This window comes from Rana temporaria, chromosome 5 (genome assembly GCF_905171775.1).
Source record: "Rana temporaria chromosome 5, aRanTem1.1, whole genome shotgun sequence".
Lineage (NCBI taxonomy): Eukaryota > Metazoa > Chordata > Amphibia > Anura > Ranidae > Rana > Rana temporaria.
In genome coordinates, this window is record NC_053493.1 from 367,278,185 (window position 1) to 367,422,363 (window position 144,179).

A 144,179-nucleotide genomic window follows, 5' to 3' on the forward strand; every position below is an offset into this window, starting at 1 on the left:
TCTAAATACAAAAGATCCCTAGTTCTACAGTACCTTAAATCTCTAAACCCACATATTGTTCTCCTGCAAGAGACCCACCTGATGGGTAGTAAAACTCTTTCCCTGAATAGGAACTGGATACAGAGAGCGGTACACTCCACTTATTCCTCGTATGCAAGGGGTGTGGTCATCCTGTTACACAAGAAACTGCAATGTAATATAGAACATGTTGTGACAGACCCCCACGGGCGATATGTTATTGTGGTTCTCACTGTTGACTCCCAGCTGCTGGCCATAGCTAATGTGTACATCCCTCCCCCCTTCAACAAAGAGGTATTATATCTGGTTTTAGAGAAGATTGCCACTTTTGGCCCATTAAAATTGCTGGTGGCTGGGGATTTCAACAATGTATTGGACTACGGGTTGGATACTTCTAACCCCAATCGGGCGCGAAACCTCGACCTCAGGCACTGGGCGGATGTTGCGGCTGTGGAGGAGTTATGGCGGTGGAAACATCCTGGTGAGAGAGGTTACTCCTATCTTTCCCACGTCAGTTCCTCCTCCTCCCGTATAGACCTTGCCTTCGCAAATCCGGCCCTCCTGCCGCAGGTGACGGATGTTGATTACCTGGCCGGGGGACTCTCGGATCACACTCCCTTACAGGTGACACTGAGTCGTCCCGGTGGGGGCGGTCGGAGACTCTGGAGGCTGCACCCGGGATGGGTAGATGAACCATCAGTTGAGTCACTGGTCTCTGGTCATGTAACGGAGTACTGGGAGACAAATGAAGGCTCTGCGGGTGGACACATGGTGTGGGATGCGTTCAAGGCGTCCACCCGGGGAGTATATATTGCTGCTATTAAGGCTGCCAGGACTGAAAAGAACTCTGAGTCGGAAGCGCTCCAGGCGCATGAGATTCGGTGTGCGAAAGCCCATGCTGAGGCGCCCTCTGCCTCCACACTGGTGGAGTTGCAGATGGCCAGAAGAACTTTCTTGGTCCACCTACAATCACTTACACAATGCACGTTTAGGCGTAGGGCAGAGGATCTATTTGAAAGAGGAGACAAGAATGGGAAACTGCTTGCCTACCTGGCAGCAGATGTCAGATCACACGTGTCCGTTCCATGTATTTACACGCCTGGGGGCACTCTGGTGCGGGACAGGGAAGGTATCCTACAAGCGTTTGTGTCCTATTACTCAGACCTATATGCGGCTATCCCACAATATGACAACCAGGTTCTGACGGACCTGCTGGATTCCATTCAGATCCCGGTGCTGCCTGGAGAGGCGGTCAAGCTTTTGGAGGTTCCTTTCTCCCCCAAGGAGCTGGCCGTGGCTATTTCCTCCTTCCCGAATGGCAAGGCGCCGGGCCCTGACGGCATTCCGGCAGAGTGGTATAAGACCTACTCAGAGGTGGTGTCCCACAGACTACTGAACCTTTATGGGGAGTGTTTGGAGATAGGGAGTATGCCCCCCTCTTGGTATGAGGCTCATGTGGTCCTGCTCCCCAAGCCTGAGAAGGACCCCCTTTACTGTTCATCCTACAGGCCTATTGCGCTGCTGAACATGGACCTCAAGATATTGACCAAGATGATGGCCAATCGGTTGATGTCCTGTTTAGACCATTTAATATCTCCTGACCAGACGGGGTTCATGCCCAAAAAGGCTACTGACATTAACATTCGCAGGGTATACACGCACACGCAAATTGACGGAGAAATATCTCACGGGGGGGCCCTGGTGTTCTTCGATCTGGAAAAGGCGTTCGACTCCATTGATTGGGGCTACATGACGCGGGTGCTGGAGCGTATGGGCTTTGGGCCTGTATTTCTCAAATGGATATCGTTGCTGTACGACAAACCAGTGGCGGCAATTCGTCTGAATGGCGAGGTGTCGGGCGCCTTTCCAGTATCCAGGGGCACCAGGCAGGGTTGTCCCCTGTCACCGGGCCTGTTTGCCCTGGTGATGGAACCCTTGGCGATTGCGTTGAGATCTTCGCCCCTAATCCAGGGTATCAAGGTGGGCACTTTGACTGAGTCGGTAACTCTTTATGCGGACGACCTGGTTTTATTTCTGGGGGATACTGGCCCCTCTCTACATGCCGCACTGTCACTGATGGGCAAATTTACTGAGGTATCCGGCCTCAAAGTCAACTGGACCAAATCCAAAATCCTCCCACTCCGCTCCCATGTGTCCCTTGGAGGGGCCGACCCCTCAAGCCCCCTGCAGTGGGTGACCCAAATCAGGTACTTGGGGCTACAGATTACTAACTCAGTAACAAACTTTATTGAACTTAACGTGTCCCCATTGCTAAATGTCGTTGCCAAAAAATTGAACTCCTGGAAAAATCTCCCCCTGTCCCTCATAGGCAGGGTCAATCTTCTTAAAATGAAGATCCTCCCTCTCCTGCTCTATACGCTTAGGAACGCCCCAGTGTGGATACCAAAGACGGTTTTCAAGGCCATAGATGGCATGATATCCTCTTTCCTGTGGCAGGGTAGTTCACCCCGCCTTAAGTTGACCATTCTCCAACAGCCATGGGGGGAGGGAGGTCTGGCGGTGCCCAATTTTTCTAAATACTTCCTGGCCGGCCAGTTGACGGTAGCACACCGTTGGCTGACCTCTGCTCCGGATGATGCCGCGGTGTCGCTGGAAGCTGCTTGCGTGGGCTCCTATGAGGCACTCTCCCGGCTAGTCTACAGGGGCCCGAGGGCCCCGTATCCCTTAACGCCTTCCATGAGGTCAGTGATCAGAGCATGGGTCGTGGCGCAAGCATTAAGGCCTACTGATCGTGCTACCTTCTCCCCCCACACGCCCTTATGGAGAAACCCCAACTTGGTCCACTTTCTGGACTACCCGGACCCGGTGGTATGGACGGCCTACGGGATTAAGACCTTGAGCCATGTGGTAGTAAATGGTACCTTAAGGACGTTTGATGACTTGAAGACGCGACATGACCTACCCAATACCCATTTTTTTAGATACCTACAATTGCGCCATGCGTTTCAGGCACAGTTTGGAGGAAATCCGTTGGTCCTGGAGTCTGGGGACCTGGAGTCCCTGGCCCGTAGTGAACCACTTCCCAAGGAGGTTTCCAGCCTCTATAAAGACCTTTTCCCCGAGACCACCGGGTTGCTGTCGCCCTGTAGGCGTGCTTGGGACTCGGTGACCATGGGATTGGACAGAGATGACTGGGACGATGTCTGGGGGGCGGCTTTCCAGGCCTTAGTCTCTACAAGAGACAGACTTATACATTACAAGTTCCTACACAGGGCGTACCTGACTCCTGCCAGGCTGGCTAGAATGTTCAGGGATCGGCCTGCTGGAGGTGCTCCGCGCCTACTGCCGATTTTATGCATATTTTTTGGGAATGCCCCCCGATTCAGGCGTACTGGCAGGCAGTGGTAGATTGCATCCGGTCGGTCACTACTATTTCAATCCCCATGACGGTAGAGGTGTGCTTGCTACTTTTGGTCGAACCCCTAGCGACGACTAGGGCTATAAGGACGCTTCTCATTCTTGTGCTCTTCTATGCTAAGAAACGAATCATTCTTTCTTGGAAAAGTTCCTCTGCCCCGACGGTGACAGCCTGGAAGGTATTAGTCAATAAAGCCATCCCATTTTACAAAGCCACATACTTGAGTAGAGGGGCATTAACCAAGTTCGATAAGGTGTGGGGGGGTTGGATGGCCTCCACAGACACGGTATCAGACTAAGTCACATCGATGGAGAAGTTCAGTGCCTGGCAGCTACAGTGGTCGGGGAATCCTGAATGGGAGGAACTGGGGAGAACTGCGACCCGCACGCATAGGGGGGACGATTCAGGTCTATGGAGGATCTTGGGGTAAGCTAATGCTATGGATGGGCGCCTTGAGAGAGAATGGGGCCATACGTCTTTGGATTTGGCACTGGAGCTGGGTGTAGGTAGAAGAGTCTCAGGTATATTGTATGGGGGGGATCGGTTGTGCTCTGACCCATATCGTCATTTCCATCCATCCTAGCCCGTTCAGCACCTGCTGACGGGGCTCAATGTGAGCATTTTGGTCCCCCCATTCCTTCCCCCCCCTCCCCCCTCTTTCTTCCCCCCCCCTTTTTTTTTTTTTTTTTTTTTTTTTTTCTCCCCCCCCCCTCAGTTTTTGTCATGTTTGGGTTCTGTACACCGGTCTCTGTGTTTTCACCGGTCAATGTTGGTCACATATGTGGCCTGTTATTGTATATGTGTTTTGAAAACTTAATAAAAAATAATTTTACAAAAAAATAATATTAAATATTCTCTGTAAACCCTAGAGATGATTGTGTGTGAAAATCCAAGTAGCTCAGCAGTTTTAGAGATACTCAGACCAGCCCACCTGGCACCAACAACCATGCCACGTCCAAAGTGAGCAAAGTCCTTTCATGTATTAAGCGAGTTATGGACAGCAGAGAGAGACATAATTTTGCGCCTGTACAAATCATTAGTAAACCTCATATGGAATGTGCAGTTCAGATCTGGGCACCATAAAAGGATATCTGGGGACTGGAGAAAGTGCAGAGATGGGCAACCAAACTGATAAGAGGCATGGAGGAGCTCAGCTATGAGGAAAGATTAGAGGAACTGAATTTATTCTCTCCTAAGAGGAGAATAAAGGGATTGTAAAGGCAGAAGGTTTTGTCCGCTTGATAATTTTTACCTACAGGTAAGCCTATAAGAAGACTTACCTGTAGGTTAAAAGAATATCTCCTAAACCTTCAAGGTTTAGGTGATATTGACGCTGCATGCAGGCGCTGACATCAGCGGCGCATGTGCTCTGCAGGTGCGGTGTATCCTGCCAGAACTTCCCGGAATGAAGTGTTCCTGTGCGCATTGCAGTGACGTCATCGTGGTTTAGGCCACTTACAGCGCCAGCGATCCCAGAAGAAAAGCCGAGGGAACATGTCGGCTCCCTCAGGGCACCACTACTAGGTATTTCACAATGTGCTAGTATGCGATTGACTAGCAGGGTTTTTTTTTTTTTTTTTTTAAGATAAAAAGCCTTCTGTGTGCAGCAGCACCCCCCTAATACTTACCTGAGGTCCCTCTACATCAGTGACTCAACCCTGTCCTCAAGTACACCCAACACACCATGTTTGGAATTTACATAAAATAGCTGTCCAAAATACCAAGCCATGCAAACATGGCCTGTTGGGGGGAACAGGGTTGAGAACCACTGCTCTAGATCCAGCGATGTTGTAGGAGTGTCTCGGCCGCCCGGGACTCCCCTCCTTATTGGCTGAGACAGCAGCGCCATTGGCTCCCGCTGCTGTCAAAGTCAGTCAGCCAATAAGGAGAGAAAGGGGGCAGGGCCTGTATGCGGCTCTGTGTCTGAATGGTCAAACAGAGCTGTGGCTAGGCTCGGGTGCCCCCATAGCTTGGGGCCTGAGAAGAGAAGGATCTGGGCTGCTTTGTGCAAATCCACTACACAAAGGTGGTAAGTATAACACGTTTATTATTTTTAACAAAAAAAAATACTTTGGTTTCACTTTAAGAGGGGATATGATCAACACTTATAAATAAAGGGGGCAAATAGTGAACTTAGTGTTGAGTAATTAACTTTAAAGCGGGGGTTCACCCTTAGAGGGCACTTTTTCCCCTTAGCTTCCTGCTCGTTTTCTCTAGGGGAATCGGCTATTTGTATTAAAATATGTGCAGTACTTACCCGTTTTCGAGCTGCATCTTCTTCCGTCGCTTCCGGGTATGGGCTTCGGGAATGGGCGTTCCTTCTTGATTGACAGTCTTCCGAGAGGCTTCCGACGGTCGCATCCATCGTGTCACGATTTTCCGAAAGAAGCCGAACGTCGGTGCGCAGGCGCAGTATAGAGCCGCACCGACGTTCGGCTTCTTTCGGCTACGAGTGACGCGATGGATGCGACCGTCGGAAGCCTCTCGGAAGAATGTCAATCAAGAAAGAACGCCCGCTCCCGAAGACCCATACCCGGAAGCGACGGAAGAAGATGCATCTCGAAAACGGGTAAGCACGGCTCATATTTTAATACAAATAGCCGATTCACCTAGACCGAACGAGCAGGAATCTAGGGGAAGAAAAAAAAATTTTTTAGAAATGGGTGAACTCCCGCTTTAAGGTCATCACAGAGGACAAGGGGAGGAATAGTTCTTTCACAATAAGAGCTGTGAAAATGTGGAATAGACTCCCTCCAGAGGTGGTTCTGGCCAGCTCAGTAGATTGCTTTAGAAAAAGGCCTGGATTATTTTTTTAATGTACATAATATAACTGGGTACTAAGATTTATAGGTAAAGTTGATCCAGGGAAAATCAGATTGCCTCTCGAAATGAATTTTTTCCCCATTCTGTAGCAAAATGGTTTACGCTTTGCTGGGGTTTTTGGCTTCCTCTGGATCGTATAGCATTGTATGATTTTATTTGTTTCCCCGTTTATTGGTTGAACTACATGGACTTGTGTCTTTTTTCAACCAGACTATGTAAAGTCACTTAAATCCCCTTTCTTCCCCATTCTGACACTCAGTTTGAACTTCACCATGTCTAGATGCCCAAGTGCTAGTTCACACCAGGTGTAGCTCTGTGTGCATGCACAGCGTTTTCCATGTATTCCAATGGCTCTAGTTCACACCAGTGCAGTAGCTGTGGTAACATCGGAGCCCATGCCCCTGCAGCCTTATCCCCCGCCGAAGCTACGCCAGCGCCTCAGCCCCCCGCCGCAGCTACGTCAGCCTCCTGCCGCTGCGCCTCAGCCTCCTGTGCGGCAGCTCTTTAATCTGCCGCAGCTACGCCAGCGCCTCAGCCCCCCGCCGCAGCTACGTCAGCCTCCTGCCGCTGCGCCTCAGCCTCCTGTGCCGCAGCTCTTTAGCCTCCTGTGCCGCAGCTCTTTAATCTCCTGCCGCAGCTACGCCAGCGCCTCAGCCCCCCGACGCAGCCACACCATCCTCCTGTGCTGCAGCTCTTTAGCCTCCTTTGTTACAGCTCTTTAACCTCCTGCTGCAGCTACGCCAGCGCCTCAGCCCAGCTACGCCAGGTATGACTAAGCACTAAGGTTTGGTGTGAAACACATACCCCGTTTGCTGTGGCATGTATCCTGTGTTTTTTGTTTTATAATAAAAGCAACAAGTTTTGGAGTGTGGCTGTCCATAAATCCTTTCATTTTTGCAGCTACGCCAGCGCCTCAGCCCCCCGACGCAGCCACGCCAGCTTCCTACCGCTGCGCCTCAGCCTCCAGTGCCGCAGCTCTTTAGCCTCCTGCCTCAGCTACGCCAGCGCCTCAGCCTCCTGCCCGCAGCGCCTCAACCTACTGTTGCAGCCACGGCAACGCCTCAGCACCCTGCCGCAGCGCCTCGCCGCAGCCACGGCAGCGCCTCAGCACCGTGCCGCAGCCACGGCAGCGCCTCAGCACCGTGCCACGGCAGCGCCTCAGCACCGTGCCACAGCCACGGCAGCGCCTCAGCACCGTGCCGCAGCCAAGGCAGCGCCCCAACACCATGCCGCAGCAGCGCCTCAGGACGGCAGCGCCTCAGCACCGTGCCGCAGCAGCGCCTCAGCACCGTGCCGCAGCCACGGCAACGCCTCAGCACCGTGCCGCAGCCACGGCAACGCCTCAGCACCGTGCCGCAGCCACGGAAAGCACATTTCAGCCCCTGGGATCATCTAAACCTGGCCATTATTTCTTCGATACCTTTTGCTTTATCTCCCCAAATTCTTCACCTGGACACCGGCCTACGGCTTGGGAAGAACATTTTAACCCTTCATCGACAATGGCAGCTCCCAGACACCGGCTATGAGATGTCCTACGCCCTGGCCACCCAATGACAAACCTTCTGAGCCACATCTGTCTTGCACAGAGCTCCAACCATATTCCAAACAAATGATCACCACATCCACCTTCTTCTGGGCACAGATGTCTCCTCCCCCCGGAGATGTCACTACAGGCTGTTTCCCCCCGTTACACTTAGTGCACATCTGTTTGCAGCCTCTTACCTACAATGCAGCTCCACAGCCAGTAACCCCCCGGACACAGTACAGGCCAGCCCGCTGCTAACTATCCATCAGACAACCGGAAGTGAGGGAACCAGGCAGCTGCAGGAGGGGGAGCGAGGAGAACCGCGCGCTCCCGGACAACACTCGCGCGTACGCGGAATATGCATAGCTGAATGCAACGACGTCATGCGCGCGCGCCGAGCTCTTCGTGAGCGTGCCTTGGTTGGCGTGGGCGATGTGCTGCAGACTCAGGACTACACACACAGGGATAGCATAAGCAGCAAAAAGCTGCACGAGGACTTACCTGTGGGACAAGAAGTTCCAGCATGTGTCCACTGCATGCTTCCTGATATAACTATGTGGGCGGGCTGCTATTTCTCACACCTTTTTGCCCCAAGGAATGCTTCAGTAACTTTCAAATGTAGGCCCAGTCCCCATTTCCTCTTCACATCAATGTGTATTTCCACACAATGTGTATGAGGAAGCCCGTTCCTTTAAATAGGCCGCCATATCAGTGACAAAATCGCCAAAGGAAACTTCCTACCTCTTCAGGTGTTGAGCCTTTATACCTTTTGTCAGGGATTTTGTTACATGCATTCTGACATGCACATGCTGTACTGTATGTGTTCCTGCAACGCACAGATGTCATTGAGTCCTCAGGGGAACGCCTGCTAAAACTGAATTCATTGGGAGGTCTGTGCCCCCTCGTGGCTCTTTCACACTCGCTGTTGAGTGTGGTGCCCCCTGAAGAGGGTATTTGACAAGCAGTGAGAAGCCATTACATCCTTACCACCTTTTTTCTTTTATTGTAAGCTTTTTATTGGATCCTTATGTATCACCGGCTCCCAATGACTGGGCGCTATTATAAATTTAGGGGCGTCTGAGCCAATAGTTGGGCTCAGACTTTACTAATTCTATTAAAATTAGCCTCTGTTCTGGCTGTGGTAGTTTTCCCCTATTGCCTGTAGGTGGCGTTGCCACCTCAGGCCCATGTTGGAACTCGGGCGAACCATGGTGTGTTAAGTGACCCTTCTCAGCAGCAGCCCAGTGGGAGTGGTGCCTTAGGGGGCAGACGCTGTTTTTCGAGTTCCGTCTTTTGCCTTGTGGCCCTCCTGGCGCGAGGCACGTGTGGGTGATTCCAGCCCCGGGACCACATTGGTCCAAGGCTGCATCTCTATCTGGTAGGCCCAGCTATGCTGGCTGGGGCCTATGATTCTGAAGGGGATCCCAAGCTGTCCATCCAAGTGGGGGAAGCTGCTTAAAGCGGAGTTCCACCCAAAAGTGGAACTTCCGCTTAATCCACTCCGCGCCCCCTTACATGCCACATTTGGCATGTAATTTTTTTTGGGGGGGAGTGGGGGCTTCAGGAGGAGTGGGACTTCCTGTCCCACTTCCGCCGAGGGGCTGCTAAGGCGAATGGTCATATCGCCTTTTGGCAGCCCCTCCCTGTAGGCGATCGCCTGGGACACGTGACAGGTCCCAGGTGATCGCCTGTCCAATCGGATGGCGCATGCGCAGTGGGTGCCCGGCCGTGAAGCCGAATGCTGTCACGGCCGGGTGCCCACACTTAGAATGAAGACTGGGGAAGAGGAGCGGAGCCCCGGCCGGCGCGTCGCTGGAACGTGGAGCAGGTGAGTGTCTGTTTATTAAAAGCCAGCAGCTACACTTTTTGTAGCTGCTGACTTTTAATAAACATTAAAAATGACTGGAACACCCCTTTAATGTAGGGAACCGGGGGAGGACATGCCCTGGAGGAGACCAAGCAAAGCAAGCTGATGTCTCGGGATAGGCCTGGTCATTTCGTTAACAAGGGATCCACTACTCTGTTTGTCTTGCAGCCCGCCGGATCGGCTTAAAGGCGCTTTTGCTGTAAGGCAGGAAGTTCGGGACTGAAATCCTGTGGCAGAGGATTTCTGACTATCCATCTTTCGTTCTCAGGCGGTCTGTGGCAGAGACTGTTCTCATACTGTCCGTGTGCCATCCCGCTGCTAGGCCATGTGAGAGGGGTCTATCCGGGTGAGCAATACCCACTCAGGAGTGAGTGGTGAACACTGGAACTTTAGATACTTTTTGTGCATTCTGTACCGTGTACCTGAACCTTCCTCATCTCTCTATACTCTCTACTTCCTTCACAAGTTTTATGCAGCGAAAATAAAACCTGTCAGTTGAAGGTTTTACATCTTGTGTGGACATTGCAATTCCTACAGACTTCCTTCCCTGGACAACAAACTTGGAGATAACGTGCAAAACCCAATTTAACTCAGCAGCTCCTCCGGGGGTAGTGCTGCACGTACACAGTAGCGTACAATACACAAACATAAAATCTAATATCAAGAACCAACATATTGCCAGTTACATGAAAAAAAAAGAATGAACAGTATATCTCCAAAATATTACCAACCCATCCATAGTCTTCTTACATATGATTTAACCCTATAATGGTGCCCTTTAGCCCCGCAAACGTTTGTATTGCATGCAACTGCCCTGCGGCCCTATTAAACTTAAAGGGGTTGTAAGGGATTGTGTTTTTTCACCTATGCATTAAGGTAAAAAAACACCTGGCAGTCACCAGCCCCCCCCCCCCTTTTACTTACCTGAGCCACTTCATCTCTTCTGCAGGGACGCGCTCTTCCTCTCTGTCAAGGTTCCCGACTCTTGATTGGATAGATTGATAGCAGTGCAGTCATTGGCTCCCGCTGCTGTCAATCCAATGACGCAGGGCCAAGTCCAGCATTCGTGTCTGTGGACGCAAATGCTGGACCTGGGAGTGCACCCTCGGGAGAGCACTTCTCCTAGGGGACTATCTGATGCGGGAGCCATTGAAGGACCCCAGAAGAGGACAATCAGGGTCAATCTGTGCAAAACAAGCTGAACAGTGGAGGTAAGTATGACATGTTTGTTATTTTTTTTTAAATACGATCCTTTACAATCACTTTAATGGACGAGTTTAACAGTTAATAGCACCATTGTTGGGACAGCTCAGGTAGGCAGTAAAACCACAGCTCAACTGTCCCTTTTTAACACCCCCCACGCCCCCGTTTGGTCAACCATCTGAAAAAATAATTACATTGGTGGTCAGGAGTAAGAATGCGCCCCTTACAGACAGCTAAAAAGATCATCAGTGTTATGTTGTTGGCTTTGCCATGTAGAGTTGGCACTGGGACTATGGCAGCACCATCAGATGGGAGGTCAGTCAGCCACAAGTCAATGAACCACCAGCAACCTCTGTAGTAGGGATGAGCTCAGGCCGTGAGGAGGCTATAGCAGGGCTCAGAACAGGAGATTGCTGTACTGCGGGTCCTGTGTAATTTCACCTTACAGATTTTTCTGTGAAGGTGAACTTATCCTCTAATGAAGCTTGGTAAATACCCCATTGTGATGAAAAGTCGCATGAAAAGTCATTCTCCATGATTTCCAATGAGTACCGTTCATATCTGCGCGACTTCAAAGTAATCCCTGCACTACTTTGGTCCAATTTTGATGCAACTTGAGGTAATTTTTTTATATTTTACCAAAAATAAAAAAATAAAAAATCTATTCCTGTGTACTAAAATTAATTTTGATGTATTTTTGTATTGAAAATTTGAGTTCAATACATGTGTGCTAATATCATGCGAAAATTACAACGAATACCATTTGCAATTCTTAGCTTTCAAAAAATATATTATATATCATACAATTCATCATCATGCATTTTTTACATGTGTGCAAAAACAGAAAAACATGGTTCTAGTGGACAAGTGGTTAAACAGATACCTAATAAATGATTTGCAAAAAAATGATGACAAAAATCCTGTAAGGATACCTGGGCCAGTAAGACCCAAGGCTAGTAGGAGCCACAGGTGTATTCTCAATCCTAGGAATGTGCAAATAGGCAACTACCCATCTCCATCTTCTTGGGCAAAACCGCCATGTGCTGGTGTGTTCACCAGGATGGGCTCCATTACCCAGTTTCTGAAAAACGATCACCTTCACGGGCACTGAATATACCAAGATAGCTCACGACAGAGACTTCTGGGAGGAAGAGGTAATTGTTTAACACCTCTATGCTCAGAATTAGTCACCAGAAAACAATCCACAATTTTCAGTGTACAAAACATTCACCAAATTTTTAAGGACAGGAAAAAAAATTTTTCTTTACAAAACGGTTAGTGATAATACAGACAGTTTTCAACCCTGGAGGTTACGACAAACAAGAGCAGGCCAGCCCAAAACAAAGCACCAAGGTTGCTGTCTAAGAGCCCATTCACACCTAGGCGTTTTGTCGCCTGTAGTGCAACGCTCACAAACGCCAGAGGGACCAAAATACATCAAAGTCTATGGGGATGGTTCACATCTGAACGCTGATGCACCTGACGCCCATCGCCTGTAGCCCAAAAAAGTTCCGGACCCTTTTTTGTCGCGCGTATCGGGCGGTTTGGACGTATTTGAGCGTTTCCATTTCCCATAGAAAGTAATGGAAACGCTCGATTCAAGCGACTTGCGCGACAACGGGCGTTTGCTACGGGCGTTTCGTCGCTTTAATCAATAGAACTTGTCGCCCATGCAGAAGATTAAAAAAATCTACCAACATAGCAACAAGTGATGAAAAGATGATAGTTTTTCCTATTGGCTAAAATAAAAAACGTCAAAGTACAAAAACATCGGACAACGCTGTATGCAAACACGCAAATAAGCATGAATACGCGCGACAAAACGCCGAAAAAAACACAGATGGACCGACGCTCAGGTGTGAATGCAGCCTAAGATATAACTGGAAGCGGTGGACAACAATCAAGCAGCTAATGCTCCCCACTCTCAGCATTTCTCCAGGTCTGTGTTCAGAAGGAACATCTTGAAATGCGATGATATAATGTGCTAGCATGGCTGCTTATACTACTGCAGAACAACTGAAGCAATTCCTGAACCCACCTGCACTCATTGCATTACTTACTCCTGACCCCTGCACTCTGTGCTATGAATCTAAAAAGTACAGGTGGATACTGTATATATCCAACATGCAATTGGTCCCAATCTGCAGCAGGATAACGACTCCAAAGTCATAAAGAACCATCTTCAGTCAAAAGAAAAACAAGGAGTCCTGGAAGTGATGGTTTGGCCCCCACAGAGCCCTGATCTCAACAATATTAAATCTGCCTGGGATTACAAGAAGAAACAACCGAGACCGTCAAAATCTACAGAACTATGGTTGGTTCACCTAGATGAGGAGTTCCTTATAAAATGTTGTGCAAATGTACTTTGTAGTTTTAAAAATTCTATACATTTTATTTAAATTTTTTTAAAGCATTCTTGCTTACAGCATTTTTTTTTTCCCCCACAAATCGTAAACATTTCTTGATGTCGCATATTGCTCCAGTTGATTTTTGTATGTTTTGTAATAATGAATCATGTGTTAATATGATAGTTTGCTGTTTATTGTGGGTGTCAAACTATTATGAAGGCAATACTTTTTAATTAGAATGGTTGTTAAATTAGTGCTGCTTTTATTAAACCATTATTGCTTTTTATCCCGGCTTACTCTGTTTGAAGTGGTGTATTATACCTAGTATAATAAATATTGCGGTTTACATGAAGCAAGTATTTTTCACAGCACTGGTTGCTAGACTAGTATATTGTGAAATTATTATCCTTATTGAAAGATTTGAAATGTATGAAAAAATATTTGCACTAGATACTCACTGTTCTGTACATACAATCTACAGCGCAAAACAACCTACTATCCCTCCTTTGTGGCTTTCTGATTTATGGAGGTGTACATTTTTCTATCAGAACAATTGATCATAATCTCAGGATTGCCCGTTTTTGCACTGTGTGCAGTGCCCCTTGCCTTATGACAGTGGTGGCGAACCTTGGCGCCTCAGATGTTTTGGAACTACATTTCCCATGGAAAAAAATGTAGTTCCAAAACATCTGAGGCGCCAAGGTTTCGCCATTACTGCCTTATGGCATAAGGCCCATACGGCAGCATTTCCACCGAGTAGCCTATGTGTTGCTTGGTACTAGACATTTAAACTTGACTTATTTTATGGTGTTACTACCGTCCCAGTATTTCTACCACCATGGGGTTCATTCATATGTTTGTTCTGTCCTCAATGCAGCCTCTTTCATGAGCTTGAAGACCTACCAAATTTTACATTTTATGACAGGTTTTGTATTAGAAACATATTTTAATTTTTTTTTAATAGTGCCATGAATTTATTGCAGTGCTTTATATATACTGTATTTATATTGTACATTCACATCAGGTCCTGCCCTCACGGAACTTACAATCTAATGTCCCTAACTCACATTCATACATATACTTGGACCAATTTACACAGGAGCCAATTAACCTACCAGCATGTTTTTGGAGTGTGGGAGGAAACCAGAGTAAACCCACACATTCAAACCCCCATGCATTCTCTTAAGTCTGGGTTCCCATCTAGGTGGCTGCGGTTGATGTGTTTTTCCAAGCACATTTTGTGGTGCATTTTTAAACCCGCGTTTTTGATGTGTGTTTGCATGCAGTTTCTGTGTTTTGCTTTCTCCCCTTTAAAAACCATTGTATATAGCTGGTTGCCAAGGAGCAGGTGGGGAAGCCAGCTGCCATGACCTTAGCGACCAATGAGTCATCAGCTGTCAGCAGGGTTCCCTGCTAACAGCGTAATGTAGATAAACATGAACGTTTTTAACCCTGTCTTTGGGGTCAAAAGCGGCGCTTTATAGTGAACACAGCCCCAGTGTGAAAAGGGGCTAAAACAAAAGGAAATAAGTCCGACCCATATAAAATTTGGATTACACAATCAATGATAATTCACCAAATGTAATAAAATAAAGACCATGGAGTCAACAGAGCTTCCTCTTATGTAGGCAGCCCATACATTAGTCTCTTCACTCAACCAGTAGGTTAGACTGGGGCATGGGGGTTGGTAATTTCGCAAGGGCCACCCAAAGATGTCACCAGTTAAGAACAGTTATGGCGGCAGCCTTCGTCAGGTCGGGACCTTTTTTTTTGGAGGGGGTCGGCAGTGGTGGTGTGTTTAAATAAAGGTCAAAAATTGCCTACAGTTTATTTTTTACACTACATTTAATGGTTGGGCTTCCAAATTCCAATAAGCCCTCTTGCCTGCAAATCCCCACAACCACCAGCCAGGGTTGTGGGGGTTGCCTTTCAACGTTTTTTTTAGCGGTTTTGCAATAGCTTTTATTAGCGTTTTTCAGTGTAGCGTTTAGCTTATTTTTTTTCAATGGATAAAAATTGAGCGTTTTTCTCATTAACACTAAAAAACGCCCATGTGTGCATGGGCACATAGGCCAACAGAGTTCAGTTTATGGTCTTTTTAAAAAAAAACGCCAATAAACTGCAGTTTATCAGCTTCTGTGTGCATGGAGCCCAAGTGAATTGATCCCTATGTCTCTACAGGTTCACAATTAAAATGAAAAGCCCCGAAGATGAATGCAATTTTAAGGAGGCTTTAATCCGTCCCTGTGCGATCAAAAACAGAAGAATGCCGCAGATAGCTATAGAGCAGCCCACCACTTCTGTAAAGAATACAATTTAATCATTTCCCACAGGATGATTCAACACTTTGAAGTTGGAACAGAATAAGACAAAATAATTACCGGTACTCTAAACTATAGTATTATAAGTATAGTGTGTATACCTGTAGACTATAGTATGTATGTGGCAACGATTCACACAATCGGAGATGTATATACACATTTTATTATTTACATTATACTATAAATTCACTACCACATACAAAACAGTATTAACATTTAATATAAGTAATCAATACACATTTAAGATTGTACAATATATGACATTAGATTGAAGAAAATATACACACAGTTCCATTTAATAAAAATGTATTTTATATTCTCTCTCTCTCTCTCTCTCTCTCTCTCTCTCTCTCTCTCTCTCTCTCTCTCTCTCTCTCTCTCTCTCTCTCTCTCTCTCTCTCTCTCTCTCTCTCTCTCTCTCTCTCTCTCTCTCTCTCTCTCTCTCTCTCTCTCTCTCTCTCTCTCTCTCTCTCTCTCTCTCTCTCTCTCTCTCTCTCTCTCTCTCTCTCTCTCTCTCTCTCTCTCTCTCTCTCTCTCTCTCTCTCTCTCTCTCTCTCTCTCTCTCTCTCTCTCTCTCTCTCTCTCTCTCTCTCTATATATATATATATATATATATATATATATATATATATATATATATATATATATATATATATATATATATATATTTTATATTGCACATTCACCGGTATCAAACGGGGAAGATGAGTGCGCGAGTCTACAGAATAAAAAAAAAAGGCAGCCAAATGTGAGATCATTGACGAAACCAAAACATGGAATAGAAAATGCAGACACAATAATATCTGTCCAATAAACCTTGTGTTGCTTTGGGTATGAGGTTTTTAGATCATCGTAAAACGTGTATTATTCATCCATCTGATGCGTTCAGTACAACCCGATTCCCCCCCCCATTAGCTTTATTAACAAATGTAAATTTATTTGCCTGCATTTTGCATGGCAGTCTACACATTTCTGTGCAGCTGGTATCCCTTGTAATAGCAAGCAATACAAATTCTGGTGATAATGTAATTCTATTTACAGGATTTAGTCAAACAAGCCCAGAGAGATATTACAGACCAAATGCTTGTGACTCAAACACATTACTTTGTTCAAGTTCAGATGAGCAGGAAACATTTTTCTTAAAGAATTCAAGCTGTGTAAAAAAACAAACACAAAGTTAAAAGCATGGTTGAGACAATTTCTGAAGGATAAAAACAAACTTGAACAGCGGCCCATACCAACCCGATTCTTGCATTTTCTTAATTGGCAAGCCAATTGTTTGTGATGGAAAGCTTTTGCAAATAAGTTGGTTATTAACTATAATGCCGCGTACACACGTCCGGTTTTCCCGTCAGGAAAACTGCCAGGAGAGCATTTGGTCTGGGAATGCCAGCCGTGTGTATGCTCCATAGCAGTTTTCCCATCAGGAAAACAGCCAGAAATCCCGATGGGAAAATAGAGAGCCCTGCTCTCTATTTTCCCGTCAGTTTCCCGGCAGAGCGTTTCCTGCCGAGAAAACCGCCAGTCTGTATGCTTACCTGCAGGGTAGAAAAACCGTGCATGCTTGATAACACTGACGCATGCACGATAGCATACAATAGTGTGGGGTGTAGCAAAATGGCTGCGACAGAATCAAATGTGACGAGACACCAGCTTGTCGTAGTCGATGACATCACCGCGTTCTTGCCATTCAAAAGAACGGCGGGTTTTTGTGTGGCCGTGTGTATACACAGCTTTTCAGGGCAAGCCTGACAGGAATCCCGTCGGGGAAATCAACATCCCCCCCCCCCCCTAACGGGATTCACAGTCGTGTGTACAGGGCTTCAGACTAGTCATTCACTGAAGATTTCTCTCTTTCAGTCCATGGAGCCAACAAGATAAATTCAATAGATTCCTCCATCCATGATAAACCGAGAAATCTGCTATTGTATTCTGACAGCTGCAGCAGTTTGAATACCCGAACAGTGATTGCTTCTGATTGGATGAAGTCACTGTCCAGCCATTCATTTTCCATCCAGTTTGGTTAAAGCGGTTTTAAACCACTGGTATTTTTTTTTTTACAACCTGCAAGGTAAAGGCATAATGGTGCACGTTTAGGAGATATTTGGTAAACCCTTTTACAGGCTAGAACAAAAGCAAGGTGCACCAGACTCTGTGTAGTATTTGAAGATTTGTTTAATAGAAAAAACAGCCAAATGGCTACTCGAAAGGAGATGATGATATCAGATATAAGTGTTATGGGGTCCGGAATCACTGTGCGGTCCGTGGTGTAAAGAGCCGTGTCCCAATGGTGGAGATGGCAAGCCACTAGAGCAGTGGTTCTCAACCTTTCTAGTGTCGTGACCCCTTGATAACATTTCAATAATTGTGGGGACCCCTAACAGTAAAATAATTTTCATAGTGTGGTGTCTCGCAGCAGTGACACCTATGCTAAAATCAGGAGATCGGGTCTCCTTCAGCTCCTCCCACTTCACTTTTCTCACCAGTCAGCTGACTTATAGTCTCTGCTCCCCCAGCCATGCCGTGAACTGAATGGCTGCAAAGAGGCTGAGTGGGCGACCCTGGGCTCTAGGAACAGCCCAGCTGGGCGGCCGAGAAAAGGCTGGGAGAGCGGTGTGGGCTTCAGCAACAGGCCAGGATTTGGTGACCCCTGGCAAATCATCATTCGACCCCCAAGGGGGTCCCGACCCCCAGGTTGAGAACCACTGCACTAGAGGATGGAACAGCGGTAAAGCCTCTATGGTGGTCCGGGGCTGGCTGGCCTGCACACCATAGTATTCAATAAAATGTAAAGGTAGTGTTTTTTTTCCCTTTCACTGTTTTTGGACACTTCATTGGCATTGTAGTCCATTGCAGCTTTTACTATACGTTGATTTCTTCTCTTATTGATTTTATACATATTGCCTCTTGTCAAGTGTCACCCGTCACAAGCTTTTGCACTTTATCTCACATTTGATGTACAGCACAGCACTACCTTTACGTTTTATTCCACTTGGGTTCTGATATCACTTTCAGTGCTTGCTGCAGTACCACGACCCCATAGACTTGGCAGGCGCGGGAATACATTCATTTATCCGTAGTATTCAGTGGCACCCAGAAACCAAAGGCCGAAAGTGCGTTTCGGTCTGGAACGCAAGCTCCGTGACCCAGAAGTGACGTGGCGACCAATCAGACCTTATCCGATTGGTCACCACGTACATAAACGCTGGCTAAAGATATTTGATGGTTGAGACTTGATCCTGTCAATCTGGTACAATAAATGTTTCAACCCTACTACAAGCATACATCCTATACAGAGGAGCTTAGTTATGGAATGCAGACCAAAATTTAACCCATCTAGATTAACTGGCAATATCCAGCTTGTAGTGATATAAAAAAACAAATCTGGGACAGGAGCAAGTGGAAATGCTGGTAAATGTCAATGAGGATTGTACCATAGTGTACAACAGAGTACATCGAGGGTCGTGTTCTCCTCCACGGGGATGCAGAGGTGTTCTGTGGATCCCTGTGCAGGCAGTCCCATTCATGTCAGCTGGGACACAGCGGCTGCCCCCAAGTTGACAGCTGTGCATCCTGGGCCGTGCGCACCCATATCTGCACACTTGTGAAGCTTGGGTGTGCAGGCGAGTCCGTACAGCCACTGCATCTTTATTGACTAAGAAGCGGTCTGCACACAGCTCCAGAAACAATCTGCTCTTCTCAATGTACAGGCCTTTGCACCCCTGTGAATGAGACCTTAAAAAAAAAAAAAAAGACAGAGCCGGCCTTGCATTGGGCTACATCACCTGGCGACAAATGCTAAATATAATTTTTTTATCTGCAATACTAGAACATGCACATGATCCATCTTAGTAACAGGGTTTTTCTGGCTTGTGATGTGCAGTTACATATGTGACATCATGCTCTGTAAACATACCTGCTTAGCTTTTCTGCTAAATATATTTGCTGATGTCTTCTTTTCCATCTGTGTGATAAGAATACAGAAACCATTTCAGGAAAACATAACGGGTTCTGTTCATTTTAAAATGAATGGAGAGTTTAAAGAAGGTTTTAAAATGCAACTGTGGTAAGGCTATGGACATTTAAAGTGGAGTTTCACCCGAAAATTGAACTTCCGCTTTAAGTGATGGTGACCCCCCCTGATATGCCACATTTGGCATGTATTTTTTTTGGGGGGGGGGATACCCTCTTTTTAGGAGGTATCCATCTGTCACTTCCTCCCAAGGAACCGCGGCACTGGAAGTACACACGACAGGTCTGGAATGATTGTCCGGCCAGTCGCAGTGAGCAGCGCGGCTTGCACATGAGCACCATCAACTTTATGGCTATAAAAAAGGATGAACAGCCTCCCTTGTGTCATCTAGGACAGCGACACGTACTCTTCACTGAGACATCTGGGGTCAATAGACCCCAGTTATCTCTTCTGCCCTTAAAAAACTCAAATTAAAGCAGAGATCCGTTTGATCAGATGCTATACTAGCCAGTAATAGCTTGTAAACAAACCAAAAAGCAGAAGTGATAAAATCCTCATCGCGTTTCCGCTTCCATACATAATAGAGATGATCAGGGAACAGAAGTTCCATCTCCATGATTTTCCAACCAGACAGTTCTGTCCTAGGCTCCCTGGTGGAACGGGAGAGCCCAGAAAGGGGGCAAGAGAGTAACAGTATTGCCCCTCAGATCTCTTAAAGAGCATTGCTGGCACTAAATAGGCAAATAAGTGGAGCGTCCACTTTTGGGTGGAGCTCCACTTTAAAAGTTTCATCAGACCTTGGGATGTGCACATCAATTTATGAGGCCAACTACGGAATTGCACATTTTCTTATTTGCCCAACTATCGAAGCAGATTTGTTCAAATCAGCAAAGAGTCCTGCAATTCATTATTACGATTGTCTAGACCTGGGTTTCATGGAAACCCTACGGCTCCTCCAGAGGTTGCGAGGATGTTCCTCGAGCAATTTCTGCCTCTCAGATAAGTTCCCACAGACACTACTGGTCGTTTTAGCCATCTGTAAAAGGAGGGGGATTCTTCCCAAAGTATACAAGTATAAGCAGCATTCTTCCCCCTAACCATCACAGTCATGTATCATGAGTTGTAGATATAGTCATTTTAAGCAGGGGTTCGGAGACCATAAAGTTATTTCTATGGTTCCTCTGTTGAAAAGGTTGAGCAAGGCTGGGCTAGACTGATTATTTTTCAAATCAGGCAGATCTGCATGCAAATAAGAGATTAACAAATATGGGACTTGCCAGTTTTGCCGATTAAATCATTACTGACCACAGCAGACCACACATGGCCACTTACAATTTCCAGGTTCTCCTTGACTGAAATCACTGGCTGCTCACTCAGTGTCTTCTTTAGGCAGCTGCTGAGCAGAAACGCCTGGAAGAGACATCAGGAAAGTTAGAGATTAAAGTAGATGCATAAGCAACTTAAAGCAGCTCAGATCATTTTCTTTATTAGTTGAAAAGCAAGTCAAAGCAGCTCAAATGCAAGTCAAAGCATCTCCGACACCTTACTACATTTGGGTTCCTTCTAAAAGCCATCTACACAAGCCATTTCGGCGGCCACACAAGATCCAAGTCATTTCACATTCCAATCCTATATTTTTTTTTTTAAAGTTACAGATTAAAAAACGCTGAATATAATTTCTGAAATTAAATATGCTTGCTTATGGGAGCCTTTAGTAACTGAGTGGACACATACTTTAAACTACTTTAGGAATTTTGTACAATTGCTGCCAATGCCGTCTTCTACAGAAAGTCTACTTATGCACAGCAGGTGGCGATATTTCATCTTGAATAAATCAGAGTCATCTGGAGTTAAAAAAAACTTCGCTCTCTGATCTGCAACCTTTATTTATCTAATCCAAATCAGTACATTCTTTTAGAAGTTTCAATATGTTAATGCAATTTATGTTAATGCAACTTATTTTTAACTTTGTAAATATGCATCTTTAACCACTTAAGGACCGGACCAATATGCTGCTACATGACCCAAGGGGTTTTCACAATTCGGCACTGCGTCGCTTTAACAGACAATTGCGCGGTCGTGCGACGTGGCTCCCAAACAAAATTGGCGTCCTTTTTTCCCCACAAATAGAGCTTTCTTTTGGTGCTATTTGATAACCTTTGCGGTTTTTATTTTTTGAGCTATAAACAAAAATAGAGCGACAATTTTGAAAAAAATTCAATATTTTTTACTATAATAAATATCCACCAAAAACATATATAAAAAAAAAAAAATTTCCCTCAGTTTAGGCCGATACGTATTCTTCTACCTATTTTTGGTAAAAAAAAAAATAATCGCAATAAGCGTTTATCGGTTGGTTTGCGCAAAATTTATAGCGTTTACAAAATAGGGAATAGTTTTATTGCATTTTTATTAATTTTTTTTTTTTTACTACTAATGGCGGCGATCAGCGATTTTTTTCGTGACTGCGACATTATGGCGGACACTTCGGACAATTTTGACACATTTTTGGGACCATTGTCATTTTCACAGCAAAAAAAATGCATTTAAATTGCATTGTTTATTGTGAAAATGACAGTTGCAGTTTGGGAGTTAACCACAGGGGGCGCTGTAGGATTTAGTGTTCACTTAGTGTGTGTTTACAACTGTAGGGGGGTGTGGCTGTAGGAATGACGTCATCGATCGAGTCTCCCTATATAAGGGATCACTCGATCGATGCAGCGCCATAGTGAAGCACGGGGAAGCCGTGTTTACATACGGCTCTCCCCGTTCTTCAGCTCCGGGGAGCGATCGCGACGGAGCGGCTATAAACAAATAGCCGCGCCGTTGTCCCGGATCGCTCCCCGAGGGAACCCGACCGCCGCATGTAGCGGGGGGGGGGGGGTCCCGATCGGACCCCCGACCCACGTCTAGGCAGGGACGTACAGGTACGCCAATGTGCCTGTACGTGCCATTCTGCCAACGTATATGTACATGCGGCAGTCGGGAAGTGGTTAAAGTGGTTGTAAACCCACTTTTTTGACTTTTGCCTACAGGTAAGCCTATATCAGCCAATCACAGTGCTGGAGCGGCGATACCCGGAAGACACGCTCGGCGTGGACCAGGTAAGTTCCATACCTCGTTCCGAGGTAAGTATTTCATAATGAGCTAATATGCGGTGCATACTAGCTCACTATGGCTTTTGCCTTGCAGGGTTAAAAAAAAAAGAAAAAAAAAAAAGAAAAAAAAAAATGTATATGCGGGTTTACAACCTCTTTAAATTAAAGAGTGCCTGGTGATCCTGCAATGCAGGTTCTTGTTCAGGCACTTCCATTTATAGGGGGACAACCGTCTTCCCACTGTGCTCTTGCATAGTCATCCACACTCCTTATAGAGAATACAAGCGCATGTACCTGTACATAATACACAAGTAGGGTCTACTATTGTTACCACCGCAAAACATACAATCAGCACATTAAAGCACTCCCCAGTGACTCGGTCCACTTAGTCAAGGTTTTCCAAATATCTAAAATTCTTAATAACTTCCTTACTTGCCTAAGAAAGGGTGATAGCATCTTTCTTCCAGACAGATCTCAGAACATTGAGTAGCCCAAATCTTGCAAGAAGCTCATGCGCTGTGCCAGGCATCTTCTTGTGAGATTTAGGCTATTCAGCATTTCCAGGGATCCTATTGACAAGAGAATTAAGTCACCGCCTGCACTATACAATTTAGGAAAAGGTGAGGTGATATGATCTATTTTAGCCCCCATGGGTTCTTTCAGCACTTTATTGCAGAATTTAAACAAGGGGGGAGGGACTACATTAAATAAGTGGACCTTGCTTGTAGTACAAGTACAAGGTCAGCTTTACAAATTTGTATACTGTCCGAAAGTACATGTAACAAACGCTCACACAGCCACAACGAAAACTGTATTTTGTGTAATATAATTATTTCTTACGATGGCACCATCTAAATGGCCATAATGCAGTATTTTTCCTATTTGAGGTATTAAAGAAAAAAGAAAACAAAAAAAAACACACTACATTATAGTCACTAGATGGCGCTTACCATCATAGGAAATAATCAGATTATACAAAACATGGAAACTTTTGTTGTTAAGGGTGTGCAAATATTTGTCAGGTTCATAAAGAAAAGTTTTATACATAGACCCTTATATTGTTACTTATTCAGCTATAAGAAATGAGCATCCAATTTGTGCACATTCACTGGTAATGGTGAAAGATTCACATTTTGATGCATCCTCCGATCTCAGTAGCTTAGACCTTATAATGGATACACACTTGCTCTGTCCATATTGTCATCCATGTCCTCTCTTGCCCTTGTTTGTACTCCAGTTTGAGTTCTAATGGCTGGCTGTTGGATTTTTCAGTTTGCTGAAATAAAAATAATATAAATCACAACATTTTCAGCAAAGGTTACCTAGTGAATACAAGCTTGACATTGTGTGCCGCCCCCCCAATTACAAATTCACTGGTCACATTTTTATTCTTTATCACATACAGCAGCTCTTGTACATAATTTAGACCGGCCTGCAGATAACCTTACTTTGTCTAATAAAGTGTATTTATAGCCAGAACTGTTTTAATACAAGAGGGAAGGGTTAGATCCTCAGCGGAGTTTGCTGCGTTGAAAAGATTTATTCCCTCGATTGTACTATAGACCAGGGGTCTCCAAACTTTCTAAACAAAGGGCCAGTTTACTCTCCTTCAAACTTGAGGGGCCAGAATGTGGCCAGCGGGAGTAGAAAAATGTCCTGGCATCAGAGGAAGTCAGTGCCCCATCTTGGTATCAGTGAGAGGAATTGTGCCCCATTGTTGGTATCATTGGGCGGGACTGTGCCCCATGGTGCAAGGTTTTGAAATTGGCACATTAGCATGGTGTCCAACAACGTACACCAGCAGATGTGCATTTTGCTGGTGTGAACAGGTCCTCAGATGTTATAGGAACACACACACACAAATGAATCAAGAACACATGCACACTGATGTGCATTTAACATGTGTTTTAATGTAATCTTAAGTGAAAGGTCCCTAGATGGGTCAAAATACTAACAATTTTTATTTATCATTTCTTTACTTTCAGTTGTATTTACATGTGTTTATGTCCATTGTGTTAACATGTCCTAACTTGCTATCTAGCCAAGCATCTGGCTACAATAATTTTCTGATTTCAATTTCACAATTTTACATTCTTGACGGTCCGTATACTTATTGTTATCAGTTTAACAATTTTATGGAATAACCACTAGAGGGAGAAATTTATTTTTTGCACTTATTGTCAGTCCCTTCTTGATAAATGTAAAATGTCAACCACACGGGGAATGCATTGTTTTTATAAAGAAAAAAAAGAAATAAAAAATCGGCCCACCTACCGTGTTTTTCCGAAAATAAGCCGTAGCGGGATTTCGACGCAAGATTGAAATATAAGCCATTCCCCCGAAAATAAGACGTAGTGATGGGTGTGTCGAATCCCCGAAAATAAGACGTAATGATGGGCGTGTCGTATGCGTAGCGGTAAACACGTGATAGGCGTACTGTACTGGTGCGGAGCTCAGGAGCTGTAAAGAAGTCGTGCAGCCCTCATCTGCTCCATCGTGACAGCTGCTACGGTGACCGGAGAGGTGTCGGCAGCACCATCAATAAGGTCAGCTCCCCCTGTCAGGTCCCGGTCTGTGAAAGGGAAAGTAAAAAGTCTCCTCAGTGAAGTGAGGAGCCGGATGCTCTGTCCTCAGGGGAAGAAGTAAAGCTGCTCCCCAGCACTGACCAGCAACAGTCTCTCACCCCAAACAAACAAATGTAGATTGTTGTACCATACTTGACGGTAATACAAATAAGACATCCCCCCGAGAAAAAAATAAATATAAGACGGTGTCTTATTTTCGGGGAAACACGGTATTGGCATGCACTTGCATTGTAAATGTGGGCAGAATGAGAGAAATCTAATAGATTTCTCCATATATGCTGAACTGCATGGATAAAGGAATCCATGTATGGCCATCTTTGGAAGGAGAGGTAAAGCACAACCAGTACTGCAAAACAGGAAACCGAGCTTGACATCGATTTGATCTTTAGAACATATGTATAGTTAAAAAATGTATTACATAATGCTTTGAATTAAATATGAATTTTTATATATATATATATATATATATATATATATATATATATATATATATATATATATATATATATATATATATATATATATATATATATATATATATATATATATATATATATATACATATACATATATATACACACACACACACACACACACACACACATATACATACATACACATATACACACATACACACACACACACATATAGGCTTACAAAACAGGTCTCAATGGTGTCTCATTCAGCTGTTATAAGGCACACCCTTAGAAGACACACACCTATCCTACAATACCTACTAATATATACACAAGTAATAATGCTAGTGATGAAAATACACCAGAGATCACTTACCACATGCATATTAACATGCCATCGAGTAATCATATTGATGGGGAGACAAAAATGTTCATCCTTACTGCTACAGGACAGTTCATTGCTGCCCACAGACACCGTCATGGTGCTTCTGACCTCTGACAGGTCTGCAGTACAAGGGCCGAATACCACAGAACCGTAATGTTCAACTCCCAGCATGAGCTCCAAAAACTGTAACACAAAATTAAAGCATAAAAATTTGATTTTTATCCACTGCCTCACAGAGCAGGGTCATCATTCTTCCTTCAGAAATGGACAAGAAAAAAACACAAGGAAAAAATAAATATCAAAACGCCCAAAAAAATATTTGTTAAGCTATTGAAGCTCTTATACATGGCATACTATTATGTATTCCATTTTTAAGTCAGCAGGGGGAGCTTTGGGCTCCTTTTTACACATCTAGCCATTTATGGAACCTCTGCTGTGCCGTCTGTCGCCAACCTGTAAAATCCTTGGGAATTCATCATGCATTAAAATGTTTACTTGTAAAGGGCCAGTTCACACCAAAACGCAGTGTGGGAAAGACGCATTCCATGCACTTTTTCCAGACTACAGGTGATTGCACTGCCCTTGTGATCTGCATGCAGATGCCAATGTATTGTTAATGGCACCCAAACGTAGATCACAAACAATGTGTTTGCTGAAACCTAATTGCATAGCACCGCAATACAATGCGGTTTTGTGTGGTGGATTTTTAATCCATACATACACACACACACACACACACACACACACACACACACATTTAATCCATACATACACACACATTTCTATTACACATGGGAAGTTTTTTCTTTCTCCCTCCAAAGCGGTTACCTTATTTGTCCACCAGAATGGTGGCAAGGTACATCATATCCGGCCACCCATTGGCTCCTGGGATAAGAGAGTCATCAATCCCAGGAGGAAATGGGCTGCCGCTGCTTCCATTTCCATAGCCACGCTTTGCACACAATGCGAATGCGCAAGATCGGGAGGTACATGCTGGGTAGCCAGCAGCACAGTATCCCGGAAGGAGCAACTAGTGAGCCTCAGATGCCCACACTGAAGATGGGAGCCCGCTTGCTTATGGAAAATACAATGATTTTTTTTTAAAGAACAATCTGATAAGAAAAACTACATTTAATACAAATACTGGAATGTACTATATAAGATGAGGACATCACGGGGGTGTTTTTTTTGTAAAAAGGCTGGAACTCCGCTTTAAGAGTTCCCTTTATTGAAACTAAGGGGCCAAGCCCAACCCCTGAAAGGCAACCCCACACCATAATCCCCCTACACTAAATGATTTGGACCACCAGTAGACAAAAAAAAAAAAAAAGCAGAACTAGCCCCAAAATAATATTGATCAAAACCTTTATGGTTTACATTTTACGTCATAAGAGGTCCATGGGTTCTTTTCTAACCATTCATAAGAGAGGGGTTATTACCTTGACTTTATCGTCCACCTTCATAAATTGCTGAAGATTCTGCCTCTGTTCCACCGTTGGTCTGGACCAATTCATCTCCAGCTCTTGAACAGCCTTAAAGAGATCGATAAACTTTGCGTAAAGCCTGCTAGGTTTATTTTACTCGATAAATGACAATCAGGCGGTCAGCACATAAACAAATGCCATTTAAATCTGAACTCCAGTTCTACCTTTGGATATCCATCTTTTCTCTCTATCCTGACTGCCAGTGGCGGCTGGTGAAGTTTTAGGATGGGGGGGCGCAAGACCCCGCCCTTCCACATTTGGCCACTCCCACTTCAAATAAGCCACACCCCTTATATAATCCACCCACTCCGTCCCCTGTATTCCACTTGCTTCCACTCATAGTGTCAGGAGTATACAGCTCAGCATCACAGCACAGAGTATACAGCCCCAGCATGACAAATCATGGTATATAGCGCAGCCTTACAGATCGGTGCAAACAAAGTAAAAAATTACACTGTTAGTAATGAAGGACTTGAAATGGGCAGGAGATTACCAGAGACTGCGGACATACTGCACAAGATTACCAGAGACTGTGGACATACTGCACAAGATTACCAGAGACTGTGGACATACTGCACAAGATTACCAGAGACTGCACAAGATTATCAGAGATTACCATACTGCACAAGATTACCAGAGACTGCAGACATACTGCACGAGATTACCAGAGACTGCACAAGATTATCAGAGATTACCATACTGCACGAGATTACCAGAGACTGCACAAGATTACCAGAGACTGCGGACATACTGCACAAGATTACCAGAGACTGCGGACATACTGCACAAGATTACCAGAGACTGTCGACATACTGCACAAGATTACCAGAGACTGTCGACATACTGCACAAGATTACCAGAGACTGTCGACATACTGCACAAGATTACCAGAGACTGCGGACATACTGCACGAGATTACCAGAGACTGCACAAGATTACCAGAGACTGCACAAGATTATCAGAGATTACCATACTGCACGAAATTACCAGAGACTGCACAAGATTATCAGAGATTACCATACTGCACGAAATTACCAGAGACTGCAGACATACTGCACAAGATTACCAGAGACTGCGGACATACTGCATTACTTGTCCTGCGACTTGGGACTTTAAAGTTGCATGACAAGTCGTACCCCATGATTTCCAATGAGAACTGTTCATATCTGTGTGACTTCAAGTCACAGCAACTTCAAAGTAGTGCCTGCATTCCTTTGGTCCCACTTTGATGCAACTTGAGGTCCATAGACCTCCAGAATACACAGGCATTGCTTTAAGTCACATCAAAATTACGGTAGAATTGTGCAACTTTCAGACTGCGTTAGCCTGAAAGTCGCAAGATTCTGCCACAATTTTTTGCTGTGATTTTGCAGCGACAATGCCTATGTATTCTGGAGGTCTATGGACCTCAAGTCACATCAAAGTGGGACAAAAGTAATGCAGGGACAGTTCTCATTGGAAATCATTGGGTCCGACTTATCCTGCAACTTTCCAGTCCCAAGTCGCAGGACAATTTGCAAGCGGGGGGTGGTTTGGTGTTGACGGCCGATATTTACCCCGTACATTAAAGGAGTTCTCTAAGCTAAAACTTTTAACCCCCGCTGTGCCCGGGCTGTAAAACTATACAAAATAAACTTTCACGCCTACGATCCCCCGTTGTTCCGTTATCGCCGCCCGTGCTCCGGTTCCTATCAGCTTCCTCTTCCTGCGGGTCGGTGACTCACCGTGTGCTCAGCCTATCAGTGGCCGCGGCGGGACATTGCTGCGGCCGCTGATAGGCTGAGCGCACGGTGAGTCACCGACCCGCAGGAAGAGGAAGCTGACAGGAACCGGAGCACGGGCGGCGATAACGAAACAGGGGATCGTAGGCAGGTAAGTGAAAGTTTATTTTGTATAGTTTTACAGCCCGGGCACAGCGGGGGTTAAAAGTTTTAGCTTAGAGAACTCCTTTAAGTATAAAAAAAGTTTTTTTTAATAACTGTGGGGGTGGTGTTGACGGCCTCTATTTGTGCTGTAATCAATTTTTACATAGAAAAGAAATGTTGGTAATAAGTGGGTAAATGAAGTATAAAAAAAGTTTTTTATAATAGCTGGGGGGGGGGGGGGGGGGGGCTTGACGCCCGCCATTTGTGCAGTTATTCTTATGAATTAAAGAGATTTTGTTAATAAGCGGGGTGGGGGGGGATGGAGTGCTAAATTAAATTAAATATAAAAAATAAACTGTTAATAATATTAAATATAAAACAAAAACATTGATTAAAGTGGTGGTGCCTGGCGTTATTTTCGCTTAATATTAAATATTAAAACAAAATTGGATTAAGCGGGGGTGGGGGGAGGGTGGATGCCAGTCGCCAAATATTGCATACAAAAACATATTTTTTTTTAATAAGCGGGGGGTGGGGGGTGGTTTGTTTGCCGGCCGCCGAATAGTACATATATAAAAAAAAATCAATAAGCCGGGTTTGTATTGGCTTTGCTGGCCACCGATTATTAGATATAAAAAAAAGAAAACTTGTAATAAGCGGGGGGGGGGGGGGGGGGGGGTGTTGCTGTTTTGCCGGCCGTCGAACATTACATAAAAAAATAACATCCATGTATAAGCAGGTGGGGTGGTGTTCTGGCCGCTGCTGTTGCTGCTGCAGTGTTGTAATACAGTTAGGGTGAGTGGAAGAGGAAGACATAGCTCAGCTAACCCGTTCCAGCGGGACGCACTGAGCTCCAGAGTGCCGACGTCACTTCCTGTTTTTCGAGTGACGTCGGAACTAGCACAAAGACGTGCGGGTGCACACAGAAAGTGTATGCACCCGCTCGGCGATAACACCAATGTCCAGCGCGCCGGAAACAGTGGCGCGCTGGGAAGCGCCACAAAAGCATATTTTTCCTGCCAATGTAGCGCCACGTCTGCAATCCCATGATTGCACAGACGTGGCGCTACTCCAACTGCACTGTGTCCGGCGCGGGGACACAGTGCACATAAGGACGTTTTTTTGGATTTTTTTTTTTCTTAAAGGGACAGTTTTAAAAAAAAAAAAAAAATGTTTTCTTTTTTTTTTACTGCCTGGGGGAGGGGGGGCGTCGCCCGGGCGCCCCATATGGACGGGCCGCCACTGCATAACTCCCAACTGTGCCTCATTTGGAACAAAGTCCCTCTGTCCCCCTTTCTTCTCATGTGTCCCTCATTTTGGCCCTATCATATTTCAAAAAGGGGTTTCCCAGAGCTAAACCTCCCATGTAGTTTCTAAATTGCTGCATTTGTAAATTTCAAATCCTATGCGTTAAGCTCCTTGGACTTAACGCATAACGCGCTTGGAATTTAGCTTTAAAAAAACTGGACAAAGCCTCCACCCCTTAGGAAACTAGGTGTTAGAATATAATAGATCTGGAAACCCAAAATGTCCAGTGTTGTTGACGCAAACTAATATCTCACATATATCACTTAATGGGTCCCAGCGTTTATTGGCCTAGACAATTCATCTTGACCTTTTTGCACATAAAAAAAGGACGTAAACACCAAATGAGTGGTACAAAACTAGGCATCTAATCCACTTAGTCCTTGTATAGTGGCTTGGGCACACCTCAAATTTACTGCACATATGACATCCAATGTTTAGAACAGTGAACAATTTCCAGCTGAGGCCCCTTTAAAGATGGCAACAATACATAGCAAGACACCCAAGTAGCCATCCAGAAGTGGGACAAGCGAGATAAGCATATACTTATCAGTTCTGATCCAGTCTGGTCTTGTCCCTACAGGAGCCAAGAGGCTTGTCCAAAGGAAGCAGCCTGACCAGTTTTGCTGGTCTAACTGGCTGCATCAGTGGCATACAAGTCCAGCCAAAATAAGGCAGTTTGTAGGCAGACCTTTCATCAAATAAGTTATCGTGTTCAAAAATCAGCCATAGAGTTGCCAGTCAGCGGGTGAACATTTAGACATTGGTGTGGGAGCATGTTAACTATGCTAGGCTACTTTATGCAGAGTAGAGTATACTGGAATTAGTCAGAGGAATAAAGAAGTAGAAATCCTGGTACCTCGTGTCAAGAGGACTATATAGCATATATTATATAATGATACAGTCTATGCATTATACAGTTTTGGAACATGTATAATTTATGTATTTTACAATCCATCAATATTTTTGTCATCATAATGTGACATTACAGTTCTTTTTACCAATTCATTTTTGTTCAGTTTAAAAAAAAGAATATCCTATACTTAGATTTGATCCAAAAGTTATCATGGTATTCTACCAGCCCTTTAACATTTTAAAGTGTGTGCCCAGAGGTGCCCCTGGTCTAGTGGGACCCTAGAAACAATCTGCAATATAGAGTGGCAAAAGTGAAGATGAGACAAGGCTTTGTAATGAGGTTTTAAGTATACAACCTAAAAAGAGGTTTACATCACCCGAGTACCCTTTGCTATATAATGACAAAAGTCATGTCAGTACTTTCATTCTCTAAGCGTTTTATATGAAGGCTCAATGTTCAGTTCTCACCTGGAAATAAAGAAAATCAACTGCAGCTGTACAGCCCATTAACATCACATCAGTAGAGGGATCCATATACCTGGGAGACAGAGAGAATTACTGCAATAAGCATGTCAAACACATAGGGTTTAAATATTACCATTTACTGTACACCTTTGCCAAAAATGTTAGGACCTGTGTTGGCGGGGTTTTGGCATCTTGTGTTTTGTTTGTGCAGTTCTGGCACAAACAAAAAAATCTAAAATTGACAAGACTGGGAAAAGAAGAAGGAAGAAGGAAGAAGAAGAAAGAAGAAGAAAGAAGAAGAAGAAGACGGAAGAAGAAGACGGAAGAAGAAGACGGAAGAAGAAGACGGAAGAAGAAGACGGAAGAAGAAGACGGAAGAAGAAGAAGGAAGAAGAAAGAAGACGGAAGAAGAAAGAAGACGGAAGAAGAAGGAAGAAGAAGGAAGAAGAAGAAGGAAGAAGAAGGAAGAAGAAGGAAGATCATGGGTCCATTTCTGGATCTTAGATGTTGAGATGTCCCCCAGAGGAAAGAACGCTGCTTTGTGGGTGAATTACTCAATCTATTGTGTTTTTCTACCTATCCCAGCTGTCCTTCTCATCCTCCACCAGTCAATCATTCTCCCCCACCCCATTTAATTTGTTTTCCTCCATTGCTCATTTTCCCACCCATCTTCCATTCCTCACCCTCCCTGCCTAGCTTAATTCCCTCTGCCACTGCACCCATTCTTTCCTTCTCACCCAATTTTATTTCCCCCCACCCCATCTATTCTATCATTTTTCAACTACCCCCATGTAATGTTTTCAGGCTTGGGGATAAGTTGTTCAGACACCAAACACCATCACTTGGGGGAAAAGGAGGGGGGGGATGCATTCCATCCCTGCAATTGAGGGTCTCTACCAGGAGGGGGATCTTGATAATTACTGCTTTATCTGGCACCTTATGGTGCTCACTCCAGGGAAAACATCAATTTTGCCACAATTCGCAGGAATGCTCAATTTGATATTTATAGGCTTTATGTTTCACATCATCACTTTCCTATTTTGTATACAGATTTGCTGGTGAACCCTCTAGTGGTCATCTTTGTCAGTGTGCAATCGGCTTTCATGCTGAACTGTCAAGTTTCACAATGGGCTACCAATTAGATTCACAAAGTTTAAAAAAAATATATATATAAAAATGTATAAATAAAATTATTAGAGATATAGAAATAAAAAAATCGTCTGAACAGCCTTTCATTCAAGAACAAAGTAACAGAACTGGTGGAAGCGTAAAATTAGGTTCTTGGTCACACTTACCACTTCCTGATATCAATCTGGAAACTGTCATCTTTTATGTTCCAAATTGTCACAAAAGGGATTTCAAAGTGCGCAATCCGCTTTATTACTATAGGCAAAATAAAAAAACAGACCATGAATGCATTTATCAAAAAGGTGCAGTTGGATACAGTCATTTGAGTTCAAGTCTATTCATAAAGTAGTCCAATGTATTAGATTTTGATTCATAATGGCACTTTTTTATGAATGGGCTGAAATGAAAACAAAGCCTATTCAATGAATTCCGACGGAGAATGTCGAGTAAAAAGTGAGGACATGAATGACTCACTTCACTGTAGTAGACTACAACAGCAAAAGCAATATTTACATACAGTAACACCGACCATGAAATAAAAGTAATAAAAAGAATGCCCTTTCCTCATTTCATAGGTTTGGCCTTTGTGCGTTTTAAAAAAAAGATATATATTTTTAGAGAATAGGAAAGTCAAAGAAAAACGTAAACGTAAAAGTTACTAATTAATCGCTCCGTTCCTAATTTCTTTAAAATCTGAAAACCATTTATCATTTTCCTTCAACTTCACAATTATGCGCCACTTTGTGTTGGTCCATCACATAAAATCCTAATAAATCACATTTATGCTTTTGGTTTTAACATGAAAAATGTGGAAATTTTCAAGGGGTATGAACACTTTTTTTTAATATATATATAATAATACAATATTAATAATAATAATACAATATATATATTTTTTTTTTTTGTTTACAAAAGTTTATTGAGTAGTATATTGTAGTACAAGCATAGGTAAAGATATAAAGTACAACATTTTTCGGAGGTATACAAATATTAAAGCAACATGTGAACAATCTTGCATTGAATATTCCTGAGTACATTCAAAATGATCATGATAACATTATTTTAGAAATTGAGGGTATATCACAATATTGGAAGCATCCACAGAGAATTACCAGTACGACCACTTGTCTTCAAAGATGTGAAGGCTATCGTTAATTGTGTGAAATATTCTCTCTGAAAGCTTTAATAGCTCCATTCTATCAAGAACCTGTGACCATACTAATTCCTCAGACCTCCAGTTAAGAGCGATCATCCATTGCACTGAGCTACAAAGTGAGTGGAGGAGTCTGGTGCATGGGGGTGGGATGTTTGGGGCATTACCATATAGGAGGCAGATTTGTGGCGTGAGGGCAATCTTGTGTTTGGAAGAGGTTTCAATTCTGCGAGCTGCTTCCAGCCATATATGTGAGAGACGTGGGCAGCTCCAGAATGTGTGGAGTAAAGTACCGTCTGTTTGGCAGCCCCTGAAGCAATTAGGGGATACTGATGGGTAGAAGGTATGGATTTTTGATGGTGTGAGATACCACCTTGTAAATAGCTTTGTGGGTGTCTCTCTAAAAGATACCGCTTTATTGCTTTTACGGAGGTTTTCCGACCTGGAGTGCCAAGTGTCAGGCGAGAGGGTGAAATCTAATTCTGTTTCCCATTGGATCATGGGATGTGATTTTTCTGGGGCAGAGAAGTCATTAAGGAAATTATAGAGTTTAGAGATCATGCCTGTGTCTCTGGATGTAGATTTACATATTCTCTCGAATATCGTGATATTAGGATTTGTGGAAAGTGAGAAGTGCGAGCGAAAAAAAGATTTGATCAGCAGATATCTTTCAGATTCTGAAGAGGGGAAGTTATAATCCTTTTGGAAGGAATCAAAAGATCTAAAGGACCATTTAGACTGCAGCGAACCCAGAGATGTTAGTCCCCTATCAATCCAGGCGGAAAACAGATGACTGTTTGTATATGCAAGGGGTAATCTAGGGTCACCTAAAAATGATGTGAGTGGAGAGACTTCTGAAGCCAGTGAAAAAATGTCTCTGGAGGTTTGCCAGAGTTTGAAGGCATGAGCTACTATAATATTGCGTTTAATTAGGTCTCGGTAAAGAACATATTTGGACCAAAGAGTTCCCTGTAGGTGCAACGGTTGTATGGATGAGGTCTCAAAGCTAATCCAGGGGATATTTTTAGCTGGGGAGAACCATTGGGAAATCTGGGAGAGACGTGCGGCTAGGAAATATTTCCATAAGTTGGGAAGACCCAAACCACCCTTGGATTGAGGTCTATATTGTAAAGCGTAGCTGTATCTCGGTTTTTTGTCTGCCCATATAAATTTATTAATGATTCTCTGTAGTGCTTCGAGTTTAGATTTAGGGACATTAATTGGTATGGTACGAAAATAATATAATAATTTGGGAAGTATATTCATCTTAATTGCACAAACTTTGCCCAAAAATGAAATATGATATTTGGACCAGGCATTCAGGAGGGTGGTAATGCGTGCGAACAAGGGGGTGTAGTTGGCCTTAAAGAGACCATTATGAAGTGGGGTGATGTTGACACCTAAATATTTGATTGAGGATGAAATCCATGTGAAGGGGAAATTGGTTTGGAGAAGAGTGAGTGAGTCTGGGGGGATGTTGATAGGTAGAGCGGAGCACTTGCTTAGATTGATTTTGAGTCCGGATACTTTGTGGAAGAGTTCTAGAACTTTAAGTAGTATGGGTAGGGAGGTATGGGGATTTGTAATATATATCAGTGCATCGTCAGCATACAGACTAATTTTATATTCCTGATGCTCTTTAGAATAGCCCTTTATGTCTGGGTTAGCTCTAATAGCTTGGGCAAGTGGCTCCATAGCTAGGGCGAAGAGGAGTGGGGATAATGGGCAGCCCTGTCTTGTTCCTCTGCCCAAGGGGAAGAAGTCAGAGTTGATACCAGGTAAACGGATGCGTGTTTGTGGGGAGCTATAAAGAGCGTTAAACCCCTGCAAAAATGCTCCAGAGATTCCAAATCTGGGTAGTAAATAATTTAGATAAGTCCAGCTGACGCTGTCGAACGCCTTGTGAATATCAAGGCTAAGGAGACATGTTTGGCGAGCATGAAGATTTGCATCCTGGATAATGTTGGTAACAAGCCTAATATTATCTGTGATCTGCCTATTGGGGATGAAACCCGATTGGTCTATGTGCACTAATGGGGAAATCACCCTAGCAAGTCTATCTGCCAGGATTCTGCCAAAGATCTTGAGATCATTATTTAGGACCGAAATTGGTCGGAAATTTTGAGGGAGTGAATGGTCCTTATTGGGTTTGGGGATAAGGGAAAGGTTGGCCAATAGCATTTCCTTTGGGAAGGAGTTACCTTCTAGTATGTGATTGAATAGGTTTTTTAAATGAGGGGCAAGAAGGGGGGCGTATTTTTTATAGTACAAGGAAGTGTAACCATCAGGGCCAGGCGCTGTAGAGGATTTAAGAGATTTAATGATAGACGTGACTTCCTCAACAGTACATGGGGAATTGAGAGAGTCTAAGCTTTCTTGTTTTAGGGAAGGGAGATTGAGGCTGTCCAGCCATGATTTGGCGGCTAAACCAGGGGGAGTGTTGGGATCTGACATAAGGTCCCTATAAAAGGAGGTGAATATTTCCATTACTTTTTGCGGGTGGGAGATTAAGTTACCATTATTGTTTCTAAGTTTATATGTATGGGTGGGATTACGGTCTTCTTTGAGTTTCCTTGCGAACATTGCTGAGTGAGAGTTACAATGTAGCATATATTTAGCTTTGGAAAATCTAAGCGATTTTTCTACATTGGCGGAGAGGAGTAAATCTAGGGATTTTCGTTTATCTTGTATTTGTTGAGTGATAATAGGATTAACATTGTGATGTAATTTAATGTATAGATGGTGGAGTTCATTGGTAAGACGTTTAATGTCTGCCTGTCTTTCTTTGTTTTTCGATGCTGCTAAACTAATAATATGGCCTCGCAGGACCGCTTTATGAGCGACCCATATTGAGGTGGGTGGGGTTTCATCATTGATGTTGTCTGAGAAATAGTTTTCTATGTGTGTGGAAATAGTAGACTTGCAAGAGGAGTTGGTTAGAAGAGAGTCATTGAGGCGCCAGTTGAATGGGGAGGGGGCTAAGCCAATATATGAGGTGGTGAAAGTACAGATATTATGATCTGACCATGGGCAGGGATGAATTTGAGCCTGTGTAGAATTGGCAAGGAGAATGGGGGTAGAGAATAGGTAGTCAAGCCTGGCGTACCAGTCGTGCGGGTGTGAATAATGGGTATAGGCCCTGATACCAGTGTTATGAGCTCTCCAGGTGTCTAGTAGTTGTGTTTTGTTAATCAGACGATTAATGGTTTTAGAAAATGATTTCGTATGTGGGGATACATTACTCCTATCGAGGAATGGGTGAGCAGCCAGATTAAAATCTCCACCTATCAATATGTGGGGTGAGTGGTATCTATCTAGGGTCTCAAAAAAATTGAGAAAAAAGGATGTGTGTGTATCATTCGGGGCGTAAACAGATGCTATGGTGATCTCCCTGTTATTGATAGTTCCTTTGAGTATGATAAATCTACTCTCAGGATCTCTAAATACGTGCTGTATATCAAAGATTATTGAGTTGCGAATAAAAATGGCGACGCCCCTAGTTTTGTTATTATATGTGGTAAAATATGTCTGATTGTAGGATTTGTGAAAATATTTGGGGTGATTAGAGGATGCAAAGTGAGTCTCCTGGAGAAGAATAATGTCAGCCCCTAGCTTTTTGTATTGTTGAAAAGCCTTTTTGCATTTGTTGGGGGAATTAAACCCATTAGTATTGTGTGAGAGAAATCTAAGACCCATGACTGGATTTAAAGTAGACTATCAGCAGAACAACAGATAAGTTAAGAATCTGCCGGTATAGAAATATTTCAGATTGTGTCAAGTAGACATGTATTGAATCAGTCTTTCTATTGGTGTGCCGTAGGCAAAGTAAACCCAAGAAGTGTTTATATGGAGTTAGTGTAATTGTTGCACACATTGGTTTGTAGAAAGCAAAAATATATAAAACATGTTGGTTGCGTATACCTATAGGTGAGGAGGAACAAAAATACTTATACTCTATGCTCGTAAGAAACACATTCAACTTTTTAAATAGAGAATAATAGGAGATAGCACTCGTGGTGCCATCCAGGAATATCATGACAGGTGGAGACCCATCTAGCCTGGATGAATAAAGTATCAATGAAGAAAAAGAAATAAACGAGAAAAACAATATGAAGGACAACAAGAAAAAAAAGTCCTTTTCCGGCGTCAGGCCTAGCCAGACCATCAGTGATGGAAGTCTAGGCGAGGACCGAGGCAGGGGTGGGGTCAATCCAGCGACGGTGGACGCACCCGGTCAAAGAAGGCAATTTAAACTGCAAAGAATCATCAAATTAGTGCATGCCAGTTAGCAACGTAGAACAACAACATATAACATTATTAAGGTTAAAGAACATGGCCTGTAAAGTAAACAACATCATCATGGTAATTGCATGAGAGCAAATGATGGGTATGAACCTGTGGGCAATATCCCAGATTGACCAGCAGGGGGGGGGAGAGACACACATGAAGCACATGAAAATGCAACACAGAGAATGGGGATCAGGATAGGAAAGTCTAGGGAGTCCATACTTTTACTGTAGAATCCAAATGTGGTATTAAATTCCGATCAACCTGGGTGTTAGGGTATAGCAAAGAATCATACTGAAGGAGTAGGCACCTGGTATGTAAAAAAGAGATTATAGTGCAGATAATACAGAGACTTGAAGTGTCCCATTACTATTTATGGGAGCTGGTAGTGTATTTCGATGAGCTGTATAAGTGACTTCCCAGCCTAGATGTCTAGAAGCCTCTGACAGGTAAGATGCAAACAGGGCAGACAGTGCAATGATTTGAAGTGTTCCCTTATCATACCTAGCAGCTGGTAATATGCTTCGCTGAGCTTCAGTGAGCTGTGTCAGAGAATTTCCAGTCCATATATTGAGACTTAACTGGGTGATGCCATATGTCAGCATAATCATGGGGGTTAGACATTTGTAAATCTGTGATGTCTCACCCACTCCCGCCCAATCCGCAAACAATATATATATTATATATACCGTATATATATAATATAATCTCTTTCCCCCCCCCAAGGGCTGTTCATTGGTTTTACAGATTGCCCATTAGGATTTACTTTCAGTAGACTTCAAAAAGGAGTTCCATTACTACAAGCTATAATTTTCATTTCAATATATTTGAGTTTTCAAAATGAAATGACAAGAGGTTGAACAGGCAAATCATTACATAATAAGCCATGTTATAGCATCATTCAAGGGTACTCAAACATAAAAGGCAGGACGAGTTAACTACCTTGATCTCAACAATGAGCAACATTTGAAATACAGGCCATAATTTTAAGTAATTGCAACTTAGTTGGCCCTATGAAGGCACTTTTTTTTCTTTTTATAAGCTGGGCATGGCATTTTAGGTTTGATAGTACCCATTTAAGGAATTTGGATTTTACCATGTTGTGGTCATAAGTATGTTTGTAAAACGGACATGTAAGTGCAAAACAGCATTTGTGTTTTACATTTGGTTTGTATACGGCCCCGTACAGACGACCAAACATGTCTGCTGAAACTGGTCTGCGGGACAGTTTCAGCAGACATGTTCGGTCGTGTGTAGGCCCGAGCGTGCAGGATTCCAGCAAACATTTGCCCGCCGGGCCTTTTCCCAGCGGACAAATATTCCTGGTCTTGTTTTAAAATAGTCCGCTGGAATCCTGCCCGCTCGGACATGTTCGGTCGTCTGTACAGACCTACCGTACATGTCCGAGCGCCCGCCATCCCTCGCATGCGTCGAATGACTTCGACACATGCGTGGAAGCATTTAACTGGCAGGCCCGCCCGCGTCATTGTCGCATCGACGCGGTAACACCGCGGACACGCCCCGCGTATTGTTTACGCGCGGCTTTCTGTATGACGGTTAGTACAGCCATCGTACAAAAAGCCCCGGGCAGACATGTACGGTGAAAACGGTCCGGCGGACCGGTTTCATCGTACATGTTTGCTGGTGTGTACACGGCCTACTAATTTGTTGATATGCTGTCTTGATTATATTCTAGATTGGCATTTACTTACCCCTGAAGAAGATGGATAAATTTTTTAAATACGTTGGATCAACCCAGATGGGGGACTAAAACTGAGGATTTACAATTTTGTTTACAAATGCAGCCCTGCCCGGGTTGATAAAATGGGGTCTGCTTTAATGTAATGTTGTACTATAATAGAGGTTATATAATTCTCTCTGCCACCCTTTGTTTTATGTCGTATAAATAAAAGGCATTAAATTGTCCATTTTAAAATGTATACAGCAAGAATTGGTTCCCTTAAAAGTCCCATTGGAGACTACAAAATATTTGGTGGCAGTATAGGAGATGTTGGCAACATACTATTATCTAGGCCTCCTTTGCATTTGAAGTGTTTGGGTGTGGTTTGAGGTTTAAGTTTCTTCTTTTTTTTTTAAAGTTCGATATTTGATTTCATGGTTTAAAATTTTTATATATATATATATATATATATATATATATATATATACACACACACACACACACATATATGTGTATGCATGTATATATATATATATATATATATATATATATATATACACACACACACATACACATAATATATATATATATATATATATATATATATATATATATATATATATATATATATATATATATATATATATATATATATATATATATATATACATATATATACATATACACACATACACACACACACACACACACACACACACACACACACTAATAAGAACATTTAGGTGTGTTTGCAGTATAGAAGATACAAGAATATAAATTCTGAGGAAAATTTGAAATTCTAACAGCTTGTCAATAATGCTTACCAGTGAATGGGCCATTGTTCTCTTTGTGTGTAATAAACAGACTAAAATATTCCTTCAATTCCCTGGACACTCCCAGTTTGTACAAAGCAGCCTGGAATATACAAATAAGATATACTGTAGTTGTGTACATTATAACCCCATTAAAAATAGTAAAGAAACAGACAATCATTTATTTTAAATCAAATGTTAATTACACATTATGGCCTCTTTATGCCATCCACATATACAGGGATCCGACTCGAATGCCGCGTACACACGATCGGAAATTCCGACAAGAAAACCGTGAATTTTATGATGTGTGCTGCATACACACAGTCACACAAAAAATTCTGACTGTCAAGAACGTGGTGATGTACAACACTGTAATCACTGTTCTCCAGCCAAATGGACCGAGTTCTGCAAAGACAGCCAGCCATATGAATTCGATAAGTTATGCTTAAATTAGTATAATCTTGCAGACTTGTGTCCTAATGGACAAAACAGAATTGCATCATGCTTGTGATGCCAGTTTGAAAGGCTTCCGAGAACATTCAGAGTTGACTGTGGGTGCGTCTGACCTGCAGTTTACTTTCTTCTGACATACTTCAAGATGTTTTTGCTTTCACATTATGCTTGTAGGAAGGTGGAAGCAGTTCAGCATGAGAACCATACATGTATTCTTAACCCCGTAAGAACACCAATATACAGTGTGTGCACCAAAAAATGTAAAGGACTAGACTAATACACCTCACTAACCAATCCGCGACTGCTTCTTCTCTCTGCCAATCCCTTCTCTGGCTTCCCTTACCCCACTGTATAAAAGTCAAAAAGCTAACCACAACATACAAGGCCATTCACAACATCGCCCCCATCTACATCACCATCATCTGCAGACAGACATTGCTCAAATCGCCCAATCTGCTCCTCCTGCTCTCTAGCTTTTTTTGTTACTTCCTCCCATGCTCGCCTTCAGGACTTCTCCAGAGCCCCTCCCATTCTCTGGAACTCCCATGTCCGATCAGCCCCTACCCTGTCCACCTTGCGGAGATCCCTGAAAACTCATTTATTCAGGGAAGCCTATCCCACACCCACCTAAAAACTGTCCCAGAGCCACCCCTATCAAATCAGTCTCTGCAGCCATTACCTTTTGTACCACAACCCCCTTTAGAATGTAAGCTTTATGAGCAGGGCCCTCCTGTACCTTCAGTATTGAACTGTACTGAAAGTGTGCCGTTACCCCTCTACATTGTAAAGCGCTGCGCAAACTGTTGGCAGTATATAAATTGTGTATAATAAATCATAATAATAATAATGGAACACTTTGAAAACACATCAGATCTTAAATGGGAAAAAAAAATCATGCTGATATCTATACTGATATGTACTGGGTGATGTGTTAGGAACGAAATGGATGCCACATCGTTTGATGGGAATTAAAATCATAGTCAACCTACAGAGGGCTGAATTCAGAGACACCCTAAAAATACTCATTCTTTCTGTTTTTCCACTAGTTTTGCATTTGGCTAGGTTCAGCGTCACTACAGGTAGCATGAGGCAATGCCTGGACCTTATTGAGCAGTGGTCATCAACCCTGTCCTCAGGGCCCACTAACAGGCAAGGTTTTATGTATTACCTTGGGGAGATTCAGACTAGAATACTGCAATCACTGAGCAGCAAATGATATCAAGTGTGATGTATTTCAGTTATCTTGCAAACCTGGCCCGTTAGTGGGCCCTGAGGACAGGGTTGATGACCACTGTTATAAAGGTTGCAAAGGCAGCCCAAATCCTCCAGGATGGCACATCAATACGTGTCATTGCCAGAAGGTCTCAAGAGCATGGAGGAGATTCCAGGAGACAGGCAGTTACTCTAAGAGAGCTGGACAGGGCCGTAGAAAGTCCTTAACTCATCAGCAGGACCTGTATCTGCTCCTTTGTACAAGGAGGAACAGGATGAACACTGCCAGAACCCTACAAAAATTACCTCCAGCAGGCCACAGTTTTGACATTTACACCAATCAGAAACAGACTTCATGAGGGTGGCCTCATGGCCTGACATCCTCTACTGGACCCTTTGCTCACTGCCAGGGACTGTGGAGCAGTGTTAATTTTGGCAGCAAATTTCGATTTTGTTTTAGTCTTAGGACTAAAATGGAATTTTAGTTTTAGTCCCATTTTAGTCTTCTGCAATTGTTTTAGTTGTATTTAGTCCACTAAATCATCAGTACATTTGAGTCGACAAAAACGAATTTTAGTCGTCTAAAATCGAATGAGCGTAATTAAATTGTAATGCATTCAATAAACATTTCTCTACAATTTCCAAACTCATTATATACTGCTGGAGTGAAAAAATCGAATATGTTATTATTTATGGTATTGAGGTATGAACATGCACTACAAACCAGTGTTAATTTTGAAGTCAAATTTCAAATTTAGTTGTAGTCTTTTGACTAAAATGCAATTTTAGTCAAAAGTCTAAAATGGGACTTTAAAACTGCATTTTTTTTTTTTTTTGTCATCTCAATAGTTTTAGATTTAGTCATATTTTAGTAGACTAAAATAGTATTCATTTAGTCGGCTAAAATGTTTTAGTCGACGAAATTAACACTGCCATGGAGCTTGATTGGCATTTACCATTGAACACCAGAATTAGCAGGTTCACCACTGGGGCCATGTGCTTTTCACAGATGAGAGCAGGTTCAAAAAGAAGAAAAAGAAAGGCGGACCAGCCTAGTGTGTTACCGTTGACAATTTATTAAAATGAAATGATAATAAAAAACTACTTACAAGAGAATTGATATGATAGGCTTGTCAACAACGATTTGATAGATACCCCTCGAACCACACTCCAGAATAGGGGGATAGAGGTGTGTCACTGCCGGCTGCTGGGCTCTAAAGAAGTGGTCCTTGTTGCCTCGAAACGCGGCAGCCGGCAGTGACACACCTCTATCCCCCCTATTCTGGAGTGTGGTTCGAGGGGTATCTATCACATCGTTGTTGACAAGCCTATCATATCAATTCTCTTGTGAGTAGTTTTTTATTATCATTTCATTTTAATAAATTGTCAACGGTAACACACTAGGCTGGTGCGCCTTTCTTTTTCTTCTTTTTGTTCTCTGCTAGGATATTCCCCATCCATGAAAGGCAGCAAGGCCACGGTTACTATTTTTGACATTTGTGGAATTTTCCATGCGGATTATTGAATAATTGTTGGACAATCCACCCGTGCGCAGGAGTTTGTGGTGTTTTTTTTTTGTATATTACTTTGTTTGAGAGCAGGTTCACCCTGAGCATATGTGACAGACGTGAATGGGTCTGGAGAAGCCGCGGAGAACTTTATGCTGCCTGTAATATCGTTCAGCATGACCGGTTTGGTGGTGGGTCAGTCATGGTCTGGTGAGGCATATCCATGAAGGGACACGCAGACCTCTACAGGCTAGACAATGGCACCTTGACTGCCATTAAGTTTTGGGATGAAATCCTTGGACCCATTGTCAGACCCTACGCTGGTGCAGTGGGTCCTGGGTTCCTCCTGGTGCATGACAATGCCCGGCCACATGTGGCGAGAGCATGCATCCAGTTCCTGGAGGATGAAGGAATTGATACCAATGAATGGCCCCCACACCTCTGGGACATTATGTTTTGGTGGATCTGACACCGCCAGGTTGCACCTCAGTCTGTTCATGAGCTTAGCGATTCCCTGGTCCAGATCTGGGAGGAAATACCCCAGGACACCATTTGTCGTCTCATTAGGAGCATGCCCCGACATGGTCAGTAATGCATTCAAGCACTTTGGGGCCATACAAACTACTGAGTACCATTTTGAGTTGCTGCAATGAAAAATTACAGCAAAATGGACTAGCCTGCTGCATAATTTTTTCAGTTACATTTTTTGGGGTGTCATAATTCAGCCCTCTGTGGGTTGATAATTTTCATTTCTATCAAACAATGTGGAATCTTTTCATTTCCAACACATTACCCAGACCACATCAGTATAGATTTGCGTATCAATTTATTCTAGAACCAAAAATTAACTGGGAGCAAAGTGCAAAAAAAGGACATTTTTCTTTTAGTTCAAACATATCTTAATTTAAAAGGACATCAATGAATGAATGAATGACTTGTATAGCGCTACTCATGCAAACTGAATCGCCTCTGGGTGCTTTTTCCAGCCTGCTGCTTGGCTGGTGCGGTCATTTATATATATATATATATATTACATATACATACAGTTATATATATATATATTACATATACATACACACACACACACACACACACACATATATATATTGGGCCGATTTGGACAGGATCCAATTTACCTACCAGCATGTCTTTGGAGTGTGGGAGGAAACCCACGCAGGCACAGGGAGAACATGCAAACTCCAGGCAGATGGTGTCGTGGTTGGGATTCGAACCAGCAACCCTTTTGCTGCTAGGCAAAAGTGCTACTCACTACACCACTGTGCACCAATGTATGCCGAAATGCGCAAGGTGGGACCCAACGCATGATGCAAGCAAGATGAATGATGCAGCCATCTTGGAATTTGATGCGGATGCGCATTTTAGACTGTTTACATGCGAGTAAGCATTTGTATATAATAAAGTGAGCAGTAAGTTTTTATAACCTACTGCACTATGGTATTTTTTTTTATGCCCTGTGAGTTTTTTATTATCAGGCTTGGATGAAGATGCAGATTTAGTTGTTGGTCACTGTAGAGGATTTGTGGTTGTCCATTAATTATAAACACCGCCTCTGACGCTTCATCTGGAGCTATCCATGTGATGTGGAGTGCAGTTCCTTTGGCAGAGGTCCGTTATTGGGTACTACAAGATGCTATTGACCACTTTATAATATGAGGGTCCATTCCCTTTGGTAATAAGGAGATGAGGTGTGGATTTATTTTATCACACCGACGCTGGTTCTACTTTCTGACATCTAGGTCACATGGGACTTCTTATATTAATTTATTGATAATTAAGCACTGCATACCACTTGTATATATCTTCATATAACACAATGAACTGAAACCATATTTCATAATGTGAACATTTAAACTTGAGGAAGGGTGGGGATGACCCAAAACTGCTGTCCCTAAGGCTTCAGATCACTTTGTTATATGAAGATATTTTTATATGTAGTGTTTGGAGCCCATCTGGCTGGTTCAGGAGTTGTTTATTACAACGTGCAACTTCCCTAATGATTTTACACTGCATACGGTAAATAAAGATTGAAATTAAAAGGTTTGGAGATCGAGTCTCTTCAACAGTTATCTCTTGAGAACAGTTTTATTTTTTATTTTTTAATTAACGCAATATACATTGTAGAAGAGAAGACATTTAAGGTCAGAAGTCAATGATGAAAACGACAAGCGTAAAAATAAGCTAAAAAAAAAAAAAAAAAAAAAAAAGGGAGGAGGTCGGAATTTGAGATGTTATTTTGCAATCTGAGCACAAGAGGGTTCACAACACATGGATCATGCTTTCCCCATACTAAACATTAGAATTCAGAGTATTTTTTAATTTTTAAACCTATACCTTCCGTGTGGCATTGCAAGCATTCAAAGAACACGCTTAACTTGATTCTCAGGTAATAAAACCATTGTGTAATCTGGTATCAGGGTCAATGACAGTTAAGTAAACATGATATTCAGATGACCTGTATTGTGCCTTGAAAAGCAAGCGGTAGATAAAAAAAAAAAAAGAAAAAAAGAAGGACTCGATCAGTTTACAACCAAGAAAGGTGCAAAATATGAGGAACCATTGACGATATACAAAACAGAAAAGTTTCCTGTCAACTTACATTTGGTTCAAAGTCTCATTTTGATATATTATGTACACAAAAGCCAAGACAGTTTGCATAGTGTGATACAACTGTATAGGCAACCTACATACAGGCAATTACCTCCAGCACTCTCTCAGCAGTATCAGATGACTGACCATCCACTTGGACTTGCCTTCCATTGGGCAAGTAGACCTTGAGAATCAACAGCACTTTGGGGATATTAAAAGTTCCCTGAAAAAAAAAAAAAAAAAAGAAGGAGTTCAAAATATTTATTTTTTCTCCTTTAAATACAAAATTCATAAAAAGTACAACAAATACAGGACAGTGCAGGTATGGTGTGTCATCCAGAGACGGAAGAATGCAACAAGTGTTAAAAAATATATATATATATTTTACACAGAATGCTTCCTAAATCGGCACTGACCACACCAGTTTCTTTGCACTGCTTTACTGAATAAGCCCAACATTATTATTATTATTATTATTATTATTATTATTATTATTATTATTATTATTATAGTGATAATGCACACATTTACTAGGTATTCTGCTTATTCTTTCAAATTGATGTGATAATGCAAGAAACATGTATACACACAGACCCCTTTCTTTTTATTCTTTTATTAAACATTCTGAGCGGCATTTCTTTGTACTTATCGTTACATATTGATAAAATATTGACCATACAAAATACAGCACAATGATTATTTAAAATCATATTACACCTTTTGTAAAAAAAAACGAAATAAGATAAAAAAACGCAGCCACACTAACACATTATGATAGGCTTACCTTAGAACGAAGCCCTCCAGCGCCGCAATGTCACCGCCGAGACTGCCGACACCTTTCTATGGTCTTCCTTCTGGGTTCGCTGCCTCTGGCTACATGAGTGGCAGGGGCTCCGACAGTCCGGCACTGCAAGCCAGATCTTCAGAGCTAATGCGCCGGTGATGCCAACAGCTGCATGCACTCTGAATATCTCCTAAACAAGTTTGGGAGATATTCACAGTACCTACAGGTAAGCCTTATTATAGGCTGGCCTGTAGGTACAAGTGATAGTACAGAGTTTACTACCACTTTAAACAAAATGTGCATTTATTAATTTTTTTACATTGAAGCTTGCAACGCATTGCAACTGCATTCAGTAGATCAAGGGTGCAATGCCCAGGCTCCTGTAGACTATTCCTGCAGCCCCAATCTGAACTGAAGTAGAGGACTTTGGTACAGATCTGGTAGACGTATCAATGGTTACAATTGCGGTGAGCTGATGCCACTGCACTTGCGCTCCATTGAGAACTACCACACACAGGAGCCTACCAGAAAGTGAACCAAAATTTAGTAGGGGGATCCGTTTTGGGGTGGAGTGCTGTGGACTCTGACCAGGTTTAATTTTACATCCAAAACATGAGCCCAACCTAGAACATGGCCATAAAGGCTGACTTAAAGCGGAGGTTCACACAAGAAAGTGAACCACTGCTTTTCGAAACCCTCTCTCTTCGTCCGGTGTCACATTTGGCACCTTTCAGGGGGGAGGGAGGTGCAGATACCTGTATAATACAGGTATTTGTACCCACTTCCGAGCATAGATATCCGCAGAATGTGCGGATAATCTACACCACTTGCTGTCCCTCCGCTGTCTTCTGGGAGATAGAAGACAGGAGGGACCATTTCGATTGCACAGCGCGACTCGTGCATGTGCAGGAGGGAGGCGGAAAGTGAAGCCGCAAGGCTTCATTTCCCGATTCCCTTAGAGAAGATATCGGCGACAGCATCCGAGGACCGAGGTACGCATCGGGTGCCGACATCACGCGCGCGCGGGACAGGCAAGTGACCATATAAAAGTCAGCAGCTGCAGTATTTGTAGCCGCTGGCTTTTAAAAAAAAAAAAAAAAAAAAAAAATCAAATAAATATCAGCTGACCTCCGCTTTAATAAGTGAGCCATTAAGAAAACAAACATTTCTGCTTTCATTGCAGGCCAATGGTGATGTCAATGGTTTCTACCAGATGGGCTGTAAACATGGAGACAGGTATCCAGTAGGGGTGGTCCAGTGCAGGGTCATCTTTCAGTGATGGGAATTTTTACTGCAGCACTGTGTTTATCGCTTATTAGGTTATGTCCCTCCTCTGATCATGTAAATAAAGATATACAGGTGAAACTCAAAAAATTTGAATAACGTGTAAAAGTTCATTTGTTTCACTAATGCAACTTAAAATGTGAAACCAATATATGAGATAGACTCATTACATGCAAAGCAAGATAGTTCAAGCCGTGATTTGTCATAATTGTGAGGATTATGGCTTACAGCTCATGAAAACCCCAAAACCACAATTCTAGAGAAAATTTGAATATTACATGCAATCAATAAAACAAGGATTGTACATAGAACAATATCAGACCTATGAAAAAGTATAAGCATGCATATGTACTCAGTAGTTAGTTTGGGCCCCTTTTGCAGCAATTACTGCCTCAATGCAGCATTCCATAGACTCTGGCTTTTCGGGTACCCATTCGGGGCTTAGGCCCCCCAAGCCCGGCCCTGCCGACACCCCTGCCCTGAGCCCAATCTCAATTCAGTAATGTGCAAGAGAGCAGCGGCTCGCCCAGCTCTTTTCAACATCACCGTGAGCCTTTGGCTGGCTTCCAGTGCTGTCAATTACAGACATTGAGGGAGCAGGGCTGAGCCACGCTCTGCATTTATGGACACAGAGTGCTTGGGAGTGAGCACGCACCAGTGCCCCCATAGCAAGCAGCTTAGTATTGAGACACAGAGCAGGAGGGAGGAGCCAGAACCCAAAAAGAGGAGGATTGGGGTTGCTCTGTGCAAAACCATTGCATAGAGCAGGCAAGTATGACATGTTTAATATAAAATTAAAAACACAATTTTATATTTTAGTATCATTTTAAGCCATTATCCTCCTAGCTGTGCCTTAAACTTATATACTATAAGGCTTCATTTCCATGGACGTTTTTACAGCCACTTTCTTTAGCCTTTTTTACAGCTTAAAAACGCCTGTCCATGTTATTTTTTTTATTTATTTTTAGAATTTTTTTTTTTTTTGAGCTGGAGCGTTTTTGAGCAGCCTAAAAACAGCTCAGCCATCTACAGCTCAAAAACGTCATGGTGGGCATGAGGCCATAGACTAACATGGAGAGACGTTTTTAAGCTGCAAAAAACGCTCAGAAAAGTGGCTGTAAAAACATCCATGGAAATGAAGCCTTATGGGTATTGAACATCTCCCTTTCTATACGACACGCGTCTGTGTTAATTTGTTATATTCTTGTCCTGTACAAGTGAAAAAATAACAATAAAATGATATCTATAAAAATAAGTTGTTTAGAAAGGACAATTCCAACTCCATTTTAACTGCATGGCGATCATCTTGCAGAGAATGCTGGAAAAAAAAAAAAAAAAAAAAGTACGCAACGCTAAAACTGCTTACCAATTGAAGTTTCTTCAAAAAGTCCATGAATATCTCACTGTTCGAAACAACAGGATCTGAAACAACTATAGAAGAAATGTTAAATGAGATTATATATATATACACACACACACACACACACACACACATACACATACATATATACATACATACATACATACATACATACACACACACACACACACATGCCCATTGCAACCCTTAAAATTCATTTTAAGAAAATGTAAAATGCTTTCAACTCATCCCTACTAATCATTCGTCAATACGCAGTCTTTTTTCAAAGACACAAAAGGGGTCCATGTATAAAAAACATTCGTAGTGTGGATGTGACAAAGATCCGCACATTTAGAATGAAACTTGCTGTACCATATTTCCTCCAATATATTTAGTTCCTATAATTCCTATATTGTCAGTGCCACCTAGTGGCCATAAAGCATTTGTTCCATAAAATACCTCAATCAGGAAAAATGCATTGTGGCCAAATAGGAACTACATCTATTGCAGGCGCTATAGCGTTAAAATCCGCCTCTTTACAGGCTCTGCATTTTCTACAGGCAAAAAATCCGTCTCTGTCCCAAAAAGACAGTGGGAGGATAAAACCATTTTTTCTAAAGTTAGACCTCAGCTATTACTCTATAAAAGATATATAGATGACCTGTTTTTCATCTGGGAGGGAAGCTCAGATTCATTATTACTGTTTTTGGAAGAATTAAATGACAACGGAAATAACATCAAGCTGATCAGCGAATTCAGTTTGAATAACATACATTTCCTGGACGTTGACATCTTTAGAACGGGAAATAGGTTGGGAACTAAAGTATTCTTCAAACCAACAGATTCCAACAGTTACCTGCCTATGAGCAGTGGACACCATCCAATGTGGCTGCGGAATATTCCCAAAGGCCAGCTAACTAGGGTTAGAAGAAATTGCTCGGAAGTCAGCGATTTTTTGCTACAAGCTGAAGTTGTGACGAATAAGTTCATTGAAAAAGGGTAGAGAGAAGAATCACTTACCTCTATAATCTCTGATTTAGCCTCTATACCTAGAGAAAATCTATTGGGTGAAAATAACCGTCCGGTAAATGATGCCGGTCGTGAGCGGAACTTTTTCTCAGGGTTCCATTCACAATATAGGGAGGTTGAAGCAATTTTCTTCAACCATTGGCATATCCTTTTGATGGATATAACTTTATCTGTAGTGCTACCAACCAAACCAGGATTTGTATATCGGAGGGCCTCTAGCTTTGCGGATAAAGTTGTTTGTAAGGTGCTGGACCCTCCTGTAGAAAATGCAGAGCCTGTAAAGAGGCGGATCGACCACGGAGGGTGGTTGAAAAATTCCGTTCTACGTCAAACAATAAGGAATTCATGGTCAAAGAATTCATTACTTGTAATACATCCTATGTCGTTTATGCTCTTTAGTGCCCGTGTGGCTTGATATATATAGGTCGAACTAAACGACAGTTGAAGGTCAGGGTAGGAGAACACATTGCAAATATTCTCCTGGGTTATAAAGACCATAATGTCTCTCTCCATTTCAAGCGATTTCATAATAAAGATCCCAGAGGTTTAAAATTCTGGGGTGTTGACTTTCTGTGGATACTTTGTGCCCTAAGGGGTTAAACGTAGAATTACACCTGAATTGTTTTATCAGTGATTTTTAGAATATTGTGTTATTGGTATTTAATTAATTTTATTGATTTTTATATCCAATATATTCCTATATTATCTTCGATTTATTTATTTATTTATAAATAAATATATAATTATCTATGCTTTTATTAGATGAATATATGAATACTGTATTATAACAGATATTTATGGGTAATTTTCTCTATGATCAATTTTAACCACTTGCTTACTGGGCACATAAACCCCCTTCAGCTTACGGCACTGCGTCGCTTTAACTGACATTTGTGCGGTCGTGCGACGTGGCTCCCAAACAAAATTAATTGTCCTTTTTTCCTCACAAATAGAGCTTTATTTTGGTGGTATTTGATCACCTCTGCGGTTTTTATTTTTTGCGCTATAAACAAAAAAAGAGCGACAATTTAAAAAAAATATATATATATTTTTTACTTGTTGCTATAATAAATATCCCAATTTATTTATTTATTTTTTTTAAATATTTTTTTTCTCAGTTAAGGCCGATACGTATTTTTCGACGTATTTTTGTAAAAAAAAAAACGCAAAAAGCGACTGGTTTGCGCAAAAGTTATAGCGCCTACAAAATAGGGGACAGAATGTGTTTTTTTATTATTTTTTTTTTTACTAGTAATGGCGTCGATCTGCGATTTTTATTGGGACTGCGATATTGCGACGGACGTATCGGACACTTTTGACACAAATTTGGCGCCATTCACATTTATACAGCGAGCAGTGCTATAAAAATGGACTAATTACTGTATAAATGTGACTGGCAGTGAAGGGGTTAACACTAGGGGGTGAGGAAGGGGTTAAATGTGTATCCTGGGTGTGTTCTAACTGTGTGGGGGGGAGGGGGGTGACTGGGGGAGGTGACCGATGCTGTGGCTCTATGTACAAGAGACACAGATCGGTCTCCTCTCCTCTGACAACACGTGGAGCTCTGTGTTCACACACAGAGCTCCACGTCCCTGCTGTCTTACCGACGATCGCGTGTACCCGGCAGACATCGCGGCCGCCAAGTACACGCATCGGCTCCCGAGCGATGCGCCGGGACAGTGTTTACCCGCTGCGCGCCTCCCAGTGGCGCGTGGGTAATGCTTTCAAATGACGTCCAAAGACGTCCAGTTGGCACCTGAGAGCCGCGCTGTTGACGTCTTTTGTCAATAGCGCGGGTCTCAAGTGGTTAATATTGAATTTTGCAATTGCAAGGTATGTTATGTTGAATGCGGCTGCTGGGATATCCAGCCCATTATCATTAACTGTATCTATTTGCTTTTTAAACCAGTACCTTTGTCTTTGTTTAACAACCTGGCTGATTTTGAATGAAATATATTATATTATGTGCTTTATGCGCTGATAGCATGGAGCGTTTAACATACAGATTTGTAAACATGTAACCTGTGCGGATGTACATATATTTGGTCCTCTTCCCCGCTTGTAGCCTGAACCAGTCTAGATACAGATTACCATGGCGTGACGTGCACCCTTTGCACCCTGGTGACCTATGATTGGTTGTGGCTGAGCTGAGGGATGTGTTATATTGGACCGAGTCTGCTGTGTAGCCACGCCCTCCGTAGAAGCCACATACTGGCGAAACTAGTCAGGGTGATCGCTACACCTCACATTTGAAGGATCCCGCGCTCCACTGAAGCGGGACGAGGCAGCTGTAGTTCTGCCCGACGTGCTGTCGGCGGTGCGAGGAGGAGACACAGACGCCTATCGTACGAGGATCTGGTGACTTTTTCAAATGTTCATTACTGTTTTATTGAATGTACGTTGAATGTATAAGGGGAGCCTGATGTAATGGGACTTGAGGGTTTCACCAATTAAAGATTGAATTACGCTATGGTGGCCTCTTCTGTTCTTATGCGTTTTACCTGAAGTATCTTAATACATCTGGCTCCATGATAGATGTTGTCTGCTGAGATCCATTGGTTGATGAAGTTTTGATTCACTGAAAGGCGTATCATATATTTCATTGTGGTGAGTTTGAACCCCGACGGGGCGAGTGGTCACTACTGGTGAACTGGGAAGATTTTTGGTGGAAGGTGCACACTGCTATTTTTCTTCTTTTTCAACACTCCTTCTGGGACATTTCTCATCTTTTGCTCAACATTTATTTTTGGACTTTTTTTGATGTGTGTGATAAAACTACCTATAGAGTAGCGCTGTTTGTGCTCTATCTAGAGTGCTTGTTTTATATGTCTTTCTTTTTAAACAGCTGCTTTTGTTTACGTTGTCTGTTATTTATTTAGCAGTTAACTTAAGATTTAGATCTTTATCCTTTACTCTAAGGTTTGTGTAGGTAATTTATCCAAGTGGAGCTAAGTAGTGTATAATAGGCCTGATTTTTACACTTTTTCAATGTAAATAATATAAACTAAATCACCACGTGAAAAAAAAAAAAAGTGTCAAAAAATTATTAAACATGAAAATAAAAAGAAAATATAGAAAATATATACTACAAATTATATAGTATCTCTAAACAAGTGTTCATAAGTGGTCATCCAAAACCCACACCTAAAGTGTGGAAAGAATAAAAAAAAAAAGTCCATAAATTGTAGTATTTTTCCAAGTGCTTCAAACTTAAACAAACATGCAATCTTCTCAAAAAAACTTGAAATAATGCGTCCACCACACCAATTGTGTTTCTGTGACTCCGTCCCCTTAAGGATTTGCACTCACCACAAGAATGTGCCTTGCATTCATATGCTTGGCATTAAAGCTTAGTAAAACTCTCCAAGGACTCCTACGCAATTCCAACAGTGTTCGGTAAACCAGTGTTTTCCACATGTAAGAATAAATAAGTGCTTGTAATAGTGAAGTACTGTAAAAGTATTTATTAAAACTGCACACATAAAATCTCCAAATATTGCACTTGCATCCTTCCAAGAAAAACAAGGCACTTCAAACAAAATCCTTTTTCAGAAGCAAGAGACTAGCAGCAGTGCATGTGATATATAGCGGTCACGGCAAACCCGGAAATTCGCTTTTGCAATTCTGTGGTATTGATAGTACTTTCCCATCATGGAGGGGTTCAAATCGAGTTAGGGAGCCGTCTCATAGGGAGACTAAATGGATTTTTCCCTTTAAGAGCCTTCACCCGAGAGGGTTAAACATCGAACTTGATTTGAACTGCTTCATTAGTAATATATAATGAATTCCATTACTAATCACATCCACTTTCACATGGGGTGGGGTTCCCTGACCGCAATACATCGGGTCTGACCCAGTCTGCTGTGATCGTACAAGTATTGACACTGTATCAATTATATAAACAGGTACATTTATGTGCAAAATTATTTAAAAAAGAACATAATCCAAATAAGTACATGGCTGGTGGTTAGAATAATCAGCATATATAGAGTAATTAGCATATATAGATCAATGTGTACCGAATAGTCCAATATAGGCCCTACAATATTAATAAATGATAAAAAAAACATATACAATAATGTAGCACAATTCAAAATATATTTTAAAATTAATTTAAAACAATCGGTGCATCAGTAGTAACAGACTGTTCCACAACTACATTAAATAGTTATACACAGTGGCGGCTGGTGAAGTTTTAGGATGGGGGGGCGCCAGACCCCGCCCTTGCTTTTTGACCCCTCCCACTTGGTGGAAATGGGCGTGGTTTCATCAAAATAGTGGGCGTAGCTCTAAGGTGGTGTGATTAGCATCCGAGATGAACGAGGGTTGGAGGGAGAGAGAGGGAGAGCAGGCCCAGATTCTACACAACAATATAAATATGTGCATTCTACAAAGTTTAACAATCAGCAGATTAAGATACTTCAATCATCCCGGCACCATAGTTGTTATGGTGTCAGGATGATTGAAGCGCATTATTTCTATTATTACATTGTAATATAAAATGAAACCATTCAACTCACCATAATGCAGAATCAGTGGGAGCCCCGAGCATGTCGCCTGCCACCAGATGCCATCAGGTGTCCCAAGCGGAGTCCCTCCTTACCTCACGTGTCCCCAGCGGAGTCCCTCCTTACATGCAGCCCTGTGTCACATCAAATGTAGCCTGAGTCACATCAAATGTCCCTATCACTTGCAGCCAGCGCATGTCCCCATCAATAGCAGCCTCTGCCCCTATCAATAGCAGCCTCTGCCCCTATCAATAGCAGCCTCTGCCCCTATCAATAGCAGCCTCTGCCCCTATCAATAGCAGCCTCTGCCCCTATCAATTTCAGCCTCTGCCCCTATCAATTGCAGCCTCTGCCCCTATCAATTGCAGCCTCTGCCCCTATCAATTGCAGCCTCTGCCCCATCAATTACAGCGACTGCCCCATCAATTACATCAGCTGTCCCATCAATTACATCAGCTGTCCCATCAATTACATCAGCTGTCCCATCAATTGCATCAGCTGTCCCATCAATTGCATCAGCTGTCCCATCAATTGCAGCGACTGCCCCATCAATTGCATCAGCTGCCCCATCAATTGCATCAGCTGTCCCATCAATTGCATCAGCTGCCCCATCAATTGCATCAGCTGTCCCATCAATTGCAGCGACTGCCCCATCAATTACAGCGACTGCCCCATCAATTACAGCGACTGCCCCATCAATTGCATCAGCTGTCCCATCAATTGCATCAGCTGTCCCATCAATTGCAGCGACTGCCCCATCAATTACAGCGACTGCCCCATCAATTGCATCAGCTGTCCCATCAATTGCAGTGACTGCCCCATCAATTACAGTGACTGCCCCATCAATTACAGCGACTGTCCCATCAATTACAGCGACTGTCCCATCAATTACAGCGACTGCCCCATCAATTACAGCGACTGCCCCATCAATTACAGCGACTGCCCCATCAATTACAGCGACTGCCCCATCAATTGCAGTGACTGCCCCATCAATTGCATCAGCTGTCCCATCAATTACAGCGACTGCCCCATCAATTACAGCGACTGCCCCATCAATTGCAGCGACTGCCCCATCAATTGCATCAGCTGTCCCATCAATTGCAGTGACTGCCCCATCAATTGCATCAGCTGTCCCATCAATTACAGTGACTGCCCCATCAATTACAGCGACTGTCCCATCAATTACAGCGACTGCCCCATCAATTGCAGTGACTGCCCCATCAATTGCATCAGCTGTCCCATCAATTGCATCAGCTGTCCCATCAATTACAGCGACTGCCCCAACAATTACAGCGACTGTCCCATCAATTACAGCGACTGCCCCATCAATTACAGCGACTGCCCCATCAATTCAATTGCAGCGACTGCCCCATCAATTGCAGCGACTGCCCCATCAATTACAGCGACTGCCCCATCAATTACAGCGACTGCCCCATCAATTACAGCGACTGCCCCATCAATTACAGCGACTGCCCCATCAATTACAGCGACTGTCCCATCAATTACAGCGACTGCCCCATCAATTACAGCGACTGCCCCATCAATTACAGCGACTGCCCCATCAATTACAGCGACTGCCCCATCAATTACATCCTCTCTCCTATCAATGGCACCCTCTGCCCCATCAATAGCAGCGCCTGTCCCATCAATCCATCAATTGCGGTGCCGCTGAGAGGGGGGGTTTGTGCTGCCGAAATTCCCCCCAAAAATTTAATTTTTCTTAAAGATGATAAGGGGGGGGGGATATTGCCACCGAAATTCCCCCTGAAAGTGACATTATTTTTCAAGCTGACAAACGGCTGACATTCTCCCTGAAAATGACATTCTTTTTTATAATGATAAGGGGGGGTTGCTGCGAAATTCCCCCTAAAAATGACATTCTTTGTTAAGATAATATGCGGGGGGGGGGGGGGGGGGGGGGGGGGGGGGGGGGGGATGCAGCCGACGATCTCTACGTAGAGATGAATATACAACAGAGGGGCAGCAGCAGCACTTACTATTTTGGTGGGGCCATGGCTGTGGAGGAGTCTGCTCCTCATACTTCCTGTCTTCTCTCTCGGGCGCATGAGAGAGACACAACAGGAAGTGACATCATGGCCCTAGATGTCAATCAATCTGCCCGGCTATAGTAACAGATACTATAAGCGCCGGGCAGACACTGTGGCTACCCGGTAAGCGCCACAAGGCGGTACTAAAGCCCGCAAATGAAGCGCCGCGTCTGCAATCTTTTGATTGCATGGACGTGGCACTTCCCATAATGCACGTGGCCGGCGCCACATAGTGCATTTGGTAAAGGATTTTTTGATATTTACATTTTTTTTTTTTTCTTAAAGGGGCCGTTTAAAAAAAAAAAAAGTTTTTTTTTTTTTTTTTTTTTTTTGTGACTACAGGAGGGGGGGGCGGCGCCCGGGCGCCCCCTATGGACGGGCCGCCACTGGTTATACATTACAAAGAACTATATATCCTATACCCATAAGCTATATGGATGGGGGACCCCACTCCTATTTTATTCATCCTAAAAGGGGAACCCCACCCCATGTGGATGTGATTAGTAATGGAATTCATTATATATTACTAATGAAGCAGTTCAAATTAAGTTCGATGTTTAACCCTCTCGGGTGAAGGCTCTTAAAGAGAAAAATCCATTTCGTCTCCCTATGAGACTGCTCCCTAACTCGATTTGAACCCCTCCATGATGGGAAAGTACGATCAATACCACAGAATTGCAAAAGCGAATTTCCGGGTTTGCCGTGACCGCTATATATCGCATGCACCGCTGCTAGTCTCTTGCTTCTGAAAAAGGATTTTGTTTGAAGTGCCTTGTTTTTCTTGGAAGGATGCGAGTGCAATATTTGGAGATTTTATGTGTGCCGTTTTAATAAATGGTTTTACAGTACTTCACTATTGCAAACACTTATTTATTCTTACATGTGGAGAACACTGGTTTACTGAACACTATTGGAATTGCCTAGGAGACCTTGGAGAGTTTTACTAAGCTTTAATGACAAGCATGTGAATGCAAGGCACATTCTTGTGGTGAGTGCAAATCCTTAAGGGGGCGGAGTCACAGAAACACGATTGGTGTGGTGGAAGCATTTTTATTAAAGGAGTTGTAAAGGAAATATTTTTTTTGCCTAAAATTAATGTCTGCAAGGTAGACGGACAGAATAGTGTAATGATTCTGTTAAAAAAACAAGTAAATACCTAATAAATTCCTTCATCTATATCACCTCCGGCGTTCTAGTTTCTGTTCTCTCATTCACTTCCTGGTTTGCATCGTTCGTTCATGTAAGAACTACATTTCCCAGTATGAATTGTGGCACATCCAGTAATTCACACCTCTTTGAGGTCTCTAACACGTAGAGAGCATCCTGCCACACAGATGTAGTTCCCAGGAGGGGGTGAGCATGTCACTGACCACCGCAGTAAAGCCTCCCTTCACGGTGGTCAGTAAAAATCAGACAAGCAGGAAGTGAACAGAACAGAGAAAAAATAGAGCAACTTCTGAGCAAAAACGAACAATGAGGAAGTGAAAAGAGGAATGTCAGCAGGTAAAGGATGCTTATTATGAAAAAAAAAAAAAAAATTCCTTTACAAACCCTTTAAGTTTTTTTGAGAAGATTGCATGTTTAAGTTTGAAGTACTTGGAAAAAAAACCACTACAATTTATGGACTTTGATCCTTTCCACACTTTGGGCCAGATTCACAAAGAGATACGACGGTGTATCTACAGATACACCGGCGTATCTCTGACTTACACTGGTCCTATCTATGCGCCTGATTCATAGAATCAGTTACGCATAGATAGGGCTTAGATCCGACAGTGTTACAATGTGTTACACTGTCGGATCTTATTTTCGATTTAAAAATGGCGCCGGGGGCGTTCCCGCTGATTTACCTTGAATAATATGTAAATCAGCGAGATACGCAAATTCACGAACGTACGCGGACCCGACGCAGTCTTCTTACGACGTTTCCGTAGCGGCTTTCCCGTCGTATACTTACCCCTTCTTTTATCAGGCGCAGCCAATGTTAAGTATAGCCGGCGTTCCCGCATCGAATTTGAATTTTCCAACGTCGTTTGCGTACGCCGATTCACAAACACGCGCGTCGCAAGTCACGCTCACGTCAAAACCACTGACGTCCTAGTGACGTCAGTGGGAGCAATGCACGCCAGGAAATTCCACGGACGACGCATGCGCATTTAAATCGGCGCGGGAACGCGCCTAATTTAAATAGTACACTCCCCCTAGCCGCGGAATTTGAATTCCGCCGGGGGATTTAGGATCCGCCGCCGCAAGTTTGGAGGTAAGTGGTTTGTGAATTAGCCACTTGCCTCTCAAACTTGCGGGAGCGGATCTTAAATCACGTAGATCAAGCGGATCTATAGATCCGCTGATCTACGTGAATCTGGCCCTTTAGGTGTAGGTTTTGGATGACCACTTATGAACACTTGTTTAGAGATAATATATAATTTGTAGTATATACTTTCTATATTTTCTTTTTATTTTCATGTTTAATAATTTTTTGACACTTTTTCACGTGGTGATTTAGTTTATATTTACATGTTTTAGATATGTTTATACTATTTATGAACACAGCGCTACAAATTTTTCATTTACCGGCATATAACACGCACCCCAATTTTTAAGAGGGGAGTTTAAGGGGAAAAAAAATTCACAGCCCTCTTTACAGTACACAGCCCACCTCCCCAGTACATTATATGTCCCCCCCCATCCATTATAAAGCCCCCATGCAGTACACATCCCCCTATCCAGTACTCAGCCCCCCCATCCATTATACATCCCCCCATTCAGTACACAGCCCCCATGCATTATACATCCCTCCCATCCAGAACACAGCCCTCCCATCCAGAACACAGCCCTCCCATCCAGAACACAGCCCTCCCATCCAGAACACAGCCCTCCCATCCAGAACACAGCCCTCCCATCCAGAACACAGCCCTCCCACACTCCCAGAAGACCCCCAGCCTCCTGGGACAGTGCTGCCAGCATTCTCTACAGTTAAGTAAAAAAAAAAAAAAAAAATCACTGTCATCCCCTTCCACACTGCTCCTCATGGGTCACTCCCATTGCAAAACGAAGCTTCCATATACCTCAATAGCTCCGTGTTTTTTTTTTCACTGACCTGGTCACATGACTGCTCTCCTCTGATGTTACACAGATAGTCATGTGACCGCTCTCCTCCTCCAATCAAAGCTACACTCAGAGGAGGAGAGCAGCCAGAAAAAAACGGAGCTAGAGAGATATTTACAAGCTTCGTTTTACAACACTGACACATGAGGAGCGGTGTAGAAGGGGCTGGCAAGTGACTTTTTTCTCAACTTTAGACTATGCAGGGAGCGCTGTTCCAGGGCCATGGGGGGCGGCCCGCCCGATCCCCGCCACTATTGGTAAAACATGATATCGGCGTATAACACGCAGGCACTGTTTACCCCCTTTTAGAAGAAAAAAGTGCGTGTTATACGCCGATAAATACGGTACATTTTTGTATATATATATATATATATACACACACACACACACACACACACACACATACATACATACATACACACACACACACACTTATTTTTCCTGTGCGCAGTGGTGGTTTGAGAAGGTAAAGGGGCGCGTATACTTTCTTTAAAGTGGAGGTTCACCCGAAAACTTAATTTTTAACATTAGATTGATGCTTATTTTGTCAAGGGGAATCGGGTAGTTTTTTTAAAATCGAAGCAGTACTTACCGTTTTAGAGAGCGATCTTCTCCCCCGCTTCCGGGTATGGGCTGCGGGACTGGGCGTTCCTATTTGATTGACAGGCTTCCGACGGTCGCATACATCGCGTCACGATTTTACGAAAGTAGCCGATCGTCGGTGCGCAGGCGCCGTATAGAGCCGCACCGACGTTCGGCTTCTTTCGGCTACTCGTGACGCGATGTATGCGACCGTCGGAAGCCTGTCGGAAGCCTGTCAATCAAATAGGAACGCCCAGTCCCGAAGACCATACCCGGAAGCGGCGAAGAAGATCGCTCTCTAAAAACGGTAAGTACTTCTTCGATTTTAAAAAAACTACCCGATTCCCCTTGACAAAATGAGCATCAATCGAATGTTAAAAAAAAAATTTCGGGTGAACTCCCGCTTTAACCAGAGTTTCACTGTATTAATACTAAAGTCGTGTCACAAAGCAGTTAAAGCATTTACTTTCTTGTAAGTATTGTTCAAGCATTGTCCTCCTCTCCTCACTCATGGATTTGGTCATCACCAGGTAGTGTTTTGGTGGAAATACAGGTAGTCTGTTCCCAAATATCCGATGCATCTATGGAGGAGACATAAGCCATTTTGGGATTATTAAGAAAATTTTATATAGCATTCTTTTAAACCTGAAAAAGATTGAACATATGATGCCCAAACCAAATGCAAGACTGGAAAATACAACTGGAAATAGAATAACGGTGCACAAGCCTGCAAGGTTGGCCGTATTCTCACTATAGGCAGTACATAGAAAGCATGAATATCATAATATTGGTGCAAAAGACTTCCTGTGGACCGGTTAGGCTTGTTTTTCTTACCCTGCCAGCTTGTAGTAATCTAGGCATGAATTTAATTTTACAGTTAGGACTAGACAGTGAAGAATAAGCAAGTTTTAAAAGGTCTAAAAAAGAAAATGTAAAGCAAGCCTATGCTCTGTGCACATTTTTTTTTGCAGACACCCTACGAAATAAAATGGTGGTCGTTTTGCAACTTTATTTGCGCAGCACTTTTTTTAAAACCGTTTCAGGAATAATAATAATAAAAAAAACACTCTAATATTAGCCAGATTTTTTTTTTGTATAATGTGAAATGTTCCACCTAGTAAATAGTCACCCAACATGTCACGCTTTAAAATTGTGCACACTTGTGGAATGGCGCAAAACTTCAGTACTTAAAAATGATTAATCAACTTGGGTACAACCAGCCTGCCGGATTTTACATGCAACTATTGCTAGCAGGCGTTATAGGTGCTAGCAATAATCATGGTGTTCTCCCAGCGGGCACTGCTTTCCCCACCCTTCCTTCGGGAACACACGGGAGGGTCCCCCATCTACCCGTGGTTGCAGGAAAGAAAAAATTAATAAAAAGGAAATAAGTTGCCCTGTCTATGGCCAGACTTAGTGTCATAGTGTTGGATTACCCAGACCATTAGGAGCTGCATTATCATGTGCACCCCCTTTCCCCTTACTACCTAGGATGGATTATGGACTTTTATGCTTAGACCAGTGGTCTCCAAACTGCAGGCCAAGGGCCAGATGTGGCCCTTTGCTAGCCTTTATCCGGCCCTTGGGGAACTATTCCTCCCACTGACTCCAACAATAGGGCACTATTTCTTCCACCAATGCCAATCATGGGATACTATTCCTCCTACTAATAGGCGCAGAACTCCTCCTGCAATTGACCACAAACCTGGGGGCCATATTTATTGTCACTGATGCCGGGCCTGGGACATTTTCTGCCCACGCTGGCCCTCCTAAAGTCTGAAGGACAATAAACTGGCCCTTCGTTTTAAAAGTTTAGAGACCCCTGGCTTAGACTATCCCTCAGGATATTATACACATTTAGATGCACTGATACTGTTTGTATCCAAGCAAACCTGTTTTTTTACCCTGTGTGTCTTTTCTTTGCAGCAGCAGAGGAAAGATATAGAGTGAACCTACATGGGAATGTACATTTGGGGACTTTCCTAAAAGGTAAAATTAGTGTAGTTTAGATATGTTGACGAGTGCAGTATGTCTCCTATGGCACATTCCAGCTAATTTCTGCCACTTAGAACATTTCAAGAATTTCCAGAGACCATAGAAACAAACAATCACACTATTCAAACCTTGCAACATTACAACGCTTGCAAAATACGGGCTCACACTTGGCGTGGAAAACAAATAATTCAGTGTTACTGGTTATGACATACTGTAGTCTATTTTCATTACCAATATTTCTGGTCACCCAAGACCCCTTTCACACTGGGTCATTTTACAGGTGCTAATGCGCTAAAAAAAAAAAAATAGCGCCTGCAAACCGACCTGAAACAGCCGCTGCTGTTTCTCAAGTGTGAAAGCCCAGAGAGCTTTCACACTGGAGCTGTGTGCTAGCAGGATGGTAAAAAAAGTCCCGCTAGCCGCATCTTTGGAGCGGTGTGTTGAACGCTCCTTCCCATTGAAAGCAATGGGAAACCGCGGCTATACCGCCGGCAATGCGCTCCTGCAGAGGCGTATTGCGGGTGGCATTAACTCTTTTCGGCCACAAGCGGGGGGTAAAACAGCACCGCTAGTGGCTGAATACCACCGCTATTCCGACGGTAACGTGCCGCTAAAAATAGCGAAGCTTTACCGCCACCACACCTCCTGCCCCAGCGTGAAAGGGGCCTCAGGCCTCGTACACACGACCGAACATGTCTGCTAAAACTGGTCTGCGGACCAGTTTGAGCAGACATGTTTGGTCGTCTGTACGGACGACCGGACCGGATTCCCAACCGAGCGGACAGGTTTCCAGCGGACAAATGTTTCTTAGCATGCTAAGAAACATGTCGGCTGGAAGCCTGTCTGTCGGACATGTTCGGTCGTCTGTATGACTCACCGGACATGTCCGCTCGGCCGAAAGCCCTCGCATGCGTCAAAGTGATTTGACGCATGCGTGGAAGCATTGACCTTCCAGGGTCGCGCACGTCATCGTCGCGGCCACGTCACCGCGTATCCTGTCCGCGCGGATTTCTGTTTGATGGTGTGTACAACCATCAGACAGAAATCTCCGAGCGGACATGTTTTCATCGGACTGTGCGCTCGTCTGTACGGGGCCTTAGAGTGCAGTGGGACATAGGTGCAAGAAAAAGGCCTACCCCCAATGTGGTCTTCCTTGCATCTAAGACAGCCCCCAGACATTGTTCAAAAATTGGCTCTTTAATGTATTTACTGCCAAGCAGCAAGAATATGGTGGGTTTGATTTACTAAAAAAGGAGAGCACAAAATCTGGTTCAGCAGTGCATAGTAACCAATCAGCTTCCAACTTCAGCTTGTTCAATAAAACCTGGAAACGGATTGGTTTCTATGCAGCGCTACAGCAGATTTTGCACTCTCCAGTTTTGGTAAGTCAACCCATGTGTAATAAGCAACCTTTACTTTAAGCCAGATTGTGCGATGCACCAATGCCTATGGGACACCCACACAGCTAATGTGAATTAGGAGGGGTAACAGTCACTATGCCGATTATTGTTGACAATCCAAAATCTGAAATGTACGAAAATTTGAAAGTGCCAAAGTATTTACCTGTTCATCCCAAAAATGTAGATCCTTGTACCGCACTTTGAAGAGGATGAAGCCTTCCAGATAAACTGTGTAGAGCTAAAAACATAAAATACACATAAGATAATCTTGTAAAATATAGCAGTAAAAAAAAACCAAAAAAAAAAAAACACACACACATTTTTAAGGAACCACTGAAAACTAGATGCTCGCTTCTTCTAAACTCGTGTATTAGGAGTCCCTTTCCAAGTGTGCTGGGTTTCACCTGCAGTACGAGTCTAGGCGAAAAGGAGATCAAACAGTCAGATAAAATGATGTTTCCGTCACGTCTCATGGAACATTTTAGAGTTTTGTCAGTCAATGTGCCTTTCCTGCCCAAGTGGCTCGGCCACGGAGATTTCAAAGATCTGTCAAAAGGCTAAAATGTTCAGACAGAAAAACATTCATGCCCACTGGGGCATCATCGATAAATAGGTTATAGGATATGGGGCAAGTGGATTGAGCCCCCTGGGGTGCCATCTCTGGATCTATTAAGCACCTCTACTGAGTGAGCAAGCCTTATAGCGTTGATCCCACTCCAATTGGATGAATGATGGCAACTAATCTGTACCTCTCTCAATGTTATTTTTAAATTTTCAAGTGACAAAAGTCCATTTATAGACTTCATTGAAATTACATGGAAGTATCACACATTCTTAATCGGTAACACCACAGGTACCTGAATAGACAAATATTGATAAAACAAGGAGACTGTAAAACACATCAATTACCCCACTCTTGGGTTCAGTAGAAGAATGCAATGTCCGATACCAGACAGTACTGCAGTGCACATTGGGAACCAATGGAAAGCTATAATACATTGGCTGGAACAATCTCATCCATCCATTGTTTTGTAAAATTTGAAAAGTAACCAATAGGGGAAACACTAAACTAAGAGTAGTAACTGAGATACACCCCAAACACATTTACTTCACTTCACCCCAGCCTCCAACCATTTACCCTTCTCTGAATACACAAATATATGCCCCAATGGCAAGGTTTTGAGAAAGGCTGCCCAATTGTTCTTTTGGGAGTGGACCAGTTTTTCCATTCTCTCTTTAACCCGAACCCTTTGTAGCCACATCGGGGTGGTTGGGGGGTGCTGTCCTCCAGAAAATTTAAATGCAGGCTTTAACAGGGTGTCTTACTATCGATATCCTGAAAATTAAGGGTTTTTATTCACTGTTGAGGGAGGTTGGTGACGGAGCTGTGGGATGAACTGAGCTTTCTCAATTTCTGCTGTACTTTGGGCATGGGATACATGTAGGGTTGCCACCTCATCCCTTTAAAACCGAACGCATAGTAATTACACAGGTTCTGTGGCTGATTAAGGTGGTAATCAAACTCACTTGGTGCCTTGTAACAAGTGGTAATTGTCTGCGCTGTGATAAGGCTTGACCAGATGAGTGGATGAGGGAATGGTGAGTGAGCGGGCTGATAGGGCCTGGGGAGTGACAGGTGATGCAGACACAAATTAAATAACCTTAAAACGGTATTAAATAGGTACAGTCCTAACTGGACTGTAAAATATAGCACAGTAGAGTCTTTCAGTGAAAAACAGAAAAAAGTGTATGTGAAAATCAAAGCAGAAGCTTGAACGTAAAATCCTAGGTAAGTGCAAAACAAAAGAAAAGGACCACAGTTCCACACTAGAACTGATGCAGCAGTGAGAAAATGGTTAAAGTGGAAAAAATTCCAGATTCTGCAAGGGATATGCAGTCCAGACAGATCCAAGAAAACGCATGCAGCCCACACCTCAGTGACTCGTGCAGCTTACCTTCCAGCTGACATATAGGGTCAAACACATTACCAGTTTTCCTATTGGGTAGGTATCTTGCTGCCAGTTCTCAATAGTTGGTCATACATAAGAAAAAGAATAATAAAAAAAGTTGTAGCCTTATCCTCCTAACACTCATACAACTGTAGGGAGAGGGGTGCAGTTTGTAAGGTGGCAGATTAAGTATCCACTTACACAACTTACACAGTGTGTAGGGAAAAAATGCACATCTCTACGAGTGCCGAACTCGTCTCCTAGTACTTCTCACTGCCAACACTTTTGCCTCTTTAGCTTGTGTGAAGCCGTCCGCTCGTGTCAGGGTGAAGGAGACAGGGGAAGGAGGAAGGAGAAGATGCACATAGCATAAAACTGTACAGCAACTTTAATAACTAAAAACAGTAAATAAAAAACTCACATGGAGCAGTGAGGTGGCGATCGTGTATCCACGAGCACCGCGCTCGTCTGCAAACAAGGACTCAGAGCACTAACCGGGAGCAGTACCGAACGTACGGCAGACGAGCGCGGTGCTCGTGGATACACGATCGCCACCTCACTGCTCCATGTGAGTTTTTTTATTTACTGTTTTTAGTTATTAAAGTTGCTGTACAGTTTTATGCTATGTGCATCTTCTCCTTCCTCTGCCTCCTTCACCCTGACACGAGCGGACGACTTCACACAAGCTAAAGAGGCAAAAGTGTTGGCAGTGAGAAGTACTAGGAGATGAGTTCGGCACTCGTGGAGATGTGCATTTTTTCCCTACACACTGTGTAAGTTGTGTAAGTGGATACTTAATCTGCCACCTTGCAAACTGCACCCCTCTCCCTACAGTTGTATGAGTGTTAGGAGGATAAGGCTACAACTTTTTTTATTATTCTTTTTCTTATGTATGACCAACTATTGAGAACTGGCAGCAAGATACCTACCCAATAGGAAAACTGGTAATGTGTTTGACCCTATATGTCAGCTGGAAGGTAAGCTGCACGAGTCACTGAGGTGTGGGCTGCATGCGTTTTCTTGGATCTGTCTGGACTGCATATCCCTTGCAGAATCTGGAATTTTTTCCACTTTAACCATTTTCTCACTGCTGCATCAGTTCTAGTGTGGAACTGTGGTCCTTTTCTTTTGTTTTGCACTTACCTAGGATTTTACGTTCAAGCTTCTGCTTTGATTTTCACATACACTTTTTTCTGTTTTTCACTGAAAGACTCTACTGTGCTATATTTTACAGTCCAGTTAGGACTGTACCTATTTAATACCGTTTTAAGGTTATTTAATTTGTGTCTGCATCACCTGTCACTCCCCAGGCCCTATCAGCCCGCTCACTCACCATCCCCTCAAGCCTTATCACAGCGCAGACAATTACCACTTGTTACATACACCATTTTTTGTCTTTAAAGGACAGACTCCCCATTTGTTTGCTGCAGTGTTCACCATTATTGCACTCATCCCTTTGGCCCACTTCCCCCCCTTTTCTCACCTCCCTTTCCCCTTATCCTACACAGCGCAGGAGCTTCCACTATTTTATATCTCTTGGTGCCTTACCTGCATTAAATTAGCCATAGAACCTGTGTAATTCATATGTGTTCGGGTTTAAAGGGATGAGGTGGCAACCCTAGATACATGCATGTTACTTAAAGCACTAATTTTGCGACTGGTCCGATTGCACTGATTGATAAATGCTGGGGAGCGGGCTCCTCGGGAGACCCAGAGTCACAGCCTGCCCTATGGGTTCCATGTTACAGACGGTCTGCCTTTTGGCTTCTTTGTGCTCCAGTAATCACATGTTGGATATTTCATGGACCGTCTGTTGTAGCAGAATATACCCATCCAGGAAATCTATCTAAACCATCGGATACACTTTGGAGTGAGATCTTTCTTTTATTAGCGATATATTTATTGCCATCTATTTCCTTCTGAAGTTTTGGCAACAACAGCTCTTAAATTTTGGAGTCACCGCCCATTGTATGTGGATTCTTTTTTGAGCAGGCGTTTCTTCTTCGATCGCCCCTTCGCCTGGGCACCTCAAATGGGCTTACACTTGGAGTAAATCAAGACGCAATCAAGCCTTGAAGAACCGGATATGTATAACAAACAATGAAAAATGTCGGCCATTGTTTGCTTTTGTGTAACATTGGGGGTTATTTACGAAAGGCAAATCCACTTTGCACTACAAGTGCAAACTACAAGTGCAGAGTGCACTTGGAAGTGCAGTCGCTGTAAATCTGAGGGGTAGATCTGAAATGAGGGGAAGCTCTGCTGATTTTATTATCCAATCATGTGCCAGCTAAAATGCCGTTTTGATTTTCCTTGCATGTCCCCCTCGGATCTACAACGACTGCACTTCCAAAGTGTATTTGCCTTTCATAAATAATCCCCATTGTGTGTGTCTATGCATTATTGTTTCATGATCTAGGGGAGTATTTTTTTTTTCTCCCTCCCTGTAGGTTTATGTATATCCTTTTCTATCTATAATAAATTATATATTTTTATACTTTTTCTGGGTGTATTATATTATATGTCTGTAGGTGACCGTTTAAACACACATCATACTTTCTTTCCTTCTCCGATTGATAAATGTACATGTGATTGTATTCTCTCAATGTTCATTTATTGAAATGTAAACTGGTCTTCAAAGAAATTAAAATTGTTGATTTAGGAAAAAAAAAAAAAAAAAAAATCTTCTATCCAGAGGGATATTCCTTTGTTGTTTCCACGTAAGGTTTCAGAGAGGCCCACTTCATAAGGATTTGTTTCCGAGCTTGAAAAAAGCTCTTAAAACTGCCTCCTCGATTTAAGGCTGGGATATGGTCAAAAAAATTAACTTTAGTTCCTATTTATTTAAAATACTCCTGGTTAGGGGTGAGGTTTGAGTTCACTACCACCATGGAACTATGCAATTTGGATGCGGAGATTACTGCATCCAATTCGCATAGCAGGAGAATGCTACTGGCTCTCTACGCAGCTGGTTCGGTGCGTTCTGCAGGAAAAACTTGTGACTTTTTGGTCTGTTTCAGGTCCGAATTCATTCCAAAATTTGGACTGAAAACGGTGAAAACAAAAAGGCATGCATATGCCCTAATCACCATGTGCAGTGCCAATTCCCCATATCGCCCGGGCTCCCCCCATTGGCCCATCCTGCTGGCTTCCCTCTTTCCATGGCTGCTGCGGGTGATATTTCAGGATAGAGAGTGGGGAAAGGGACTAGTAAATATGTCATTTAATGGCCCCTTCCTTTTCTAAAATGAAGAGTATAAGATTTCCTATCATCTGTGCCCAGTCTTGCCACACAGAGTTAATCCAGCTCGGAGCAATCCTCTTTTATTGTTCAGTGAAAATTAACAGACTAGACTTCCAGATAAAACCCTGTCTAAATACAAAGTCCATTCCTCTCTCCTTGCTTTGAGTGACAGGTTATTTACATATCTAGCTCGGACATGTTTATCATATGTTATGTTAATCATAATATGAGGGGATCCACAGGTCATTGTATATTACCAGGATGTGTTATGTGGGGGGAGGGGTGGATTTCTCACTTTTTATACTGTGGATCACCTCATATTATGATAAACATAACATAACATATGATAAACATGTCCAAGCTAGATATGTAAATAACCTGTCACTCAAAGCAAGGAGAGAGGAAAGGACTTTGTATCTGGAAGTCTGTTAATTTTCACTGAACAATAAAAGAGGATTGCTCAGAGCTGGATTAACTCTTTGTGGCAAGACTGGGCACAGATGATGGGAAATCTTGTACTCTGCATTGCGACATAAAAAAATAAAAAAATGGGGTTTACATCCACTTTAACTGTGTAATTAGGCAGGAGCCTGTGCAACCAAGTTGAGTAGTTTGTCACAAAGCTGGATTTGAACACGCAGCAAGTCTGTGGATCCACAGATTCAGGGACTACGGAGTCTGGATAGCTGGAAAATCTCAGTTTTGTCAGTGTCATGCTGAAAACCCCTGCGATGGAGGAGGAGAAAAAGAAAAAGTAAAAGAAAAAGAAAAAGAAAAAGGCTAGGTTTGAGAACAAAAGGAAGGGAAAAGGTCAGGTGTGGTTTTTAAGGTCATTAAGTGATCTATCAGCTCATTCAGAATACATGGACTGCCCTATCTGAGAGTGCCTGAATGGGTCCTTAGTCTTAGGTTCAGGGATATGTGCACAAAGGAGAATAAAGCTAGTAACTATTTGTTTTTCAGGCGTAATATGGGACAAAATAGTTGGCGGTGAATGTCTGCTGAAATTTCTATTTCTAAACTTCCTGAACCTAAAACACCCAATTTCAATTGTAGCACTACCCCCGGAGGAGCTGCTGGTTTGTTTTGGGTGGCATGTTACCTCGTGGCTCTTCCGCCATACTAGGGGTGTATGGTGCATATAGCAGTAACGGAATGTCCATGACAGGTGTCTTTCTGTGCTCTTTATTACCCAGCCAGGTAAAAACATTAAAACTCGTGATGAAGAGTAGAGGTGAAGTAAAAGGAGAACTAGCAGACTCAGGCGCAACAATAGGGAAACAGTCCTGCTCCCAACAATATTTTGTATTCTTTGCCACTCTAGCCAGAGTGGGTATAGCGTACCTGGACAGGCCTACTCTCACTGACCTGGCAGCCAGGGCATCACTCGAACGAAAAGTCTCTGCCACAGACCCTCCGGAAATAGACTCAGGGAAAAGACCTCTGCCACAGGCCCTCCCTGTGTTTGTGATTACGGAGATGATCCTCCTTGGTAGAATTGCGTCTGGATCTCCTTCAGATAGTTCTCAGGTACCGACTGACAGGTGACCAGCCTCTCAATGTCCAGCTACCCTGATCCCCGGTGCTTTGTCGGGACCCCATTGGTTCGCCAGCCTCTCATTGGCTCTCCTCAGATGGACTCCCCACCGAACAGCTATACCGCTTGGGATCTCCAGGATTGGGAACCCAGTCGACTACTGGGCTCTCTGCCACAGCTTAAATTTTTTCGGACCAACATGGTCCCGGGACCAGGAACACCGCGTGGCACGTGCACCCTGGCCTGGAAGGCCATTACGCCAGGGCGCCGTGATGCGCAGTCACCCTAAAGGTGGGTGCCGCACTCAGAAGAAGAACCCAGACTAATAGCGTTTTCCCCATAAATACCCTCCCCCAGCATGCACAGCGAGGCTGAACCCTCCTGATAGGCTACTGGGGAAGAGCACCCAAACCTCGACTCCACTGCTGCCACCCATCGCCCTGGGGTAGGAACTACACCCCAGTAACAATAGACAGCCCACAGCACAGCCAAGCTGAGACAGAGACCAGTTTTGAACATAATGATTGGATCAGAGTCGGTTAACACTCTGATCCCTCTCTAAATTTAACTAGCACCTGTACTTTTTAAGTAACCAGGCGCTACACAATTTTTAAAAGTCCATAAACTAACATACCACAAATGTTACCTACACCACAATACATCTCTTTAGATGCAATGTGCCACAGATACTCATCCAGCACCGTCCTTGGACTGGCCATAGATGCAGGGGCGTATATAGGGTATGGCAGCCATGGCAAGTGCCATATGAAGGGGGCGCTGGTGAGTGGCTGGGCAGCAATGCACTTACCAGGGTCTGATGGTCTCTTTTTCCCCTCCAGGCTCCCGAGCATAAGCTGGATCTCCTTTTCAGCACCTTTGCTCATGGACAACGGCAGCGCTGCAAGTGGGACTATTTCTCATTTCTTACTCCTGGAAGTGCAGTCACTGGTCACGGAGTAAGCAGGAATCTGCCTTTCCCGATGCTACCTCTATAGTTCTGGCTACAGCAGCCATGACAGCTGAATATCACTCCTCCGCCTGCTGTCAGGGATGCTATAGCCAGGACTATAGCGGTGGCATCGGGCCAGTGTATTTCTCGACAGGACGCAGTCAGAAGGTGTCTCCTCACAGGCCTTCTGACTGGAGGTCCTATTAGTACAAAAGCAGATCCCAGCCACCCGCCCAGCAGGAGGAACGGCTGTACTGCCAGTGACTTATGCTGAAACTGATCCTCTTGATTAAGATGCAGGCACATTTTTCATGCTTTCCCCTCTCCCTGCAGGCCATGGCTCCTTTGTAGTCTAAATCATATTTTTTTTGGGCCCCATGAGATCAAACACAGGGGACCAGGAGTCTGTAAAATGGAGGGATTATTTTTTCTAATTCGGCTTGCTGGAATATCAACTCCTCCCTGCTTGTATATAGTTAATGGCAATAAAAGCTCTCCCATTCCATCTGGTCGGATTGGCAGCGCACAAAGGAGGAGGAACATCGGTTTCTTCCTCTCCTCTGTGACAACTGAGGCCATAAGTTATAAAGATTTCTCTCACTTTCAGTATCGGTTCTGCATTTACCTGGCTGGTTCCAGCTAAGAAAGCAGCCAATAAGCCTTGGAGGGCAGAGGAGGGGTCAATGGGCCTAATAAACCCCAGATTTCTCCATAAAGAGGATATGTCACTACCCAAGGTATCACAAGGGATGATAAATATCACTTGAAGACATCTGAATTATTTTTTGAGGTTAGGGAAGGGCCAGGGATGGACCCAGGGGTGAGGTCATGGGCCCCATCAGGTAAGGGGGTAGTGGGGGGACAGACTATGGCAGTGACTGGGTTGAGAGGGTGTCCTCTTGTATATCAGTGCAGTCATCATTCTCAGTCAAACTGGTGAGCAGCAGAAAAATAAGAGCACAGCCTACTATGCTGGAATTTGTAGGCCGATGGAGGTGGGATCTCTGGACTCTGTGATAACCAGATACCCCCTCACATCAGAGGCCCCCCTACATCCCAGTGCGCAGAGATCCTCTTTGTGTTAGAGCCCCCCCCCCCCTTACAGTGTATATAAAGATGACGCCAGAGTCCACAGCATTCTTTAGATCAGATTTCCCAGTGTGAAGTGGAACTCTTGATTCTTATGCAAGGAGGGCTCTCTGGGAACTGTGATATAAAAGGTGTAACGCTATTGACTCTGGTGAAAGGGGTAATTAAAGTGCTTGACTTGTAGTTTTAGTAGCTGGTTTTTTTTGTTATGGTTATCTGAAAGATGGGTTTCAAATGTTTTGACAGGGGCGCAGGTTCAGTGCTTGCCATAGGCGCAATTTTCACTAGATACGCCTCTGCATAGATGGGTAGTGTTTGTTCAGCTGGTGGGCCGACGGTGATGGGTGGAGGCTCCCTCCACCCAGGACATTATATTCCGACAGCGGGATCTAGCATTGTTAGAACACACCAGTAAGTAGCTGCAGTCATTGATATGCTGAACTGTTTTCTGTCCTTTCAGAGGTCGATTAAATGACTATTGCCGAAAAGAGTCAGCCACACACTGATCTAAATTCATCCGGTCCCCGCTGAACTGGCCACTTTAAGCTAAGCGGTTAGAGAAACCCATGGACTTCTAATGCTGAACTCCTAAGAATGCTCGTTGCCTGGCTTTATTGCTGATCCAATAGCTTCAATATAATACATCGGGGTTCATTTAATATAGGCAAATAGAATGTTCACATTCAATGCATTTTTCTTGTTTTGTTTTTTAATGCTCTTTGCATGCGATTAGATATTCTGTGCAAAGTGAAATTTTTCCATATATACTAAGCTTTGAGGAAAATCCTCCAGCAAAGTATACAGCCTGTTTGCCTTTAGCAAATCAACCACATTGCCTCGGAACAAGCATGTGTAGCACTACCCCGTAGGACCTGCTGGTTTAGATTTTGGGTCTTTGCACGTTACCTCCAAGTTCGTTGTCCAGGGAAGGAAGTCTGTAGGAATTTCAATGTCCACACAAGATGTAAAACCTTCAACTGTAGGTTTTATTTTTGCTGCATAAAACTTGTGAAGGAAGTAGAGAGTATAGAGAGAAGGGGAAGGTTCAGGTACGCGGTACAGAATGCACAAAAATATCTAAAGTACCAGTATTCACCACTCACTCCTGAGTGGGTATTGCTCACCCAGATAGACCCCTCTCACATGGCCTAGCAGCCGGAATGATGCACGGACAGTATAGAGACAGTCTCTGCCACAGACCGTCTGGGAGCACAGGATGGATAGTCAAGAATCCTGTGCCACAGGATTTCAGTCCCAAACTTCCTGCCTTACAGCAAAAGAGCCTTTTAATCCGATCCGACGGGCTGCAAGACAAATTGCATAGTGGATCCCTTTTCTTAACGAGGTCACCAGGCCTATCCCGAGACATCAGCTTGCCTTGCTTGTCTCCTCCAGGGCAGGTCCTCCCCCGGTTTCCTTCGCCAAGAAGCTTCCCCCGCTTGGATGGACAGCTTAGGATTCTTTGTAGAACCATAGGCCCCAGCCAGTATAGCTGGGCCTACCTGACAGGAATGCAGCCTCGGACCAACGTGGTCCCGCGGCTGGGATCACACACACACACTCACCGCGTGCCAGGAGGGCCCCGAAAGACTGCGTCTGCCGCTTAAGTATCCTTTTCCAGCATGCACAGCAGGGCAGCACTCCCACTGGGCTGCTCCCGAGAAGGGTCACCTAACACACTATGGTTCGCCCAAGTTCCAACATGGGCCTGAAGTGGTAACGCCACCTACAGGCAACAGGGGAAAACGTCTACCGAGCATAACCACAGCCAGAACAGAGGTGAATTTAAATATTATTAGTGAAGTCTGAGCCCAACTATGGTTTTAAATTTATAGTAGCACCCTTGTCATTGGGAGCCCGGCGCTACATATGCACTTGTTACCGGTTCAGTGACATGACAGCCAGGCGACTAACATTTATAGTACCAATATTCAGACTCCAGGTTTCTTTTCTGATATGTTTCCTTTAAAATAGCCATAGACATTAGAAGGTAGACCGATAAACCCGACCATCCTCAGTTCTAACCATACACCTGTTCCTGGTTTATGTAATACCCATGGAGAGAGGAGAAAAGCATGCTATATACTCCTTTTAAATTTTCACTTTTAAGAAGGGAAAATAGTAATTGGACAAGGCTTCCCAAAGCCGGCCAGACACGGATCGATTTTCTATCCTGCAATCACGGGAAAGAAAATTACTTGATTCCCCTATCAGCACAGTCAGTCTCCCACAGAGACACTGTGTTGTCTCTACGGGTTTACTATAATAATGGCAATAATGTAAAATTTGATTAATCAACTTGGGTAAAAAAAAATGCCAAAACTGCCAATACATGACTCAAACCATCTGGCCTGCTTAATGCTGGCTATAGAAGTTTGGACAATTTTTGCTCATTTGGGCCATGGGGGTGGTCCTGCAGGAAAAATTTCAGTCAGATGAAGAATCAGACAAATAGAGATTTCCTCCTACCAGATGCAGTAACACCTGGTTCACACTGAATGAGGCTTTGAAATCAAGTGACTAAAGTGCGATTAAAGCCACCGGTCAGCGCGATTTCAGGCCGACATCTTTGCCACTTCATGCACAGATGCCAATGCAAATCGCACATAAAATCGCCAAAAATAGTGCAGGAACCTTTTCAAAAATCGGTGCAAGTCAGAGTAGCACCGGTATGAATAGTTCCATAGCCAGAAATAGGGTGCGACTTTGATCTGTCAAATCGCATGACAAGTCGTCGCTGTGTGAATGGGGCCAACCGTTAAGCGTCAATAAATTTAGGTAGTCATTGGTGCTGCAGCTGCTGAATGCAATAGACAGAAATTAGGGTTGCCACCTCATGCCTTTAGGGCCGGTTCACACTGATGCGATGCGGGAACCCTGCAAATCCACTGCAAATTCCTGCATTGCAGGTTTCCCTGCGGCAATTCACAATGCCCAATGCGAACTGCTGGGAGTGTCAGTTAAAAGTTAATGACACCTCCAAAATCAGTTTGCATATCGCAGTGCGATCTGCAAACTCAGACAAGAATCGTATCGCATGGGTGTGAACACCCATGCGATCCGATTCTGCTGCGGACAAAAAAAAAGGGGGGGGGGGGGGTCCTGTGGGAGTTTGATGCAAATTCAGCCATACGATTTGTATGGCTGAAATTGCATCGCACAGAGATCGCATGCACTGCAGTGCGAATCACATCTGAACTGTGACATCACAGCAGTGTGAACCAGCCCTTAAACCCAAACACATTGGTACACAGGTTCTGAGGCTGATTAAAGTGGTAATTAAACTCATGTGGTGACTTATCTGCATTAACTTAGCCTCAGAACCTGTATAATTCATACGTGTTCGGGTTTAAAGGGATAAGGTGGCAACCCTTTCAGCAATGGAGATTCTTATTTTCATGCTGTTTAGGGTCAATGGGGAAAAAAAATGTAGCGATTTTCTCAAGCCTTGTATGGCCTTAACCTGTCAAACCATTGCCCTCCAAAATGCGCCTTATGCCCCGTACACGATCGGAAAAAACCGACAGCAAAAGTCAGAGCTTTTGAACGGAAATTCCGACCGTGTGTATGCTCCATCGGACTTTTGCTGTCGGAATTTCCGCCAACAAAAGATTGAGAGCTGGTTCTCAAATTTTCAGACATAAAAAATCCAGAAAATCCGATTGTCTGTGGCAATTCCGACGCGCAAAATTCTGTTGCCTGCTCGGAAACAATTCAACGCATGCTCGGAAGCATTGAACTTAATTTTCTCGGCTTGGCGTAGTATTGTACGTCACCGCGTTCTTGACGTTCGAAAGTTCAGAGAACTTGTGTGTATGCAAGCCAAGCTTGAGCAGAATTCCATCGGAAAAACCATCCAAGGTTTTTCCGATGGAAAATCCGATCGTTTGTAATTTGGCCTTAGGCCTCGTACACACGATAGGTTAACCAGAGGACAACGGTCTGATGGACAGTTTTCATCAGTCAAAACCGATCGTGTGTGGGCCCCATAGGTTATTTAACCATCGGTTAAAAAAGCCAACTTGCTTAAAATTTAACCGATGGATTCCTAACCGATAGGTAAAAACCGATCGTTCGTAGGCACAACCATTGGTTAAAAATCCACGCATGCTCAGAATCAAATCGACGCATGCTTGGAAGCATTGAACTTCGTTTTTTTCAGCATGTCGTTGTGTTTTACGTCACCACGTTCTGAGACGATAGATTTTTTAACCAATGGTGTGTGGGCGCGACGGACCATCAGTCAGCTTCATCGGTTAACCGATGACAACAGTCCTTCAGACCGTTCTCATCGGATGGACTGATTGTGTGCACGGGGCTTTTTACACTATTAGAATTTTGTTTTAATTTTTTTATTTTAAGCACATTTGTTTCATTTTCTAACCATTAGTGGGGTCGAATCGACATTCGTTGGGATAAGAACATTAAAGGATCAGGATGGAAAAAAATTCTTGAGCAAACTAATTTCTAACTGTCTACGTGGTTTTCATTCTGGAAAGTCCATTCACTGCAAAATTGAATGTTAAAAACAAAATTTGAACTACTTTCAAAACAACATTCGTCACGTTACTATATGTACTTAGAAAACAAAATGTTCATTTGAGCGTAAGCCTAATCTTTAAAAACGGTCATATCTGGCCAAAAATTTGAAGTTCCAGTGGAGACAACTCTCTAATGTCAATAAAATGCTCCCCTGTACCAACATTAACCCAGCCTAAAGCTGGTGGATATACATGCATCGTTTTTTTTTTTTGGGGGGAAAAAAAAAAAAAAACGCACACCCCCAACAAACACTTACAAATTTCTGCATTAAACACAAGTGGATTCAGGGATATCTCCCACTGCAACATTATATTCTGACTATGGTGGACTACCCACCTGTCGCACAGTCCACGTGCATAGCCCGCCAGGAAGTTGGCACTGTGCTGCGCTAATCACAGGTAAGGATGAGCTCCGGCGTGTTCGCATAGAACACGTGCAGAGCCCGCCAGGAAGTCGGCACCCGCGCTGCGCTAATCACAGCCAGGCAGACATTTCCCGATCTCTGCAGCCGAGCATCGGACAATGTCTGCCTGGCTGTGATTAGCGCAGCGCGGGTGCCGACTTCCTGGCGGGCCTTGCACGTGTTCTATGCGAACACGCCGGAGCTCATCCTTAATCACAGGCATCGAGACGTTTCCCGATCTCTGCAGCCGCGCATCAGGACAATGTCTCACTTCCTGTGATTAGCAGAGCACCGACTCCCTTGCGGGCTCTGCACGTGGACTTTGCGAACACACCGGAGCTCATCTATACCTATCAGAATACACTGATCTGCACTGCAAGCACTGATCGAATGCTAATTTTCCAGCAGAACCATTCGACAGAAGTCAGCCATTCGACCAGCTTCTGTTGAAGAGATTGCGGTACGCAAAAAACTAAATGTAGCCGATTTAACAAGAAGCGGACACATTTTGGTACATGCATACCCAGCCTAAGATAAGCTGCTGTCAGAATAAGTTACCTACACCAATCTTAAACAGGTCACATAAAAAACATGCAAAGAAAACGATTACTTAACCACATAATGTCCCCCGAGTTCATCCACCAGCGCCTCTGTGATAGGGATGCTGACATGCATGGTTCCAGGTGAGCTGAGCAGGTATGGCAGAGACAGCGTCTCAGGTGTTCTGTCTGTGTTTGTATAAGTTCTACCTGAGCTCACTATGAGGGCATGGCCTACACACCTGATCCATCAACCAGGAGGAGGGACATACCACACATTACTATACACATGGAGAACCTGCTACTAAGCTAACCAAACACCCCAAGCAGCACTGAGGATACACAGACTATCAACCTTCTGTTTACTGCAGTCAGGTCAAGAGATGACATCTTTTGATGGATTGTCTTCTTTGCATAAAAGGTATACCTAAGGCTTCATTTCCACTTCATTTCCATTTCCACTTCATTTTTACAGACACTTTTCTGAGCGTTTTTTACAGCATAAAAACGCCTGTCCATGTTATTCTATGGCATCATGCCCACATAGGCGTTTTTGAGCTGCAAATGGCATAGGCGTTTTTGAGCTGTAAAAAAAACGCAGGACCAGGGCGTTTTTTTTTTTTTACAAAATAAACATGGACAGGCGTTTTTAAGCTGTAAAAAAGGCTAACAACAGTGGCTGTAAAAACGCCAGTGGAAATGAAGCCTTAGTACAAAACTGTTTAATTAGTATTACTTTTGCCAAATAACACCTTTTCTACCTCTGTCCCTTACCTACATTATTATTATACAGCAGTGGTCTTCAAACTGCGGCCCTTTTCTTGCTTTTATCCAGCCCTTGGGGTACTTTTCCATTCATTGACACCAACAATGGAACATAATTTCTGTCGCTGACACCAACAATGGGGCGTTTTTCCTCCCACTGACACTGTCAAAAGGGTACAATTTCTCCCATTGACATAAATGATTGGGCACAACTCCTTCCATTGACATCAATGCTTGGGCATAATTCCTTCCATTGACATCAACGATTGGGCATAATTCCTTCCATTGACATCAACGCTTGGGCATAATTCCTTCCATTGACATCAACGCTTAGGCATAATTCCTTCCATTGACATCAACGAAAGGGCACAATTCCTTTCACTGACACCGACAGTGGGGCACAACTCCTTCCATTAACACATTAACACCAATGGTGGAGCACAATTCCTTCCATTGGCATTAATGATGGGGCATAATTCCTTCCATTGATACCAATAAAAGGGCACAATTCCTCCCAATGTCAACAACGATGGGGCAAACTTTCTTCCATTGAAACCAACGATAGGGCACTATTCCTCCAACTGACACCAACGATAGGGCACTATTCCTCCAACTGACACCAACGATAGGGCACTATTCTCCAACTGACACCAACGATAGGGCACTATTCTCCTACTGACACCAACGATAGGGCACTATTCCTCCAACTGACACCAACAATAGGGCACTATTCCTTCCACTGACACCAACAATAGGGCACTATTCCTCCAACTGACACCAACAATAGGGCACTATTCCTTCCACTGACACCAACAATAGGGCACTATTCCTCCAACTGACACCAACAATAGGGCACTGTTCCTCCAACTGACACCAACAATAGGGCACTATTCCTTCCACTGACACCAACAATAGGGCACTATTCCTCCAACTGACACCAGCGATGGGGCATTGTTTACTTTCACTGATACCAAAGATAGGGCATTGTTTACTCCCACTGATGCCAGTACTTTTTATACTCCCACTGGCCCCAGTCTGGCCCCCCTAAAGACTGAAAGACAGAAAACTGAACCTCTATTTAAAAAGTTTGGAGACTCCTGTTATACAGGATTTATATAGCACCAACAGTTTGCACAGCGCTTACAAAACATGACATTAAACAGATTACTGTAAGCGGTTTGTAGGCATCCTTCCTTTTTGTAGGTGACACAATGCCGATGCTACAAGGGAAGAGGAGTCTGATAAGGGAAACTGTCCCCTTATGCACTCCATCAGTCTTCTCTGGTTAGATAGGTGCCTGATTTGATGCCAAATTCCTGCAAGATGTCAGGCAGTCATCCTAAAAGAGGGGAACCCACATCATTTGGGCGAGCTTTGAGTGAGTGGTCGGTAAGGGAAAGGAACCCACTGGTTAGGGACAGTGCTTGCCACAGGGCGAGGTTCCAGATGAGAAGGAATACTTAGAACCGGGACTAGGGATGAGCAGGAGGGGCGGCTGCCCTGGGTACTGTTGTATAATGAGTGGTAGGGGGAGCATCAGTGTATGGACTCCACTAGACCTCTGAAGGTATGCTGTGGTATCTCACATCAAGTTATCAGAAGCAGATGCTTTGTGTCCTGTAGTCCTATAAGATGCAAGAGCCTCCATGGATCAGATTTCTTTTTTTCAGCACATCCGGTAGATACTCAATTGGATTGAGATCTGGAGAATTGTGAGGCCAAATCAACACCTAAAACTCATTGTGCTCCTCAAACCATTCTTGAACAACATATCAACTTCAGGGACAACATGTTTACTTGCTGCCTAATATATCCCACAGACTTTTAGATGTCATTGTAATGAGAGTCACAGCACATTGTACGCACCTATTTTCTATTACAGTGATGCCGCTGCCATCTAGTGGACACATAGGACATTTATTGCTACTAACATTTCAAGAAAACTAGCAAAAATGTGTCTGTTCGAGAACAGGTATATTTGTGGATAATTATATTATTAGTGTAGCAATGTGGACTGCAATTGCAAAATACAGTGATCCTCCGGTATTTCTATATATCACATGTCCCTCTAGTGCCCAGCGTTACTAACTGACATCATATTTGTGATCCAAACTAAAGGCATTATGGGGTTAGCAGTTCCTCAGAATGGCAATTGCTCTGCATGATGTGACAGGAAGTCAGGTAAATCTGGGGGTGTTGTCACAGACGGGAGATACATTTCTGCCTTGTTTAGAAAATTCACCAATTACTATCAGGTGTCGGCTGCAGAGGTAGCCAGAAAGGTTTAAGGACGTTGGATAGCTTCAGCTGTTTAGAATGGAAAAATTAAGGCCTCTATAAGTTGTCCAGAGGATTACTACTGAATGCTGCATCCTGAGGCTTGTTGAGTTAAGGAGAGCAGTGAGCTGAGGAAAACTTCTGAAGGTGAAGTGGTTGTTGATATTTTTGCTGTGATAAGAAAATCAAAAAGACTATTGTTTTCTGCTGGAAGACCAGCAGTGTCTGCCCAGCAGTAGGCTGTGCCAGACTCCATAGGTAGGTTCCTGTGTTGTGAAGGTAGACGGCCCAAGTGGCCAGGGTTTATTTTATGGTTTTTTTTTGTTTATGCTGTTTGGATGCTTGCACTTGTTTCCAGCAATATGGAAGAATAAACCATAACCCTCGTTTTTTCAACCACCCACGGCTGCCTCTCTGTATAATTCAGTGTGTAGTGAACCCACTCAGGAGGTCACACACCCCCGCTACCGAGCTAACCCCTTACAATGACTATACACCCGGACTACATATGCCAGGGAGATTGCTGGGAGGAGCTATAAAAAAGCCATAGACGTGCCCCACGCTCTCTTTCTCCTGGGGCTGATGCATAACGGTCCTATCTGTGCAGGGAGAGCGAGGTCGCGCCTTACCACGCGGGGTACAACAGTCCAAACCTGTTGAGAAGGGCCTAGCACTGTGTGCTGTTCATCACACATTCATCCAGTATCACCTCGGTCATCTGACAACCAGTGCTTTGAGCTTTGCATCGGGACATCGTCACAGTGGATCTGCTACACGAGCGTCACTCCGGTAGCTGCTGACCAGAAGGCACTGAATCGGCCTGGTCGTTGGTGAGAGGGCAATTGCCCACCTTTGCAAACCTTTCCTTATTACTTCGCTTGGACACTGTGTACAAACAGCTTTACATTGGGAATACTTTACTGCACCTCCCTTTTGAACACTGTACATAGACATCTTTAGCTTCTTCCATTTCAAGAAACCCCATTGCTTGTTACTGCACCTTATTGGATATAATTAATGAGCTCCGACTGCCAGTGAAGACCATCAGGCCTGCAACTGGGACATTGCTGTCAATAATGCTTAAAGGATCACTAAAGGAAAATATTTTTTTAGCTAAATAGCTTCCTTTACCTTACTGCAGTCCTGGATTCATGTCCTCATTGTTCGTTTTTGCTTTGAAGTTGCTGTAATTCTGCTGTGATCTCCACACTTCCTGCTTGTCTGGCTCCTAATGAAAAATCTCATGGCAGCTTTTCACTGTGGTCCAAGCTGTGTGTCTAAAACTCCTCAGAACCATTCAGATTCATTTTAAAAACAAAACACTGCCCTGGATTTGTTTGTTTTTGTTCTGTGTCTCTCTCTACTTCACAGAAACATGAAACTAGTTTAAAAACGAAAGTGAAACTAGAGGCACATTATATTATTGATTTTTATCTATTTTTAATCATTTTTAAAAGGAATCAGTTAACTTTTATGTCTCTATACCCTGTACACAGTCATTTCAGCAAAACATTTTTTTTCCTTTAGTGACCCTTTAAAGGGCCCTCATACCATTTCTACTAAGCCTGATCTCTCATTAGGATTAAAGGTTAATAGGCGGCCTGGGTTCCCCCCTGAAGAAGTTTGCCAGTATAAATACTTAACCTTTGCTTATCCTTTCAGGTCAGGTTCAAGTAGTTTTGAAATGGGCCTTGATTAATTGTGCATCATCACAGGGTGACTAATTGCTGTGAATGCATCAGTATAGATGTGCCAACGTCCCAATATAATGGAAAGTGGAAACTAATAGAAACTAGAAAAAAAATTACTTTTGGCGGCACACAGGTAACGAATATAAAAATCTATAGGTATTTATTATAAAGATAAGTATATAAAAAAGTATCTAGACTAATAGTACAATATTACATCAGCATAGGAACCCAACGTGTATTCCAGTAACACTACCGAGACCTTTATACAAATTCAAATGCATTCACACCATAAAGATGCATAAACATCAAATCGTAAAAAATAAAGAGAGTAAATATAAGGTTTTTGTTCTTGAGAGTGGGTCCAATATGCAGGTCATTAGTTCTTGCTTTGCTCAACATGTTTCGCATAAAAACGCTTCATCAGGAGCATGGAAATAACCAGGTCGCGTTAAATCGGTGAACACAAGCCTGAATATCACCATTGAGGCTATGTATAAAAATGTGGCCCTGACCCAGACAGCCAGCTGGGTTTCTTAGTGCTTCCTTTGTCCTGTATACTGGGTGTATCTGTTCTTATTCTATAAGTATTTAGGTGGGGGCCAGTTCCACAGCCAGGACCAAAAACACTTACAACAAACCAGGCAATAGAGATCTGTGCACACTGGAGACACCTGACAGCATTCAACAGAGAATAAATCTGTCCCTAACCAGCAGGACTGTGTCCCTGCCCTGTCCACTATGCAAAGTGTGCACCAACCAGAGGGGGGATGGGGGATGGTGGGGATGTGTGTGGCAGCACTATTAGCACTGCCCACACCAAAGATGGCCACGGAGGTCAGTCAAGGCAGCAGCACCAAATCAGGCAGCTGCTCCCCTAATGACACCTATGGATAACTCAGAGGAACCTTAGTACCCCCTTGTCCTCCACTCTCTCTGCACAGCAACTGCCGAACCGCACCAACCTTTGCTGGAAGGCCAAACTACACCTGCCTACACAACCCCCCCCCCCCCCAATCCTTTGATAGATGCTGTCCTCTGCATCACAGACACTGATATCAACAAGTAAAAGAGTTCAAGAAGCAAAAGAAAATATGTGGTTACGCAATGTAATTGAAATACCTAACCAACAACAATCATCTTTGGTTAGACCCGATGTGGTGGTGGTCCTCACCAGCTGGCTCAAGTTCAACATCAGAATAATCATCTGATACAGATTGTTCAAATGTACTTTGGATATTTCACTAACACCTGACCTTGATCCCTCACTATGACCTGCCATTACCCACTAGCCAAGTCCTAGGGTGGTAAAGTAACGGGCCTGGCCTAGCGCCATGAATGACTCTGGACCTGGGCAGCAGGTAAGCATCTCAGTGGGCACAGGCATTAAGTTTATGGTAGTCTGCACAGAAGGGCATACTGCTGTCCTTTTTGCACACTAGGACAATGGGGGTGGCCCACGGCTCTGCTTGATTATTCTGCTTTTCAACATATTGCGGGTCCAAGTTTTTTAACCTCCTGGCAGAGGGCAGGTGGGATGTGTTGATATCGCTCTGAATTGGGGATGTATACTCCGTATAGATAGGATGGTCTGCCTGCAGCTGGAGGGCCATCAGTTTGACAACTGTCCCCGATTTCGAGGGACTGTCCCTGATTGGGAGCAATGTCCCTCATTCCTCCTCATTTGTCCCTCATTTTGGTCTGATCTATATAGATGTGTATAAAATGCACTTTTTATCTATCAAAAAGTGTTTTCCACCATTAAGCCGCAAAATACCAGCTTTAACTATACGCCGGAAAAAGCCGACTAGAGACGCCGTAAAAAAATGCGCCGGCCGCTCGTACGTTCGTGGATCGACAGAAATAGCTAATCTGCATACCCGACGCGGAAAACGTCGTGAACGCCACCCAGCGGACGCCAAAGTATTGCATCTTAGATTAGAAAGGCGTACGAGGATGTATACCTGTCGGATCTAACCCAGGTGCCGTTGTATCTTGGTTTGAGAATTCAAACCAAAGATATGACGCGGGTAATTTGAAAGTACGCCGGCGTACTCTGTCTGTGGATCTGCCCATATATATATATATATATATATATATATATATATATATATATATATATATATATATGCGAGTTTCCCCATAGGAAGTAATGGAAACTCAGATAATCCATTCCACAGCCACTGATTGTCTATGCGGTACCCCATGTGGCCAGAGGTGCGGGGGCGCAACCAGAGCTGCTCTAAAACGCTCTGGAACGGAGTGTTTCCGAGCATCTCCGGCGCCCCCGCACCTCTGGCCACATGGGGTACCGCATAGACAATCAGTGGCTGTGGAATGGATTATCTGAGTTTCCATTATTTCCTATGGGGAAACTTGCATATATATATATATATATATATATATATATATAGGCAGATCCACAGACAGAGTACGCCGGCGTACTTTCAAATTATATATATATAATTCTTTCTTTGGGACTGTTGGTGTTTGTGCATTTTTTTTCCGCAATTATTATTGTGACAGGTCTGATGTGTTTCACCCAATGACTCAGGTCAGGCTCACTGTGCCAATTATTACACTAAAAAACATGCAGAGTTATTGGCCTCAAGATTTCATTTAATGCCACTGGGGAAAAAAGGGCCTAGCATTGCAGAAACATAATATAGTACACACTGCACCAATAGATGAAGGTAATGTACTACACACTTTCACTTTATGCGACTAGAACTAAAGGAAATGGTATAAACAGTATATGCAAAAGAAAGAGCAAAATGAACATGCAATGAGATTAATGGTCACATGATGGCGACAAAACACTAAATTCTGTACAGAGGGGAAGGGATCGTTGCAGAGGTAAAATCATATAGGAAATGCAAAATATCCAAGGCCTTTTTGATTGAAGTTCACCTTTTGCATAAAAGTGCAGACAAGGGGCCACGGTAGCTAACGGGAAAAAAAAAACACTTTGAAAAATGCCTGAAGCCTGGATGAAAAGTTCCCATAGTTATTATTCCTTGTCCTGCCATCTTACAAGGATGCTCTATACATTGGATGCTTTCCCCCTGTTGCAGCATTGCATCAGGAGGAGAAAGAGAGTGCATGGCCGCACCTCTTTCAAACAGTGACAGCAAGCGGAGGGAGAAGATCCCCGGCCTGCTGTTACTGGTAGTGCAGGGATCGGGGAATGGCTGCAGGATCGGGAAATGTTACACCTGTGACAGGACAAGATGCTGTCTCTGCGAATGCATCAATTGGTGAATTCAGGGTCGTCTTTAATATTGATTGGACCCTGGGCAAACATTTTTTTGGGCCCCCCCAACCGCTCTTAAACATATAACAAAAAGCAGGAAGACTCAAAATCAGTATATTGCAGCAGATCAGGCAGCAATTGCAATTGGTTGCCAGAGGTTACAGCATATTATTACTGTTCACTGACTGGTTGCTAGAGGTTACACATAATTTCTGCTTGCTCATTTATTGCTAGAGGTTACTGCACATCATTACTGCTCACTGAGAGACCTACTACAGGAGATGACCAGAGACTGCAAATCTAGTACAGAAGATGACCAGAGACTGTGGATCTACTACAGGAGATGACCAGAGACTGCAAATCTAGTACAGGAGATAACCAAAGACTGCGGATCTAATACAGGAGATGACCAGAGACTGCAAATCTAGTACAGAAGATAACCAGAGACTGCGGATCTAATACAGGAGATGACCAGAGACTGCAAATCTAGTACAGGAGATAACCAGAGACTGCGGATCTAATACAGAAGATAACCAGAGACTGCAAATCTAGTACAGGAGATAACCAGAGACTGTGGATCTAATACAGAAGATAACCAGAGACTGCGGATCTAATACAGAAGATAACCAGAGACGGTGGCTCTAGTACAGGAGATAAACAGAAACTGTGGATTTAGTACAGGAGATAACCAGAGACTGTGGCTCTAGCACATAAGATAGTACTAGCTCCTTCTGCCTTCCTGCTCCTCCTGTCCAGAACCTTTACATTGTCTTGAAAGGCTCTGTCCTGCGCCTGAGCTCCAGGCCCAAGTTTGCCCCCCCCCCCGACTGGGGAGCCCTCAAAGGCCTTGACATCCTAGTACTCCAGCTCCAGTTCTTCCACCCGACAACTCCTCCCCAGCTGGGCTGACCCTGGGTATATAAGGAGGCCTGCCCCCTGCCAATCCAGGTTGGGGATTGGTCAGGGCTCTTTAGAACACCCCAGGAAGCTCCACCTTTCCTCTCCCCTCTTCTTCTAGAATCCTCTAAAAGAAAGAGGGAGGTCTCAGTAACGCTGCCTGTGAGTCACCAGCAGCTGCTCTAAGCCACTTTCAGGCCACACAAACCAAAACACAGGCCTGGCTGCCAGCCAGGCCTGCCTAAATTTACCCACTCTTGGAACAAAAAAATCCTCTTCTAGCACCTACCCAAGTAGAGGGTGCTACACGCATTTGTGAAGTCAGGCACTGATGTAGATGAGAAGGTCTGGCTTGCAGTCTCCGCTCTAATTCATGCCAAAGGTGTTCTATCGGGTTGAGGTCTGGACTCTGTGCAGGTCAGTCAAGTTCCCCCACCCCAAAACTCCCTCATTCATGTCTTATGGACCTTGCTTAGTGCATTAGTGCCCAGTCATGTTGGAACAGGAAGGGACCATCCCCAAACTGTTCCTACAAAGTTGGGAGCATGAATTTGTCCAAAACGTCTTGGTATGCTGATGCCTTAAGAGTTCCCTTCACTAGAACTAAAGGGCCAAGCCCAACCCCTGAAAAACAATCCCACACCATAATCCCCCCTCCAAATGATTAGGGAGATCCAGGATGGAGAAGCAAGAAATAAAAAGTAATGGAGGGCCGGGCATGACGAGGTGGAGAGGAGATGCAACATAGGGTTAATAGTTTGGAGGAAGTACAGAGAGGGGAGGTGTTTGAAAGTAAGAATGAGCTGAGGGGAGGAGCGGTATATGAAGGAGGGGCGGGAACTCATGAGGTCACTGGGGGGAAGTTTTAGCTGGAGAGAGGAAGCTTTCCCACCCACCCTCCCTGTGTTTGGTATGTTTTCTGCGTTTTTCTTCTTCTTTTGCAGGATGGATGAATTTGGGTTGTCATGGCAGCTGGAGCAGGCGGTGTCTTTGGTCTTGCCGAAGTTCTATACGGTTCAATACGGCGCCTGCGCACCGACGTTTGGCTTCTTTCGGCAACTCGTGACGCGCAGTATGCGCTGGTCGGAAGCACGTAAATCACAGCCTGTGACTAGGAACTCCCGCTGGGAAGCCGGGGGTGAAAATAGCCCTAAAATGGTATGTACGCCAAAAAAAAAAACAGCATAGTGTCGGTCTCATAGGTCGGCTCCATGCAATGTTAGAATTTTTTTTTAGGGTGAACCCCCGCTTTAATAAAAAAGGCCTAATTATTTACTAAAAGGGGGTAAGATAGTGGTAAATGTTACAAGAAAGGGTAAAAGGGGGTAAGATAGTGGTAAATGTTACAAGAAAGGGTAAAAGGAGGTAAGATAGTGGTAAATGTTACAAGAAAGGGTAAAAGGGGTAAGATAGTGGTAAATGTTACTAGAAAGGGTAAAAGGGGGTAAGATAGTGGTAAATGTTACTAGAAAGGGTAAAAGGGGGTAAGATAGTGGTAAATGTTACAAGAAAGGGTAAAAGGAGGTAAGATAGTGGTAAATGTTACAAGAAAGGGTAAAAGGGGGTAAGATAGTGGTAAATGTTACAAGAAAGGGTAAAAGGGGGTAAGATAGTGGTAAATGTTACTAGAAAGGGTAAAAGGGGTAAGATAGTGGTAAATGTTACAAGAAAGGGTAAAAGGGGGTAAGATAGTGGTAAATGTTACTAGAAAGGGTAAAAGGGGGTAAGATAGTGGTAAATGTTACTAGAAAGGGTAAAAGGAGGTAAGATAGTGGTAAATGTTACAAGAAAGGGTAAAAGGAGGTAAGATAGTGGTAAATGTTACAAGAAAGGGTAAAAGGGGGTAAGATAGTGGTAAATGTTACAAGAAAGGGTAAAAGGGGGTAAGATAGTGGTAAATGTTACTAGAAAGGGTAAAAGGGGTAAGATAGTGGTAAATGTTACAAGAAAGGGTAAAAGGGGGTAAGATAGTGGTAAATGTTACTAGAAAGGGTAAAAGGGGGTAAGATAGTGGTAAATGTTACTAGAAAGGGTAAAAGGGGGTAAGATGGTGGTAAATGTTACTAGAAAGGGTAAAAGGGGGTAAGATAGTGGTAAATGTTACAAGAAAGGGTAAAAGGGGGTAAGATGGTGGTAAATGTTACAAGAAAGGGTAAAAGGGGTAAGATAGTGGTAAATGTTACAAGAAAGGGTAAAAGGGGGTAAGATAGTGGTAAATGTTACTAGAAAGGGTAAAAGGGGGTAAGATAGTGGTAAATGTTACTAGAAATGGTAAAAGGGGTAAGATAGTGGTAAATGTTACAAGAAAGGGTAAAAGGGGGTAAGATAGTGGTAAATGTTACAAGAAAGGGTAAAGGGGGGTAAGATAGTGGTAAATGTTACTAGAAAGGGTAAAGGGGGGTAAGATAGTGGTAAATGTTACTAGAAAGGGTAAAAGGGGGTAATATAGTGGTAAATGTTACAATAAAGGGTAAAAGGGGGTAAGATAGTGGTAAATGTTACTAGAAAGGGTAAAAGGGGGTAAGATAGTGGTAAATGTTACTAGAAAGGGTAAAAGGAGGTAAGATAGTGGTAAATGTTACAAGAAAGGGTAAAAGGAGGTAAGATAGTGGTAAATGTTACAAGAAAGGGTAAAAGGGGGTAAGATAGTGGTAAATGTTACAAGAAAGGGTAAAAGGGGGTAAGATAGTGGTAAATGTTACTAGAAAGGGTAAAAGGGGTAAGATAGTGGTAAATGTTACAAGAAAGGGTAAAAGGGGGTAAGATAGTGGTAAATGTTACTAGAAAGGGTAAAAGGGGGTAAGATAGTGGTAAATGTTACTAGAAAGGGTAAAAGGAGGTAAGATAGTGGTAAATGTTACAAGAAAGGGTAAAAGGAGGTAAGATAGTGGTAAATGTTACAAGAAAGGGTAAAAGGGGGTAAGATAGTGGTAAATGTTACAAGAAAGGGTAAAAGGGGGTAAGATAGTGGTAAATGTTACTAGAAAGGGTAAAAGGGGTAAGATAGTGGTAAATGTTACAAGAAAGGGTAAAAGGGGGTAAGATAGTGGTAAATGTTACTAGAAAGGGTAAAAGGGGGTAAGATAGTGGTAAATGTTACTAGAAAGGGTAAAAGGGGGTAAGATGGTGGTAAATGTTACTAGAAAGGGTAAAAGGGGGTAAGATAGTGGTAAATGTTACAAGAAAGGGTAAAAGGGGGTAAGATGGTGGTAAATGTTACAAGAAAGGGTAAAAGGGGTAAGATAGTGGTAAATGTTACAAGAAAGGGTAAAAGGGGGTAAGATAGTGGTAAATGTTACTAGAAAGGGTAAAAGGGGGTAAGATAGTGGTAAATGTTACTAGAAATGGTAAAAGGGGTAAGATAGTGGTAAATGTTACAAGAAAGGGTAAAAGGGGGTAAGATAGTGGTAAATGTTACAAGAAAGGGTAAAGGGGGGTAAGATAGTGGTAAATGTTACTAGAAAGGGTAAAGGGGGGTAAGATAGTGGTAAATGTTACTAGAAAGGGTAAAAGGGGGTAATATAGTGGTAAATGTTACAATAAAGGGTAAAAGGGGGTAAGATAGTGGTAAATGTTACTAGAAAGGGTAAAAGGGGGTAAGATAGTGGTAAATGTTACTAGAAAGGGTAAAAGGGGGTAAGATAGTGGTAAATGTTACTAGAAAGGGTAAAAGGGGGTAAGATAGTGGTAAATGTTACTAGAAAGGGTAAAAGGGGGTAAGATGGTGGTAAATGTTACTAGAAAGGGTAAAAGGGGGTAAGATAGTGGTAAATGTTACAAGAAAGGGTAAAAGGGGGTAAGATGGTGGTAAATGTTACAAGAAAGGGTAAAAGGGGTAAGATAGTGGTAAATGTTACAAGAAAGGGTAAAAGGGGGTAAGATAGTGGTAAATGTTACTAGAAAGGGTAAAAGGGGGTAAGATAGTGGTAAATGTTACTAGAAATGGTAAAAGGGGTAAGATAGTGGTAAATGTTACACGAAAGGGTAAAAGGGGGTAAGATAGTGGTAAATGTTACAAGAAAGGGTAAAGGGGGGTAAGATAGTGGTAAATGTTACTAGAAAGGGTAAAGGGGGGTAAGATAGTGGTAAATGTTACTAGAAAGGGTAAAAGGGGGTAATATAGTGGTAAATGTTACAATAAAGGGTAAAAGGGGGTAAGATAGTGGTAAATGTTACAAGAAAGGGTAAAAAGGGGGTAAGATAGTGGTAAATGTTACACGAAAGGGGGTAAGGGTTTTTTTTTTTTTGGGGGGTTGAGGATATCTCGAATACACTAGTCATGGAACAGTGCACAAAGCAAGGTCCATAAAGACATTGATAAACGAGTTTGGTGTGGAGGAACTTGTCCTGACCTCAACCTGATAGCGGAGACTGTGAGCCAGGCCTTCTCGTCCAACATCAGTGCCTGACCTCACAAATGTGCTTCTGGAAGAATGGTCAAACACACTTCTGAACACTTCTGAACCTTTTGGACAGCCTTCCCAGAAGAGTTATAGCTACAAAAGGTGGGCCAACTCAATATTGAACCCTACGGGCTAAGACTGGGATGCCATTAATGTTCATGTGCGTGTAAAGCCAGGTGTCCCAATACTTTTGGTAATATAGTGTATTTGCCCAGGGTTCAGCTTTAGGGAGGTATAAACCTGCTAATCCAAATCATTTCTTTATTAAAGCGAATGTCTGCTTAAAATATAGAAATCAGAGGGTTCATTTTACAGCAGAGACTGTACATATCCTTCCCCGCGTTTTACCATCACCCAGATCAGCTGTTGGAGGCGGAGCCATGAGAATTACCCCCAAGGCCCCGGGGACCACATGACCTTCCCCTAAATGCAGTCATATGCTTCATTTACAAATGATAATCTAGCCGGTCAGATTGGTCTGTGCATTCTCCAAGCAGGGTCACTGTCTCAGCCATTCGCTACTTCTAACACACGTCCTCCTGTGGCCTGGCACACGGTATTGTCTTCCGGATCTAAAGGAATGACACCTAGCATTTATCTCCTCTGACCTAATGGCCCCGTAGTGCTCATAAAGGTTGTCACCTTGCTGCTGCTTGTCAGGTGTTTCAGAATTCCTTTCATTCCTGTCATTTCACAAAGTGACTAGTCACTGGTTTTATTTTGTCATATTTCTGCTTTTAGAAAGCTGCTTAACCACTTCAGCCCCGGACCAATTGGCTGCCAAATGACTGAGCCACTTTTTGCGATTCTGCACTGCGTTGCTTAACCACTTCCTTACTGGGCACATATACCCCCCTCCTGCCCAGGTGAAATTTCAGCTTCCGGCACTGTGTCGCTTTAACTGACAATTGCGCGGTTGTGCGACGTGGCTCCCAAACAAAATTGGCGTCCTTTTTTCCCCACAAGTAGAGCTTTCTTTTGGTGGTATTTGATCACCTCTGCGGTTTTTATTTTTTGCGCTATAAACAAAAAAGAATGGCAATTTTGAAAAAAAATACAATATTTTTCACTTGTTGCTATAATAAATATCCCAATTAAAAAAAATATATAATAATTCAGTCTAGGCCGATACGTATTCTTCTACATATTTTTGGTAAAAAAAAAAAATCGCAATAAGCGACTGGTTTGCGAAAAAGTTATAGCGCCTACAAAATAAGGGACAGAATTATTATTTTTTATTATTATTTTTTTTACTAATAATGGCGGCGATCTGCGATTTTTTTATTGCGACTGCGACATTATGGCGGACACATCGGACACTTTTGAAACATTTTTGGCACCATTCACATTTATACTACAATCAGTGCTATAAATATGCACTAATTACTGTATAAATGTGACTGGCAGGGAAGGGGTTAACACTAGGGGGTGAGGAAGGGGTTAAATGTGTACCCTATATAGTGTTCTAACTGTGGGGAAGGGGGGTGACCGATCTGTGTCTCTATGTACAAGGGACACAGATCGGTCTCCTCTCTCCCTGACAGCACCGCTGTCTGTGAGAGCCGGCAATGAGAAATGATCTCATATGTAAACATATGAGATCATCTCTCATTGGCCGCACAGATCGCCTACCAAACGGCCACTCCGATTGGCCGTTCACGGCGATCTGTGATTGGCTGTGTCCAAGGGACATGGCCAGCACAGAAGTTCCCTGCTGCGCGTTCGGGAGCACGCGCGGGGAACGCGGAAAGGGGCGGCCGTAAAAAGACGGCGTCCCAGAGAAGTAGAACCACCCTGCGGCCGTATATAGTCGTACGGACGTCGGGAAGTGGTTAAAGGGTTTGTCCTCATTGGTCGTTTTTGCTCTCAAGTTGCTGTAATTCTCTGATCTCCACACTTCCTGGTTGTCTGTTTCCTGATAACCACAGTACTGGGAGCTTTCTCTCTGTGGTCACTAATCAAGGAGGTGTGATTACTGTGTGTCTAAAACCCCTCAACACCAATCAGTTTCGTTTTCCAAACCATCACTGCCCTGTATTGGCTCTGTGGCTCTGTACATCACAGAAGCAGGAAACAACATGCAAAAACGAAACTAGAAACTGCAGGTACATTATATGATTGATTTTTATCTATTTTTAATCATTTTTAAAAGGAATCAGTTAACTATTATGTCTCTATACCCTGTAAACAGTCATTTCAGCAAAAAAAAAAATTCCTTTACAACTATTTTAACTGACAATTGCGCGGTCGTGCAACGCTGTACCCAAACAAAATTTACACCCTTTTTTTTACCCACAAATAGAGCTTTCCTTTGGTGGTATTTGATCACCTCTGCAGTTATTTTTATTTATTTTTTGCGCTATAAACAAAAATAGAGCGACAATTTTGAAAAACAAGCAATATTTTGTACTCTTTGCTATAATATAATTTTTTTTTTAAGCAATTTTTTCTCAGTTTAGGCCAATATGTATTCTTCTACATATTTTTGGTAAAAAATCGCAATAAGCGTATATTGATTGGTTTGCGCAAAAGTTATCAGAAAGGTCGGTACAGGAAGGTCGAATGTACTGCTTAATCGGTACTATAGGAGACAATTTTATCGCAGGTTGTAAGGTCTAGGTCAGGATGTTATTACAGGGACTGTTTCAGGTCTATTTCATTGCATAGCTCCCAATTGTCCCTGGTTTGGAACAAAGTCCCTTTTTGTCCCTCATTTTTGGTCTGATTTATATAGCTATATATAAAATGCACTTTTTGGCCCGGATTCTCAGAGGACTTACAACGGCGTAGCGCCATGTACGCCGTCGTAAATCCGAATCCGACCCGTCGTATCTACATATGCGTCTGATTCTTAGAATCAGTTACGCATAGATATCCATTAGATCCGACAGGCGTAAGTCTCTTACGCCGTCGGATCTAAACTGCATTTTTTTTTTAACGATAGGTGGCCCTTCTGTCGAATTCCGCGCCGAGTATGCAAATTAGCTAGATACGCGAATTCCCGAACGTAGGCGCGGCCGACGCAGTAAAGTTACGACGTTTACGTTAGCCTTGTCCCAGGGTATACAGTAGTTGCCCCTGCTATATGAGGCGCAGCCAATGTTAAGTATGGCCGTCGTTCCCGCGTCGAAATTTGAAAAAGTTACGTCGTTTCCGTAAGTCGTCCGTGAATGGGGCTGGACGTCATTTACGTTCACGTCGAAACCAATGACGTCCTTGCAGCGTACTTTGGAGCAATGCACACTGGGAAATTGCGCCGTTCCGCAAAAACGTCAATCACGTCGGGTCACAGTAGTTTAACATAAAACACGCCCCCCCTTCCACATTTGAATTAGGCGGGCTTACACCGGCCGATTTACGCTACGCCGCCACAACTTATGGAGCAAGTGCTTTGAGAATACAGCACTTGCCCGTGTAAGTTGCGGCGGCGTAACGTAAATCGCATACGTTACGCCGCCGCAGAGATATGCCGATGTACAAGAATCTGGGGGCTAGATTCAGATAGGTTAGCGGATCTTTAGATCCGCGTAACCTATCTGATTTACGTTACGCCGCCGCTATTTTTTGAAGCTAGTGTTTTATTCAGAAAGCACTTGCCTCTAAAGTTGCGGCTGCGTATCATAAATCCCCCGGCGGAATTCAAATTCCACGGCTAGGGGGCGTGTACTATTTAAATCAGGCGCGTCCCCGCGCCGATCGAACAGCGCATGCACCGTCCGCAAATTTTCCCAGCGTGCATTGCTCCAAATGACTACATACTTTTGCTAATAGGTGTTCCTCGTTCCCATCTCGAAAAGTTGGGAGGAATGCTAATGTGAGGCTAAAACCTCTATTGAATGCAAATCCAAATTCTGCCCTGAAAACATGCTCCAGGGCAGTGCGCACCTGTTGGCTTCACAAAAAGAATGTACGGACCTCAAATATTGTTCCTCTGATTTAGAAGACTACAGTTGTATGTCTGTACACACTCTCTGCCCCATCCAGATATCCCTGGTCATACCTGTTCAGAAGAAGACATCGGCTGTGTTTGAAAATTCCCAACCAGGGAATTTCCCACGATCAGAAATTCCGACAAGAAAGCTGTGGATTTTTTTCAGACTGAATTTTGGCTCAAACTTGTGTTGCATACACACGGTCACACAAAATTCCAACCATCAAGAACGTGGTGACGTACAACACTACGACGAGCCAAGGAAAATTAAGTTCAATGCTTCTGAGCATGCGTAGACTTGATTCTGAGCATGCATGTTTTTTTGTGCGTCGGAATTGCATACAGAACTTTTATTGTCGGAAAAATTGAGAACCAGCTCTTACATTTTTGTTGTCGAAAATTTACGACAGAAAAAGTCAGATGGGGCCTACACACGGTCGGAATTTCTGACCAAGAGCTCACATCAAACTTTTCTTGTCGGGAATTCCGACCGTGTGTACGTGGCTGTAGCACTACCCCCGTAGGAGCTGCTGGTTAGTTTTGGGCCTTGCACGTTACCTCGTTGTCTAGGGGTTGAGAGTCCTCAAAAACTTCAATGTCCACAAGTTATAGTTCCTTTTCTCTTGCTTTTATTTTCAAACAACTTGTGGAAGCAGAGGGGTGAAGGATCAGGGGAAGGTTCAGACGCACAAAACGGATCACTAGGGAATTGCTTAACCTCAAATTCACACTCGCCACTTTCTCTTAAGTGGGTATTGCTCACCCGGATAGGCCCCTTTCACCTGGCTTAGCAGCCGGGATGATGCACAGACAAGAATAATCCCAGTCTATGCCACAGACTGGTTGCATATTCAGATGAGGGATTCCGGAATCCTCTGCCACAGGATTTGATACCCGGAGATCCAGCCTTACAGTTCTAGAGCCTTCAAGCCAACCCGGCACACTGTAAGGTATTGTAGGCTACGGTGCATCCTTCAATAGGTTACCAGGCCTCTCCCAAAGTACCAGCCTTCTGCTCGGTGCTTTCCGGGACAGGTCCTCCCCTGGCTTCCTCCATTGAGTGTCTTCTTCCCTACAGGACAGGCAGCACAGGATCAATGGGTACAGGTCGCCTAAAAGTCGGATTGAAGTAGTACAGGAACCTTTTCTGAAGTCGGAGCGACTTCAGTAGTGTACATTAAGACGGCTCTCATTCACTTCCATTCATTTTCTTGGCCGTGCAACTTGGGGCAACTTGGGGCGTCTTGAAGTTGGATCCTGAGTCGCCCCAGTGTGAACCGGCTTGAAGTTGTATAAGATTTTTTTGTTCATGGAATTTGGATATTGATTTGTCATCAGTTGACCACTGGGATTTTACAGTGATTTTGCGGCCGTGATTTTGACGCGATTTCAAGGCATGCCTGTGAAAACTTGAGGTCTATGAAAGTCGGACCAAAGTACTTTGCAGCGGCACGACTTGAAGTTGCACATATATGAATGGTTATCATTGGAAATCATGGGGAACAACTTGTCATGCGACTTTGCAGTCCCAAGTCGCACAAGTTTGAAAGGGGCCCTAACATGTAACCAGCGCCTCAACATATGATGTTTATGATTGTTTTTTTGGCAATAGGCTAAAAAATTGAAGGCATCGGTTAATCGCTTTATTGTTTTTGCACATAGGAGGCGCTGTTTCATTCTAAACCTTTTTTTAATTGAATTTGAGCTTTTAAAAAAATGCAGCGCAACTTAAAAAATATCGTCTGGTATGGATTTAAAGGGGAACCCCCTACGGTGTGATGGTACCCCCCAATCCATACGTAGCCCGGCCGGTCAAAAAAGGGGGTGGGGACAGGCGAGCGCCCCCCTCCTGAGCCGTACCAGGCGGCATGCCCTCAACATGGGGGGGTGCTTTGAGGCAGGGGGGGCGTCCTGTGGCCCCCCCACCCCAGAGCACCTTGTCCCCATGTTGATGGGGACAAGGGCCTCTTCCCGACAACCCCGGCCATTGGTTGTCGGGGTCTGCGGGTGGGGGGCTTATCAGAATCTGGAAGCCCCCTTTAATAAGGGGGCCCACAGATCCCAGGCCCCCCACCCTATGTGAATGAGTATGGGGTACATCGTACCCCTACCCATTCACCTGGTGGTAGGAAAATGTTAATAAAAAACACTACACAGGTTTTTAAAGTAGTTTATTAGGCAGCTCCGGGGGTCTTCTTCCGACTTCAGGGGTTTTCCGACTTCTCCCTTCTGCCGGGCACCACCGCTGTCTTCTTTCAGCTCTTTTACCAGCGGCGGCCCGGTCTTCTCCCTTCTTCCGACTTCGAGGGGGTCTTCCGACTTCTCCGCTCTCTTCTCCTGCTCTCTTCTCCCGCTCTCCGGTTCTTTTTCTCTTCTGCCGGGCACCACCGCTGTCTTCTTTCAGCTCTTTTACCAGCGGGGGCCCGGTCTTCTGCGTCGCCTTCTTCTCTTCTTCGATGTTGACTCGACGCTCCCTCCCACTGTAATGTCGGGTGTGCGGTGCGCGTCGATTTATTTAGGTCTCTTATGACGTCACAGTCCCAGCATGCTCCGGGTGGTGACGTCACTTTCACGTCAACTTTAAAAACCTGTGTAGTGTTTTTTTATTGACATTTTTCTACCACCAGGTGAATGGGTAGGGGTACGATATACCCCATACTCATTCACATAGGGTGGGGGCCAAGATCTGGGGGCCCCCTTATTAAAGGGGCTCCCAGATTCCGATAAGCCCCCCGCCCGCAGACCCCGACAACCAACGGCCAGGGTTGTCTGGAAGAGGCCCTTGTCCTTATCCACAGGGCACCCCCTGCCCCAAAGCACCCCCCCCCCATGTTGAGGGCATGCCGCCTGGTATGGCTCAGGAGGGAGGGGGCGCTGAGGGCCTGGTATGCTCCTAGAGGGGGAACCCATGCTGTTTTTTTATTTAAAATTTGGCGTGGATTACCCCTGTGGGAGGTAGGAGCTTGCCTTAGAACAGGTTCACACTGGGGCGACTTCCTGTAAAGTTGCCTCACTGTGAACGGGTATCCAACTTGGAGGCGACCTCCATTGAAATCAATGGGTACAGGTCGCCTAAAAGTCGGATTGAAGTAGTACAGGAACCTTTTCTGAAGTCGGAGCGACTTCAGTAGTGTACATTAAGATGGCTCCCATTCACTTCCATTCATTTTCTCGACCTCGCGACTTGGGGCAACTTGGGGCGTCTTAAAGTCGGATCCCGGGTCGCCCCAGTGTGGACCGGCTTTAAGGTTGAAGTTGTATAAGATTTTTTTGTTTATGGAATTTGGATATTGATTTGTCATCAGTTGACCACTGGGATTTTACAGCGATTTTGCGGCCGTGATTTTGACGCGATCTCACGGCATGCCTGTGTAAACTTGAGGTCTATGAAAGTCGAACTACTTTGAAGTCGGCACGACTTAAAGTTGCACATATATGAATGGTTATCATTGGAAATCATGGGGAACGCCTTGTAATGCGACTCAGCGTCTCAACATATGATGTCTATGATTGTTTTTTTGGCAATAGGCTAAAAAATTGAAGGCATCTGTTAATCGCTTTATTGTTTTTGCACATAGGTGGCGCTGTTTCATTCTAAACCTTTTTTTAATTGAATTTGAGCTTTTAAATAAATGCAGCGCAACTTAAAAAATATCATCTGGTATATGAGCGCATCCCTAGGCATAAATGTGCACCTCCACGCAATGAAAACATACATATTTATGGAGAGATCTCTAATATTCAAAAAAATAATTGTTGGTTGGACCATGCTTGTGTCATCCAGACGTGCAGTTTGAAGATTAGTTAATGGCCCAATCTAGAACAAATTAGCCTTGGCTTCCAAGGCCTACATAAGTGTCACCAAGGCTGAATAAAGACTGTCCAGTACTTGTATTTCAATACAATTGATTTAAAGCAAACCTGTTTTAAAGATAAACATTGAAACCTGAACCCAAGAGATAAAATTCCCGCATGTAGCACCTCTTGTGGCCTGAATGTATCTGCTAGGGCCCAGTTTTATTGTTTAACTTTAGTACACACGTACTTTCATGCAAATAGCCACCCTAGCTTCATCTAACTTGTTCCCTTCCCCCACGCCCAGCCCTACTGTTTAAATACCCAAGTAGGACAGGCACAGCCTGACCCGTCGTTGACATCCCTTAGTCAAAATCTTTTTCGCTCCTAGCTATGCCTGCCTAGTCAGTCAACTTTTAGGATTTCCCCCTCTACAGTTTACAGTTTTGAGAGTATGAAGGAACATTAGATCCAAACAGGGCCACCTTAATGCAAGGGAACTTCCCAGGGGCCCCAGGTTAGGGTGCCCACGTGTCCCGGATTGCCCGGGACTGTCCCGCAATCAGGGCCGGCCTTTGGGGTGTGCGAGCTGTGCGGCCGCACAGGGCGCCATGGGCAAAAGGGGCGCCGTGCGGCCATCACAGCATGCAGAATGTGATTAGCAGTCAGTTACTCACATGATCATCACAGGAGTCCGACTCCTACGAATCACAGCAGCAGGCGCTGCCAGGTCCCCCTGCTCTGGGACAGGGTGAAGAGCAACGCATCGGCTGCGGCACCTGAAAAAAAATGGCTGCTGCCGGCCCCGACAGGCACACTGCGCATGAGCCGCCGCTGCTCGGGAAAGCCCGAAAATGCTCAGCTATTCTCGGGCAGAGAGCGCATGCGCAGTGGCGTCTAAGCGCCGGGCGGCGCCATTTTTAAATGCAAAGCCGCACCGTCCACCGAAAGGTAAGTCACACTGAGCCCCTGGCCCTGCATGCATCTACTTTTTCAGATAAAAAGAAAAAAGAGAAAATATTTACTTTTTATAGCCAGCCTACACACAGAAGGGGAGGAGGATATAAGGGACTTAAAATTATTTAAAAACATAGAAGTAAAATACAATTATTTGTTATAAATATTTTTTTCCTCTTTGTGTATGTTTAGGTGACCAGGGGGCAAGGGGTGAAGATGGGGGGGAGCGCCACAGGATTAGCTCGCACAGGGCGCCTGAACACCTAAGGCCGGCCCTGCCCGCAATTGACATGTCTGTCCTGGGTCCCGGGCACCTTCATTCTGGGACAATACAATGTCCTGGAATGAAAATGAAAAGAGGACACAGCAACCCCCTACTAACTAATAACTACATTTCCAGAACTAGTTGCTAGGGCCAGCGCTGCCTGGCATCTTGTAACCAGTGACAATTTACTCTCAGACAGTGAGACCAGGAGCAAGGCCTTCGCCTAGTGCAGCACTGCTGTCCCCACCCACCCCGGCACCTCCTCCTTCTCTGGCACCCAGCAGCAAGACTGGTGTGATCTTCACTCTCCAGATAGTGATGCCAATATTTCCTTCTACGCATGTGGCCCATGCAGAGGGAGTGATAGCAGCACTGCCTCTGGTGACAGGCTATGGGTGGCAAGTGGCACTGCATCTGGTGGCAAGTGGCATATTCACCTGACAAATAACCCGCCGCGGAATTTCCCATCAATCCCTAGACTATATTATCCCCGCCCCCCTCATCTTTTTTTGGGGAAGGTGAGAGGGGCGTGTCCCTGAACGTCAGTTTGGAAATGTGGTCACCCTACCCCAGGTACATGGGGGGGCCGACAATAATCTTGCATTACATCATACTTGCCAACTGTCCCGGATTTGCTGGGACAGTCATGCTTTTTACTAAACTGTCCCGATAGGGTTGTGTGCCGGGAAGCATCCCAGAACCTATACTATGCCCTCCAGATCCCAGTGTTGTGCCCTCCTGACCCCCCCGCCCCCGTACTGTGCCCTTTGTGTTGACTAGTCTTTGATTTATGAAAGGTTTTTCTTTTGTAAAATTGATTTTATTGAAAGTACTAATGAATATATGTTTAATTCTATCAACTATTTATACTTTTATTTCTTGAAAGTAGGTAAATTGGGGCAAGCTGGTGGAACCCCAATGCATTACTCTGCCCAGGGGCCCATGATGCTATTAAGACGGCGCTGGATCCAAAGTAACAAATGTGCAAAAAAAACATACAACAGCCCTGAAATACCCAGCCTGAGGAGCCAAAATCTAGAGAAGCGATGGACTGTTCAGTCTCAGAAGGACCGTGTTCAAGCTGATTTTGTTTGGTTTTAGAAGGAGAAGAAGATTTAGGGCCTATTTACACCAGAAATTGTGGCCCAGATTCACGTAGATCCGCGTAAAACTGTGCTGGCGTAACGTATCTGATTTATGTTACGCCTCCGCAACTTACACGGGCAAGTGCTATATTCTCAAAGCACTTGCTCCGTAAGTTGCGGCGGCGTAGCGTAAATCGGCCGGCGTAAGCCCGCCTAATTCAAATTTGGATCAGGGGGGTGTGTTTTATGTAAATGTACTGTGACCCGATGTGATTGACGTTTTTCCCGAATGGTGCATGCGCCGTCCGTGGAATTTCCCAGTGTGCATTGCTCCAAAGTACGCCGCAAGGACGTCATTGGTTTCGACGTGAACGTAAATGACATCCAGCCTCATTCACGGACGACTTACGCAAACGACGTAACTTTTTCAAATTTCGACGCAGAAACGACGGCCATACTTAACATTGTTACGCCGCACTTACGCCACCATATAGCAGGGGCAACTATACGCTGGGAAAAGCCTAACGTAAACGGCGTAACTTTACTGCGTCGGCCTGGCGTACGTTCAGGAATTCGCGTATCTAGCTAATTTGCATACTTGACGCGGAATTCGACGGAAGCGCCACCTAGCGGCCAGCGTAAATATGCAGTTACGATCCGACGGTGTAACACAGTTACGCCTGTTGGATCTTCTACAGGAAATCTATGCGTAACTGATTCTAAGAATCAGGCGCATAGATAGGACCGCGCAACGCAGAGATACGACGGCGTATCTGGAGATACGCCGTTGTATCTCCTCTGAGAATCTGGGCCTGTGTGTCTACTGCCTATTTTTTCATGCTTATATGATGCACGTTTTTTCTTTTTTTGCATCTACATACAGTTGCATTTCCATCTGCATTTCTCCTGTGAGGTCACTTCATTTCTTCTTTCTTTTGGCTTTTATATGCACTGCATTTCATTGTGGTGTATTTGCGTGCGTTTACATGCGTTTGTGCACTATGCATACTGTGCCCATGATATAACCTGCGTTTTGGACTGTCTATGTCGTTGGAATGCAGTCAAATAGGCATTCAGCTGCATCCAGTGTGAATGGGCCCTTTAAGGGGTTGTAAAGGCTCATGTTTTTTCACCTTATTGCATCCTATGTATTAAGGTGAAAAAACACCTGTCAGTGACCGGCCCCCCCAGCTCCCCTGTTTTACTTACCTGAGCCCTGGAATTTCCCATGGCGGAGACGCGCTCTCCTTCTCTGTCTGGGGTTCCCGGCTCTTGATTGGATAGATTGATAGCAGCACAGCCATTGGCTCCCGCTGCTGTCAATCAAATTGAATGAACCGGGGCGGGGCCGAGTCCTACATTCGGCATTTATGGACGCTAAATGATGGACTCGGGAGCGTGCCCGCAAGGTAACCCCCGGGAGAACGGTTCTCCTAGGGGCTTATATGATGTGGGGAGGAGCCGAGGGACCCCAGAAGTCGAGGATCGGGGCCACTCCAAACTGTGCAAAACTAACTGCACAGTGGAGGTAAGTAAAAAAAAATCGAAGCTTTACAATCACTTTAACCAGTTCAGCTCTGGAAGGTTTATCCCCCTTCATAACCATAACCATTGTTTGCGATAAGACACTGTGTTACTTTAACCACTTAACCCCCGGACAATATTGCTGGTCAAAGACCAGAGCACTTTTTGCGATTCGGCACTGCGTCGCTTTAACTGACAATTGCGTGGCGTGCGACGTGGCTCCCAAACAAAATGGGCGTCCTTTTTTTCCCCCACAAATAGAGCTTTCTTCTGGTGGTATTTGATCACCTCTGCGGTTTTTAGTTTTTGCGCTATAGACAAAAATAGAGCGACAATTTTGAAAAAAATATATATTTTTTACTTTTTGTTATAATAAATATCCCCCAAAAATATATAAAAAAATATTTTTTTCCTCAGTTTAGGCCGATACGTATTCTTCTACATATTTTTCATAAAAAAAATCTCAATAAACGTTTATTGATTGGTTTGCGCAAAGGTTATAGCGTTTACAAAATAGGGGGTAGTTTTATGGCATTTTTATTAATATTTTTTTTTTTACTAGTAATGGCGGCGATCAGCGATTTTTTTTTTTCTTCTGGTACTGCGACATAATGGCGGACACTTTTGACACATTTTTGGGGCCATTGTCATTTTTATAGCGATCAGTGCTATAAAAATGCATTGGATTACTATAAAAATGCCACTGGCGGGGAAGGGGTTAACACTAGGGGGCGGAAAAGGGGTTAAGTATGTTCCCTGGGTGTGTTCTAACTGTGGGGGGGTGGCCTCACTAGGGGAAATGACTGATCGCTGTTCATACATTGTATGAACAGACGGTCAGGCATTTCTCCCCTGACAGGACCGGGAGCTGTGTGTACGTCCCTGCCTTTCCGCGGATCGGGGGTCCGATCGGGACCCCCCCCCCCGCTACATGCGGCGGTCGGATTCCCTCGGGGAGCGATCCGGGACGACGGCGCGGATATTCGTTTATAGTCGCTCCCCGGAGCTGAAGAACGGGGAGAGCCGTATGTAAACACGGCTTCCCCGTGCTTCACTATGGCGCTGCATCGATCGAGTCATCCCTTATATAGGGAGACTCGATCGATGACGTCATTCCTACAGCCACACCCCCCTACAGTTGTAAACACACACTAGGTGAACACTAAATCCTACAGCGCCCCCTGTGGTTAACTCCCAAACTGCAACTGTCATTTTCACAATAAACAATGCAATTTAAATGCATTTTTTGCTGTGAAAATGACAATGGTCCCAAAAATGTGTCAAAATTGTCCGAAGTGTCCGCCATAATGTCGCAGTCACGAAAAAAATCGCTGATCGCCGCCATTAGTAGTAAAAAAAAAAATTAATAAAAATGCAATAAAACTATCCCCTATTTTGTAAACGCTATAAATTTTGCGCAAACCAATCGATAAACGCTTATTGCGATTTTTTTTTGACCAAAAATAGGTAGAAGAATACGTATCGGCCTAAACTGAGGAAAAAAAAATTATATATGTTTTTGGGGGATATTTATTATAGCAAAAAGTAAACAATATAGAATTTTTTTCAAAATGGTCGCTCTATTTTTGTTTATAGCGCAAAAAAATAAAAAACGCACAGGTGATCAAATACCACCAAAAGAAAGCTCTATTTGTGGGGAAAAAAGGACGCCAATTTTGTTTGGGAGCCACGTCGCACGACCGCGCAATTGTCTGTTAAAGCGACGCAGTGCCGAATTGTAAAAACCCCTTGGGTCATGTAGCAGCATATTGGTCCGGTCCTTAAGTGGTTAAGGAGATTTACCTTCTCTGTTTGTTCTGTTAATTTGCCAGGAAATCCCCTCACTTCCTGTTTACTATGGGATAAGAAGTGAAGGGAAATTTCGGCAATGGGACACAAATGAAAACATTTTTTGATTGGGGTTATAAATCTCCCTGGCTCTGTCCCAAATGGAAAAAAAATGCCTGTAGTTCTACTTTAACACAAAACCTGGAGGCTTTAAAGGGGTTGTAAAGGTTTGTTTTTTTATTTTCTAAATGGGTTCCTTTAAGCTAGTGCATTGTTGGTTTTCCTTTGATTTCTCTTCTAAATGTTTTTTTTCTTAATCTTAATTTCTCACTTCCTGTTTCTCCTCAGTAAACTTGCCCCCATCACCTGGTTGGGGGTTAGTCAGCCAGAACAGCTTACTGAGGAGGAACAGGAAGTGAGAAATTCAGACAAAGAAAACAAAAAAAACAATAATTTAGAAGGGAAATTGAAGGAAAAGGTAAGTGAACCAACAATGCACTAGCTTAAAGGAACCTATTAAGAAAATAAAAATCAAACCTTTACAACCCCTTTAAGGTATGAATATACAGGGCATGACTGACTCTCATTGAAGCTGAAGAAGTGGCTTGGTGAACTACAAAACATCTTTACCAGAAGAAGTCCAGTTGAATGTGACTGACTACTACTAGCCATACCCTGACTTGGAGAAATGAGGACAAGCAAAACAAGCAACCGATCTCCTGCGCTCAAGGTGGGTGTTCTGGCAATGGAAAACCTTGTGTCTTTGTCAGCTTGAAACTAAGCAAGACTTTGCAGCCCCCTCTGGACTGGGGAATCCCAAAAAGAGCTGCAGCAGGGGATGTTTGAGGATGGAGAGTAGGGGAAGGGGTTAGTAAATATGTAATTTACAAGCCCCTTCCTTTTCTAAATGAATACACTCACTCACTGTGTTCAATCATAACTGAAGCCTAGTAAACTGTGTTTACTAGGCTTCAGTTTGTAAATGAACAGGAAGCCACTCAGCACAGAGCACTTCCCATTCATTCATTGTACAGTGCATCTGAGGCAGCAGAGAAAGGCATGTGTGTGTTGAGCTTTGGGGTGCACACCCTAATGCAATAGGCTGTGCACACCTATGCGCAGGCTCTTATGTAGGCTCTTTATCATGTGATCAGCTGTGTCCAATCACAGCTGATCACATGTAAATAAATGCCATTTTCTTTCCTCAGTGCTGTCAGTGTCTGAGGAAAGGAAAGCCGATAACCGGGGGGTGAAGTGCACGCCATCGACCATGATTGATTTCAATCAAGCCCTGTCCAATTATGGTTCTATTAATTTGTGTGTTCATTTATATATTTAGCGCAGTGTGAGAGCAGGCTTACACCCTAGTTAAAGTCCTGTAGGACGAAACGCGTTGGGTTATTGCTTGCTAAGCTCTGCATACTGCGCCTGTTTTATTTTAATCTTTATGATAACATTTTATTGCACACATCTTGAGTGATGATTGTAATTGTTTTAACATTAAATCCATACGTTGTTTGATCTACGCCATGTGGAAGCCTTCTTTTTTTTTTTTTTATGAACACCATTGATGGATGAGAGTTTTATCGATATTGTATAAATCTGGGGATCGTGGTTCCTGTTTCCGGTATCGCTGGTTTGCTGGATCATTGTTGGTGTGTGTCCCCATCTTCCCAACTTCAGGAGATCGTGGCCTGTGATCCGGGTTTTCACCCATGCCTTTATGACTCACCTCAGTCATGGTAAGACTACCTACCCCCCTCCCTGGGTGACGGAAGCACGGTCCTGGGTGTTTGAACACTGGAACATTACCATTTATCTTCCCAAGATCTGCTTTCACACTGGGGCGCTTTGCAGGTGCTATAACGCTAAAAATAGCGCCTGCAAAATGCCCTGAAAGAGACGCTCCTCACACTCCAGTGTGAAAGCCCGGGGAGCGGTGCGCTGGCAGGACTCTAAAAAAAGTCCTGCTAGCAGCATCTTTGGAGCGGTGTGTATACCACTCCTCCACCGCTCCTTTCCATTAAAATTAATGGGCACCACGGCTATACCGCCGGCAAAGCGCTTTGCGGGTGGTTTTAACCCTATCTCTGCTGCTCGCAGGGGGTAAAAGTGCCCAGCTAGCGGCCAAATAGCACTGCGAAATTGACGTAGCGCTTTTCCGCCAACGCACCCACCACCCCAGTGTGAAAGGGGTCTTACTGTTTATACTTATGAAGGGCTTTTCCAGCGGATACATTATGACATTTATTACTGATGGACTATACCTTGTGTCATTATCTGTTTAAGTTCATTTGATGTTATAGCACATGCACTTGGTATACTGTTATATGTGCCTACTGTCTATTATTTTGATATTATGGTATCACCTGACCCTTGTCATCATTGATTTTGGTTTATTCATTGTTGAGTACACATTTGTTTATTGTTTGATTTATACCGTATTTCCCTGAAAATAAGCCTGGGTCTTATTTTAATTTTGGCAACAAAAGACACAGTAGGGCTTATTTTCGGGGTAGGTCTTACTATGTAATGTGATGTCTTCTCTCCCCCTCTCTCTCCCTGCCTGTCAGGAATCTCCAGTGTGAACTTAGTTAAAATGCTTGTAACATCCTATAATCCACTCTATTACAGTTGTATACAATGTGTGTGTTTCTGTAATATAATTGTGCCAAATATCTTCAATATAGCGCCGTTCTGCGCTTCTGTGACCCGCCGGAGCTCTCTTCCCTGCAATTATATTACAGAAACACACACATTGTACATTGTATACTACTGTAATAGAGTGGATTATACAAACATTTTAAACTAGGGCTTATTTTTGGGGTAGGGCTTGTATTGCAGCCCTCCTGGAAAATAACGGTAGGTCTTATTTTTGGGGTAGGTCTTATTTTCGGGGGAAAACGGTATTTATGTACTCACATTATTCGATTCACACACTTTGTCTATTCTAGCACATTATATATATATATATATATATATATATATATATATATATATACATACATACATACATACCTTTTTAGCACTGCACATTTCTTATTCACTTTCACATACAATTAGTCTGATGCTGCGTACACACGGTCGTTTTTTGTCTTGGAAAAAAACGTTGTTTTTATCATGAAAAAATACGTAGTTTTTCAAACTTCATTTTAAAAAACGACGTTTCCTACACACCATCGTTTTTTCAAAATGCTCTAGCAAAGCGCGGTTACGTTCAGCACGTACGGCGGCACTCTGTTCCATTCAAGCTCGCGTCATAACTTGCTTCTGAGCAAACGTAGTTTTAAACGTCGTTTTAGCTACACACAGTCATTTTTTATGACACAAAAAACAATGTTTTGGAAAACGACATAAAAAATTTAAGCATGCTCGAATTTTTTCGTTTTTCAGAAGACATAAAACGACGTTTTCCCCACACACAGTCATTTTAAATGACGTTTTTAAAAATTATTATTTTTTTTCATCACAAAAAAACGACCGTGTGTACGCGGCATTATTGTGGTGCTGGCAGCTTACTCTTAGCATTGGTAGCGCAGTCATTTTTTCACTTAAAGGGTCACTAAATGAAATATTTTTTTTTAGCAAAATAGCTTCCTTTACCTTACTGCAGTACTGGTTTCATGTCCTCATTGTTCGTTTTTGCTCTAATGTTGCTGTAATTGTTCTCTGTTCTGGACACTTCCTGGTTGTCTGTTTCCTGATGACCACAGTACTGGGAGTTTCTAGTTTCATTTTCCAAACCATCACTGCTCTATGGCTCTGTACATGCACAGAGGCAAGATAACATGCAAAAACGAAACTAAATGCAAAAACGAAACTACAGGTACATTATATGATTGATTTTTATCTATTTTTAATTCCATTTTAAAAGGTATCAGTTAACTATTATGTCTCTATACCCTGTAAACAGTAATTTCAGCAAAAAAAAAAAATTCCTTTACAACTACTTTAACTATAATGCCGCGTACACACGGTCGTTTTTTGTGATAAAAAAAACGTAATTTTTTCTCATGAAAAAAACGACGTTTTTCAAACTTAATTTTAAAAAACGACGTACACCATCGTTTTTTCAAAATGCTCTAGCAAAGAGTGGTTACGTTCAGCACGTACGGCGGCACTCCGTTCCATTCAAGCTCGCGTCATAACTTGCTTCTGAGCATGCGCGGGTTTAAAAACGTTGTTTTAAACGTCGTTTTAGCTACACACGTTCATTTTTTATGACCAAAAAAAACGACGTTTTGAAAAACGACATAAAAAATTGAAGCATGTTCGAATTTTTTTTTTGTCGTTTTTCAGAAGACATAAAACGACGTTTTCCCCACACACGGTCATTTTAAATGACGTTTTTAAAAATGTAGTTTTTTTTCATCACAAAAAACTACCGTGTGTACGCGGCATAAGACACTCCAAATGGCTGACGTGTTTCGGTGCCAAAGCAAATCGGAACCTTAACATTTCTACATGCTGGAAAATCTTTGACTGATCAACAATGAACCCATTCACCAAAAAAGGAAAGCTAGTGGTCACATGATCAGAAACCTTTGGGGAACGGTCAAGGGGGAACCATAAATCAACATTCTCTCGGCACAAGGCCTCATGCAGGGACATGCAAATCTACAGATTTTAACCTATTAAAGACAATACAGTAAAACCTTGGATTGTGAGCATAATTCGTTCCAGAAACATGCTTGTATATCAAAGCAAAAGTCCTTCAGTTTATAGTCCATACAAAATGATTATAGCAATGTGATAAGTTGTGTAACCATAAAATGTCCATCCACAAATGGAAGCCTGTACAAGGGGATTAGAAGCAAAACCAGCAGGAGCTCCAGAGTATAAAAGAGAAGAGAGGCGCCTCTAAGTGTAGCAATATATTGCTAAATGTTGTACCTTCATTAAATGTAACCATATTGCTACACTTGGAGCCGATTCACACTGGGTGACTTGTCAGGCAACTCAGCCGCCTGAGAAGTCGCATCCCATTCTATATAATAGAACCGTTCTAATAGGCGACGCAAGTCGCTCCGACTTAGAAAAAGGTTCTTGTATGACTCTGGGGGCGACTTGCATTGACTTCTATACAGAAGTCATGTTGCAAGTTGCCTCTGAAGTCGTCTTCAAGACGCCTTGCCGAGTCGCCCCCGAAGTCGTGCCACCCCAATGTGAACCGGCTCTTAGAGGTGCCGCTCTTCTCTTTTATGTGACTTGACGCTACTTGTATATCAAGACATCGCTTGTATATCAAGTCAAAATATATTAAAACACTCTTAAACCAAGTTACTCTCAAACCAAGGTTTTACTGTATTGGAAGAAAGAAATATGGGCCTGCCATTGTAGATTTGGATTTTTAACTACTTGCCGACCAGCCGCTGCAGTTATACGGCGGCAGGTCGTCTCCCCTGTGCGAGAGCACATAGCTCTACGTCACCTCGCGAAGCGAGCACTAGGGGCGCGTGTGTGCCGCTGGAGGCGAGCGCGCGCCCCCCGCTCATCCCTGATCCCGACGCGCGTGCCCGGCGGGTGCGATCACCGCCGGGCACCCGTGATCGCAGTTACAGAGTGAGAACCGGGAGATGTGTGTGTAAACACACAGCTCCCGGTCCTGTCAGGGGAGAAATGCCTGAACGTACAATGTATGAACAGCGATCAGTCATTTCCCCTAGTGAGTCCACCCCCCCTACAGTTAGAACACACCCAGGGAACATACTTAACCCCTTCCCTGCCCCCTAGTGTTAACCCCTTCCCTGCCAGTGGCATTTTTATAGTAATCCAATGCGTTTTTATAGCACTGATCGCAATAAAAATGCCAATGGTCCCAAAAATGTGTCAAAAGTGTCCGAAGTGTCCGCCATAATGTCGCAGTACCGGAAAAAAATTACTGATCGCCGCCATTACTAGTAAAAAAAAAAAATTAATAAAAATTCTATAAAACTACCCCCTGTTTTGTAAACGCTATAACTTTTGCGCAAACCAATCAATAAACGTTTATTGCGATTTTTTTTTTTTTTTATACGAAAAATATGTAGAAGAATACGTATCGGCCTAAACTGAGGAAACATTTTTTTTTTATATATTTTTGGGTGATATTTATTATAGCAAAAAGTAAAAAATATTATTTTTTTTCAAAATTGTCGCTCTATTTTTGTCTATAGCGCAAAAACTAAAAACCGCAGAGGTGATCAAATACCACCAAAAGAAAGCTCTATTTGTGGGGAAAAAAGGACGCCAATTTTGTTTGGGAGCCACGTCGAACAACCGCGCAATTGTCAGTTAAATCGACGCAGTGCCGAATTGCAAAAAGTGCTCTGGTCTTTGACCAGCAATATGGTCCGGGGGTTAAGTGGTTAAATATGAAGTCACCGGGGCTGTCATCCCGATTCTTGCATCTCCATTCATTGACCCAGCAAGCACAACAAGCTTTACAGGCGTTATATTTGTTTCATGTAAATAAGTTACTGTGTAAGAAAACTAGGATGAAGGTGACAGTCGTGGAACTCGCATCTTTAAAAACCAAGCTTCTGGTTCCCTGAACTGCGTAGTGTGTAGCTCTTAGTTGTCCTGAGATTCCCTACATGAAAAACGCTTTTTTTTGCCTTGTACCGGAGTTATTTGAGGCCGCAGAACGGGATGGATTGTTTTGCTCATTCCATTTGCCTGTTCTCACTCTCCGTCCTCTTGGCTCACACAAACATCCCTATAATCTGGTTATACTGGAATACAGGCAGTGTTCTCAGCTGTGTAGAACAGTACAGACATAAGAAGCTGTGCAAAGAATATCCTTAAAGTGAAGGTTCCACCTGAGAAAAAATGTTCCACCAAAAATCAAAAAAAATCAAAAAACATGTACTCACCCTAAATAGCTGTTGCTATGCGGAAGTGCCGAATCTGCCTCTTCATCCTCCGCGGTGGATTCTCTTCCTCCTCCTACACTGGGTGTCTTCTTATGAATGGGGTGCGCTGCATTCTGGGAACTGTGGGGTAGATTCACGTACGGGCGCGCATAGTTACGGCGGCGCAGCGTTTCGTATTTACGCTACGCCGCCGTAACTTACAGGAGCAAGTGCTGTATTCACAAAGCACTTGCTCTGTAAGTAGCGGCGGCGTAGCGTAAAAGGGGCCGGCGTAAGCGCGCGTAATTTAAATGTGGAAGGGGGGCGTGTTTTATTTAAATTTTTGATGACCCGACGTGATTGACATTTTGCATGCGCCTTCCGTGTACATATCCCAGTGTGCATTGCTTCTGAGTACGGAACAACGACGTATTGGTTTTGACGTGAACGTAATTTACGTCCAGCCCTATTCGCGAACGACTTACGCAAACGACGTAAAAAAAACGACGTAAAAAAATTCAAATTTCGAAGCGGGAACAACGTCCATACTTAACATTGTCTGCGCCTCCTAATAGCAGGAACAACGTTACGCCGGAATTGTCTTAACGCAAACAACGTAAAAAATGAACGCCGGGCGCGCGTACGTTTGTGAATCGGCGTAAGTAGACAATTTGCATACTCTACGCTGAAAACTACGGGAGCGCCACCTACCGGCTAGCGTCAGAATGCACCCTAAGATACGACGGCGTAAGCGACTTATGCCAGTCATATCTTAGGCTACAGTCGGCGTATCTAGCTTTCTGAATACAGAAAGTAGATACGCCGGCGCAACTTAGCAATTACGCGGCGTATCTATGGATACGCCGGCGAAATTGCTCTCTGAATCTACCCCTGTGTGTGTCCCAGAAAGCAGCCGGCCCATTCACAAAGCGCCGCTGCTCGCGCATGCGCAGTAGGAAACGGGCAGTGAAGCCGTACGGCTTCACTGCCTGTTTCCCTTACTGTGGATGGCGGCGCTTGGAGCTGCTAGGATCGAGGATCGGCCTCGGCGGGGGCCGACATCGCTGGCGACTAGGACGGGTAAGTGTCCTTATTAAAAGTCAGCAGCTACAGTGTTATGCCGGGTACACACGAGAGGATTTATCCACGGAAACGGTCCTCCGGACCGTATCCGCGGATAAATCCTCTGGTGGATTTTGATCTCCTGGTTGTACTAACCAGGAGATCAAAATCCCTCCGGAATTCCATCCGCGGTGACGTGTCGCGCCGTCGCCGCGATGATGATGCGGTGACGTGCGCGACGCTGTCATATAAGGATATCCACGCATGCGTCGAATCATTACGACGCATGCAAGGGATGTGTTCGGACGGATCGATCCGGTGAGTCTGTACAGACCACCGGATCGATCCGCTGGAGCCGATTCCAGGGGATAGATTTCTTAGCATGTCAGGAAATTTTTTTCCCCTGGAAATCGGTCGGCCCGAAAAAAATCCGCGGAAAAATATCCGCAGATCAATTCCAGCGGATAGATCCTCTCGTGTGTACGGGGCCTAAGTAGCTGCTGACTTTTAATTATTTTTTTTTGTAATGGAACAACCGCTTTAACTTCGTGTCGATCGACAGGGCTTTCCTCTCCCACCACCCACTCACACACTGCCACTGTTCTGGGAGGCTTCCGATAGGCCAGTGAAAATAATGCCGGAACATAATGGGCAAGTTTTGTGTAATGTAAATACCTGCAGACACGGCTAATGCCGCATACACACGATCGGAATTTCCGATGAAAAAAGTCGGTGTTTAGAAATAGATCATGTTTTATTTTTTTTCCGATGAAAAAAAAAAAAGATAGGAAATTCCGATCGTCTGTGTGCAACTCCGACGAAGAAAAAACCCACGAATGCTCAGAATCAAGTCGACGCATGCTCGGAAGCTCTGAACTTCATTTTTTCTCGGCTCGTCGTAGTGTTTTGCATCACCGCCTTTTGGACGGTCGGAATTTGGTCTGACAGTGTGTATGCAAGACAGCTTGAACGGAATTCCGACGAAAAATTCCATGGGATTTTAGGCCATCGGAAATTCAGATTGTGGGCCAGATTCAGATAGGTCAGCGCATCTTTAGATCCGCGTTACCTATCTGATTTACGTTACGCCGCCGCAAGTTTTTGAGGCAAGTGCTTTATTCAGAAAGCACTTGCCTGTAAACTTGCAGCGGCTTATCGTAAATCCCCCGGCGGAATTCAAATTCCGCGGCTAGGGGGCGTGTAAAATTTAAATCAGGCGCGTCCTCGCGCCGAACGAACTGCGAAATGCACCGTCCGTAAAATTTCCCAGCATGCATTGCTCTAAATGACGTCGCTAGGACGTCATTGGTTTCGACGTGAACGTAAATTACGTCCATCCGTATTCGCGAACGACTTACGCAAACGACGTAAAAAATTCAAAACTCGGCGCGGCGAACGACGGCCATACTTAACATAGGATACGCCGCATATAGCAGGGGTAACTATACGCCGGAAAAAGCCGAACGCAAACAACGTAAAAAAAAAGCGACGGGCGGTTGTTCGTTTCTGAATCGGCGTAACTCCTCATTTGCATATTCCTTGCATATACAAACGGAAGCGCCACCTAGCGGCCAGCGTGAGATTGCAGCCTAAGATCCGACGGTGTAAGTCACTTACACCTGTCGGATCTTAGGGATATCTATGCGTAACTGATTCTATGAATCAGGCGCATAGATACGACCGGCAGAACTCAGAGATACGACGGCGTATCAGGAGATACATCGTCGTATCTCTATCTGAATCTGCCCCATTGTGTGTATGCAAGACAGCTTGAACGTAATTCCGCCGAAAAATTCCATGGGATTTTAGGCCATCGGAAATTCAGATCGTGTGTACGGGGCATAAGTATCACCAAGGATATCCTACATTTTGCTCATATAACTTAAAATGACATTAAAGGCTAAGTCCACCTTTTGCAAAAAAAATATAAAAATGATGAATGCACATATATTTGCAGGAAAAAAAATGTGCATTTGATTCTTGATTTTGATTTTTGCAAATGAGCATTGCAACTGTAATCATTGGAGAGCTGGTGGAAAAGTCTGCAGGAACCTAACTTTGCACCACTAATTGCGGGTGAAATGATTTGCAGGTTCTTGTGAGAAAAAAAAAGGAAAAATGCTTTTTTTTTTTTCCCTGCAAAAATAGGTGAACTTCAGCTCAGCGAAGCTGGCCCCCCTACAATCAGCACAAATAAAAACTCAAGTGTGTTTCTTTAGTGCTACGTTTGTGCTGTTTTGTGCCGCAAAAATTTACGTTTGTGCTGCTTTTATTTTGAAGATATTAGCAATTGTTTTTTCCAGACTATGACATCACACAGCCCCCCTACAACCCCAAATGACACAAAACTGGTCTCGTTGGTTAGTGCTACGTTTGTGCTGTTTTGTGCTGCTAATATTTCCGTTCTATCTTTTATCGTTTTTGCGTTATTAATGACTTATTAAAGGTCACCAAAGGTCACACAGCCCCCCTACAACCCCAAATGACACGAAACTGGTCTCGTTGGTTAGTGCTACGTTTGTGCTGTTTTGTGCTGCTATTATTTCCGTTCTATCTTTTATCGTTTTTGCGTTATTAATGATTTATTAAAGGTCACCAAAGGTCACACAGCCCCCCTACAACCTCAAAATGACACAAAACTGGTCTCGTTGGTTAGTGCTACGTTTGTGCTGTTTTGTGCTGCAAAAAAAATTATTTGTGCTGTTATGGTTTTAAAGTTATAACAGTTTATTTATTTTTTTCAAACCCCACTCACTTTTCCCACCTTACAATCAGCACAAATAAAAACTCAAGTGTGTTTCTTTAGTGCTATGTTTGTGCTGTTTAAATTTCCTTTCTATCTTTTATCGTTTTTGCGTTATTAATGACTTATTAAAGGTCACCAAAGGTCACACAGCCCCCCTACAACGCCCAAATGACACAAAACTGGTCTCGTTGGTTAGTGCTACGTTTGTGCTGTTTTGTGCTGCTATTATTTCCTGTTCTATCTTTTATCTTTTTTGCGTTATTAATGATTTATTAAAGGTCACCAAAGGTCACACAGCCCCCCTACAACCTCAAAATGACACAAAACTGGTCTCGTTGGTTAGTGCTACGTTTTTGCTGTTTTGTGCTGCTATTATTTCCGTTCTATCTTTTATCTTTTTTGCGTTATTAATGATTTATTAAAGGTCACCAAAGGTCACACAGCCCCCCTACAACGCCCAAATGACACGAAACTGGTCTCGTTGGTTAGTGCTACGTTTGTGCTGTTTTGTGCTGCAATTTTTTTTATTTGTGCTGTTATGGTTTTAAAGTTATAACAGTTTATTTTTTTTTTTCAAACCCCACTCACTTTGCCCACCTTACAATCAGCACAAATAAAAACTCAAGTGTGTTTCTTTAGTGCTATGTTTGTGCTGTTTAAATTTCCTTTCTATCTTTTATCGTTTTGCGTTATTAATGATTTATTAAAGGTCACCAAAGGTCACACAGCCCCCCTACAACGCCCAAATGACGCAAAACTGGTCTTGTTGGTTAGTGCTACACTTGTGCTGGTTTGTGCTGCTAAAAAATGTATTTGTGCTGTTATGGTTTTTAAGTTATAACAGTTTTTTTGTTCTTTTCAAACCCCACTCACTTTGCCCCCCCCCCCCCCGTACAATCTGCACAAATAAAAACTCAAATGTTTTAGTGCTATGTTTGTGCTGCTAATATTTTTATTTGTGCTGCTATGGTTTTTAAGATATAACAGCTTGTTTTTATTTCATAACAACCCACTCACTTTGCACCCCATGTTATTAAATCTTAAAAACAAACATACTATTTGTTAGTGCTACGTTTGTGCTTTTTTGTGCCATAAAAATACAAATTTGTGCTGCTTTTATTTTTAAGATATAAGCAATTTGTTTTTTCCCAGACAATGACACCACCCTGCCCTCCTGTCCCATACCTGGTTAGTGATCTCCTGGTTAGACAGCAGCAATTGGAGCACAGCAAGGTATGGGTGCCTGTGATAAGTCCAGTAGACTGCGTGGTGGCAGCAGAACCGGCTGGTGGCATATAAGCTGGCACTGAGCTTGGCTGGCAGCATACTGTGGGTAAGCAGCTGGAAGCAGGAGACAGGTGAGACCTTGCTGGACTGAAGAGCTGTAGCAGGCTTGATGAGCAGGATGCATAATGGTCCATAATGGTCGGACAGATCAGGCATAGACGGCAGACAACAGGATAGTCAGGTCAGAAGCCAAATCAGCAACGGGAGTTAGATCAGGCAAGAACAGAAGGCAGAATCCAGAGACAAGCCATGGTCAGGGCAGGTAGCAGTCAAACTCCATTTTGTTTGTTTGTTTGTTTTTAAGATTTAATAACATGGGGTGCAAAGTGAATGGGTTGTTATCAAATAAAAACAAGCTGCTATATTTTAAAAACCATAACAGCACAAATAAAAATATTAGCAGCACAAACATAGCACTAAAACATTTGAGTTTTTATTTGTGCAGATTGTACAGGGGGGGGGGCAAAGTGAGTGGGGTTTGAAAAGAACAAAAAAACTGTTATAACTTAAAAACCATAACTAAAAATTTTAGCAGCACAGACCAGCACAAACGTAGCACTAACCAACGAGACCAGTTTTGTGTCCTTTCGGGGTTGCAGGGGGGCTGAGTGACCTTTGGTGACCTTTAATAAATCATTAATAACACAAAAACAATAAAAGATAGAACATACATTTTAGCAGCACAAAACAGCACAAACGTAGCACTAACCAACGAGACCAGTTTTGTGTCATTTGGGTGTTGTGGGTGGTTGAGTGACCTTAACGATAAAAGATAGAAAGAAAATTTAAACAGCACAAACGCAGCACTAAAGAAACACACTTGAGTTGTTATTTGTGCTGATTGTACGGGTGGACAAAGTGAGTGGGGTTTGAAAAAACAAATAAACTGTTATAACTTAAAAACCATAACAGCACAAATAAAATTGTTAGCAGCACAAACCAGCACAAATGTAGCACTAACCAACAAGACCAGTTTTGTGTCATTTTGGCATTGTAGGGGGGCTGTTTGACCTTTGGTGACCTTTAATAAATTATTAATAACCCAAAAACGATAAAAGATAGAAAGGAAATTTAAACAGCACAAAACAGCACAAACATAGCACTAAAGAAACACACTTGAGTTTTTATTTGTGCTGATTGTAAGGTGGGCAAAGTGAGTGGGGTTTGAAAAAATAATTAAACTGTTATAACTTTAAAACCATAACAGCACAAATAAAAAAAATTGCAGCACAAAACAGCACAAACGTAGCACTAACCAACGAGACCAGTTTTGTGTCATTTTGGCATTGTAGGGGGGCTGTTTGACCTTTGGTGACCTTTAATAAATTATTAATAACGCAAAAACGATAAAAGATAGAAAGGAAATTTAAACAGCACAAAACAGCACAAACATAGCACTAAAGAAACACACTTGAGTTTTTATTTGTGCTGATTGTAAGGTGGGCAAAGTGAGTGGGGTTTGAAAAAATAAATAAACTGTTATAACTTTAAAACCATAACAGCACAAATAAAAAAAATTGCAGCACAAAACAGCACAAACGTAGCTCTAACCAACGAGACCAGTTTAGTGTCATTTGGGCGTTGTAGGGGGGCTGTGTGACCTTTGGTGACCTTTAATAAATCATTAATAACGCAAAAACGATAAAAGATAGAACGGAAATAATAGCAGCACAAAACAGCACAAACGTAGCACTAACCAACGAGACCAGTTTTGTGTCATTTTGAGGTTGTAGGGGGGCTGTGTGACCTTTGGTGACCTTTAATAAATCATTAATAACGCAAAAACGATAAAAGATAGAAAGGAACTTTAAACAGCACAAAACAGCACAAACATAGCACTAAAGAAACACACTTGAGTTTTTATTTGTGCTGATTGTAAGGTGGGCAAAGTGAGTGGGGTTTGAAAAAAATAAATAAACTGTTATAACTTTAAAACCATAACAGCACAAATAATTTTTTTGCAGCACAAAACAGCACAAACGTAGCACTAACCAACGAGACCAGTTTCGTGTCATTTTGAGGTTGTAGGGGGGCTGTGTGACCTTTGGTGACCTTTAATAAATCATTAATAACGCAAAAACGATAAAAGATAGAACGGAAATAATAGCAGCACAAAACAGCACAAACGTAGCACTAACCAACGAGACCAGTTTTGTGTCATTTTGAGGTTGTAGGGGGGCTGTGTGACCTTTGGTGACCTTTAATAAATCATTAATAACGCAAAAACGATAAAAGATAGAACGGAAATAATAGCAGCACAAAACAGCACAAACGTAGCACTAACCAACGAGACCAGTTTCGTGTCATTTGGGGTTGTAGGGGGGCTGTGTGACCTTTGGTGACCTTTAATAAGTCATTAATAACGCAAAAACGATAAAAGATAGAACGGAAATATTAGCAGCACAAAACAGCACAAACGTAGCACTAACCAACGAGACCAGTTTTGTGTCATTTGGGGTTGTAGGGGGGCTGTGTGATGTCATAGTCTGGAAAAAACAATTGCTAATATCTTCAAAATAAAAGCAGCACAAACGTTAATTTTTGCGGCACAAAACAGCACAAACGTAGCACTAAAGAAACACACTTGAGTTTTTATTTGTGCTGATTGTAGGGGGAACTTCGCCTTTAACTCAAGCTTTTAATTAAAGTTGCCTCATAAGTCCCTCCTTCCTAACATCACTTTGCACTCTATCGAGTCCCAGCCTGCCCACATAGTAATATAACAGGCTGGCACTGACAGTTTATTATCAGGGAAAGTGACTCTGTGACTCCCGCAGCTGAGAGGCTACACTAGCCTAGCTTCTGAACCATTGACAGACACTTTGGGGGATTTTAAACCCCCCTGACCCCCCTCCCCTCATCTACACCCCTGTACATTGTCTGGTAATTTTTGAGTGCTGTTAAGCAGTTTCATGGGAGTCAGCAGTATGCTGTAACACTAGGCTTAGTGCCAAATTGCTGTACTTGTTAACAAATCTCTTCCACGTCTTTCCTTGGGGCACCTTGAATTCTAGAAGCTCAGGGTTCATAATCTGCCCTGGTGGGAAGCTATATGTCCCAGGTCAAGTGGAAAAACACATATATACATATATTTTTTTATATATATATATATATATATATATATATATATATATATATATATATATATATATATATATATATATATATATATATATATATATATACACACACACATATATAGGGCCCGGATGGCAACCTCCCTTTTTTATGTATTTTTTATAAATGTTTATTTATTTATTTATTTTTTTATATATTTATTTTTTATTAAAGGGCCCAGAGGTTTATTTTTTCTTTTTATTAAAGGGCCCAGAGGTCCCCAGGGCCCCGGATGGCTACCCCCCCCTTTTTTTATACAAATATTTTACTTTATTTCTTCCAGGGGGCCCATGCCTGAAGCTGTGTAAGGGGCCCCAAAATTCCTGATGGCGGCCCTGCCGGTATAAATTACAGTAAGTGCCGGTTCACAGTGCCGACTTACAGCGTGGCTTTGCAAGGCGATTTGGAGGCGACTTCAGCATGACTTTGAGCAGCTTATAACATGACTTAACGTTGCCTCCAGCTCTGTGGGAGGGAGGGGTTTGCCTGGGTAAACTATTTTCTTTTCCTGTAAAGTTGCTTCAGTTAAGCTGGAGATCCGACTTTGGAGGCGACTTCCATTGAAATCTATGGGTACCTAGAAGTCACCTTGAAGTAGTACAGGAACCTTTTCTGAAGTAGGAGCGACTTCAGTAGTGTGCATTAACCACTTCCCGACCTCCTCATGTAAATATACGTCAGCAGAATGGCACGGACAGGAACATGCACGTACCTATACGTTCTCTGCTTGATGCGGGTGGGGGGTCCGATCGGGACCCCCCCCGGTACATGCGGCGGTCGGCAAGCCTCGGGGAGCGATCCAGGACGACGGCGTGGCTATTCGTTTATAGCCGCTCCGTCGCGATCGCTCCCCGGAGCTGAAGAACGGGGAGAGCCGTGTGTAAACACGGCTTCCCCGTGCTTCACTATGGCGGCGCATCGATCGAATGATCCCTTTTATTAGGGAGACTCGATCGATGATGTCAGTCCTACAGCCACACCCCCCTACAGTTGTAAACACACACACACTGAACCCTAAATGTTACAGCGCCCCCTGTGTTTAACTCCCAAACTGCAACTGTCATTTTCACAATAAATAATGCAATTTAAATGCATTTTTTGCTGTGAAAATGACAATTGTCCCAAAAATGTGTCAAAATTGTCCGAAGTGTCCGCCATAATGTCGCAGTCACGAAAAAAATCGCTGATCGCCGCCATTAGTAGTAAAAAAAATAAAAATGCAATAAAACTATCCCCTATTTTGTAAACGTTATAAATTTTGCGCAAACCAACCGATAAACGATTATTGCGATTTTTTTTTTTTACCAAAAATAGGTAGAAGAATACGTATCGGCCTAAACTGAGGAAATTTTTTTTTTTTATATATGTTTTTGGGGGATATTTATTATAGCAAAAAGTTAAAAATATTGCATTTTTTTCAAAATTGTCGCTCTATTTTTGTTTATAGCGCAAAAAATAAAAACCGCAGAGGTGATCAAATACCACCAAAAGAAAGCTCTATTTGTGGGGAAAAAAGGACGTCAATTTTGTTTGGGAGCCACGTCGCATGACCACGCAATTGTCTGTTAAAGCGACGCAGTCCCGAACTGTAAAAACCCCTTGGGTCTTTAGGCAGCATATTGGTCCGGGGCTTAAAGCGGGGGTTCACCCTATTAAAAAAAAAAAAAAAAAAAATTTTATTCTAGCATTACATTCGGCATCGTAGCGCGAGCTACAGTATGCCGGTCTTACATTTTTTTATCCCCGTACTCACTGTGCTATTCCACATTGAAGATTCCGGGGAATGGGCGTTCCTATGGTGAGAGAAGGTGATTGACGGCCGGCCCTGGCACGTCACGCTTCTCCGGAAATAGCCGAAATAGGCTTGGCTCTTCACGGCGCCTGCGCATAGCCTGTGCGCAGGCGCCGTGAAGAGCCGAGACCTACTCCGGCTGTCTTCGGGGAGCGTGACGTGCCAGAGTCGGCCGTCAATCACCCTCCCTCTTGCTAGGAACGCCCATTCCCCGCGGCAGACGGAATCGTCTATGTACGATTAAACAGTGAGTACGGGGTTAAAAAATGTAAGACCGGCATACTGTAGCTCGCGCTACGATGCCGAATTGTATGCTGAAATGTTGTTCAGCAGGGTGAACCACCGCTTTAAGTGGTTAAGATGGCTCTCGTTAACTATAATGGAATTTCTTATGTCAAGCGACTTGAGGCCTGACAAGTCGGATCCCAAGTCGCTGTAGTGTGAACCGGCACTTAACCGATTCAGCCCCGGACTATTTTGGTGGTCAAAGACCAGGCCACTTTTTGCGATTCGACACTGCGTCGCTTTAACTGACAATTGCGCGGTCGTGTGACGTGGCTCCCAAACAAAATTGGCGTCCTTTTTTTCCCACAAATAGAGCTTTCTTTTGGTGGTATTTGATCACCTCTGCGTTTTTTATTGTTTGCGCTATAAACAAAAATAGAGCGACAATTTTGGAAAAAGTTCAATATTTTTAACTTTTTGCTATAATAAATATCCCCAAAAAATATATAAAAATTATTATTTTTTTCCACAGTTTAGGCCGATATGTATTCTTCTACATATTTTTGGTAAAAAAATCGTAATAAGCGTTTGATTGGTTTGTGCAAAAGTTATAAAGCCTACAAAATAGGGGACTTTTATTAATAATATTTTTTTTAATTGATTATGGCGGTGAATGAATGAAAACTTATATAGCGCAACACATGCGAACTTAATCACCTCTTGATCGCGGTGATCAGTGATTTTTATCGGGACTGCAACATTATAGCGGACACATTGGACACTTATGACACCATTTTGGGACCATTGTCAATTTTTACAGCGATCAGTGCTATAAAAATGCACTGATTACTGTAAAAATGACACTGGCAGTGAAGGAGTTAACCACTAGGTGGCGCTGCAGGGGTTAAGGGTTCCCTAGGAAGTGATTCTTACTGTTAGGGGGCGTGGCTACACGTGACATGTAACTGATGACCGTTTCCGATCACGGAGAACGATCGGAAGAATAGGAGAATGCCTTGTTTACAAAGGCGTCCCCCTGTTCTGCTCTTGCCGACCGCAATTGGGTTCCTGGGACACGCGGCCGCACTTGCGAGGCACGCAGCGGCTGCGCGCATGCACCCGCTGGTCGGCACATTCAAATGGACGTACCTGTACACCAATCTGCCTGCCCGTGCCATTCTGTCAACGTAAATAGTGGTGTGGCGGTCGGCAAGCGGTTAAACCTTGGATTGCGAGCATAATTTGTTCCGGAAGCTTGTAATCCAAAGCACTTGTATATCAAAGCGAATTTTCCCATAAGAAATAATGAAAAAACTTAAATGATTCGTTCTAAAACCATTTATTCATAAGTCCTTCAGTTTATAGTCCATATAAAAAAATTATATCAATGTGATAGGGTGTATAACCACAAAGTGTCCGTCCACAAATGGAAGCCTCCACAAGGGGATTAGAAGCAAAATCTATCATGAGCTACAGAGTATAAAAGAGAAGAGAGGATCCTCTTAGTGTAGCAATATGGTTACATTTAATGAAGGTACAACATTTAGCAACTCACATGGTTTATGATTAAAAGAGGCACGTCGAAGTATGCAGGGATCCAGGGTAACGCTGTCCATATAGACCATCCTCCTCACCAGTCACCATCGGATCTCACAGCTGTCAGTCTGCAATCCTGATCAGGAAGACTACCCTGCAGTAGAGCGATCTGAAAGCGAGGCTTGAACCGCTCGTGGAAGGGACGACATCAATGGCGGTGCAGAGGACGGTCTATGTGGACAGCTTTACCCCAGATGTCTACAAACTTAAGGCCCGTACACACGGTCGGACTTTCGTCCAACAAACTTCAAAATCTGCAAGTTTTCACATTTGTCCGACCGTGTGTACGCTCCATCGGACCAACTTTTACGGGTTTCGTCGGACAAAAAGTCTGCAAACGGATAAACCAACAATGCAATGGCTTAAAGGAACCAATTTAGAAAATAAAAGACGAACCTTTACAACCCCTTTAAGTCAAAATGTATTAAAACATGTTGCTTGTCTTGCAAAACGCTCTCAAACCAAATTTCTCTCAAACCAAGTGTAGCGCCTGGCTACTTTTATAGCAGGTGCTATTATAAATTTAGAAAGGGGGTCAGAGAGTTAATTAACTCTGACCATGCTAATTTGGCTAAATCTAAATTTAAGGCCTCTGTTCCAGCCCTGGCTGTGTTGTGTGCCTATCCTCCTGTCTGGGGACTTCAGTCACCCCCAGGCGGTAGGGGGCAGCAGTAAATTCAGGGTCGTGTGCATACTTCTCAACAGCCAATCAGGAGGGTTGATCGCCTCGCTGTGCATGCTGGGGAGGGGTATTTAATGGGCAGACTAAATTGGTCCGTGTCGTCGTCGCCCCACATGTTCTACCTGGGCAGTCGTCCCACCACCCCTGTGTGTGGCCCTCCTGGCCGGGGTGTGTGTGTGTGTTGCTGTGTTCCTGGCTTCGGGACCACGTTGGTCCGGAGCATTGATCTACCCCGTAGGCTCGGTAAGCAGACTGAGTCTACGAATCTACAAGTGGTCCTGGGCTGTCCGTCCAAAGTGGAGGAAGCCGGTCGATGGAGAACCTGTCTAAGGGATACCGAGCACCAGGCTGGTGTCGTAGGGGAGGCCTACTTGCTCATCGAAGGACGCTTTGTTTCTGAGAGGCTGGCCGGTGGTCACGTGTCAGTTATTGAAGCTGTTTGAAGGAGATCCGGGTGCTGAATCCAGTTGAGAAGGATTTTGGAGCAAAGTTATCTCCACCTTTAGGAGGGTCTGTGGCAGAGACTTCATCCTAAAGTTCCGAGTGACACTCTGGCTGCTAGGCTGGTGAGAGAGGCTTATCCGGGTGCACTGTACCCACTCTGGCTAGAGTGGCGAAGAGATTTATCATTGGACTGTTTTCCACGCCAGTTAACCCTGAATCCACCATTTTCCAATTCTTCTATCCCTTCACCTTTCTACTATTACCGTTTTTACCCGGCTGGGTAATAAAAGCACAGACATTGACTTTATTGCAGGTCTCATCAAGTGCCCTAGACGGGGGTATAGAGGTAACCCAAATCAAACCAGCAGCTCCTTTGGGGGTAGTGCTACACAAGGTTTTGCTGTATATTGATACACATGTATTTTTGCACTTGATTTGTGATTTATATACCGTATTTATCGGCGTATACCGCGCACTATTTTGCCCTGAAAATCAGGGCAAAATCGTGGGTGCGCGATATACGCCGATACCCGCTTTCCCGCCACGAGTTTGAATACTGCGCCGGCATATACCGAGCGCAGTACACTCGTGTATCTTCGGGCAGTCTCGGCGCCTCTCGCACTGACGTCCTGAGCGTACAGGACGTCAGCGCGACAGTTGCCGAGCCTGCCCGAAGATACACGAGTGTACTGCGCTCGGTATATGCCAGCGCAGTATTCAAACTCGTGGCGGGAAATGAGCAGGGAGGACGCCGCAGAAGGACGCCGGACCCGCCGAAGAGGACACCCGACCCGCCGAAGAGGACACCCGACCCGCCGAAGAGGACACCCGACCCGCCGAAGATGGACGCCGGACCCGCCGAAGAGGACACCCGAAGCCGCAGAAGGACGCCGGACCCGACGAGGCCGCCCATGGACGCCGCGCAAGACACCAAAACTGTAAGTACAAAAAAACAAAAAAAAAAATTTTCCACAGGATTGGGGGCCACTTTAGGGGTGCGCGGTATACGCGGGAGCGCGTTATACCGCGATAAATACGGTACTCATCTTTTTATTAGAGATAAGTAATAGTTTTATACCTTGAAGTTTCTTTTTTTTTATATACAATATCTCAAAAAACTGAGTACACCCCTCCCATTTTTGTAAATATTTTATTCTATCTTTTCATGTGACAACACTGAAGAAATGACACTTTGCTACAATGTTGTGTAGTGAGTGTACAGCTTGTATAACAGTGTAAATTTGCTGTCCCCTCAAAATAACTCAACACACAGCCATTAACCACTTATGGACCGCCCGCCGCAGTTTTACGTCGGCTGTTTGAAGAGGAATGGCGTTCTTATGGTAGCAGTTAGCTACCATAACCCCAGTATCCTCTTCTTCAGCGGGCGGTCAGCTACAAGATAAAAGTGGTCTCTGTGGCGGATACGCAGCAAGATCACTTTTATCGGTGGTGGGAGAGGGCCCTACCCTCCCGCCGCTCTCCGGTGCCCTCTGCCACTTACTGGAGCCGTCGGCAGCGGCGAAGGCGATCCAGTCCTCTCTGTTGCTGTGTATGGAGATGAGTGAGGGGAAGATGGCCCCGTCTCCATATCACTGCAGGGCAGAAGGGACGTCAAAACGTCACTTCCGCCCATAGGTCTTAAAGGGACTTTTTTTTTTTTTTTTAGAATGACATTTTTTATTTATTTTCTTATTGCATTTTAGTCCAAATATGAGATCTGATGTCTTTTTGACCCCAGATGTCATATTTAAGAGGACCCGTCATGCTTTTTCTCTATTACAAGGGATGTTTACATTCCTTGTAATAGGAATAAAAGTGACCCAATTTTTTATTTTATTTTTAAACAGTATTAAAAGAAAGTAAAATAAATAAGAAAAAAAATATTTAAAGCGCCCGGTCCCAACGAGCTTGCGCGCATATGAAAACTATGTTCAAACCACACATGTGAGATATATTGCTGCGATCATTAGTGCGAGAGCAATAATTCTAGCCCTAGACCTCCTCTGTAACTCAAAATATGCAACCTGTAGAATTTTTTAAACGTCGCCTAGGGTGATTTTTAAGGGTAAAAGTTTGTCGCCTTTCCATGAATATGTGCAATTTTGAAGCGTGACATGTTGGGTATCAATTTACTAGGCGGGACACTAATGATTAGGCACTATTCCTCCCACTGACACCAACAATGGGGCAGATATCTATCCATTGGCACCATCAATACGGCACTATTCTTCCAACTGACACAAACGATGAGGCAGAATTCCATCCACTGTCACCAACGATGGTGCACTATTCTTCCAACTGACACCAACGAAGAGGCACTATTCTTTCCACTGACTCCAAAGATAGGGTATGGTTTACTCCAACTGGACGCAGGACCTTTTCCACTCCCACTGGCCCTAGTCCGGCCCTCCTAAAGTCTGAAGGACAGTAAACTGGCCCTGTGTTTTAGAAAGTTTAGAGACCCCTGGTCTAGTGTATGGGCACCATTAGGCTTTAGATAGGGGGGGGTTTAGAGGGGCTGTTGTGAAAAACTGCAGCTCAGCAGCCTGTTTTTACCGAGTCCCCCCACCACACGGCCGCAGATGATGTGAAAGAAGTCAAACTGCATAAAAAAGTATACCAGGCTTAAAAATGCATAACAAGGAGACCTCGTATAAATCCATTGTATTTAATGAGGCATCACTGGGGGGGTTATACTTCTGTAACGTGATGAAGAGGCCTGTACAAAACAATGAGGAAAGTTTCAGGCAACTTCAGCAACAGATATCATGCAAATATTGGCTGTGTGAATGGAGCCTTATTGTTACAACATTGAGAAGAAAGTTGCTTAGGCAGCTTGTTTCCCTGCCAGGACAGCAGATCCAGTAAAAGCATCAACCACATGTTCTGTCACTCCCCAACCTCTGAGCAGACAAAGGCCGCTATTAGTCCCTTTCTCTGGAAAATAAAATGAAACAAAAATGTTAATGTATGAATAATTTGGTTTGTTATGCAGTTTTTATTTTTTTAACTATGTAATCTTTATATATATTTTTTTTTCTTTTACAAACACATCACATTTATCTCATAGACATTTTACTTATATAATCGTAATGCACTACTTCCTATATCATTATATATCTTTAAATTACATTTATCATTTGTCACTCTATACCAGGGGTGCCCAACCAGTGGCCCGCTGAGCCCCCTCATGTGGCCCACGACCTCCTGCTCTGGGATGGAATAGAATACTGTTTTTAAAGGTAAGTTTATTACTAAAATCACAGGGCCAGATTCTCAAAAGAGATACGACGGCGTATCTCCAGATACGCCGTCGTATCTCTGAGTCGCGCCGTCGTATCTATGCGCCTGATTCTTAGAATCAGTTACGCATAGATTTCCCTTAGATCCGACAGGCGTAAGTCTCTTACGCCGTCGGATCATAACTGCATATTTACGCTGGCCACTAGGTGCGTGTACGGTGATTTACGTGTCGAAATATTTAAATCAGCTAGATACGCAAATTCACGAACGTACGCCCGGCCGTCACAGTACAGATACGCCGTTTACGTTAGGCTTTTCCCGGCGTAAAGTTACCCCTGCTATATGGTGGCGTAAGTGCGGCGTACCAATGTTAAGTATGGCCGTCGTTCCCGCGTCAAAATGTAAAAATGTGACGTTGTTTGCGTAACTCGTCCGTGAATGGGGCTGGACATAATTCACGTCAAAACCAATACGTCCTTGCGGCGTATTAGGAGCAATGCACACTGGGAGATTTCCACGGACAGCCATTCGTGAAAAACGTCAATCACGTCGGGTCACAGAACATTAACATAAAACACGTCCCCCTGTCCCACATTTGAATTAGGCGGGCTTATGCCGGCCGATTTACGCTATGCCACCGCAACTTACGGAGCAAGTGCTTTGAGAATACAGCACTTGCCCGTCTAAGTTGCGGAGGCGAAACGTAAATCGGATACGTTACGCCGCCGCAGAGATGCGGCGATCTACGAGAATCTGCCCCACAGTGTGTATAGGCATATGTGTTCTGCAGTGGTTACTGGGCTTCTTTTAAACTGATCCGCAGCTGCAGAGCAGTGCACCAGTGGGCAGTGGCGTATCTAGGGCATGGCTGCCATGGCAAGTGCCATGGGCGCCATATGAAGGGGGTGCTGTTGAGTGGCTGGGAAGCAAGGCATTTACCAGGGTCTGAGGGTCTCTTCTTCCCTCCTCCCGAGCATAGGCAGGATCTCCTTTTCAGCACCTTTTCTAATGGACAATGGCAGCGCTATCCCTGCTGCGTTCAGCCACAGCCCTCCCCTGTTCTCCTAGGCTCTCCCATTCCATCTGGTCAGATTGGCAGCGCACAAAGAAGAAGGAACATCAGTTTCTCCCTCTCCTCTGTGAAAACTGAGGCCTTAAGTGATGGAGATTTCTTCACTTCCAGTATTGGTTCTACATTTACCTGCCTTGGAGGGCAGAGGAGGGATCAGGAGTCTAATAAACCCCAGATTTATCCATAAAGAGGATATGTCACTACCAAAGGTATCACAAGGGATGATAAATATCACTAGTTTTGTTATCCATTTTTTTTTTTTTTGTTAAGGTTATCTGAAAGATGGGTTTCAAATGTTTCGACAGGGCTCGCAGTTTCAGTGCTTGCCATAGGCGCCATTTACACTAGATACGCCTCTGCCAGTGGGTTACCTGCACTGAGCCATAGACTTCTATTACCTGCGAGTTTGGTGAGCTTTCTGAAAGTGCACCACACCTACAGGATATAATAGATGTCTATGGCAAAGTGCAGCTAACCTGCAGGAAAGCCACAGGGGAACTGTGCTGCACTCATTTATCATTTATCCTCTTGTTACAACTCCTTAAAAAAAAAAAGCTTAACCACCTTCCTACCGCCCTATTGCGGAATAACGTCCGCAAGGTGGCTCAGTTATGCTTTCTGGATGTCATATGACGTCCAGCAGGATAAGCCGCTCGTGTGCGCCCCTGGTGGTGCGCAGCGATGTGATCGGTGGTGCAGTGTGTCGCTCCAAAACACTGCATCTCCAATCGTGGTAAAGAGCCTATGACATAAGCTCTTAATGACGTGATCAGCTGTGACCAATCACCAGGAAGTTTCGGTAATCGGCTTTCCTCAGTTCGCACTGACAAGATGCGAGCAGAGGAGAGTCGATTGGCGGCTCTACCGACAGGCTGACAGGGGGGTCTGCGCTGATAATCAGCGCATTGATTATCAGCGCAGCCCCATCAGAGGTGCCCACCACAGATGCCAATCAGTGCCCATCAAAATGCCTATCAGTGCCCATCAGTAATGCTTGTCCGTGCCCATCACAGATGCCAATCAGTGTCTACCAGTAATGACATGCCCCTGATTAGGTCAGTTGTGACTAAACATGTAGGGCAGAGCCTACATACGTGCCGTTGCCACGCTGTTTCCTGTGTTTACAGATTCATCTACTTCCATGCATGGATTGTTTTTACACGTGTTACCTTTATATAAATGCGAGTACTTTTAATCCCTTTTTGCAACAATAGAGTTTTTATGGATTTATACTATGTGGATATTTTTTCCATTTATCTCTATGAAGAATTACAGGCCTCTCGATTCACAGCGGCCCCCCTATTTTGAATTTGCACCCCCCCGCTTCTCAACTTGTGACACCCCCCCCCTGGTTCTCAACTTGCGTCACCTCCCCGCTTCTTGACTTGCGACCCCCACTTCTCAATCCCCCCCCCCTCAGCCTGAAGCTGTGGAAGGGGCCCCACAATTCCTGATGGCGGCCCTGCCGGATCCATGCTGACATATTGCACTGAGTGCATTTGACACTGTAATAGAGTCCTGCAACTCTGGTAGGAGTCCATCTTACATCGGGTGGTGGATTTTGCTACCATATAAACTATTTTATGTTGGATTTTTGTTTGACACAATTTTTTTTATTATTCACTAATTTATAGACTTCATTTGTTATAAGCGCTGCATATTTTTATTATTTGTTACACTTTACAGCACATCTGACTGTTGTTGGCAAGTGTCTTTCTTCACTACTCTGTGTCAGCGCGATTTTCTTTTTATTTGCACATCAGTAATGTCTGTCTGTGCCTCCTCATCAGTGCTGCCTATCAGTGCCATCTATTAGTGCCCATTAGTGCCACCCAGTGGCGTAGCGTGGGTTGTCAGCACCCAGAGCAAGTAATTTGTGCCCCCTAACCTGAGGACTTTTAGCACTCCCCGAGTCCCTTCTCTTCCTACAATAGTACAGACCAGACTTATTCCTACACTGACCACTACACTAACCTACCTGATTCTTACACTGACCCACCTGACCACTGCACTAACCTACCTGATTCTTACACTGACTCACCTAACCACTGCACTAACCTACCTGATTCTTACACTGACCCACCTGACCATTACACTAACCTACCTGATTCTTACACTGACCCACCTGACCACTACACTAACCTACCTGATTCTTACACTGACTCACCTAACCACTGCACTAACCTACCTGATTCTTACACTGACCCACCTGACCATTACACTAACCTACCTGATTCTTACACTGACCCACCTGACCATTACACTAACCTACCTGATTCTTACACTGACCCACCTGACCACTGCACTAACCTACCTGATTCTTACACTGACCCACCTGACCACTACACTAACCTACCTGATTCCTATACTGGCCACTACACTGACCTACCTTATTTCAACACTGATTACTACATGTACCTACCCGATTTCAACACTGACCTACCTGACCACTACACTTACCTACCTGATTCCTATACTGACCACTACACTAACCTACCTGACCACTACACTAATCTACCCGATTCCTATACTGGCCACTACACTGACCTACCTGATTTCAACACTGACAACTACACTGGCCTAACTGATTCCTACACTGACCACTACACTAACCTCTACACTGACCTACCTGATTCCTATACTGACTACTATACTGACCTACCTGATTTCTATGCTGACTACTGCACTGACCTACCTGATTCCTACACTGACCACTACACTAACCTCTACACATGATTCCTATACTGACCACTACACTGACCTACATGATTCCTATACTGACTACTACACTGACCTACATGATTCCTATACTGACCACTACACTGACCTACCTGTCCACTCAGCAAACAAACAATCTTGCGCATTAGTATGATTTCCGGGTGGTCCACTACTCAAGGAATAGTTTCTCTGGCCTTGCTGCCCTCCAGGATAGGGGGGATATCTTAGTAGTCATAAAAAAGAGAGAAAAAAGAGGGCGCATCAGCCTTGTGCATTATCCCAATTACATATATTTATTGATAAAAACAAGGTAAAAACTACTCACAAACATGTGGAGAAATATTGCTTGTAAAAGCCACCTATTTGTGATAATCAGTCCTGAAACCAACAGTCTCCAGATGAGAGGGGAGAACATCAGGACCGCTACTGGCTGATGCGTTTCGAAGGAGTACCTTCTTCCTCAGAGCCTCAAGGCCTTACACTACACTGTCTACTACACTCTATTCCACTGTCCACTCCACTCTCTACTCCACTGTCCACTCCACTCTCTACTCCACTGTCCACTCCACTCTACTCCACTGTCCACTCCACTACACTGTTTACTGCACTCCACACTCCATTCCACTGTCCACTCCACACTTCACTCCACCGTCCACTCCACTTCACCCCACTGTCCACTTCACTTCACTCCATTCCACTGTCCACTACACTAACCCAGTGTTTCTCAACTCCATTCCTCAAGGCGCCCCAACAGGTCATGTTTTCAGGCTTCCCATTTTTTGCACAGGTGATTTGATCAGTTTCACTGCCTTAGTAATTACCACAGCCGTTTCATCTGAGGGAAATCCTCAAAACATGACCTGTTGGGGCACCTTGAGGACTGGAGTTGAGAAACACTGCACTAACCACTCCACTGTCTATTCCACTCCACTGTCCACTCCACTACAATCCACTGTCCACTCCACTACACTTTCCACTCCAATACACTACACTGTCTACTATACTCCACTCCACTGTCCACTCCACACTTCACTGCACTGCACTGTCCACTCCACTTCACTTCACTGTCCAGTCCAGTCCACTCCACTACACTACACTGTCCACTACACTACTCTGTCCACTCCACTACACTGTTCAGGGCACGCCACACTCCATTCCACTGTCCACTCCGCACTCCACTCCACTCCACTGTCCACTCAACTACACTGTCTACTCCACTGTCCACTAAACTGCCCACTAAACTCCACTACACCATCCACTCCAATACACTGTCCACTATTTTCCACTCCACTGTCCACTGTTCACTGCACTCCACACTCCATTCCACTGCCAACTCCGCACTCCACTCCACTGTCCACTCCACTACACTGTCTACTCCACTGTCCACTACACTTCCCACTAAACTCCACTACACTGTCCACTCCATTCCACTGTCCATTCCACTATCCACTACACTCCACTGCTCACTCCACTCCACACTACACTACACTGTCCACTACACTACTCTGTCCACTCCACTACACTGTTCACGGCACTCCACACTCCATTCCACTGTCCACTCCGCACTCCACTCCACTGTCCACTCCACTACACTGTCCACTCCACTACACTGTCTACTCCACTGTCCACTACACTGCCCACTAAACTCCACTACACAGTCCACTCCAATACACTGCCCACTCCTTTCCACTCCACTGTTCACTGCACTCCACACTCCATTCCACTGCCAACTCTGCACTCCACTCCACTGTCCACTCCACTACACTGTCTACTCCACTGTCCACTACACTGCCCACTAAACTCCACTACATTGTCCACTCCATTTCACTGTCCACTACACTCCACTGCTCACTCCACTCCACTCCACACTACATTACACTGTCCACTACACTACTCTATCCACTCTACTACACTGTTCACGGCACTCCACACTCCATTCCACTGTCCACTCCGCACTCCACTCCACTGTCCACTCCACTACACTGTCCACTCCACTACACTGTCTACTCCACTACACTGCCCACTACCCACTAAACTCCACTACACCGTCCACTCCAATACACTGTCCACTCCTTTCCACTGTTCACTGCACTCCACACTCCATTCCACTGCCAACTCCGCACTCCACTCCACTGTCCACTCTACTACACTGTCTACTCCACTGTTCACTACACTGCCCACTAAACTCCACTACACTGTCCACTCCATTCCACTGTCCACTACACTATCCACTCCACTCCACTGCTCACTCCACTCCACTGCCCACTTCACTCCACTGTCCACTACACTCCACTGTCCACTACACTCCCCACTACACTGTCCGCTACACTGCCTGACTCTGCCACACTGACTGGCTGCCTGCTTGCCACAACCAACGGGGAATGATTCAATGATCCGACCTGAGTCCCAGAACCGTTTGGCGGTCAGGAGTAGAGGAAGAGGAGAAGATGGCGGTGGTTCACATCGAATTGGAGGTGCACATGCTCCACTCACGATCAAGGAGAGGCCAGCCCCACCATTCACCCAATCACAAGGCACCGACCGCCCAGCTGATGCTAAACATGGCGGCCTGATCGAAGGGGACACAGAAAATAGAATTTAGGAGGACAGAGATGTGGTGACACTGTCTGGTGCTGGATTTATCCCCCCAGATGTTGTGCTCGGGGCCACGCCCCCCCCCCCCCACGCCACTGGTGCCGCCTATTAGTGCCTATCATTGCCACCTATTAGTGCCCATTAGTGCTGCCTATTAGTGCTGCATATCAGTGCTGCCTATTAGTGCTGCATATCAGTGCTGCCTATTAGTGCCTCCTCATCAGAGCCCGTCACTACTGCCTCATCAGTTCCCGTCAGTGAAGGAGAAAACTAAATGTTATAACAGAAACAAAGAAAAACATGTTTTTTCCTGAAATGTTGGTCTTTTTTCATTTTGTTAATTAAAACCCAGTGGTGATCAAATACCACTAAAAGAAAGCTCAATTTGTGGGAAGAAAGGATACAGTGTTGCATGACCGTGCAATTGTCATTCAAAGTGCGACAGCACTGAAAGCTGATAATTGGCCTGGGCAGGAAGGGGGTGAAAGTGCCCTGTGTTGAAGTGGATAAAGAGAGCTTATTTATTTTTAATAGTTCCGTCTTATCTTTCCACATATTGCTCCATTATAATAATTTTCTCCTATTATTCTCATTTATCTCTTCATCTTAATAGTTATTTTCCCTGTTTAACCAAGGTTCCCATATGTTCTTAAATGTCCCAACCTTTCCTCTTTTAATGTATACAGATCTTCCTTTCTTAGTTTTGGTATAATATGCGTCTTTTATTATTTCTATGCGGCTTGGTGGATTTGTTGCTAGCATACTGTAGCATTTTAATGAAAAACAAAGTTTAAACAAAGAATTTCCAGAGACAAGGCAAAGGCCTCATAGAGATGCTAATCTGCAGAAGTCAGTACATTGAAATACAACATAGACTCCGGACACCCTACATACAAGGGAATGTGATAATTGGGAGCCAGACGCCTGCTGAGAATTGATAAACTTAAAGGTAATGGTGAAAGCCTTTTAACAAACAAATGTTAAGAAAATGATCTTTGGATAGCTGCTGGCTATGCATCTTTCTTCTGCTTTCCATTTGTATAGAATTTCATTAAAGACAAACGAAATGGCCTTACACCTGAAAAACTTTGTTAGGAAATTGTTGTTTTCAGAACATTTGTTCATTGTCTAAAGCCCCTTACACACAATCAGAATATCATACAAAAACAGCGATTGTATAAAATTTTGATTGTTAGTACACGGCCTTCATTTGCAAATTTCCAAAGGGACAAAAACAAACATTTTTCTCGTACTATATCCGATTGTTTGGTTTTTGTTTAATCAGTACAGTTTTCGTCTGACAATACAATGCAAATACATTACATCGCTTTCGGATTTGTATTTTATCGTACGAGAATTTTTGTACTTTAGCAACCTATTCGTTTTCGATAATGAGAATAGCATGCAAAAAAAAAAAAAAAGACGATCATGCATCCTATATTCGCTTAAAGCCTTGTACACACGATCAGATTATTGGACGAATTTTCATCAGTTTTCTAGTCTCAAGGGTATTCGCCGTGAGAAAAATTTCCGACGACACAATTCAACGTTAGAAGTGACGTAATGTGTTGAATTGTTTTGTGTTCTTTCATTTCTGAGCATGCGTAGTCTTGCTCTTCAGATTTTTTGGGGGCAGAAAACTGACTAATGAAAAGAAAATCGGAAGTTGTGGTCACATCAGACAAAAATTTTGGAGCCTGTGTTTCGTCAGATACGGCAACCCGTCAGAATTGGTAACGGAAGTGACGTTCTGGTGCCGCCATCTTGCTACACCCTGCACTCCTCCATTGTAAGGATACTCTAAGAAGGGGAAAGCGGACATCTAATGCCCTGTACACAAGATCAGTTCGTCTGATGAAAACGGTCTGATGGATTTTTCCATCAGTTATCCGATGAAGCTGACTGATGATCAGTCGCGCCTACACACCATCAGTTAAAAAAACGATTGTGTCAGAGCACGGTGACATAAAACACAACGACGTGCTGAAAAAAATAAAGTTCAATGCTTCCAAGCATGCGTCGACTTAATTCTGAGCATGCATGGATTTTTAACCGATGGACGTACCTACAAACGATTGTTTTTTTCTATAGGTTTTTTATCCATCAGATAATGGGGCCTACACACGATAGGTTAGTCTGATGAAAGCGGTCCATCAGACCGTTTTCATCAGACAAACTGATCGTGTGTACGCAGCATTACACCCACCGGAGTTTTGCATTTTACACTTAGGCCTCGTACACACGATAGGTTAAACAGAGGACAACGGTCTGATGGACCGTTTTCATCGGTCAAAACCGATCGTGTGGGCCCCATCAGTTATTTAACCATCGGTTAAAAAAAAGCCAACTTTCTTTAAATGTAACCGATGGATTCCTAACCGATGGGTCAAAACCGATCGTTAGTAGGCACAACCATCAGTTAAAAATCCACGCATGCTCAGAATCAAGTCGACGCATGCTTGGAAGCATTGAACTTTGTTTTTTTCAGCACGTCGTTGTGTTTTACGTCACCGCGTTCTGACACAATCGTTTTTTTAACCGATGGTGTGTAGGTGTGACGGACCATCAGTCAGCTTCATCAGTTAACCGATGAAAACGGTCCATCAGACCGTTCTCATCGGATGGACTGATCGTGTGTACGCGGCATTATATTTACCAGTAAAGTGAGTTTATATACTGAAATCCAGTATTAGAACTCTGACTGTTACGATGTTGAATTTTAAAAGCAGCGGCAAGCCTGCTTATCTCACAGGTTTGCTAAACTGACAGAAGGTCGCTGCTTTTAAAATTCAATATCTAACCAGTCAGACTAAGTACTGTATTTCACTATATAAACTCACTTTTCTGTTAAATATACATGTAAAATGGAAAACTCTGGTGGGTGTAACAAGATGTCCGCTTTCCCCCTTCTCAGTGTATACTTACTATAGAGGAGTGTGGGGTGCAGCAAGAGGGCGGCAATGGAACGTCACTTCCGTTACCAATTCTGACACTTCGCCAAATCTGACGAAACACCAGCACATACTGTCAAAAGCAGCATACTAACGATCAGAAAATCGGCAGATCGTTCATCAGACAAAATTTTACTTCAGGTTTTCTGACCGTTGTGTACGGCCTTAAGACCCCAAACACACTGTTAGATTTTCTGCAGATTTTTGTCTTCAGATTTTAAAAAAACATATAATATGAGGTCAAACCTTAAGGCCCCGTACACACGGCCGAGGAACTCGACGTGCCAAACACATCGAGTTCCTCGGCGTGTTCAGTCCTGGAGCCGCCGAGGATCTCGGCGGGCCGAGTTCTCCCATAGAACAACAAGGAAATAGAGAACATGTTCTCTATTTCCTCGCCGAGGTCCTCGTCGGCTTCCTCGGCCGAAAGTGTACACACGGCCGGGTTTCTCGGCGGAATTCAGCTTCCGACCGAGTTTCTGTCTGAATTCTGCCGAGAAACTCGGTCGTGTGTACGGTGCCTAAGAGTTTCAATTTGTGTGAAATCAGGCAGGCCCTTGCACTACATGGTTTTGGTAAATCTGAAGACAAAAATATGCAGATCAGAATATTGTACAAGAAATACAGTTTTAAAAGCAATCGTACGATAATCTGATCATTAGTATTACACCGCTTTCATCTGAAATTTTCTGCAGGGACAAACTCGAAAAATGTTCTCGTACGATACCAGAACGTACGATTTTCATTTAATCAGTACAGTTTTCGTCTGACAGTACAATACAAATACATTACATCGCTTCTGAATTTTTATTCTGTCGTACGAGAATTTCCGTACTTTAGTAACCAATTTGTTATCAATATGGAGGCTAGCATGCAAATAAATAAAAAAGCGGCTGATCATTCGCCTGATAATCTCATTGTGTGTACTAGGCAGGGCCATCTTAATGCAATGGCACTCCTGGGCACCCCAGGTACATGGGGGCCCCACAATAATCTTGCATTACATTATGCTTGCCAACTGTCCCGGATTTTCTGAGACAGTCACGCTTTTTACTAAACTGTCCGGATAGTGTCGTGTCCTGGGAAGCGTCCCAGAACCTATACTGTGCCCTCCTGATCCCAGTATTGTGCCCTCCTGACAACCCCCCCCAGTACTGTGCCCTTCTGCATTCATCCCTGTACTGTGCCCTTTGTGCTGACTAGTCTTTGATTTATGGAATGTTTTCCTTTTGTAAAATCAGTTTTATTAATGAAAGTACTAATGAATAGATGTTTAATTCTATCAACTATTTATACTTAATTTCTTGGAAGTAGGTGTGTAAATTGGGTCAAGATAGTAGGAGCCCCAGCGCATTACTTTGCCCAGGGGCCCATGATGCTATTAAGATGGCCCTGGTACTAGGCTTAAGATTTAGGCCCCATTCACACCCCAGCGATTTTGTGCTTGACACACGATTAGAATATCGTACAAAAATACCACTTTCTAATCGATTGTACGATAATCTGATCGTTAGTACACAGCTTTTGTTGGAAATTTTCAGAAATACAAAAAAAAAATCGCATTTGTCCTTTCTGAAAATTTCCAACAAAAGCTGTGTACTAACGATCAGATTTTCGTACGATCGCTTCGAAAGTGGTATTTTTGTACGATATTCTGATCGTGTGTCAAGCACAAAATCGCTGGGGTGTGAATGGGGCCTAAATCTTAAGCCTAGTACACACAATTAGGTAGATTCACAAAGAGTTAGGCCGGCTTATACAACGGCCGACACAGTACTTTTACGCCGTTTATGTAAGAGATAGGCCACGTAAAGTTAGAGCTAGGCCCTATTGGAATAGTAATGTCAAGTATGGCCGCCGTTCCCGCGTCAAAATTCGATTTTTTTACGTCGTTTGCGTAAGTCGTCCGTGAATCGGGATTTACGTAGTTTACGTCCACGTTGAAATCAATAGGCCCGTGCGGCGTACTTAGCCGCAATGCATACTGGGAAATGTAGGCACCCGGCACATGCGCAGTAAAAAAAAAACTTAAAAAACGTGAGGTCAAGCGCCATTAACATAAAACACGCCCCCCTCAAACACATTTCAATTAGGCGCCCTTACGCCCGCCGATTTAGGCTACGCCGACGTAACTTAGCAGGCAAGTACATTGTGAATCACGTACTTGCCTCGCTAACTTACGGCGGCGTAGCTTAAATTCCTTAAGCTACGCCGCCGCAAAGTTACGCCAACGTACCTGAATCTACCTAAATAAGATTATCAGGCGAATGATCAGCCGTTTTTTTTTCTTTTGCATGCTAGTCTCCATATTGAAAATGAGTAGGTTACTAAAGTACAAAAATTCTCGTACGACAGAATAGAAATTTGGAACTGATGTAATGTATTGGCAGAGGAAAACTATACTGATTAAATGAAAATCGTATGAGCTGGTATCATACAAGAAAAATGTTCGCATTTGTCCTGATACCAGATCATATGATTTTCGTTTAATCAGTATAGTTTTCCTCTGTTAATAAAATGCTAATACATTACATCAGTTGCAAATTTTTATTCTGTCGTGCGAGAATTTTTGTACTTTAGTAACCTACTCATTTTCAATATGGAGACTAGCATGCAAAAAAAAAAACATAAACAAATCAATCATGATGATTATCATGATTGTCCCCTAATCTCATTGTGTGTACTAGAGTTAGACTCCATTCACAACCAAGCAATTTTCTGCTTGAAGCCTCTAAGGCTGCATTCACACCTAAGCGACAAAACGCCCGACGCGGGACGCTTCTGTCGCTAGAGGGGAGAATTCCCATTGCCGTCTATGGAGATGGTTCACATCTCATAGACGCGCAACGCCTGTCGCCTGAAAAAAAGTCCCGGACCCTTTTTTTCACGCGACAGGCGCGTTTTCCCATAGACAGCAATGGGAATACTTTAGGAAAAAAAAAAAAAAAAAAGATACATTTGTAATCGCGGCAAATCTGCCGCTACACGCGTACGCGGCTGTCGCTTAGGTGTGAATGCAGCCTTAAACGCTCAACAAAAGGCAAATCCAATTAATTTCAGTGGCCCTTGTTCACATCTAAGTGGTTTATCACTCAAAGTATATGAGCTTCTTTTTGGTAGAATGGTGGCAGATTGAGCCCCATAGACTTCAACAAGAACGCCTGAAAACGCCTGACATGAGCATTTTACGAGCGATTTGTTGCCCGTTTTCTGTTTAACCAACAGCTCTCCACCCCTAAGTTCTTTCGATTGGCTAAACAAAAACACCTTTAAGCTCTGAAATTATTTTACTACACTTCTAAAAACGCTGAAAAAATCTAATCCAAATCAAATAAAAATGCCAGTAAATGCATCCTTACAGGGGACAATTCAACAATCGGGTTCAGCCATTGCTGGCAAAAAAATATATAAGGAAAAGGATAGAAAATGTATGGAGAATCGAATGGGAATGAACTAATTTCTAATCGTTGAATTCACTTCCGGCTAGGCAAAATCATAACTAATCTAAGGCCCCTTTCACATGGGACGGACACGCGTGATAGATCCATGTCATCTCCGCTGATGCAAAGCGGTCACGAATGCAGCCACACTGTTCTCTATGGGGCAGTGAGGCCCCATACACACGACAGAGTTTCTCGGCAGAATTCAGCCAGAAACTCGGTCGGACCTGGATTCTGCCGAGAAACTCTGTCGTGTGTACACTTTTCAGCAAAGAAGCCGACGAGGATCTCGTCGGGCCAAAAAGAGAACATGTTCTCTATTTCCTCGTTGTTCAATGAGGAAAGTCGGCCCGCCGAGATCCTCGGCGGCTTCCACACTGAACTCGACGAGGAACTCGATGTGTTTGGCACGTCGAGTTCCTCGGACGTGTGTACGGGGCCTCAGATGGAAATGGACTGCCTGTTGGTTTCTATCTGACTCATCCGATCCGCTAGACCAGTGGTTCTCAACGCCTGTCCTCAGGACCCACTAACAGGCCAGGTTTTATGTATTACCTTGGGGAGATGTAGACTAGAATACTGCAATCACTGAGTAGCAAATTATATCACCTGTGATGTATTTCAGTTATCTTGCAAACCTGGCCTGTTAGTGGGTCCTGAGGACCAGAGTTGAGAACCACTGTTCTAGACGGATGAGGAATGGATCCCCATCCAGCTGTTTTTGGTGGACCGGATCGGATTGAATGCAGGCGGGTGTAAATGGACCCATCGGGTCTGCCTGAAAAACGGACAAGCAGACACGATCGTCTGCTTGCGTGAAAGGAGCCTTATGTGCATGCACTTGTGAAAGTTAATCCAAAAGTACATATATTCTACACAAATCAAGATGTTGACCTGGTACTCAAACAAAAAGTCAGTCAAAATTATTTCAGTCCAAGAAGGCACACAATGGTTGGGCGAGAGATTTTTATATTTTCCTTTCCTAATGTTTTAATAAAGTTCTACAGGGTTAAGGCCAGCACAAGGTTAGCCATGTATGTGAACATTTTTCCATCCACGCTAAACAGTGTGGATGGAAAAACCTCTCCTGTAGGCTTTTGTATTCAGTCGACACCCTCGGCTGTCAGAAATCCTGGAAATGACTGGATGCAGTAAGGCCGCGTACACACGGTCCGAAGGACCGTATTCATCGGTTAACCGATGAAGCTGACTGATGGTCTGATGTGCCTACACACCATCAGTTTAAAAAACAATCGTGTCAGAACGCGGACACGTAAACCACGTACGACGGCACTGTAAAGGGGAAGTTCAAATCCAATGGCGCCACCCTTGGGGCTGCTTTAGCTGATTTTGTGTTAGTAAAAGACGATTCACGCTTTTCTGTCTGTTACAGCGTGATGAATGTGCTATCTCCAAAACGAACGCTAGTTTTACAAGAACGAGCGCTCCCGTCCCCTTATTTAGTCTGAGCATGCGTGGATTTTGAACCGATGGTCATGCGTACTAACGACCGGTTTTGACCTATCGGTTAGGTGTCCATTGGTTCAATTTTAAAGCAAGTTCTCTTTTTTTGGACTGAAGGACAACTGACCGATGGGGCCCACACATGGTCGGTTTGGACCGATGAAACTGAACTTCAGTCCGTTTTCATTGGTTTTGTCCGATTGTGTGAACAAGGCCTAACTGTTTGGCCGACAATTTTCCATCATTCTCCTTCGCCAAAAGTCTATTGAGAATTTGACTTTTTTCGAGCCAGGAAGTGCCAACGTGGCTCAGATTTGGAAATTCAATCTGTGTATGGCAGGATTTAAGGTTACCCTTTAGGCCCCATAGGCACACATATATCACAATGAGGAATGGATATATTGAATACGTCCATTACAAGTGTTGACCACGTACTGTACAATTGTGAGAATACAATATTCTCCACAATAGTGATATATTAAAGTAGATCTGTCTCTTTATTGATATATACGAGGGGTCTTCAAAAAGTTTTCACACTTTTATATTTTCATTGGAAACGGTGACGGCGGAAGAAGTAGTCATTGGTCCTGTCTGTTTGGCAAGCCGTCAGATTAGGAGACCCGTCAGAATGTGTAATGGAAGTGACGTTTCGTCGCCGCCATCTTGCTACACCCCGCACTCCTCCATAGTAAGTATACACTGAGAGGGGGCAAGCGGACATCTTGTTACACCCACTGGAGTTTTGCATTTCACACTTATTTTTAGCAATAAATTGAGTTTATATAGTGAAATACAGTACTTAGAACTCCATCTGAATGTTTCATTTTAAAAGCAGCGGCAAGCCTGCTGATCTCAGAGGTTTGCTAATCGGACAGAAGTTTGCTGCTTTTACAATTCAACATCTAAACATTTACAAGGACTTCTAAGTACTGTATTTCACTATATAAACTCAATTTACTGTTAAAAATGTGTGTAAAATGCAAAACTCCAGTGAGTGTAACAAGATGTCCGCTTCTTATTGTGGAGGAGTGCGGGGTGTAGCAAGATGGTGGCGTCAAAGCGTCACTTCCGTTACACATTCTGACGGGTCACCTAATCTGATGGAACACCGGCTGACCTTACAGTTTAGTATAAGTGCCGGTTCACACTACCGCGACTTGGGATCCGACTTG

The 144,179-nt window shown here is 43.7% G+C and overlaps 2 protein-coding genes and 1 long non-coding RNA gene across 4 annotated transcripts in view; all 3 read right to left on the reverse strand.

Moving 5' to 3' along the window:
- ANKRD46 (ankyrin repeat domain 46) overlaps positions 1-8,075 on the reverse strand; it is a 39,331-nt gene extending 31,256 nt beyond the window's left edge. The window contains exon 1 of one of the 2 annotated variants that reach the window (XM_040354787.1): positions 7,943-8,075. The gene's annotated coding sequence lies outside the window, so the exon portion shown is untranslated. The remainder of the gene's footprint in view (positions 1-7,942) is intronic. The other variant, XM_040354788.1, reaches the window with a different exon arrangement.
- Positions 8,076-16,197: 8,122 nt separating this feature from the next.
- On the reverse strand, positions 16,198-79,404 carry SNX31 (sorting nexin 31). The gene is made up of 14 exons (XM_040354789.1): positions 79,186-79,404; positions 65,021-65,095; positions 61,929-62,043; positions 50,194-50,258; positions 46,872-46,982; positions 40,989-41,079; positions 33,211-33,298; positions 31,919-31,988; positions 27,381-27,473; positions 25,933-26,124; positions 23,739-23,831; positions 20,790-20,867; positions 19,401-19,448; positions 16,198-16,637 (listed from the first exon to the last, which is right to left on the reverse strand). The coding sequence occupies exons 1-14, from the start codon at positions 79,243-79,245 to the stop codon at positions 16,554-16,556; spliced, it is 1,263 nt and encodes a 420-aa protein (XP_040210723.1). The 5' UTR covers positions 79,246-79,404; the 3' UTR covers positions 16,198-16,553.
- Positions 79,405-128,176: 48,772 nt separating this feature from the next.
- LOC120939685 overlaps positions 128,177-144,179 on the reverse strand; it is a 20,881-nt gene continuing 4,878 nt past the window's right edge. Inside the window, exon 2 of the long non-coding RNA XR_005749352.1 lies at positions 128,177-128,461. This is a non-coding gene — a long non-coding RNA (uncharacterized LOC120939685). The remainder of the gene's footprint in view (positions 128,462-144,179) is intronic.

What these genes read in the sequence shown, in the direction of transcription:
- SNX31 (XM_040354789.1), bottom strand. Translation starts at nt 79,245, where the DNA reads ATGCATGTCAGCATCCCTATCACAGAGGCGCTGGTGGATGAACTCGGG. An exon ending in TACATTTTTGGGATGAACAG is followed by an intron (nt 62,044 to 65,020) that starts GTAAATACTTTG and finishes TCTCCTCCATAG; the next exon opens with ATGCATCGGATATTTGGGAA. An exon ending in GAACAATGGCCCATTCACTG is followed by an intron (nt 33,299 to 40,988) that starts GTAAGCATTATT and finishes TTTTGCCTATAG; the next exon opens with TAATAAAGCGGATTGCGCAC.